The 142,721-nt window shown below is 38.9% G+C and overlaps 9 protein-coding genes, 2 long non-coding RNA genes and 1 other non-coding gene across 15 annotated transcripts; 2 read left to right on the forward strand and 10 right to left on the reverse strand.

Annotated features, from left to right (window-relative positions):
* Nucleotides 1-5,688: 5,688 nt before the first annotated feature.
* On the reverse strand, nt 5,689-7,097 carry LOC149383045 (uncharacterized). Of its 3 annotated transcripts, none has more exons than XR_016301809.1 (4): nt 6,759-7,097; nt 6,528-6,597; nt 6,204-6,353; nt 5,689-6,107 (listed from the first exon to the last, which is right to left on the reverse strand). It is a non-coding gene; the product is annotated as an uncharacterized LOC149383045 (long non-coding RNA). The 3 variants fall into 3 exon arrangements; XR_016301808.1 differs by having other exon boundaries at nt 5,689-6,121; XR_016301807.1 differs by having other exon boundaries at nt 5,689-6,353.
* Nucleotides 7,098-11,850: 4,753 nt separating this feature from the next.
* On the forward strand, nt 11,851-16,504 carry LOC149383046 (SNF1-related protein kinase catalytic subunit alpha KIN10-like). Of its 2 annotated transcripts, none has more exons than XM_089628742.1 (11): nt 11,851-12,057; nt 12,888-13,083; nt 13,365-13,549; nt 13,639-13,821; nt 13,936-14,067; nt 14,217-14,402; nt 14,509-14,598; nt 14,695-14,778; nt 14,937-15,077; nt 15,253-15,486; nt 16,088-16,504. In XM_089628742.1, exons 2-11 carry the CDS (start codon nt 12,897-12,899, stop codon nt 16,199-16,201), a joined length of 1,536 nt encoding a protein of 511 aa, XP_089484868.1. In that variant the 5' UTR covers nt 11,851-12,057; nt 12,888-12,896; the 3' UTR covers nt 16,202-16,504. The 2 variants fall into 2 exon arrangements, with proteins under 2 accessions (XP_089484868.1, XP_089484867.1); XM_089628741.1 differs by having other exon boundaries at nt 11,870-12,062.
* Nucleotides 16,505-44,082: 27,578 nt separating this feature from the next.
* LOC149383047 (uncharacterized) lies at nt 44,083-44,794 on the reverse strand. The gene is made up of 2 exons (XM_089629459.1): nt 44,322-44,794; nt 44,083-44,231 (listed from the first exon to the last, which is right to left on the reverse strand). Exons 1-2 carry the CDS (start codon nt 44,643-44,645, stop codon nt 44,127-44,129), a joined length of 429 nt encoding a protein of 142 aa, XP_089485585.1. The 5' UTR covers nt 44,646-44,794; the 3' UTR covers nt 44,083-44,126.
* A 1,184-nt stretch (nt 44,795-45,978) lies between these two features.
* Nucleotides 45,979-49,610, reverse strand: LOC149383048 (phosphoglycerate kinase 3, cytosolic). Its single transcript, XM_089628728.1, has 6 exons — nt 49,395-49,610; nt 49,087-49,300; nt 48,281-48,619; nt 46,993-47,310; nt 46,511-46,669; nt 45,979-46,410 (listed from the first exon to the last, which is right to left on the reverse strand). The coding sequence occupies exons 2-6, from the start codon at nt 49,279-49,281 to the stop codon at nt 46,216-46,218; spliced, it is 1,206 nt and encodes a 401-aa protein (XP_089484854.1). The 5' UTR covers nt 49,282-49,300; nt 49,395-49,610; the 3' UTR covers nt 45,979-46,215.
* Nucleotides 49,611-50,636: 1,026 nt separating this feature from the next.
* On the reverse strand, nt 50,637-51,657 carry LOC149383049 (uncharacterized). The gene is made up of 3 exons (XR_016301900.1): nt 51,637-51,657; nt 50,798-51,145; nt 50,637-50,689 (listed from the first exon to the last, which is right to left on the reverse strand). It is a non-coding gene; the product is annotated as an uncharacterized LOC149383049 (long non-coding RNA).
* Nucleotides 51,658-54,314: 2,657 nt separating this feature from the next.
* LOC149383050 (phosphoglycerate kinase 3, cytosolic-like) lies at nt 54,315-57,230 on the reverse strand. Its single transcript, XM_089628701.1, has 6 exons — nt 57,125-57,230; nt 56,815-57,028; nt 55,998-56,336; nt 55,284-55,601; nt 54,795-54,953; nt 54,315-54,694 (listed from the first exon to the last, which is right to left on the reverse strand). The coding sequence occupies exons 2-6, from the start codon at nt 57,007-57,009 to the stop codon at nt 54,500-54,502; spliced, it is 1,206 nt and encodes a 401-aa protein (XP_089484827.1). The 5' UTR covers nt 57,010-57,028; nt 57,125-57,230; the 3' UTR covers nt 54,315-54,499.
* Nucleotides 57,231-58,712: 1,482 nt separating this feature from the next.
* Nucleotides 58,713-61,971, reverse strand: LOC149383051 (phosphoglycerate kinase, chloroplastic). Its single transcript, XM_089628560.1, has 6 exons — nt 61,384-61,971; nt 60,679-60,756; nt 60,330-60,590; nt 59,804-60,121; nt 59,550-59,708; nt 58,713-59,221 (listed from the first exon to the last, which is right to left on the reverse strand). The coding sequence occupies exons 1-6, from the start codon at nt 61,789-61,791 to the stop codon at nt 59,012-59,014; spliced, it is 1,434 nt and encodes a 477-aa protein (XP_089484686.1). The 5' UTR covers nt 61,792-61,971; the 3' UTR covers nt 58,713-59,011.
* A 563-nt stretch (nt 61,972-62,534) lies between these two features.
* On the reverse strand, nt 62,535-73,689 carry SPK1 (guanyl-nucleotide exchange factor). The gene is made up of 30 exons (XM_089628062.1): nt 73,373-73,689; nt 73,112-73,274; nt 72,351-72,439; nt 72,099-72,202; nt 71,929-71,984; nt 71,719-71,816; nt 71,414-71,551; nt 70,956-71,267; nt 70,470-70,712; nt 70,145-70,312; nt 69,856-70,047; nt 69,689-69,732; nt 69,470-69,539; nt 69,181-69,342; nt 68,815-68,922; nt 68,685-68,722; nt 68,407-68,551; nt 68,060-68,186; nt 67,768-67,961; nt 67,517-67,647; nt 67,313-67,388; nt 67,097-67,207; nt 66,753-66,935; nt 66,473-66,616; nt 66,133-66,306; nt 65,678-66,025; nt 65,270-65,602; nt 64,756-64,941; nt 63,470-64,444; nt 62,535-62,942 (listed from the first exon to the last, which is right to left on the reverse strand). Exons 1-30 carry the CDS (start codon nt 73,430-73,432, stop codon nt 62,688-62,690), a joined length of 5,427 nt encoding a protein of 1,808 aa, XP_089484188.1. The 5' UTR covers nt 73,433-73,689; the 3' UTR covers nt 62,535-62,687.
* Nucleotides 73,690-74,947: 1,258 nt separating this feature from the next.
* LOC149383053 (uncharacterized) lies at nt 74,948-78,332 on the forward strand. The gene is made up of 5 exons (XM_089627666.1): nt 74,948-75,701; nt 75,786-76,133; nt 76,392-77,062; nt 77,128-77,227; nt 78,163-78,332. Exons 1-5 carry the CDS (start codon nt 74,948-74,950, stop codon nt 78,330-78,332), a joined length of 2,043 nt encoding a protein of 680 aa, XP_089483792.1.
* A 6,821-nt stretch (nt 78,333-85,153) lies between these two features.
* Nucleotides 85,154-85,226, reverse strand: TRNAR-CCG (transfer RNA arginine (anticodon CCG)). Its single transcript has one exon. It is a non-coding gene; the product is annotated as a tRNA-Arg (tRNA).
* A 747-nt stretch (nt 85,227-85,973) lies between these two features.
* Nucleotides 85,974-90,690, reverse strand: ARP4 (actin-related protein 4). The gene is made up of 21 exons (XM_089629120.1): nt 90,574-90,690; nt 90,221-90,283; nt 90,030-90,121; nt 89,568-89,729; nt 89,396-89,469; nt 88,950-89,030; nt 88,711-88,771; nt 88,550-88,599; nt 88,354-88,408; nt 88,163-88,240; nt 88,036-88,089; nt 87,792-87,845; nt 87,655-87,715; nt 87,433-87,484; nt 87,255-87,321; nt 87,069-87,128; nt 86,909-86,971; nt 86,661-86,723; nt 86,462-86,526; nt 86,258-86,326; nt 85,974-86,175 (listed from the first exon to the last, which is right to left on the reverse strand). The coding sequence occupies exons 2-21, from the start codon at nt 90,231-90,233 to the stop codon at nt 86,130-86,132; spliced, it is 1,320 nt and encodes a 439-aa protein (XP_089485246.1). The 5' UTR covers nt 90,234-90,283; nt 90,574-90,690; the 3' UTR covers nt 85,974-86,129.
* Nucleotides 90,691-93,947: 3,257 nt separating this feature from the next.
* Nucleotides 93,948-97,973, reverse strand: LOC149383056 (thiosulfate/3-mercaptopyruvate sulfurtransferase 1, mitochondrial-like). The gene is made up of 12 exons (XM_089629353.1): nt 97,845-97,973; nt 97,146-97,313; nt 96,954-97,013; nt 96,745-96,807; nt 96,113-96,237; nt 95,835-95,997; nt 95,568-95,627; nt 94,957-95,015; nt 94,780-94,861; nt 94,633-94,696; nt 94,461-94,528; nt 93,948-94,353 (listed from the first exon to the last, which is right to left on the reverse strand). Exons 1-12 carry the CDS (start codon nt 97,950-97,952, stop codon nt 94,255-94,257), a joined length of 1,119 nt encoding a protein of 372 aa, XP_089485479.1. The 5' UTR covers nt 97,953-97,973; the 3' UTR covers nt 93,948-94,254.
* Nucleotides 97,974-142,721: the final 44,748 nt, after the last annotated feature.

Consider the following 142,721-nt stretch of genomic DNA (forward strand, 5'->3'; position numbering starts at 1 on the left):
CCCAATCCTAAACTTACTACGCCATAGTCCTTAATGGAATTAGTTTAGTTTATGACGTAGCGGGAAAACAAAAGGATAATAGAAGAAGAAGAAGACGAAGAAACCATAATTAAAAACTCAATTGTAGATTAAAAATACGGGAATTCAAGAGTAAAGGAGAAGAACAAAACTGTAATTGACGCGAATTGATGAAGAACAGCTCTCCTCTTTTTCTCTATCTCTCCCAAACACTAAGTAAAAGCAATAAACAAAAATCAAGATCCTTAAACAAGAGGTTAAGAGGTGTATTTATAAGCCTAGGTCGAAATCCTTGGGTTTCTCCTAATTTTCGAATCAGACTGGGTAATTAAAAGTGATCCAAGGGCTCAGATCAGCTCAAAACCCGCGTTTCCTATTTTTGTCTCGGCGCACCTCGCGGCGCGCGGTTGTAGGGTCGCAGCGCAAAGTAGACGTTTTTGGGACATCACGTTCCACGCATCACGCTCGGGGATTTTCGGCGTCCAAATTTCTTTACCTCGCGGCGCGAAGTATGAAGGTCGCGACGCGATGCGACACTAGTACAAAAAAGACCTTTGAGTGCGACTTTTTTCGCACCCAAAAGTCAATTTTCGCAACCAAAGATATCTTTAGATGCGACTTTGGGTGCGACTTTTCCGCACCTGAAAGCCCGCACCTAAAAGTCTTGGGTGCAAAAAGTCGCACCCAAAAGTCTTGACTTTCAGGTGCGACTTTCCGCACCTAAAGTCGCACCTAAAATGTCACCAAAATCCGTGGAAAAGGCGGGTAAAAGAGCATTCGGTGCGACTTTGTCGCACCCGATACTTTCCCGCCATGACAAAAAATTGTGCTTTAGACGTCACTCTAATATAAAGTGACTTTAAATCTTTGGAAAAACGTAATTATTATCAATGCTTTAGTTGTCACCTGATTTAAAAGTGACTTCAATTCTTAATTTATTTATAAAAATAAAAAGCAATTAAATACATTCAGCCTCAAACTTTGTAACACATCTTCAATATACGTATGAACAAGAGATCTTCAGCCTCAAACTTTTTTAATATCATATCCCAACAATGTAAGTCTAACTTTGGCTCGTCCCACAATGGGAGGCACACAAAGCATATAAAGATAATATCCATCAATCCCAACAATATAAATAATTTGAAAAACAACATGCAACTCAAATCCAAGTGCTAGTCAATAAAATAAGTCCCACAAACTTAAAAAACCAAACCAAGCAAATCCACATGTAAAATAAAAACGCTGGTTGACCACAGTACCGTCGAGTTTCCCGGTTTCTCTTCCTCCGCCGAAGACGGCGGTGGTAGGTCTCCGATTGAAAGTGTTGATTTTCGATGAAATTCCAGTGGGTCAATATCACATGACTTTCAAATTATCAACAGAATGCCAACTTTTCAAAAAGAAACATCAAATATCAGTACAAAAACATGAACTCTTGAATAAATATAAACTAGCAATGAAACATGATGTAGAAGCTGAGTCAATAACTTACAATTAACTTTGACAACCCATCTTCCATTTAGAATTGCCATAAGAACCTTCAAAGTCCGTGTACAAGCACCAATTTCATCAGTGGCTGCAATAACATACGTCACATTTGGGTTCCAATACTTCGATACCGCAAAACCATTCATCTTTCCAAACTTAACCATCAAAGCCTCATAAAAACATTAACACTCAAACAACATAATCCAAACAACAACCCAAACCTTTTACACGGCCAAGAGTAACAAAAACATCAAAAATTCGTCCAAAAATCGTTTTCATACAAAACGAAGCTTGTCGATCGAAACCCAAACACCAAGCGAGCCACAAAACACTCCAGAATCATCAAACTAATCTAAAAAATTAAAAGCCCCAAATCATAATTCCTCAACGCTAATTTTTTTTCAATTTTCGGCCAAAAATTCAAACACACGCTCAGAATTCCCAGCTTTAAAACTCTGTTTTAAAAAATTCATAACTTACTCAAATCTCAACGGATTTACACATTCTTTGTCATTTTAGAAAGCCCATAACGTCTACTTTCCAGGAAAAATATCAACAAATCCAAATTAAATCGGTACTGATCTGACCACGTCAATTTACAGAGGCTGTTCACAGCGAACTTAAAATCGATTCAAACTCACGTATCCGAGCACAAGCAATACAATCCGAGCACCAAAACGAGCTCAAACTCACTTAAATTCCACAACCCAAGCTCAGAAATCAAAAGCCCCAAATCCAAACTAAGAACCCTAATTTTTTCAAAAATCCATTTCGGGTAAGAACTTTTCTTACCTTGATTTCGTGAAATTTCTTGTTCCCGGTGCTCTCTCGTCCTTTTCCCGGGGGTGACTCATGGTCGGCGTGCTCCTGTGACTCGCGGCCATCGTGGCTCGTCTCGGTCGGAGCGCACGTACAAGGAGGCTCGGTCTCTGGCTGGTGGCGTGCTAAGGAGACAAGGAGTTTTAGGTGCGAAAAGTCGCACCCAAAAGTCATCCGCACCGAAAGATTGTATTTGTAGTAGTGCGAGGTAGACATTTCCACAGCTTTGCGGAACGCGCGAGACGGTTGGAGATCAATTGGGGATGGATCTCCGGAACTCGCGGCGCTCGGTATAGACCTCACGACGCGAGATTGCCCTTTTCCTTGACTCCTTTTTCGTTTTTGATTCGTCTTCGATCCCGAATGCCTCATTTTGTACATATTTGCCCAGAGTATGATAAGAATCCCATCTTGACCTGAAAGCCCTCAAAACACACGAAAAATCTTAAAACTACTCAAGAACAAGCTCGGATTCAATCGGGATGATATGAGTTTTCTACGTACGACACGGATCTATCAAATACCCCCAAACTTAAACCGTTGCTTATCCTTAAGCGACAAAAAAAGTGTGCTTAATTGAGGTGTTCATAGTTCTGGCGTATGCTCTATAAGGCGAGGAAATAGGTCTTAATTAAAAAGCTTGTACCACACTCTTAATTAAGACCTCTTTCCCCGCCTTAGAGAGCATACGGCCATCCCAACTTTGCACCATCTTTTTGTTGTCAATGGCGCCCACATGAAGAGTAGTAGTCTTTACTTATGTACATTTGATGTAATAAGTCTCACAAAAACTCTTACTTGTAACTGCTGAATCATTAATAAAAGTTGAAACGTTCATTCATTCTCCCTTGTCTGTTTGAAACTTTATGATAATATATAGTCTTTAGTCCTTAAAAAAACCTAACAATATATGAAGAGACAAATGTAGATTTGCATGAACAAACTCTTCATGGTTTGCTTAAAACAATATATTCGCAATCTAAGGATCAAATGACTATTGATCTCAGTACGATTGTTAGGAGAATCTATGATGTTTGGTTATGGGGCATAGAGAGTCGGAGACTCTATAGTTCTTCTAGGTATCTTCTGAAGGTACTGAATTCACCAGTGCACTTCTAGAGACAGAATAAGAACAAACTATTTAACCTCTTATGTCTCGAAGTCACTACGTATGAATTGCATCATGCTTACCTCAATCCTGAAATGAGACATGTCATTTCATAGCTTACGTATTCTCATTTGAGAAAGTCAGAGTTCGGACTCGCTATGTGATTCTGAACAAGACCTATTGGTGAAGTACTAAGTTATGAAGATGTTATGAGTAACTTTGTGAAGATCTCATAGATATGGAATTCATGTACAAGATTGCTGAAATGCAATGTATATCACATCATGCTTTGTTCCTTGAAATGTGACTAAATGAACTAGCCAGTGTCCAAATTGAGTCATGACTCTTTTGGATGAATCAATGTGACTTATTAGCTCATTGTAAATACATTGTTTCTAATTTATTCACAAACGACAAAGGAGTTAACACTAGTACAAAATAGACCTTTAGGTGCGACTTTTTTCGCACCCAAAAGTCAATTTTCGCACCCAAAGATATCTTTAGGTGCGACTTTGGGTGCGACATTTCCGCACCCGAAAGTTCGCACCTAAAAGTCTTGGATGCGAAAAGTCGCACCCAAAAGTCTTGACTTTCGGGTGCGACATTTCGGTGCGACTTGCCGCACCTAAAGTCACACCTAAAATGTCACCAAAATCCGTGGAAAAGGCGGGTAAAAGAGCAAAGTCGCACCCGATAGTCAAAAGTCGCACCCGATAGTCAGTTTTGGGGAAAAAAAATAGTGCTTTAGACGTCGCTCTATTATAAAGTGACTTTAAATCTTTGAAAAATGTAATTGTTAACTGTGATTTAGTTGTCATCTGATTTGAAAGTGACTTTGATTCTTAATTTATTTATAAAATAAAATGCAATTAAATGACATTACTTGATTTAATTTAATGAAACCTGTTATAAGCAATTAAGCAATTAAAAATAAAAGGCTGAATGAAACTTGTTATATTGAATTGCTTAATTGAAAAATAAAAATTATACATAAATGGTCCATAATACACATAATACACAGAATGATAAACTCGGCTCACTCCTCTATTAACCAAGTCTCTCATAACTCTAATGACCCGCCCAAAACGATATTTTTAACCAAGTCTAAGCTATGCACTAGCTTTATAAACTTGTTCGCTACTCTACCACAAATTCTGATAATAAATGAGTGAATGAAGGTGGCCAAATATTGAAAAATTAGCCAGGACACAAGGGAGCAATAATTAAACGCAAATATTGATGCCTTGAAAGTGGCATATCAGCAATTTCAGAAGACTAATAACTGGACAAAGTTAAAAAGGGAATTTTGAACAAGCAGTATTCAAACAAAACTACAAGATCATATAAAAAAGATGATCTTGCAAAAAACGCTTCGACATATACACTTAATATGGCTGTGAGAGTAGAGCACAAGATACTATGGCACTGAGAAGAGAGAATTTTCTAAGCCAACGACAAACAAGTCATTACAACCTTGTTAATTAGCGATTGTACTTCAGTTATAGCGTTCACAATCATTGCGACCACCTTGGAATAAAAAAAGAATAAATGTAAGAGATAACAAAATGACAAATAATGTCGGCGAGGAGTCAAAAGAAGTAAAACTATAAAGAAAATGCTTAGAAAGAACTTGTTATTGTAGCAAAACATATAAACTTAACTTGCATACTCAAGAAACATGTTCGTCATTGAGTAAGCGTATCTGAAGCTACAGGGAACAAACAGGTGAAGCAAACCAAAAATTGCCAAATAATTAGAGTTAGTAAAATGGCAAGTACTTGGTAAGACCACTAACAAAAATAAAGAATCTGAAGCAAAACACAAAACAAAATGAGAAAAGTATCTCACAGACTGCATACATACATACATATCGTAGGACCACACAACATGTGAGAGAACAAAAATGAACAAATGCAAGTGTATTACCTGATATAAAGCCCATGGAACTGCGAATGAAATACAGACGGTTCATGAGCGGTGGAATCATCTGCAAGACAAGGCATGAAACCAGAATCAACATATGGAGCGAGTGCGTTCGGATGAAAGACATTCATCTTTATTTTATTTGGACAACATCACACGAAAAAAAAAAAGATGTCTCGAATCCAAAACCTGCTGACACAACTCACAGACAACAGAAACAATAGTTGCAAGGAGAGAAATCGAGATACCTGCGCATCGATGAAAAAAGCAGCAAAAAGTTCTAACAAAATTCAGACAAAAAAACAACTCAGATCTTCAAAATTCTCCGATTGAGCAATATGAATTCAGTTCCATTTATACTTGGTTCATATCCATTAATACAAACACTAGTATATATCCATCAATAGACAATATAAAACCAACAATAGTATAAACACGAACATATGTCCGTGGGACTGTGAGAATAACATCAGAGGAGAGGTAACAGCATATTATACCTCAACAAAAGATGACGAATGTCTCCGGAAACACAACCAAAAGATGAGAGAATTTCGGCATCCAGAGTATCCCAATCAAGCAAAACAAAATGGCCATTGAAAGACATTCAAATTTATTTTTCCATACCAGACCACATTCAGATTCTTTTAAAAACGACCAGAAACGCAAGTCAAGCAAAGAAAAATTAAGACCTAACCGGATGTATAACTCTGCAATGCTTAACCTCTCGGCGAGGTCAATAACATTAGCCCTACAAAAAATAGTCTGAATAATATACTAATAAAAAAACGGAAACATCGATTTTATATATCCTTAAATCTCCAAAACCAATCAATCGAACACATACCAGAACTTTTCTTGTTGACATGGGGACTCGAGAAATTTCCGCTGCCTTGATAATTCGTGTTTCAGATCGTACGAAGGACACCTTTTTCCAGGGATTAGGCCCTCCCCACTCCAGGAATTATTCCAGTCAGGCTATCGGCAAATCACAGCGCTGCTTTTATCATATAGATAGATATATAGACACATATAATGATCCAAATGACTTCATCAAACTGAGAAGTGTATTATATAAGAAAGATAGAGTAGAGAGCACACAAAATTCATCACAGCCTCGATATAACAACATCAACAAAACAGAACTCAAAATTCGAATATAAGAACTTACACAATGAACCACACGGCCAAGTGACCAAAATCAACCAAATTCGTCCAAAAATTTAACCCAGCCAAGAAATCTGAAATCAAAGGACAAATTCAAGTCATAACCATCAAAATCGAGCTCAATGAACATCACAACCAAGCCAAAACCTCATATTTCACTCCGAAATCAAAACCCCCAAATCAAACTCTCAACCCTAACTTTCGAAATTCTTGGCTGAGAATGAAATCTCCTTACCTTGCTCGCGAAATCAACTCCCGGACGTTACTTCTCTCGCTCTCCGGCGTCTCCTCGTGGGCGGCGCGCTCAGCGGCTCGCGGCGGCGCTCGCTTCTTCTCAGCCCGCGCGCGCGTCCAGTGGCCCGGTCTCGGTGGCTGTCGGCCTCGCTCTTCCTCCGCAGGCTCACTCCATCGCTCTCTTCCTCTCTCTCGGTCTCTCGGTCTCCATCGGCCGATACTCTTCTCTCGGCTCTCTCTCTCTCATTCTCTCGGTCTCTCTCTTTCCCTTTCTCTCTTCTTTTTCTTTTCTTCTTTCTTTTTTCCTTTCCCGATTCTTTGGTGAAAACAAATAAGAGGGAATCCCTAAAAAAAAACAAACAAATAAGAGGGAACAAAATCCCGCTAAATTTTTAGACCAAATGTTTTGGACTTTTGGGTGCGACTAAGTCGCACCCAAAAGTATGTTTTGGACTTTTGGGTGCGACTTTTCGCACCCAAATTTAAAAAAATCAGCGAAATTTTTTGTGCGACTTTAGTCACATTTTGGTGCGAAAAGTCGCACCCGAAAGTAATTTTGGTGCGACTTTTAGGTGCGAAAAGTCGCACCCAAAAGTCATCCGCACCGAAAAACTGTATTTGTTGTAGTGTAAGGAAATAACAACTAGAATGGTAAAATGGTAATTTTGTAAATCACATCTAGCTGATGATTTTCATGAAAGATAAACATAGATAATATTCAGTGGATCCACTCATCACAATTAAGTTGAATTCTCGAGTAGAAAATAAATTCATCTGAACCGAGAGATTTTCAATGTCAACTCTTTAGTGGAGTCAGTTGATATTAAGCTAAACTTGGAAAAAAGTTTGTGATCTTTTGAGTACAAGTATGTTAGCTCAAGCTTTGTTCATTTGGATCCATGAGGACACTATCACAAGTCATTTCGAGTAGGATTAGTTAAACTAGAAGCTAAGTCAAAACAAGAACTAGACAAGTTTTACGAAAATTGTCTAAAGGGTATTTTTGTCTTTTTGGATATGTGATGAAATGAATGTCAATAAATAAGTTTTTTGACATTGTCATATGATGACAAATGTTTCAAGTCACTCGGCCATAACAAGAAAATTGGGCCTTGAGGATATATTTCATTTCATGGAATTTTACTTGAAAATTCTTAATGGGCTTTTCTTATGTTGTCATGAACAAATGAAGAAACATCTAGAAGCACCTTCTAGAAGCCTTACACGTCCAAATAAAAGAATAAGAGAGTTTATTTTGTGCATTGATGTATGAAGATACTTGCCAAAAGAAAAAGAGGAAACAAATTTCCTCTAGAAGGAAAGAGGGTGGGCGGCAACACAAGACAATGAGAGAGCAAGACAAAAGAGGAAACAAATTCATGGCCTTCTAGAAGGCATCATGGCCGTGTGACATAAGGAAGGGAGGGCAAAATATTTGATAATGAATATGTGATATTCTATAGAAGAGGAAACTACCTTTTTGAAGATAATCGTTCTCCTATAAATAGAGCCCTCATTCTCATTGTTTCTCATCCCAAAGTTTTAGAGATTGAGAGCTTCTCTCTCTAGAACCCTTAGCCGCCCACTTCTCTCTCTCTCTAACTCATTTCGTTTTTGTTTTGGCACCTAGGTCCACATTTGACCTAGCGTTTTGTTTTAGCTCTTCGACTCTAAGACTTGTTTTTGAGTCGTTGTGTTTAAAAGTGCCCACACACTTATTCCTTCTTACCTCGAGTGATTTATGTGATAGAAACTTTCGTGGTTACTCGAGTTCCCGAAGAACAAAGAAAGACAAGTTGAGTGGGGAGATGAGCGATTCAACCTCCATAAGCTTCTCAACGATCAAGCTTCATAAATGTTAGTATACGTGTAATCGCTCTTAGATAGTTTTAATAATAACATGTGCTTGCTCTTTGTCTAGGTTAGTAAAATCGTTTTACTTGTTTAAAGAAAATTTTTATTTTCCGCCGCTTGCTAAAAGCGTTAAATCTTTTCTTAACCCTAGATCAATTCCAACACTTTTGCACTCTGTCCCTAAAAAATCCAAGAGCCGCTGTTTTGTTCCGACCAATGGTACTAGGCAGTCCCAGGTACAAACTATATTCATCAGCTTCTTGCATACACATGGTTGTACACCTTTCTACGCATATTTTGGCTCGTGTTCATGCTAAGGAATGCCGATGATTTTTGTAGATCAACTTTTGGCCCGATGCTCGCTCAAACACGTTGAGTAGCTGTAGAACTACCCTTGCTGATCTATCTGTAGCCTTGCCTTGCAGCACATATAACTCTCATCAGCATTCTGTGCGATACCGTCGGAGCTCCCCGTGTTATACTTCAACCCTTTAGATCTCTCGTGCCTCATATTTTTGGATCAGCGTTAATAACCCTTCCACACATAAAATAAATAGGTATGGGGACAAAGGGTCTCTCTGTCTGATACCTCGAGAAGGGAGAATAGGCCTAATTTCTCGCCCTTGGACCAATGTATATGACATCAAAGAAACGCACCATAGAATGAGGTCGACGAGTCTCGATGAGAACCCCATCTTTACATGATAGCCTTCAAATATCCCCGCTCAACCATATCCTACGCCTTACTCATATCCAACTTGAGTGCCATGTAACCCTCTTTCCCTTAGTCCACTTCAGATAGTGTAGTACCTAGAAGGAAATCATTATATTATCAGTAATCAGATGGCTTGTCATGAACGTGCTCTGTAATTCTAAAATGACATAGTCCAACACTTCCTTGATCCTATTCGCTAGCACCTTTGAAATGACCTTGTATATGACATTGCAAAGAGAAATAGGCCGAAACTCGCTCATCATCTCTAGATTCGCATTTTTTTTTTATTAGAACAATATTCATGTGATTCAATCCCTCTCTTAGACATCCATCCAAAAAGAACTTGTTCACTTCCGCGACAAGATCTTGACCCACAATTTTCCAACACTTCTGGTAGAATCCCAGGCTAAATCCGTTTGGCCTCGGCGATTTATCAGGGTGCATTTGAAAAAGCGCTACGTACCTCCATCGCATCTCGCATTAGAATCTCGTTTTGCACTCCGGAGGTGGTAGTTTGAACGCCATCTACTACTTCACCCCAATCAGAGAAATTGGACGAAAATAATTTCTCAAAGTAAGGAGATTACTGTCTAGCCCCGTTTTGCAGTCCATCCATTGGCCATCGTCGGATTCCAACCTTACAATCTGTTTGTTCTTTCTTCTAGCGGAGGCTTTCGCGTGGAAGAACTTACTATTTCGATCTCCCTCCTGGAGCCACAATTGCTTCGACCTATCCCTTCGAAAGGTCTCTTTCTGGCTTAGGATCTTTGACATCTTGGCTTGCGCTTCAACGTATTTTCGGTTTGACCCTCTTCCCTTCTACCCTTCAGCAAACGAGATCTTCCTATATTTTCAACCACTCGTTGAAGTTGCCCACATAATTTTTTCCCCATTTCCACAAAGCTAGACTACATCTCCAACTTGCTTCTCATCTCTCCACTATTGTATGACCAACTGTCAGTTACTACCTCATACAAAGGTGGTTCCCGTAACCATATGTTCTCGAACCTGAATTTTTGAGTGTGCCTCTCTATTGGTTCACCATGGGGTCCGAGGTAAATAAGGCTATGATTCGATGTTGACCACTTCAGATTAATATTTTCGCTTCTTGGAAGGCCTTGAGCCACTCCTCGTTTGCAAAGCGCTCGATCAAGTCGAGTCCTTGTCCATTTGTTCATCCCTCTCCCCATCTCCCATGTGAATGGATGTCTCTGCAACTCCAAATCTTTTAAGCCACACACGTCGACGATGTCATTAAACCCGTTATGAGCTAATTTGGATATGGATCCCCGCCACGCATCTCCTCGCAATTCACAATGGTGTTCACGTCAATTAGGCACCACGACAGAGGAGACAAAGCTGCAAGTGTTCTCATCAACCTCCAACTCTCTCTTCTTTTTTTACTTCGGTTTGGCTCTCCGTAGAAGCGGGTAAGACACCACTCTATCATTCCCTCAACTCTCGTTAAGAAGTCAATATAATTTATAGAGCAATTAAGACATGCTTTTTGCAAGTTTTTTGGCCCAGTATTCCTAGGTCCCACAAACCCTGCCATCTCCTCGTCCTATGCACGTGCATCTTGCTCTGTCATCCTTCTCCTTTTTTGTTCTCCAGTCAACACCAAATTTTCGGGATTTTCTTCCTCAATCAATGGATCTTCATAGCTCTTTAAAGATGTGCCTTGATTGTCAATCTCTCCGGTAGATCCACTACCGGATTCCTTCTCCCTTTCCATAGTTTTGATTCTCAGACTTGCCTCAGATTGGGAAGTCTGTCCCTTCCATGTCGAGTTGACGCCAGTCTTCGGTAGTTCGCCACCCCCTATGCCATTGAGAAGCCCTGTACTTCCATTCATGAGCCACTGAGACTCGTAACCATAAAAACGTTAAAAAATTACAAAACTGCGTGTAGAATGTAGAACTAACCACCCCTTCTAGGGTTGTGTACGGTCCGGTCCGGTCCAAAACCGGCAAAAAAACCAGACCGGACCGCTTAAAACGGTCCAAAAAAATCCAAACCGGACCGGACCAAAAAACTGTAAAAACCGGACCGAAAAACGGTCCGGTCCGATTTAAACCGTTTTGAACTGTTTGGACCGTCTTGAACCGTTTAGACCGGACCGTTCTAGACCGTTTTGAACCGTTTTACATAATTAAAAAAAACCATTAATTTTCCACCAAAACAAAAAAAAACATATAATCATGTAGGGAGGGAAATACATGCACAAATGCCTAATTTGGCTAGTTGGACTTTAAATTTTTTTTTTTTAAATAAACCGGTCCGGTTCGATTTAACCGTTTTAAAAAAAAAGCGGACCGGACCGTTTGTAATGAATACACCGGACTGGACAAAAAAAACCGTTTTAAACCGGACCGATCCGATTTATGGTTTTTTTACGTCGGCCCCCTCCGTGGAATTTCACATTCCTGGTAAAAAAAAAAAAAAAAAAACGAATAGCTTTTTTAGACAAATAGTAAGAATTTAAGAATGAGGATATGATAACTAATCATTTAAATGACTCAAGGAAAAATCGAATATAAAATAAAAATAAAAAAGAAAGTTGGGAAATAAGAGGACGTGGTCTTCGAATATCTACATCTTAGAATCAAACAGAGAAAAAGAGAGAGGGTGAAGAAAACTCGATCGGACCGTCAAAACGCCGTCGTATAATTCCGATTCTCATTCATATCCGGCGGCAAATCGTTGAGGATTGACCTAATTTATTCTATCGGTTAGGTACTTCTCACTCTTTACGGTTTCATAATCCCTAATAGTTAAACCTCCTGTTAATCTAGTTTTTTTTTATTTTTTTATTTATTTTTTATTTTTTATCTCCAGATCGATATAAAGTGTTAATTATGTAATCTGGTCCCAATTACTGATGGGTACTTAAAAGGCTTAGCTTTTCTAGGCCGTAATTCGTCTCTATTTTTAGTTCCGCGGATTCGCGTTTCTCCGCAAGCAAATATTTGTTTTTCGTACTATGTGGTTCTTGATAATAATGCTTTTGGTTCTTGAATAATGCGAATTGACTGAGTTTTTTGCTGTTTTGCTTATAAAATGAGCATTTTCATTTCTTTAGCAGTTATGGTGGAGTAAATAAATTACTAATCGACTGAGGATTGTGATGATATGTAGCTTCATATGATGTGTTTGTTGGTATTAAATAAATTAAATCTCAGAAGAGTACTGAGATTGGAAGTACTAAATGAGAGAACAATACATCTCAAGTCCAAAATCGTTTCAATTTGTTTTAATTGAATTTTATTTGGTAAGTAAAATAGAAATGGCTTATATAATGTATAGTCTGATATGCAACGACTTCAAAATGTTACAATGCTTAAAATGATCGCCGCGATACATTTTTAATAGCCAAATCTGATATAAGTTTAACCCGATTTGTGCTATGAACTTGACCTTCCTTCTATTGATTTGTTTTAAGCTGTAATGTAATACTCGATCGATCTTTTGTTTACTTGACCTTTCCAGACAAAGTAGTGTGTTATTATTTAATTTTTTTTAATACTTCTATATGTCTGAACTATTTGTTAACGTATTTAGGTAAGGAAAATGGACGGATCAAGTCGAGGAGGTGGCAATGTGGACATGTTCTTACCGAATTACAAACTTGGAAAAACACTTGGTATTGGTTCCTTTGGCAAGGTCAAAATTGCAGAACACGCATTAACCGGACACAAAGTGGCTATCAAGATCCTTAACCGACGCAAGATTAAGAACATGGAGATGGAAGAAAAAGGTAACACAACCAAACATGAAGATCAATCGCAGACAAAAAAAAAACATTTTTTGTTTTTATAGCATATTCCCAGCCAAATATGGTACACTCTAGAACGTTACAACCTGTCGGGCTCATGCTTGTAGTTTTTCTCATTGTTTTAACGCTGCTTCGTATGACGTCACAATTAGTGAAAATAAGTTCTTTAGTCTCTGATATCCTTCTATTCACTATACTTAAGTACAGATGATCGAAAGTGTAGTCTTTTCATTTCTCATTTTCTCCCATTAAATTTGGTGCAGTGCGAAGAGAAATTAAGATATTGCGACTATTTATGCATCCTCATATTATACGGCTGTATGAAGTCATAGAAACAGCTTCGGACATTTTCGTCGTTATGGAATATGTCAAATCTGGAGAGCTATTCGACTATATTGTGGAGAAAGGTAGATTGCAGGAGGATGAGGCACGTAACTTTTTCCAGCAGGTATGACTCTTTGGATTTATTCAGACTTGATCAAAAGTCATGGTGATATCAATAAATCAGTGATTGTCAAAATCATTTTTCCGGCTCAGATAATTTCTGGTGTAGAGTACTGCCACAGAAACATGGTGGTTCACAGAGACCTTAAGCCTGAAAATCTGCTTTTGGATTCCAAGTGGAATGTAAAGATAGCTGATTTTGGTTTGAGCAACATAATGCGCGATGGTCATTTTCTGAAAACTAGCTGTGGAAGCCCAAACTACGCTGCCCCAGAGGTATGGAATCTTTTTTCGCTCTTAACTTTCATTGGTTATATGTTGATTTGAGCATATTATTCATGTTTCGTTTTCAAATGAATTTTGAGGTTTCATTTTTGCTGTTAATTACAGGTCATCTCGGGCAAATTGTATGCTGGACCGGAAGTAGATGTGTGGAGCTGTGGTGTTATATTATATGCTCTTCTCTGTGGGACTCTCCCTTTTGATGATGAGAATATTCCCAACTTATTTAAGAAAATAAAGGTACTACTGATTTTTTTTTTTTTTTTTTAAATCTGGAATTACCATTCAGTTCTGTATTCCTTTTTTTTCCTTGTTAAATGTTATCGATTTGTTCCCTCTCTACTGTCCAGATTTTAAACGCCAAAGCTGCATAATTGTTTTGTACTCAGGGTGGAATTTACACTCTGCCTAGTCATTTATCACCCGGTGCAAGAGACTTGATCCCAAGGATGCTTGTGGTTGATCCCATGAAGCGAATGACCATCCCCGAGATTCGCCAGCATGTTTGGTTCCAGGCTCATCTCCCTCGTTATTTAGCCGTTCCCCCACCAGACACTATGCAACAAGCGAAAAAGGTCCAATAGCCTAATATGTTATTTGTCTGTTTTATAATGAGAATAATCATGTATATCTATATCAGTGAACTCTCTGTAGTTCTCACTGTTTCCATGCTTCATGTAGATTGACGAAGACATCCTTCAGGAGGTAATTAAGATGGGATTTGACAGGAACCAGCTGACCGAGTCTCTCCGCAATAGAGTGCAAAATGAGGTTTGTAATTTCGAAACTCGTTATTCATGCTGATTCAAAAAAAAAAAATCCCTATCTTTTCCTTCTAATAATTACTTTTTGTAAAACATATGTCAGGCTACTGTTGCATACTATTTGCTATTGGATAACAGGTTCCGTGTTTCCAGTGGCTATCTTGGAGCGGAGTTTCAGGAAACTATGGTATTGTAATATATATATATATATATATATATATATATATATATATATATATATATATTTACTTACAATAAGAGGATCTCTCAATAAAAGTTCTCTCTGTTAATTTTTTTTTAACCTCAGTATATGTATGTGATGGTTGTTCTCTTTCATTTTGGCAGGATAGTGGCGTCAACCGGATGCATCTGAGCGACCCCGTTGCTTCACCTGTGGGGCATCGGGTTCCTGGATATACCGAATATCAGGGAGTTGGTATGCGACCACAATACCCCGTTGAAAGAAAATGGGCTCTTGGACTTCAGGTTTAGTTCTTATATTATATTTTGTTTTCAAGCGCTTGCTAACGCCTCATCGCATTTCTCTAGCTTTTTTTTTTAGTTATTTTATATTCAATCTAAATGCTCATCCTCGTTGCCATTTGGCTCAGGTAAAGCGTAATATTGTAAACTCTAACTGACCGTATCTCGTTTTCGACAGTCTCGAGCTCATCCTCGCGAAATCATGACAGAAGTCCTGAAAGCTCTCCAAGAACTGCGTGTTGGGTGGAAAAAGATAGGGCACTATAACATGAAGTGTAGGTGGATTCCGGTGCAGCATGACGGCATGGTCAATGATTCTGTGCAAAACAATCACTACTTCGGCGATGATTCAACCATAATTGAAACCGACGGTGCTATGAAGTTGCTCAATGTGGTCAAGTTTGAAGTGCAGGTAATTACTATGGTTTAGAAAAGAAAAACAATTTTATTTCCTCAATAGTCTATTATGTGAGTAGCATTTTGGTCCTTGAATTATATTTTTGAGCAAAATGGAAATCGTAATCGAACTATATAAATTGTAGCATAAAAGACTTAACACCTAAAAGACTTACATATCTACAAATTGAATGAGTTTTTGTGATCTAGAAAACTATTATTGAAACAATTTTTTAACAAGTTACTTGAGTTTGTAAATATGTTAATAAATCAATAGTTCGATCGGTTTTCAAACTAAATAGCCAATTAATATACAAGAGTTTATATTTATATACAAGCGTAAATAATATAATTGGCAATGTCAAACTTTGTCTATTTTGCTTTAAAAAAACATAATTTTGGCTGTTTTGATATAAGAAACATAAACATTGGCTAATTAGTGTTGAATGGCTATTTTGTATAATTTTTTCAGTGTGAGGACCATTTTGTTATTAAAAAATAGTTGTAGAGACCAAATCTTTCCCGCATAATAATTCAATACTTAAATTATAGAAAAATGTATAGGGACAGAAATAGTAGTGTTGACTAACCTTTTTGTGTTGTTTTTTTTAAAACAGCTTTACAAAACCCGCGAAGACAAGTATCTACTGGATCTGCAGCGGGTTCAGGGACCGCAGTTTCTGTTCTTGGATCTCTGTGCAGCCTTCCTTGCCCAACTTCGAGTCCTATAAAAAAAGGTCTCCTTCTCTTTCTCTCAGCGGAAACTACTGTCACAGGTGTGTATAATAAGCGTCTGCAATGTGAATATTGTTGTTATTGCTATGATTAACATGCTTTGTATTACCTATTTTATGTGGTGGTAATATAGTTGTTGCAAGTTGGAATTCTGTTTTCCGACTATTTTATAACTTGATAGCTTAAACGTGACTCTCTCGGTTCTGGGTCTGGCTTAGTATGTAACTGCTTCTGGCTGATTTGGAAGTTAATTTCTTTCGGACAGAAGTCCCATGGTGATATTTATATGAATCGTTCCCCTGAATTTTCAATGTCATGAGTGGCTTGCTAACAACTGCTTTCAGTTCAACTTCAGCATTATCGTCCAAGAAATTCGGATTGTATAGGAATACAAACATTGACGACCTTTTTCAATGCCGTCCAAGAAATTCGGATTGTATAGGAATACAGATGTTGACGACCTTTTGGAAAGAAAAATTTCCCGAAAGGACAAACGTAAAAATTTCAATCGCTACGTCATTCCCAAAAGGACAAACGTAAAAATTTCCCTGACTTGAGATTGTCCACGAATTGAAAATCCATTCCGGTCAATCCTGTCTCTTCTTCCACCTCCCTTCAACCAAACTAAATACGTGCATTAAATACCGATATAAAAGTTTCAATGTTCCAAATGAAAGACTTAAATACGTGTTTCAATACCGATATTCATGCATACGGATTGAAATGCATATATTCGTTATACTATAACTAAAAGGAATTCACTCTTTATTGTAGTAACTTTTCTCCATTCTATATGTGCCACGTGTTAACAATATTTTTTTTACTTACAATGTCGCGAGTTTTGTTGTATTTTTTTCATTGGCTAAGATACATGCACTACCGTTTGGCAGTAACCAAATTGAGTTGATCTATTTCACAAAGAAACAAAATAGCCATTTTAAAGTTGAGCGTCTACCTAGTCATTTTAAAGTTTGGGTTTAGCAAAATAGCCAAATTTTTCAAAGTTGAGATAAAATAATAAAAAATTGACAAAACCCCCAAAATATCCACACTCCCTTATCTTCTCTTCATTCAGTAATCCCTTTGCAGATTCACCACCGTACAACCATGGCAGAGACTCCGTCTATCTCCAAGCTCTCGCCGTTGAACTTGCGCGAACCTTCCACTACTCAAGGAAGCTTCAGGTCAACTCTTCTTCCCCAACTCCACAACCACTCCCGGCGAACTTTCGTGGGGCGACTCGCCGGCGAGTGGTAACGGAAACACATTCGACGCCAACGTGGTGATGGTCCTCTTGGTCCTTCTATGTGCCCTAATTTGCTCGCTCGGCCTCAACTCTATCGTCCGATGTGCTCTCCGATGCTCCTCCGTCGTTGCCGCCCCAAACACACCGGAGCTCCGATTCGCCGCCGCCACAACCAGAGTGAAGAAGAAGGTGCTGAGGATGTTTCCGACGGTGGTGTACACGTCATCGAAGCAGCTGAGAATCCCGAGCCTTGCTCAGCTTCGAATCTAAAACCCCTCACATGGCCGTCGTTGATTCGCCCAATGTCGCCTCGAAGAGAATCACCAGATCTCCGGCGGTCAAAACCCTAGATTTTGGCAAAAATGGCGATACATTAAAGAAATCTCTGTCAAATGTTGAGAAATGTCGATTTCGACGATCGAAAGGTGGTTTCATCGTCGATCGGCATCACCATCTTCTTCTTCTTCTTCTTCTATTTTTTTTTTCTGATTTATCGAACAGTTGATTAAATATTTTGAAAGCGGGATTAAATTTTTTGACATCAGTTTCTTCTACTTCTGATTTATTGAATAGTGGATTAAAGTTTTGGAAAGAGGGATTAAATTTTGGACATATTTTTGTTCTTTTTCTACTTCTTATTTATCGAACAGTGGATTAAATTTTTGGAAAGTAAGAATAAATATTTTGACATCTCCTTCCTTTTCTACTTTTGGTTTATCGAAGAGTGGATTACATATTTTGAAAGCATGATTACATTTTTTGAAATCGTCTTCTTTTTTTTCTTCTTGTTTATCGAATAGTAGATTAATACAGAAAGTGCATGGATTAAAATTTTGGAAACTTAGATTAATTATTTTGAAAATAATTAAGGGTATATTAGTACTTTACATTCTAAGTGACTAAAATACACTAACTTATGAAACCTTGGCTATTTTGCTAAACAATAAGTTTGAAATGGCTAGTTTATACAAAAAAAAAAAAAAAAAAAAAAAAAAAAAATCCAACAAAAAATGATACGGAACCCATTACTCTCCCTCTCTGTCTATATATTGAGCCAGACATACGAAATAATGAAATCTTGGTTTCTACGGCACTCAAACCACTTGAATTTTGGGCTATTTTGAAGAATAGTCAAATTGGCTCAACAATATTAAGGGACTAGCCCATGTTTCATTTTATTAAGTAAATAGCCCAACTTTAATATACTACCTAAACTACCCCTATCATCCACAACCTCCCTTAACCCTAACTCATTCCCTCTCACCGCCGCCCCCAAACCTCTCTGACGACGACTCCTCCACCACATCCGCCGTCGCCACGCCCTCCTGCTCTGGGATCTCGAAGCTCCGGCGAGTCCAAAGACTGGATTTCTCGCATAACTGTTTCACCGGCAAGATTTCGGCGACCGAGCTCGCTCGTCTCCTGAGACTGCTGACTCTCCGCCTCGAGTCGAACCGGTTCGACCGAGGCCTCGACGAATCCTCGCCGCAGAAAAAGAAGAAGAGAAAGAAAAATCTATGATTTTGTTGATTCACTGTATTGGAGTGAGTTATGTTAATTAATTAATTGATTCGTGAAGGATTTGAAATTCACAAAAAATTTACAAAAATAAGAACTTAAGTCAATTGATATTCAAAGCATTCAATTAATTAACCTAATTCCTAATTCAATCATTTAGTAAATTAACTTTACTCACAAAAAAATCAAAACCTAAGCTAATATTCAACCAATAAGTTAATTAATTAACCTAACTCACTCCAGTACGTTAATTAAATTAACCTATTCGCAAAGGAAGTGATGACATTATGGTCTGAGCCGAATATATGGGCTATTTGCTTAATAAATGAAATTTGGGCTATTTCTCCAATAAGAATGGCAAATTTGGCTAGTTACAACAAAAAGTAGCTTGAATTTTTGGCCCTTAAATATATGATAATATCAATTAAACTATTCACCCAAAAATAAATCAACACCACACGATATTTTAGGGTTTAAGGTTTAAGATTTAAGATTTAGGGTTTTTCAATTAATGCTTCATTTAAGTAAATTTATTTTCTACTCTTTTACATGAACTTTTAAAAATCTATGTAAACTTTGAATTTATAAAAGTTAATATAATACATATTTTTTAATTTCATTAGATAAATATAACTTAGAAGAATACATTTATAATGTTGACATAAAAAATTTGATAATAGTACAACCAAATGGAAATTGAGGAGGGGCCTCCATAACTATATTTATTAATCGATATTGTATATATTGTATATATTTATATACGCTAATGAAAAATGTATAGGAATTTGTTGTCATTTGATAATAGTACAACCAAATGGAAATTGAGGAGGGGCCTCCATAAATATATTTATTAATTCGGAAGATTTTCTTTTAATCATATAAGGCATTATTATGATATCGTGAAATTATTATTTTTAATACAAGGCATATGCAACTAATTAGAAATATTTATAAATTTAATCATGATCAGTTGGAATGTAACATATTATATGTTAATAAATAGAATGTTGATCGAACGTGAATGTATAATATATACATATAATATATGAAGAAATATACATAATTGTTTACCTATGTATAAATGGACGAATCCAATAACATATGCGGAAAAAAAAATTGAGGGCAGTTGATTTGTAAATTTTTATGGTAAAATTTTATTTTTTAAAAAAGGCAAAAGTTCTATTTTTATTAGGGGCGCCATAACCGCCCTAATCCCTTTCAAGCTTCATGCATGTTTATGTATGCATTAATTAAATATTAAAATATATTAATCTTTTATAATATATTGACTAACTATTATCGTCGTAATACATTTTATAGCATATCAAAGCATGCACGAAATGAAAGTGAATGTCTACATCATGAATAATCCGTGCAACAAAATACTATAGTCAGAAAAAAAAAAGTATCACAACTCTTCAATTACTAAATTTATGGCTGCGATCTCTGGATTTCTAGCTTGCAGGATGAGCAAATTCGGTGACTCTTCCTATCAAACCATTCATTGAGGCAATTGGAGTGGAACTTGTATGTACAGGTTGCGCAAGAGCGGTGTGCAAGATTTTTGTTTTTTTAGGCTGGATGACACTGTAGCAAATACAACAGTCCTTGAGTTTAATAAAGCTTTTGATGAAATCACATTTCCACTTTTCTATAGCTCTGCAAATGCTCCATTTTGCATTGTCACAACAAAGTAAGAGCGGTGTGCAAGTCTTTTGTTTTCATGTCAGATAACACTACAACATATACAAAAGTAATTGAATTTAATAATCCTCTTGTCGAAATCGCATTTCCATTTTGCTATAGCCTCTGCAAATGCTCCAATTTGCATTGTAATAACAAAGCAACTGTGTAAGAATATTGGAGTTCAATTTTATTAATAGAATACTAAATAAAAATTTATTTTATCAATGAAATTTTGGGGAGTTTAAATATTTTATTTTAATTTTTGTAAAAAGTAAATGAAAATGGTGGTATTGGTGATATAACATATTTTTTAAGTAGAGATATGTATCATTTATATTAAATTAAGGGAAGATGTCTAATATTTCTAGAAACTGAAAGGATAACATAATGTTTTCGTTCGGAAGATTTTCTTTTAATCATAAAAGGCATTATTACGATATCGTGATAACTTTTACATTATTATCAAAGTAACTATCATATTTTTTTGTTTACAACTAAAAGATAATTTGATTTAGATCTAACTTACTTTTCTGTTGTATTTATAAAATAACGTAGTTTTTGGTAAATACAAAATAAATATATATTCCTATAATTAATTTGAGTACTTTTTTTTTACCTCCACTCCATAGACGTTTTATGCCCTTGACGTTGTTGTTATGCAAATATTAGACATACTAGTTAATTTAGTAATTGAAAATAACTAATTTGCATGGTATGTACATTTGAATTACTATTTGAATAAAACTAATTTTATATTAAATTAAGGGGAGATGTCTAATATTTCTAGAAACTGAAAGGATAACATAATGTTTTCGTTTGGAAGATTTTCTTTTAATCATACAAGGCATTATTACGATATCGTGACATTATTATTTCTAATACAATGCATATGCAACTAATTATAGATATTAAAAAAAATTAATGATGATTAGTTGGAATTTAACATATTATATGTTAATAAATAGAATGCTGATATAACGTGAATGTATAATATATACACATAATATATAGAAAGAAATCTACCTACTTGTTTACCTATGTATGCATGGACGAAGTCAGGAAAAAAAAAATCGAGGGGAGATAATTTGTAGATTTTTCAGGTAAATATTTTTTTTTTAAAAGCCAAGAGTTCAATTTTTTTAAGGGGCGCTATAACCCCCCTAATACCTTACAAGCTTCGTGCATATTAATGTATGCATGAATTAAAATTTTAAATATATTATTTTTTAATAATATAATGGCTAACTATTATCGTCGTAAGTCATTTTATAGCATATTAAAGCATGCACAAAGTAAAAGTGAATTTCTACATCTATGAATACTCTGCGCAACAAAATATTATAGTTAGGAAAAATATCTCACAGCTCTCCAACTACTATATTTCTGGTTGCAATCTCTAGATTTCTATCTTGTAGGGTGAGCAAATTCGGTGATTCTTCCAGCCAAACCATTCATTGAAGCAATTGAAATGGAACTTGTAGGTACAGGTTGCGCAAGAGCGGTGTGCAAGTATTTTGTTTTCATGCTAGATGACAATGTAGCAAATACAACAGTCCTTGAATTTAATAAAGCTCTTGTCGAAATCCTATTTCCATTTTGCTATAGTCTCTGTAAATGCTCCATTTTGCGTTGTCACAACAAAGCAAGAACGGTGTGAAAGTTTTTTGTTTTCATGTTTGATGACATTGTAGCAAATATAACAGTCATTGAATTTCATAAAGCTCTTGTCGAAATCGCATTTTCATTTTGCTATAACCTCTGCAAATGCTCCATTTTGCATGGTAACAACAAAGCAACCATATAAGAATATTAGATACATTAAAAAATTATACATGATCAAATTTCTCGATAATGATAATAATGATATAAAAAAAACTCATTATTTTTTATCAAGGAGTGCAATATTGACACTGACATTAGTTGTTAAAAAAGAAGTGATTTTGTTGTGTTTTTCTCCTAATAGACTATTCGCTACATTAAAATCAAATAAACTATCATATTTTTTTTTTTATTATTTTCATATTCACTACACATATTTTACTTGTAATTTTTACATTATTATCAAATTAACTATCATATTTTTTTGTTTACATCTAAAAGATAATTTGATTTAGATCTAACTTACTTTTCTGTTGTATTTATAAAATAACGTAGTTTTTGGTAAATACAAAATAAATATATATTCCTATAATTAATTTGAGTACTTTTTTTTACCTCCACTCCATAGACGTTTTATGCCCTTGACGTTGTTGTTATGCAAATATTAGACATACTAGTTAATTTAGTAATTGAAAATAACTAATTTGCATGGTATGTACATTTGAATTACTATTTGAAGAAAACTAATTTTATATTAAATTAAGGGGAGATGTCTAATATTTCTAGAAACTGAAAGGATAACATAATGTTTTCGTTCGGAAGATTTTCTTTTAATCATACAAGGCATTATTACGATATCGTGACATTATTATTTCTAATACAATGCATATGCAACTAATTATAGATATTAAAAAAAATTAATGATGATTAGTTGGAATTTAACATATTATATGTTAATAAATAGAATGCTGATATATCGTGAATGTATAATATATACACATAATATATAGAAAGAAATCTACCTACTTGTTTACCTATGTATGCATGGACGAAGTCAGGAAAAAAAAAATCGAGGGGAGATAATTTGTAGATTTTTCAGGTAAATATTTTTTTTTTAAAAGCCAAGAGTTCAATTTTTTTAAGGGGCGCTATAACCCCCCTAATACCTTACAAGCTTCGTGCATATTAATGTATGCATGAATTAAAATTTTAAATATATTATTTTTTAATAATATAATGGCTAACTATTATCGTCGTAAGTCATTTTATAGCATAGTAAAGCATGCACAAAGTAAAAGTGAATTTCTACATCTATGAATACTCTGCGCAACAAAATATTATAGTTAGGAAAAATATCTCACAGCTCTCCAACTACTATATTTCTGGTTGCAATCTCTAGATTTCTATCTTGTAGGGTGAGCAAATTCGGTGATTCTTCCTGCCAAACCATTCATTGAAGCAATTGAAATGGAACTTGTAGGTACAGGTTGCGCAAGAGCGGTGTGCAAGTATTTTGTTTTCATGCTGGATGACACTGTAGCAAATACAACAGTCCTTGAATTTAATAAAGCTCTTGTCGAAATCCTATTTCCATTTTGCTATTGCCTCTGTAAATGCTCCATTTTGCGTTGTCACAACAAAGCAAGAACGGTGTGAAAGTTTTTTGTTTTCATGTTTGATGACATTGTAGCAAATATAACAGTCATTGAATTTCATAAAGCTCTTGTCGAAATCGCATTTTCATTTTGCTATAACCTCTGCAAATGCTCCATTTTGCATGGTAACAACAAAGCAACCATATAAGAATATTAGATACATTAAAAAATTATACATGATCAAATTTCTCGATAATGATAATAATGATATAAAAAAACTCATTATTTTCTATCAAGGAGTGAAATATTGACACTGACATTAGTTGTTAAAAAAGAAGTGATTTTGTTGTGTTTTTCTCCTAATAGACTATTCGCTACATTAAAATCAAATAAACTATCATATTTTTTTTTTACATTATTTTCATATTCACTACACATATTTTACTTGTAACTTTTACATTATTATCAAATTAACTATCATATTTTTTTGTTTACAACTAAAAGATAATTTGATTTAGATCTAACTTACTTTTCTGTTGTATTTATAAAATAACGTAGTTTTTGGTAAATACAAAATAAATATATATTCCTATAATTAATTTGAGTACTTTTTTTTACCTCCACTCCATAGACGTTTTATGCCCTTGACGTTGTTGTTATGCAAATATTAGACATACTAGTTAATTTAGTAATTGAAAATAACTAATTTGCATGGTATGTACATTTGAATTACTATTTGATGAAAACTAATTTTATAGGTGCTATGCATTAATTCAAAGGTTTGTTCTAGTGAGGTCAATTGATATTATTCATAACCGTTACTGATATTTATATAAATACAGTCACTACTACATATATAGTTTTCCGGTGCGGATGACTTTTGGGTGCGTTTTTTCGCACCTAAAAATCGCACCCAAAAAGACTTTCGGGTGCGAATAGTCGGACCCAAAACTCAAATAAGCGCTGTAAAATTTTCGCGAATTTTTGTGAAGTTGGGTGTGAAGTCGCACCCAATACTTTCTCCAAAGTAGTAGGTGCGACTAAGTCGTACCTAAATGACCTAAATTTTTCCGCGGCCAACTTTCCCCCTTTTTTTTTTACAAATATCATTGGGTGCGACTTTGTCGCACCCGAAAGCACTGACACAAATCATTGGGTGCGACGAAGTTGCACCCAAAAGTGTCATTGGGTGCGACAAAGTCGCACCCAAATTCAAAGTTTTATATAAATTAAGAAGCTGCTAGGTTTTCATTATATCCGAGCCAAAGACCCAAAACCCTTATTCTCTCTCTCCGATTTCTCTCCTGCAATTTCTCCGACCACCACTACACTCCGAACTCCGTCGCCGCCACCACTCCGACCAGCCCCTTCTCTCTAACACGTTCTCTAACACACACTCTCTCTCTCAGCCTCCGACTAGCCCTCCGACGACCAGCCCCTCCGCGACCAGCCCCTCCGCGCGCTGCTGCCCCTCCGACGATTAGCCCCTCCGCGACCAGCACCGAGCCTCCGCTGCGCGCAGGCCCTCCGACCAGCCCCTCCGTTGCTGCCTCTCCGACCAGCCGCTCCGACTAGCCGCTCCGACCAGCCGCCCCTCCACGACCAGCACCGAGCCGGCGCCTCCGCTGCAGCCCCTCCAACGACCAGCCCCTCCGCGACCAGCACCGAGCCTCCGCTGCAGCCCCTCCGACCAGTCCCGAGCTTACCAGCCCCTCTGATTCATTCGGTATTTTTCATAATTTGATTAGTTTTTTTATTAGAAGTTTAGTTTATAATTAGTTAGTTTGTAATGAATTAGTTAGTTAGTTTGTAATTAATTTATTAATTGAAATTTGTTCTAATTAGTTTTAGGTTGTTTAGTTTAATACTTACATGTTTAGGTTGTTTAGTTAGGTTAATTGAAATTGTCAAATTGAAATTGTAATTAGTTTAATAATATGTTTAAGTTGTTTAGTAGTTTAATAATACGCCGTCGCCTCAGATGCACCCTATGCATCAGACAACGCCGCCATCAGTTTCAATGGCAGATGCTCAGACGACGCCGCCAGCTTCAGCAGATTTCCAGCGAGAGCGTACGAGCGGCAGTGCACGAGGAGATAGCAGCAGTTCCGGAGGAAGATTTGGCGGAAGAGGGAGTAAAACATTCAATGAGTGGTTTACAAACCGAGGAAAAGGAAAGGGAAAAGAATGAACATTTTTTTAAATTATTTGTCGTACATTATAATTATTATTGTACTCGAAGAACAAATGGTTAGTTTTTATTATTATTATTATGAATATTAATTAATGAATTTTCTAATTAATAAACTATTTAGTACATATTATTTGATTACAATCATAGAATTTATAAGCATAATAAACCAAAAAAAAATTAAAAAAAAACTATCGGGTGCGACTATCCGCACCCGAAAATGGAGCGGGTAGACCTTTGGGTGCGAATAGTCGCACCCAAAGGTCAACATTCCCCGCCAAATTATGGCGGGAAGGCTATTGGGTGCGACTTGTCGCACCCAATAGTTTGGCGGGAAAGCCATTGGGTGTGAGAAGTCGCACCCGAAAGTTTGGCGGGTAGGCTAGTGGGTGCGACTAGTCGCACCCACAGGTTTGGCAGGTAGGCCTTTGGGTGCGACAAGTCGCACCTAATGGGGTTCCCGCGGACTTTTTCGCATAACTTTTTTGACTTATGGGTGCGACTTTGGGTGCGAAAAACCGCACCTAAAAGTCATGATCATCAGGTGCGATTTTTCGCACCCACGACCTTTAGGTGCGGACTTTCGGGTGCGGAAATGTCGCACCTAAAGTCGCACCTAAAGGTATCATTGGGTGCGACTTTTGACTTTTAGGTGCGAAAAAAGTCGCATCCAATGCTGTTTTTTGTACTAGTGAGTTGATATTGATATAAATATAGTTTCTTTTCATTCTCAACCAAATTCGAAGTTAAATAACAAATTATACAAGTTGTTCTAAATATACATATATATAACACTATATGTTAATATATATAACTAACTCTTTTAAATTTTAATTATCCATCATACTTCTAATAAGTTATAATTTTATATCTTTTGTTCTTCATTGTTATGATTTTACATTACCTTTATATACAGTTATAATCTCAAGTGATATAGTTATAATTTTACGTATATTATAATAATTGTGCTCGATTGGATCGTATCGTGCTATCAATCATAATTGTAATAATTGGGTCACATTCGTGCGGGTCGTGATCGAGATCCAATATTTAATGATCTGTGAATTGGATCTTAATCGTATTACCTTTTTGACCTATGATTTGATAGTTTTATTGTTTACGATTCAATAAAGACATCCAAATTTAACTTTGTATCGCAATTACTTCGTGTTTTATGTCCGGACCGAATAATTGTCATCTCTAAGATGCATCATGTTCGTGCGTGTCGTAATCGTGACTTGTGTCAACCATTGATAATCATATTAAATGGATCTTAGTTCTTGTTTTGAAACGTAAATTAATCTATGAAATTATGGGATATTCTTTTAATTTAATATTGTTCAAGATTTTTTTTTTAAATTATAAGTGTCATTTTTTTTAATATTACTAAAATATAGCAATTTTAATCGTGTACCTAACAATTGTAAATGCTATAGACCATGACTAAATTGAGTCGTAAGAGTCTGTCATCCATGCTTGCTTTATTTATCTGTGGATTAATAATGGTGTCAATTACGAATTACCCGTTTATCTGTTAGCTTCCTCTTTAGAATGAGGTGGGTTAATAACATTATGTGTGTGTGTGTATATATAAATAAGTTAAAATATTTTTTAAATTGATTAAATTAGAAAGATATATGAATACATTATGCTATTCTTCTGTTTTCATATATTATCGACTTTAAAAACAGATTGTTGCAGTTTAAAAAATCTAATAATTTTGGTAAATTACCTTTTCTGAGTTCTTTGGCCCTAGACTTTCCCTATAAATAGAGGGGTTAACGGAATTCAGGGGCAAGTGTTGAGTGCTTGATATAGGGAATTATTCAAGGAGAGAAAAAGAAAAAGGAAAAGAGCGATATATACATGGGTGAGTCGGAGATGAGCTGGTCGACCTTCATGGTGCCCTGGCTGACCCCGTACTTTTCACGGTGGGCCCACGTGGACGAGAGGAGCTTCTTCAGAGCCTACTCGAAGGCGTTCGAGAGAATCTACGACAGCGAGGTCGAGTTTGCGCAAAGGGCGGGGACGGCGGCGCCGCCGCCGCCGCCGGGGTTGGGAGACGCGAAGAGCCCGGCGAGCGAGGTGTTGGCGTGCTACGCGCACTGGAGCGGCTTCACCACGAAGGTGGACTTCAGCCTCGTCCCGAAGAAGAGGAATAAGAAGAAGAAGAAGGAGGGCGGCGATGCGAGGGCGAGGAGGTACAGCGAGAGAGTGAGGAAGCTGGCGCGTGTGGTCAGGGAGAGGGACGAGCGCGTGACGGAGGGGGCCAAGTGGGACCAGAGGCAGGAGCTGTGGTGGCGGGGGATTCGCAGGAAGATGAAGGCGGAGAAGCAAAGGGCGGCGGAGAGGGAGAAGCGTTGGGCGGCGGAGAGGGAGGAGATTTCGAGGGCGCGGGCCGGCATGAGTGAGGAGGAGGTGAAGAGGGACATTGCCGAGCGGTCGAAGAGGAAGGACGATGAGCACAGGGAGGAGCTCCGCCGCTTGTTCATGGCCAGGAGGGAGGAGCATATGACCTTACCATTCACTAAATATTAACGGAGACCATCGTCCTTGTCGTGTTTTTTATTTATTAATTAACTTATATGCTTCTGCTTTGTCTGTCTTCTTTTACTTTTTTTTACTCGAATCCACCGACTATGAACTCATTGTTTACCCTTTGCTCTTTTACGATCAATAATTTATCATCAACTAACCTCTTTGCTCTCTTTTACTTGTAACTAGGATCAACCACAAACAAAATCACCTTTTATATTATTCCGGACACCTTGAAAATACCAACCATAAATTCCTTGCCCATCAGAAATCCATAAATGACGATCTCAGCGGAACTGAGTGAGCTCAGCTCCCTGGCCCTTCCAATGGAAGCAAAGATTCAGGACTCCAGCTTTGCTCCATTCCGAATATTATGTCTGATTTCAAATCCTCAAAATCAATCCTCAAGGCCGTCAAAGTTCCCCTAGAATATTGATCTTCTTCTTAAACCTCTAGAGAGGAATAGATTAATCATCGCTGCTCTATAGATACTCACACGTCGTGGCATCCTTACAATTGTCTCCCATGGACGAGATATGTGGACTTTAAAATGCTTATTGTGGAACAATTGTACAAGTTTTTGGGTACCCAAGGGTGACCCCTTAGAGCATCTCCATTGCTAAGAGTAACCAAGTTTTGCCACATCTTTATTATAATAATATTTAATTATAACATTCTTCTATATCATTTATTTGACAACTTACAAAAAAACACTCCAATGGTAATAACTTTTGAAAGTACCAATTATTTTATTATAATTTATTCTTTTAAAGTTAAGGTTTATTATATTTTTTATTAAAAAAATGCTTTTGGCATCGGTGCCAAAAAAAGAATGTCCAACTTTCTCTTTTTTTTTTTTTAAGCTGACTTCAATGGATAGGCAACATTGAGTGTCATCTAAGTCATCTCAATGCAACTCAAGTTGTCACCCATCAGAGATGTTCTTATTGTAGAGAGTCTAGGGCGCATGCAAGCCCAAGTTCGCCACACACATGCACCGTTTCCGCCCTCTGATCGAGCGGGCGGGCCAAACTGCGCTAGGCTTGGCTTGGGCTCAAAGTCTAATTTTTGGGCCGAATTTCCTTCATAAATTTGAATTATTTTATTTATTTTTAATAATTATTCATATAATATATGTATTAATGGGTGCATGGGCTACGTTTTTTATATTCTAACCGAGCTGAAACGTTCAAACCGTTTTTTGAACGTGTAACCATGCATAAATCATGCACTTGTGTTGAACGTTTGAAAATGTTCGATACCGAGCATTAAGAGGCCACTAAAGCCATGAATGTTTTGGCTTAAACGTTTATAAATGAGTCTCTACTCGCCTATATAAGAAGGCTTAAAGTTCTAATTCCAACACACCGAAGCAAGCTTTCTCTCTCTTTCTTCTTCCTCCATAAATTGTTTCCTACTTTCCTAGTAGATTCTGGCGGTGTTTTTCTAGTTCGTCGGAGTTGTACGTTGTAGTGCACCGTCTGTCTATTTGTCATTTTATTTTTGGACGATTTCTCTCAAGTAATTCAGCCCCCCTGTTGGGCGACAAAAAGCTTCCTGTAGTCTGTCCAACAGGCTTCGACATACTATTTTTCTTTCCGATCCTCTTTGTACCGCTGTAAGGTTGTCATGGTCAGATTTATATCTTAATAGTTTCCATTTCTCTAAGTTAATGTGTTTTTTTTCCTTTACTTTTCTTATTCATTTTCTTTTATTTAAAAATAAAACAGCTCACAATTGCCTTTATTCTCTCACATATTATTTTACAATATTGATAGTAGAACCACGATAAATATTTTGATAAATGTTGATCAGTCCACAAGTGTACATGAGTATTAATTTTTTTTTTTTTTTAAAGAAAATGTATTCATATGAGTTTTGCTCTATTGAACTAGGTGCATTAAGAAACCCCTTTAAACTAGGTGCATTAAGAAACCCTTTACAGCCGGTCGGGCGAGATCAGCAAGCATCGGCAGAGCCGTAATTTGAACTTGATCAGATACATGTATGATAAAATACGAAACAATAAATGCAGGGGTGTCGACTAATTCATTCCGAGGTGCATGAAACATATAATTTTGGACTAATGTAAATTAAAAGTAAAAACAAGGTTAAAAAATAAATTTTAAAAATCTACGGATTCAAAGGTGTTATTATATGTGAATTGTAATATTTATATATAATCCGGACGCGCTATTGTTATGAAAACACTAGACATATATAAGAACTTATTACACATATTAAATGTGTTCTAACGACAAGAACACGTTAAAGCCGAAGCGAAAAAGATCGGTTTACCTCTGGCCATTTTTGTGTTTTCCGGCGAGTTTCGGACTCCGACTATAGCGAGCTATTTCGAGGTTTTTCTAAGCTCTCGCTCTCACTCCTAGATGGTATTGGTTTTTCTGAATGTGTGAGTGAGCTTAGGGACGAGAGGAGCTTCTTCAGAGCCTATTCGAAGGTGTTCGAGAGAATCCAGGCCAGTGAGGTCGAGTTTGCGCAAAGGGCGGGGATGGCGCCGCCGCCGCCGCCGGGGTAGGGAGACGCGAAGAGCCCGCCGAGCGAGGTGTTGGCGTTCTACGCGTACTGGAGCGGCTTCACCACGAAGGTGGACTTCAGCCTCGTCCCGAAGAGGAATAAGAACGAGAGGGCGAGGGCGAAGAGGTACAGCGAGAGGGTGAGGCGTCTGGCGCGTGTGGTCAGAGAGAGGGACGAGCGCGTGACGGAGGGGGCCAAGTGGGACCAGAGGGAGGAACTGCGGCGGCGCGTGAGGGAGAGGGAGGAGAAGGCGAACAAGCGTTGGGCGAGGGAGAGGGAGGAGTGGGGGAAGGTGTTGCGGGTGCGGGCCTACATGAGTCGCAAAGAGGTGAAGAGAGACATTGCGGAACGCGCGATGAGGGACGAGGCCCACCATAGGGAGGAGCTACTCCGCTTGATCATCGCCCGGAGGGAGGAGGACATGAGTTTACCGTCCATCGCTCTCTTTCAATATTGACCCTAATATTAAAAAACACGTGGAGCTAATTTGCAACAAAAAATTCAGGGGAGGTTGGTTTGTAAATTTTGAGGGTAAAAAAGTGTAATAATAAAATAAAAATGGGAAAAAAATGCAAAAAAAAAAAATTTGAGGGGAGCTACAGCCCACCTTGTAGTGTACCTGGCTTCGCGCCTGATCGTCGTTATTGTGTTATAATTGGCGGAGATAAGATTTCGTAACATTAGATATTTTTGTCGCTAATGAATTAATATACTATTTATATTGATATGTTTTTTTATTTAATAATTTGTTATAGGATTTGTAGACCGCGGGGACAAATTTGATTTAAAGAAAGTTATTCTAAATTTTAAAAACCGAAAATTAGTTTGGTTCCGACACACTTCACAGTACTAGAATTAGGTTCATCGCACGATAAAGTTCTAGTTTGGTCTGAATTATTCAAACCGGAATTCCGTTTTGGTCGGATCGAAATTTCCATTCAGACCGAATGCTCATGTTCATCACAGCTTTCCATGTTCGACTATCCAGGGACCTCAAGAAGGCGGTCATGCGTGCCTTCCAATATCCATAGTTGGTTCCGTCGAGTACTGGAGGGCGATTGCCAGAGCCTCCTTCTCGGGAACTATCCATAATAGGCAATCAGAAAGAAAATACAGGAAACCACCTAAGAGATCAAGGTGCCTGCTCTGATACCAATTGAAATTCTGATTAGTTGCAAAGGCAAGATGTCGCACACAATGTGTTGACAATGTGTCCGACAACTTGCTTGAACACAGATATGGATAAACAACAAAAAGTGCAGTAAACAAAGTACACAGGATATGGTTACCCAGTTCGGTGAAACACACCTACATCTGGGGGCACGCTGCCAGTGGAAAGGATTTTCACTATCTTGTAGTCAATAGTACACACAAGGTTATATCTGATTACAATCAACAAATCAATAAAACCTAGAGACTATTACTACCAGTGATCACCTAGACAGGGACTCCCCCTGAATTTGAGCTCCGTCTCAATTCCACCCTTCGAGCAACCTCCTGGCTCGGATGACCTTCAGTCTTCAGTAGTACGTGAACCTTCAATCACGAAAAGCACAAGAACCCAAATCTCACATACACTCAATCTGTAGAATAGTGTTTGAGAGAATACACCACTTAAAACCAAAACACACAGCCTCCCAGTCCGCCGATCTTGCACGTCTAAGAGCTCTGAGTGTTTGATCAAAAGTGTCGAGGCTGCTAAGGGAGAGCACACGGCTTTTATAGCAGCTGGACAATCCTGGAAGATATCTCGGGTTTTCTTACCCGGCCTCATGCGAATATCTCAAAGTAAAGACTCCATCAATGTGAATATTCGTGCAATGAAGAAAGCAGCGGAGGATATCTTGCAATGAAGGCTCCAGCGAGGCAGATATCTTGTAATGAAGACAGCAGCGAGGCAATAACTCAGCAATAAGTCACCAGCAAAGCAATCTGTCGAAACTGAAAACTTGCCTGAAATACTGTCTGCACACACGAGGAAAGATGTCAATCCAGAAGATGAAACATAACACCCGACATCTTTCCATACCACTTGCACTAAAAAATAAAGCCAACAAAACAACGTAACAACAATCTCCCCCTTTGGCTATTTTTTAGGCAAGCACTTCCAGGACCAGTTCTCATACAAGCGTCAAAACCAGAAAGAGAGTCAAAATAAATGACCTCATGACGCCTCTCCCCTGATTGCCTCAAAAAGATACCAAAGGCAAGGATCGACCAACACAGAGGGAGGAACAAAAGCCTGAAAAGGGAATGAGAACTAGGAAAACAGCATATCATTTAGCAGAAAAAGTACGATAGAGCTGTCTTACAAACCATCCAATAACAAACCAAATCAGTCTGAATCACAGAAGCATGCCAAGAAACCAACATGAAGATGTCTAAAAAGAGGTTAGATGTTACAAACCAAAAAAAAAAATTAACCAGAGGGATTAGAGACATCGTTGGCAAGAGAGCTTTGAGAGTCACTGCTGACAGTATCTTCTGAGTCTTGTTCATCAGGACACGTAGGGGGACCTGGTTGAGAAGTGGAAGCACCATCCATGGCAGAAGGAAGAGTCATGACAGAGATAAGACGCTCACACGCAGTCTTTCTACGAGAGGAGATTGCAATGACTTCCTTAAGAGCAGCAACTCTTCCAACAAACCCTTGAGGATATCGCTCTTGGCATTTTCTGACAGGGGAGCCACTTTGATGGTGCCACCAGCCGGGACAGATGTAGCGACAGAAGGCATGACAAGGTCCCTGGCATGTTTCCCTTCAAACAACTTAGGACTGAAAGAGAGTTCACTGGGAGGTTTACCTGCAACATCGTCAGCCCTGAGCAGATCCTTCTTCTGAGCAACCAGCAAGCCAGACAGGAGCGAAGGGAAGCCAATAGGAAGCTTTACTGCATAGGACTTAGCATGCTTCGCCAGGTGACTGAAAACAAACTCCCCAAAGTCGAAGGACGCCCGAGTGCCAATCTGGAAAATGAGGCAAGCCAAGTCGGAGTTGATACTTGAGCCGTGAGAGGAAAGGGCCCAATTTGCAATCCCAATTCTGTACAGAACAGAATACTTCGCCGAGAGATCTGAGGAAGGCAGGGAACCCTTGGTGGGCCAAGTCTTCTTATCATCGTTAGTGAGCTCTTTGGCAACCTCATCCAAGGAAGGAAGCCGATCAGCAGTGACAATTTTTCCTCTACCCAGAAACTCGTTGATGGCAGTGGATGATATATCAAAGCAATGGCCACGAACATAGACTTTCCCAAACTCAGGGTGATGGGGCTGGTCAATCTCAGAGGACAGATTCACAATGCACTCTTTCACCAGTCTGGGATAATAAGGACCGATCCCAGTGACAGTCTTCCCAAGTTGAGCGTCGGACAAGAGTTCCATGATCACATCAATCTTCAGGGCCTCTTTAGACAATTCTTTTTCCGGAAAAATGGATCTGTGATAGACATACCTCCATTTTCTGACACGATCTTCCTCATGGAAGGAGACATTGTCTAGAGGAGCGGCGGGGACATCCTTGGGAAGCTTTTGGCCTCCGACAGTTTTCCTGGAGATGAGAGACACCCCTTCAGGACGGGCAACATCTTCTTCCTCTTCCAAGTCTTTCAGAACATCTGGAATTGTCTTTTCAACAGGCTTTCCCTTCAGCCTTTTCTTGTTCAAACCCATCTTCACTGGTTTCTTCATCTTCTTTTTAGCCGGGATGGTAGTGGGTGCAGCTTCTTCCACCAGCTTTCTTTTCTTCTTTTTCTTCTCTGAGAGAAGAGTGGCTAGACACACATCATCATCTTTCTTTTTCAGAGAAGCAAGGATATCTTCTCCAACATCCTGGATAGGGTCGGATGTTCTTTCTTGCCTCTGAGAAGATGTAGGCACATCTTGCGAAACATCTTTACTTAAGCCTAACATGCCCCCAATGGCATCTTCAGGAGTAGGCTCTTGAGGCAGCGAAACCTTATCAATAGAAGAGGCAGAGACAGTAGGATTACCTATCACAACCTTGTGAGGGCTTTCGACGGGGGAAACACCGGATGGGGTTTCTTCTTCAGGATCATCAACACTTCTTCTTTCTTCCTCAGACGAGCTGCTGGAACTAACTTCTCCTGTGATGTCTGTGATGGAGAGAGCAGCTTTCTTCAGAATTGTGCGTCTGGCGGCAGATAGAGATGGATTCTCAGGTGGTACTGATGACCCAGCGATCGCACCTCCGGCCTGACCATCGGCGCGTATGCTGGGTTTCAGACCACGAACCCTAACTCCATGCATGTTGCTCTCAGCACTGGGCTTTCTTGTCCCGACATTTTTCTTCCTCATTGTGGCTTCGACTTTTCCAGAGGGAGTAGAGGTACTGATCCCGCTTCTTGTACCCACCATTTTGGAAAAAGAAATAAGGAAACTGCCACAAGGGTAACTGTCAAAATGGGTAAGAAAGCAAATTCGGGAAACAAATCTTAAGAGCACTGAAGAAGAATAGGAATTTTCGAAATTCAAACAGGAAATAACTTCCCCTTCTTTCTCGGAAGAGCAACCGTCTGCATGAGTGAGGACATGGCAAGAAAAACGACGTCGCAACTTCAAGTGGGCCTTGAACGTTCCTAGGCCCTGAGAGACAACACTTGGCAATATAGCCCGGCAAATCAGTCGAATGGGCCAACCAGAAACATGGGCCCATGAGAGAAATAACACACCAGTAACACGAACAAGAGTCAGCGAAGGATTAGCGCAAAAGTTAAGACCAAAAAATCCTTCGATAAACAATAATTGCTATTGATCAATAACACATAACCCAAGAGAAGATCTGAGATTTTCAAACCGGTTAGCATCCAATGCCTTGGTGAAAATGTCTGCAAGCTGTTTCTCAGTGTGAATGTATTCGAGTTTGATCTTCTTTTCTTCCACAAGATCTCGAATAAAATGATGTCTGATCTCAATATGCTTGGTCTTACTGTGTTGAACAGGATTCTTTGAGATGTTGATGGCGCTAATGTTGTCGCAGAATAATGTCATGACATCTTGTCCAACATCATACTCAGCGAGCATCTGCTTCATCCAGAGAAGCTGAGTGCAACTACTCCCAGCAGCGATGTATTCAGCCTCAGCTGTGGACAAGGAAACACAGTTTTGCTTCTTGCTGAACCAAGAGATGAGATTGTTTCCAAGGTAGAAACATCCACCAGAAGTACTCTTTCTATCAACCGTGCTACCTGCCCAGTCAGCATCACAGTATCCCACAAGCGTAGAGGAAGTATCATAGGTATATAGTAAACCGAAATCAGCAGTACCTGAGATGTACCTTATGATTCGCTTAGCTTGAGCCAGATGGCTAGCTTTGGGATTGGCTTGATAGCGCGCACAAACACCTACTGAGTAGGCTATGTCTGGTCGGCTGGCAGTGAGATAAAGAAGACTGCCAATGATGCTCCTGTAGAGACTTTGATCAACAGATTCTCCATGCTCATCCTTAGTGAGTTTGATGTGAGTAGCGGCCGGGGTCCGCTTGTGAGAGGATTTCTCCAGGCCAAACTTTTTCACCAAGTTTTTGGCATACTTACTTTGGGAAAGGAAGATACCATCATTCATTTGTTTGATCTGAAAGCCCAGAAAATAGGTTAATTCGCCGACCATACTCATCTCAAATTCTGACTGCATTTGTCGAACAAAAAGATCCACCATCTTGCTTGACATTCCTCCAAAGACGATGTCGTCAACATAAATCTGAGCTATCATGAGATTGCCATTCTCCTTTTTCACGAACAAAGTCTTGTCATCGCCACCTCGAGTGTACCCATTATGTTGTGGAGAGCTGGGATCTGTAAACCCTTTTGGTTGAGCTACATAAACTTCCTCATTCAGGTACCCATTGAGGAAAGCACTCTTAACGTCCATCTGATAGAGCTTGAATTGCAGGTGACACGAGATGCCAAGCAAAAGTCTGATAGCTTCTAGTCTCGCAACAGGGGCAAAGGTTTCATCAAAATCAACGCCTTCCACCTGTGAGTAGCCCTGCGCCACAAGTCTAGCTTTGTTCCGAGTTATATTACCATGTTCATCAGATTTATTCTTAAAAATCCATTTAGTCCCAATGACATTTACATTGTTAGGCTTGGGGACCAGCTCCCAGACTTAGTTTCTTTCAAACTGAACCAGTTCTTCTTGCATAGCATTAACCCAGTATTCATCATCAATAGCCTCGTTAACATTTTTTGGTTCAATCTTAGAGACGAAGCAGAGATTACCAATCATTTCCCGGTAGTTAACAGGAGGTTTTGGACGAGTCTTTATTCCTTCACTGATTTCGCCAATCACCTCATGAGCAGGATGATTTTTCTGAATTCTTCGAGAGGGGATTCTCTGTTCAGTCTCAGGAGGGGAGCCTTCATCTGGAACAATGTCGCTAACTTTGTCATCAGCATCAGTCCTGACATTTGGATTTCCAGTGGAGATGTCGTCCAAGGGGTTATCAGCATCTGTCCTGACATCTGGGTTACTGGGAAAAACTTCATCCTCATCATTAGGACTGTTAGTAGCATCATGATCATCATCATTTATAACCACATTTATTGATTCCATTATAGTCTTAGTGCGTTTGTTAAAAACACGGTATGCACGACTATTTCTAGAGTATCCAAGGAATATACCTTCATCACTTTTTGGGTCAAATTTACGCCGTGGATCCCTGTCAGCAAGAATATAACACACCGAAACAAAAACATGGAAGTATTTCACATTTGGCTTTCTCCCCCTCCATATTTCATAATGAGTGCTGGAAGTACCTGGACGAATAGTAACTCTATTGTGAATATGGCAGGCAGTATTTAGAGCTTCAGCCCAGAAATGTGGTGGAATATTCTTGGCCAACATCATTACTCTAGACATCTCCTGAAGGGTTCGATTTTTCCTTTCAACAATTCCATTTTGTTGAGGTGTGATAGGGGTTGAGAACTCATGTGCTATCCCTTCTTCAGTACAAAACTTAGCAAAGCTTATGTTCTCAAATTCCCTCCCATGATCACTCCGAATTCTGATCACTTTGCCTATGCTCTCTCCTTTTTCTCTCTGAACCTTCTTACAAAGAGCTTCAAAAACAGCAAAAGTGTCAGATTTTTCACGAATAAAATCAACCCAAGTGTACCTGGAGTAGTCATCCACACAGACGAACACATATCTCTTCCCTCCAAGGCTCTCGACCTGCATCGGTCCCATCAGGTCCATGTGGAGAAGTTCCAGAACCCGAGATGTGGTAAGATGTTGCACCATCTTGTGGGACTTCTTGACCTGTTTCCCAATCTGGCACTCACCACAAATTTTACCTTTGACAATCTTCAGGTTTGAGACACCGATGATGGCATTCTCAGAGACAATTTTCTGCATACTTCTGAGATTTAGATGACCAAGCTTTTGATGCCACAGCTTGGTTTCATCAGCTTTGGTCAAGAGACACTTGCTGGTTGGTGCGGGGTTCCACATATAGCAGTTGTCACGAGATCTGTTTCCTCGCATAAGTTCATCCTGATCTTCATTAATCACCACACACTTATCACGAGTAAAGTTGACATGCAAATTCAGATCACAAAGTTGACTAATACTAATGAGATTAGCAGTGAGTCCTTCTACCAACAAAGCCTCAGTCAAACAAGACATACCAGGATAGTTTAATTGACATTTACCCACAATTTTGGCTTTGACTTCATCTCCAAAGGTAACATGGCAGTTGGAGTAAGGTTTTACGTTGGTCAGAAAGGTGTGATCCCCAGTCATGTGACGAGAACAGCCACTGTCGAAGTACCAGTCATTCCCGGTGGAAGCACTCAGAGAGGTGTAGGCAATATTGGCACGATAAGAGGTATTCTTCACTCTCCATTCCATCCGAGTAGCAGGTTGTTGATGAGAAGAGACGTTTCTGTGGATGGACCTGTGTTGACGGACATTTCTCCCATACAAACGATAGCAGAAAGGACGAATATGTCCCTTTCTTCCACAATAATGGCATACCCAGCGAGGTCTGTTGACAGGAGACCTGTTTGGTCCAGATTGATGATATCGAGAAATGTCATGAAATTTGTTGTTACCAGATGGTTGAGGCAAGTTTCGTGACATCTGGCTAGTCTGCTTTTGAGGAACGAACGTAGTCTGGGATGATGAAACTCCATGGGTATATCCAAGTCCCTTCATGTTCTTCGCGGGTTTGCCGATGGTGAGGATTTTGTCAAGACTGTCAGTCCCAGAATTCAGCATTCTAACAGTTTTAGTCATGTGCTCGAGTTCGCCATTCAGACGACTGACTTCCTTCTTTAGATCCACGATAGTCTCCAGAAGTCTTGCTTTATCTTCAGTCAGGGTAAGGATGAGAGCACCCTGTTTGTCTAGAATCTGAGATTCCTCAACCCATTTGGTATGAAGGGTATTGTAGGCTTCATTCATAGCATCGTCAGATAGTTCATCATCAAGAACATATTTCTGAGAGCATTCACCAAATTCATTAGTAGACTCATGAGTATGAACAGAAGCAGTAAAGGCTACAAAATTACTTATCTGATCTGAGTTGCTCTCTTCATCTTCTTCATCCGAAAGAGTAGCGTTGTATCCCTTTTTCTGTTTCTTGAGGAAGTTGGGACACTCCTTCTGAATATGTCCAAATCCTTCACACTCGTGGCACTGAATGCCTTTGCCTTTCCCAGATCGTTCACCACTTTTACTATTCCTGTGAGGATAAGTATTTTTCTGGAAACGTTGTTGGAAGTTGTCCTTGACATCTTGTGAGACATTTTTCCCATTCATCTGATTGAGTCTTTTCATGACCCTGCCATAGTTTTTTGCAAGCATAGCAATAGTATCATCAATATCATTGTCAGAGTCTGAATATACCTGATCCCTTGGTTCATGAACAGAACTTTTGAGGGCCATCCCTCTTTGTTTCTTTTCCACCTTAGGAAGAGAGAGTTCAAATGTCATGAGAGATCCCATTAGTTCGTCGAATTTCAACGTCTTTAGGTCATGAACTTCCTCAATGGCCGTGATTTTCATCTTGAATCTGGAGCTCAAAGCTCTCAGGGTTTTTCGAACAAGATCTTCATCTGTCATGGGTTTTCCGAGAGAATATGATTCATTGGCGAGATCACGAATGCGAACGTTGAACTCAGAGACAGTTTCGTCCTCGAGCATCGTGAGAGCTTCAAAATTGGTTGTGAGGTACTGAAGTTTTTGTTCCCGGACCTTTGTAGTTCCCTCATAGGCAACAGAGAGAATTTCCCAGGCCTCTTTGGCAGTAGTGCAAGTATTTATCAACCTGAAAACATCTTTATCAACACCATTAAATATAGCATTGAGAGCACGGGAGTTACCAAGGGCCGCCTCATCCTCAGTGGGGGTCCAGTCTTTTTCCGGCTTGGTTCCAGTACGGGCTCTTTTGTCATCAGTAGTCACAGGAGCTTCCCACCCATGTATCACAGCTTTCCATGTTCGACTATCCAGGGACCTCAAGAAGGCGGTCATGCGTGCCTTCCAATATCCATAGTTGGTTCCGTCGAGTACTGGAGGGCGATTGACAGAGCCTCCTTCTCGGGAACTATCCATAATAGGCAATCAGAAAGAAAATACAGGAAACCACCTAAGAGATCAAGGTGCCTGCTCTGATACCAATTGAAATTCTGATTAGTTGCAAAGGCAAGATGTCGCACACAATGTGTTGACAATGTGTCCGACAACTTGCTTGAACACAGATATGGATAAACAACAAAAAGTGCAGTAAACAAAGTACACAGGATATGGTTACCCAGTTCGGTGAAACACACCTACATCTGGGGGCACGCTGCCAGTGGAAAGGATTTTCACTATCTTGTAGTCAATAGTACACACAAGGTTATATCTGATTACAATCAACAAATCAATAAAACCTAGAGACTATTACTACCAGTGATCACCTAGACATGGACTCCCCCTGAATTTGAGCTCCGTCTCAATTCCACCCTTCGAGCAACCTCCTGGCTCGGATGACCTTCAGTCTTCAGTAGTACGTGAACCTTCAATCACGAAAAGCACAAGAACCCAAATCTCACATACACTCAATCTGTAGAATAGTGTTTGAGAGAATACACCACTTAAAACCAAAACACACAGCCTCCCAGTCCGCCGATCTTGCACGTCTAAGAGCTCTGAGTGTTTGATCAAAAGTGTCGAGGCTGCTAAGGGATAGCACACGGCTTTTATAGCAGCTGGACAATCCTGGAAGATATCTCGGGTTTCCTTACCCGGCCTCATGCGAATATCTCAAAGTAAAGACTCCATCAATGTGAATATTCGTGCAATGAAGAAAGCAGCGGAGGATATCTTGCAATGAAGGCTCCAGCGAGGCAGATATCTTGTAATGAAGACAGCAGCGAGGCAATAACTCAGCAATAAGTCACCAGCAAAGCAATCTGTCGAAACTGGAAACTTGCCTGAAATACTGTCTGCACACACGAGGAAAGATGTCAATCCAGAAGATGAAACATAACACCCGACATCTTTCCATACCACTTGCACTAAAAAATAAAGCCAACAAAACAACGTAACAACAATTTGAATTGACCAACTAGGTAATCAAGTCAGTGAAGTGCTTTACGGCCTTAGTTCGGTGGCAGTATAGCAACTAGAATGACTAATTGACCTCTTTGGTTGCTCATTTACTTTCAGGACCTGAGCTCCGATCAGATTTCGAACATCAATTACCCTTCGATCAGCGTCTCCAACTTCAACGGCAACTGTGTTCACTGTGACTGTAAGTGGAAGCCCCGAGCGGTATAACCGTCAAAGTCGTTCCCAGTGAATTGCAGTTCAAAGAGAACAACCAGAAGATGAGTTATCAAGTGAGTTTCTCTGCAGCCAAAGCCGCCACAAAAGGACCTCTGTTCGGCTCGATTCTCTGGACAAACGGGCAATACAACGTTCGCTCTCCTTTTGTAATCACCACTTAAAAAGCTAAAAGAAAGAAAAGCCATGATATGTATGAAAAAGGCTCGTTTTCACTATGTATGAAAAGTGTAGATCAGATGTCTATCCAAATCCCCAATATGAAAAGTCAGTCTTTGGTCACCCACAAAGAAAAAAATGGACCGCAACTAGTAGCAGTGATATAATATATCTATTGAAAGCACGATGATTGGTCGATGAACAGCATTACCATTAATCACATTCATAGAAACAACAAGAAGAGAGAGAGATAGAGAGAGATGATCCGGATAACATCATTGTTCTAAAATGTAGCAAAAGAAGGCAATACATAGTAGTAGATAGATATGGATTTATAATGCGAAACCGGAGAGGCTTTTCTTTTTTCCCACGCAAAATAGAAACATCATTCACTTCCCCTATTATATAATAGCCTCACCGGAAATTTAGAGCACAAAACAACATTTGTCTTCTTTTTTTCATCTTTCAAACTTTGGTCATAAAATAACACATCACTTGAAAGCCCACTGGTTTTCCCGGCGAACCTCCTCCTCTTCCTCGGGAGGGAGTGAAGTCGTTCTTGATGTTGAAAGTCTAATCCAATCCACCCATCGGGAAAATAGTCCACGAACCATTACACAAATATTCTAATAAGTTATAATTTTATATCTTTTGTTCATCATTGTGATTTTACATTACCTTTATATACAGTTATAACCTTAAGTGATATAGTTATAATTTTACATATATTATAATAATCGTGTTTGATTTGGATCGTATCGTGCTATTAATCATAAGTGTAATAATTGGGTCACATTCGTGCGGGTCGTGATCAAGATCCATGTCGATTATTTAATAATCTGTGAATTGGATTTTAGTCGTAATACCTTTTTGACCTATGATTTAATCGTGTTAGTGCCTACGATTCAATAAAGACATCCAAATTTAAATTTGTATCGCAATTACTTCGTGTTCATGAATTGGTATGATTTTTAAGTAGCATACACATATCATTCCCGCTTGAAATTATTATTATATTTATGAATTTTAAGCAATTTTTAATTTTAATGTACGTATTTAGTAATTTAAGTATTTTTTAGATTTTTTTATTTTTATTTAAATATTTTATTAAATTTGTTTATTTTTTATAAATAAATCTAATATTAAATGGGTAAAAAAAAATACTCATGCTTGGAAGCTAAGAGCATCTCCAGTGCTAGAGTTGTCAACTTTTGACACATCACCAAAATAATATTATTTAATTATATCTCTCTTCCATATCATTAAGTTGTCAATTTTTAACAAAATCACTCCAATGCATTAGCTTTAAAAGTTGCACACCATAATTCTTTTATCACTCTTTTATTGTTCACAATTTATTTATAATTTAGATTCATATGATAAATTTAAAAATAAATTTAATTAATTAATATAATAGATTGCACAAAAAAATAGACTATTATAATAATGTAAAAAAAAAGACGAATAAGGTATAACATATATAGTTGGGAAGTTGGGAGTTCATACTTTATTTCAATTTTTTTAATTAAAAAAGTAAAATAGTGAATACGTTTTTGTTTTGATCAGAATAGTACATCATTTCAATAAATGTTTTCTTGTAAATGTTTTCTTGTATGTGTACTAGTAGTTAGGAATACATTACTTCATAAATAATAAGACAATTTTGATTAAATGCTGCTTGTACGTGAACTAGTCAATACAATTGAGATATGAATAAGACAAAATATATAGTTGGGAGTTTTATAATATTTTTTTATTAAAAAAATAAAATAATGCTAAAAAATTTCAATTGGCATCGTTGCCAAAATAAGCAACAGTGTCAAATTTACTCCATTTTTTATACTAACTCCGATGGGTAGGCAACAATAAATATCATCTATGTCAATTTTTTGCAACTAAAGTTATAACTCATTGGAGATGCTTTAAGAAATTGAGTTCGACTCACCACAATATTACGTAAAAAAAAAACATATATATATAAAAATTAAGAATTCGATAAATATTATGCATCCGGGACAATGAAACAAATATATGCCATTAAAAATTACATAAAAATGTAATAAATACTAGCACGAGACGACGCCGAAGCCGAACCTCTTTGCGGCCTTTTTGTGCAGCTTGGCCGTCCGGCGGCGTTGTGCCCTCTCCATCTTCTTTCGGTCCTCCTCTTGCTTGGCCACCACGTCATCGACCGGCGTGGACCTTTCCATTTGCACCTTGACCGCCACGTCATCGACCAGCGTGGACCTTTCCCTTTTCACCTTGACCGCCACGTCATCGACCAGCGTGGACCTTTCCCTTTGCACCTTGACCGCCACGTCATCGGCCAGCGTGGACCTTCCCCTTTGCAGCTTGGCCGCCACTTGATCAGCCAGCTTGGCAGCCACCTGGTACCACGGCGTGTTGGCATCTCCGGTCACCGTCGTGGTCGTCGTCTTCTCGAGCGCGGACTCGACGTGGCTCGCGCACACTCCGTTGATCGCTTCCGAAAACGCTCTCAGAAAGCTTTCCTCGTCGGAGTCGAAGTACGCCGTGCTAGACCTGTACGGCGACAGATCGGGGACGCTAAAGTCCCGCCGTGACATCGCTCCTCTCTCTCTCTCTCTCTCTCTGCTAAAAGAAAAGAGCACTCACTGCCCGGAAAGCACAGAACTATTCCAGAAAGCCAAAAGGGGTAGGGTTTCCCGTTTTATAGCATCTAATAACGCTCTCCGATTGGTAGGTTTCCCGAAAAATACTCAGAATGCTGATTCGCTAAACCACGTGGATTTATGGGATTTTTTTTTACTATTATTATTACTATTCTCTTAAGGTTTTTTTTACTTAACTAATATAACTTTTTTTTTAATTTTAAGAAAACCATTTAACTTTTTGGATATTACTAAAAATAGGACGATTTCAATTGCGTACCAAAAATATTGCAGCTCTGTAAGCTCCCAATCACATCAGAGAGATTAGTTTAAATATATATATTAGTTTAAATATCTATTTTATTGATCATATCAGAGAGATTTATAAATATATTATACGTTTAAAATGAATATGTTATTCTATTGTTTTCATATAATATAATTTTAAAATAAACTGTTGTAGTTTAAAAAATCTTAATAGTGTTTTAAATTACCTTTTTTTCGAGTTTTTCGGCCCTAGACTTTCTCTATAAATAGAGGGGTTAATGGAGTAAAAGTCCAAGTGTTGAGGAGAGCAAAGGAAATAATCCTCGGCGAACGACGTCTTATTTGATTTTAGGATTCAATGATAGAAAAAGAAAAAGAGCGATATACATGAGCTAGTCGACCTTCATGTCCCCGTACTTCTGACTGTGGGCCCACGTGGACAAGAGAACCTTCTTCGGAGTCTACTCAAAAGTGTTCGAGCGAATCCATGTCAGCGAGGTCGAGTTCGCCCAAATGGCCGGCATCGCCAAGTCACGCCGCCTCTGCCACCGAAGATCGGAGATGCAAACAGCCCGTTAAGCCACGTGTCGGCTTTCTATCGTGAACAGTGCTGGAATTAACCGTAACAGAGAATTATGTTCCGGTTTAGTCTGAATTCCAGCACTGTTCAGACCGGGATTCCATTATTGATCAGATCAAAATTTCCGTTCAGACCAAATGCTCATATGATTAAATGCAATACGCTTCATCACAAATTACAAGTTGCATTACAGTGTGTGTTTGTGTGATTTCTTAGATACAAAGAACAAGCATGCAAAAGGACACTCAAAAGCAGCAGCAGATTCAAAACAAGAATCTGTGAGTTTCATTTTTGGTTTAATGTGCAGCGTCAAATCCTTTACGTTCTGCGCTATGTTCCCGCATGTAAAACGATTAATTTGAATCGACCAACTAGGTAAAAATTGACTTTTAATAGCTTACTTATCAAGTCAGTGAAGTGATTTACGGCCTTTGTTTACACTTCTTGGTGGCAATGATTGACCTCTTTGCTCATTTGCTTTCAGGAAGGTGAAATACAAGAATAAAGTGCTACTACATATAAGTGAAATTAATTATTGTTTCAAGCACAAAATTCAGGGCCACCTTATTAAAGCTCTACTTGTATATTCAGGTTGAAAAAACCCAACCAATACATTACCACAAAACAAAAATTGCACAAAGGAGAGCAACAAAATTATATTAAAAAAAAAGGCTCAACTTAAGCATCATCAAGAGCGAGCACTCCGGGGAGGGGCTTCCCTTCCAGAAGTTCCAAGCTGGCACCGCCACCTGTCGAGATGTGACTCATCTTGTCGGCGAGCCCGACCTTCTCCACCGCCGCCACAGAGTCGCCTCCGCCGATAATGGTGGTCACACCTTTGCCGCTCAGCTCAGCAAGCTTCCTTGCTATGGCCTGCAAATAGAACAATGATAGTGATGAGTTTCAGCTTCTCTCTAGGTTACATTTACTGCATCAAGAAACGAGTTTTATTTTCCCTCTTCCTTATACGTACCTCAGTTCCTAAGGCGAATTTCTCAAACTCGAAAACTCCCATGGGTCCGTTCCAGATGACGGTCTGAGTTGAGTCGAGAGCTTCATTGAACGTCTTGATGGAGTCCGGACCGATGTCCAATCCCATCCACCCATCGGGAATGCTAGTCGCCGCCACAATCTATGAGCAAGAAAATTGAACCACCGCATTAGATATTGTTACACACAATCGACATGGTTTCTTAACACAAATAACCATCACACGACTGGTATACAAAAATTTACTTTAATTTTTGTATGATGAAATTCAACACTAAACTCATAGTTATATCATATTTATAAAGTTAAATAACTTGTTTATAATTAAAAGGTTTCATCTTTAAACATAACCTTACTCTAAATAACTTTACACTAGATATAGATATTTGGATAGATTTGGATATTTGATAATGAATAAATAAAAATAAAAAAAAATAAAGCAAGACACGGATGATAATCGCTGACCTTGCTATTGGCATCCGGGGCAAACTTGTCAGCGACAACGATATCAGTTGGGAGGAGAATGGTGACCCCTTTAGCCTTTGCCTTTTCCATAAGGGCAGTTGCGAGCTCCAATTTGTCGTCTTCGACGAGGGAAGATCCGACGGAATAGCCTTGTGCCTTGTAGAAAGTGTAGATCATTCCTCCGCCCAAAAAGAGAAGGTTCACATTCGATAACAAGGACTCGATCACTCCAATCTTGCTCGAAACCTTTGAACCCCCAACAATGGCCGCAAACGGCCTCTTGGGGTTCGCCACCGCTCCGACAAGGTAGTCGAGCTCCTAAAACGCACAATATTACACCCAATGAGTATGTCGAAAGAAAGAACCTTTAACTGTGTATACAATAAAAAAACGAGACCTTTAACCTTACTTTTTTTAAACCGAAAATTTCAGTAAACCGGCTACGAAAGGGCTTAACCGAAAACAAAACAAAAATTATTTTGTTTTACGAGTATTATCGGTTTTGAAGGATAAACAAAGCTAACAGTTTCTTGAGGAATTTCGGTTAAGGTTATCCATTTCCCCAAGTTTAAGGTTAAGGCTAATTTAGGTTAACCGAAATCCCATCTTTACCGAATCACAATACACATAATGAGGTTAATTTAGGTATACCAAAATCCATTGTTTAAAAAGGCGTTTTCAAGGCGCGCCTGCGAGGCGGTCGGAAAAAGCCTCAAGGCTTAAGCCTGGAAAAAAAAGTCAACTTGCGCCTTTTGGTTTTTAGGCGTGCGCCTTGTGCGTAAGCCCTGAAAATTTTCGCCCAGAAACGCATGAAATAGGGCAGTTTTTTTTTTTTTTTTTTAAGGCCCAATTTAAAAGTTTGGGCTTTTTCTGGGCCTTTTTTGGGTTTTTTTTCAGGTAAAAGATTAATAAGACTTAAATTATGTTTTTTTTAACACATAACCTGAATCGTAAGTCTACAACTAGTATTTCAGGGTTTTCGTTATCTGATATCGATTACTCTAAAATTGGTCTAAAACGTAGATTAAGGTTTTTTTGGGTTTTCATTGTTAAACTAGTATATGAAGGTTAAAACTTAGCATTATCAGTCTAAATTTATTTTGGGATGATTCCAGATTATACAAAAAAATTAATTTATGCCTATCTTTCGAGGCTTACGCCTCGATACGCCTTGAGGCTTACGCCTTGCCTCGAAAACAGAAATCGCCTCGAATACCGTTTACGCCTTTTAAAACCATCTTTATCGAATCACGATACACCTAGCTAGTTAGTTAAATCACGGACAGACCTTCTGCATAAGGAATCCAGCAACGGCGGGCTTCAAGTATTTGGCCACTCCTTCGGTCGATGCGTGAGCTCTGTGGGCGGTTCCGAAAGCGTCGTTGACGTACACGTCAGCGAGCGAAGCAAGCTTCTTGGCGAATTCGGGGTCGTTCTTCTCTTCCTCTTTGTAGAACCTGATGTTCTCGAGAAGCAATACACCTCCTTCGGGAGTCTCTGCGACCAATTTCTCGACGTCCTCGCCGACGCTGTCGTTCGCCATCTTGACGTCGTATCCGAGAAGCTCGGAAAGCCTTGGCACGAGAGGCTTTAGGCTAAACTTGGGAGTGACACCTTTTGGGCGACCCTGCGGGAAAAAATAACACACATTCGAACGTTAGAAACACTGAATATTTACATCTCAAATGGGAACATAATTCATATTTCTGTTCCCATCTCATGGACGATTATAATCTTCATCATTTATTAGATAACGAGTTAGAATATGTTATCCACTTATATTATAAACTATTTATCAATGAACGTCTCATTGAATTATCAAGCCTAATTTATATGTAAAACAGTTCAGCGCATCAAAATCTAATCCTGCTTCCAAATAAGCGAAACAAATCTCATCTAAAACTAAATTAACAAACTACATGAACTAAAGACAGCTCCAAAATCAATCAACGCAGACAGATCTAAGAGGTTAACACTAAAACAGCTTTTAAAATCAAACGTTTCACCGATCAACCCTGGATATAAAACGATACACATACAAATATAAGCTCTTTCTTTGATTAACCAATGAAATTATTCATGGGAAAAACTCACCAAGTGCGATGTGAGAATGACTTTGGCACCGAATCCCATCAGGTACTGGATCGTGGGCACGGCGGCGCGAATCCTCGTGTCGTCGGTGATATTAAGGTTATCATCGAGCGGAACGTTGAGATCAACCCTAACCAGAACTCTCTTTCCCTTCAGCTCTGCCTCTTTCAGGGTTCCAACGCTTCTCTTGGTCGCCATGGCTGAAAACTAGCAATCTCTGCAACAATAGCGAAAACAGAAATCAGTCCGATTCACAGATAGAGAATTCGGAAGCAAAAATGAGAGAGAGAGAGAGAGAGATCGGAGATTACGATGAAAGGCTTTTCTGCGAAATGAGATGAGAAAGACGAGTGAGGAGTGAGAAAGTTCGAGAAGGAGTAGAAATAGAGAGATGTTGCTGCTGCTTGTAGCATTGCGTTGTGCCCTCTCCATCTTCTTTCGGTCCTCCTCTTGCTTGGCCGCCACGTCATCGACCGGCGTGGACCTTTCCATTTGCACCTTGACCGCCACGTCATCGACCAGCGTGGACCTTTCCCTTTTCACCTTGACCGCCACGTCATCGACCAGCGTGGACCTTTCCCTTTGCACCTTGACCGCCACGTCATCGGCCAGCGTGGACCTTCCCCTTTGCAGCTTGGCCGCCACTTGATCGGCCAGCTTGGCAGCCACCTGGTACCACGGCGTGTTGGCATCTCCGGTCACCGTCGTGGTCGTCGTCTTCTCGAGCGCGGACTCGACGTGGCTCGCGCACACTCCGTTGATCGCTTCCGAAAACGCTCTCAGAAAGCTTTCCTCGTCGGAGTCGAAGTACGCCGTGCTAGACCTGTACGGCGACAGATCGGGGACGCTAAAGTCCCGCCGTGACATCGCTCCTCTCTCTCTCTCTCTCTCTCTGCTAAAAGAAAAGAGCACTCACTGCCCGGAAAGCACAGAACTATTCCAGAAAGCCAAAAGGGGTAGGGTTTCCCGTTTTAAGGTTTCCCGAAAAATACTCATTCGCTAAACCACGTGGATTTATGGGATTTTTTTATTATTATTATGATAAATTACAAGAATTCAGCTGTCGGCAACGAAGTGCCCTCTGAACTCGAAAATATCACAAAAAATAATCTGAACTCTCGTTCTGTTAAAGTATTATCCCTTTTGTCAAAAATTCCGTTAAAATTTATATTTTGAGCACATGACTCTCACGTGATTATTATTTGAAAGGCAAATTAATAATATTGCTTAAATAATTAAATAAACCATTTCTTTATAAAAATTACAACCCTTTTTTTTATGGGCACTGTAGCAAAATAGCCAGTTTGAAACTATAGATTTTATTTTTAGCCTATGTTTCATAACTTTTAGGGAAATAACCAACGTGCTTAGGTGTCAATAATTAATAGACTAATTTGCCCTTTTACTTAATCAAATGAAAATAATGAATATAATTATATTAAATAATAGACAATAATAATATAAAATAACAGAAAATTTCAAAATTGTTATCTGTAGCCTTTAACCTCTAACAAATCTCAACAAAATATTTTATCAAAGATATCATTAATCACGCGGCGCGCTAATCTAGAACGGCTTCACCAAGACTGACGTTACTGTTGAGAACCTGTCAACACAGATAATAAACGTAAATTACTGGAAATTATCTCATTCTCCACATTTAAGTAATTTGAATGGAAATAAATGGAAATAACTGTAAATAAATCATCTGTACCTCTACATTTTTTCAAAAACTGACATTCGAAAATCTTCACTGTTAAAAAAAAATTAACAGTGAGAGTCGGACCACCTCTAACCAAGCTCCGATCGTCTCTCCCGCCAACCACCGCCGTGAGGCTCGTCGCGACCCCCTTCCGGAGCGCCGACCACGGCCTCCCTCCGGACTCCGAGAACACCGGATCTCTCCCATACGCTCTCGTCAACCGCCTCCTATGGGCGTTGATCTGGCTCCGACGAGCCTTCGCCGACCTCTTCCGTCGCCTCCGGCCGATCTGCGTCATCGGCGCAACTTCTTCAGTTGGACTGCCTCCTTGGCCCGCGACCTCGGCTTCTTCCTCGTCATCTTGGCATGTTGAAGGTTAAAAAAAAAACTCAGATCTGATTTTGTGGAGAGAGAGAGAGAGAGAGAGAGAGAGAATGTGGAAGAAAGAAATCTAACTGCTTCCTTAATGATAGCAACAAATATTATGTGAAGAAAAAAAAACACAAGCACAAAAAAAAAAACGTGTCATAAAACCCTTAAATATAGAAGTTAATTGACCTAATTTTAATTAACCCAATCACGCTAAAAAAACTGAATTAAAATATTGAAGGACAAAAAAGTAAAACATAATTTGCCACCTAATACGTTTGGCTATTTTCCTAAAAAAACTTCAAACATAGGCTAAATCTCAAACCTAATGTTATAGGTGGCTTAGTTACTTAGAAAACTCTTTTTTTATCCCTTTTTCTGAAAAAGCTTCCAGAAATAGGCAAAACATAAAACCATCATCCCTCTCAATAACTCTCACTCTTACTCAACTTCGAGAACAACAATAGCAGAAAAAGAGGAACCAGAGCAAGAAGGCGGCGGCGACGACTTCAAGAAGCTCCTGCACTCCTACATCGGCCTGAGCTTCGGCGTCTTCCTCGTCGTGGTCCGACGACAGACGGCGAAGCTCCGTCGCGCAGAGGAGCAGGTCCGGCACATGCAGTGGCGGCGAAGAGAGGACGCGAAGGCGAATGCGAGAGTGGTCGAGATCTTCGCCGGTCATAGAAACTCGTGGCAGGCCGAGGAGAAGTGGCTTCTCCACCAGATTGACTCGGCGAACCAGGAGATCGCTCACCTCAACGCCACCATCGCCGACCTCGAGAAGAACGCCGAGGAATCCAGGGACCGCCTCGGCAGACTTGAGGCCGACCTCGTCGAGCGCGACTAGGTCATCAGATACATGTCCAGAGCCGCCGATTCCGATGAAGAACGCGACGGAGATCACCGCATAGAGTGCGACGAAGAGCGGAGCGACGCCAGGTTTCTCGCTTCCAAGGTCGTGACTGAGAGAGCCATTTTGTGGCAGGTTTGTTTCTAGTGAATTGAAGATGATCAATATGCTTATTGCGAAATTTAGGAATTTTTTTTCCTTTCTGAATCTGGAATTATTGTTGATCTTACAAAACGTGATCAATCTGGTCATTTCGAAATTTAGGGCTTGGGATAATAATAATTAAACATGTTTCAATTTTATAAATATATGGTTTATTTAATTATTTAAGCAATATTATTAATTTGCCCTTCAAATAATAATCACGTGAGAGTCATGTGCTCAAAATATAAATTTAACGGAATATTTTTGACAGAATGACAATACTTTAACAGAACGAGAGTTCAGGTGATTTTTTGTGATTTTTTCGAGTTCAGAGATTCAAGGGGTATTTTTGTAATTTATCCAAATTATTATTACTATTCTCTTAAGATTTGTTGCTTAACTAATATAAAGTTTTTTTTTTTAAGAAAACCATTTAACTTTTTGGATATTACTAAAAAAATGAAGATTTCAATTGCGTACCAAGAATATCGCAGCTTTGCACGCTCTCAATTACAAGTTTTATTAATATATATTAGTTTAAATATATATTTTATTGATCATAAATGAATATGCTATTCTATTGTTTTCATATAATATAATTTTAAAATAAATTGTTGTAGTTTAAAAAAATCTTATAATTTTTTAAATTATCTTTTTTCGAGTTTTTTGGCCCTAGACTTTCTCTATAAATAGAGGGGTTAACGGAGTAAAAGTCCCAAGTGTTGAGGAGAGCAAGGTAAATAATCCTTGGCGAATGACGTTTTATTTGATTTTAGGGTTTCAAAGAGAGAAGAAGAAAAAGAGCGATATACGGCTGAGTCGGAGATGAGCTAGTCAACCTTCATGTCCCCGTACTTCTGACTGTGGCCCCACGTAGACACGAGAAGCTTCTTCATAGCCTACTCGAAAGTGTTCGAACGAATCCATGTCAGCGAGGTCGAGTTCGCCCAAATGGCCGGCATCGCCAAGTCAACGCCGCCTCTGCCACCGGAGATCGGAGATGCAAACAGCCCATTAAGCCTCGTGTCAGTTTTCTATCGTGAACAGTGCTGGAATTATCCATAACAGAAAATTCTGTTCCGGTTTAGTCTAAATTCCGGCACTGTTCAGATCGGGATTCTGCTTTTGATCGGATCGAAATTTCCGTTCAGACCAAATGCTCATATGATTAAATACAATACGCTTCATCACAAATCACTAGTTGCATTGCAGTGTGTTTGTGTGATTTCTTAGATAGAAAGAACAAGCATGGAAAAGGACACCAACAGCGGCAGCAAATTCAAAACAAGAATCTGTGAGTTTCATTAATGGTTTAATGTAGGGGTGTTCATCAAAACCGTCAAACCGAATAATGCGATCATCCAAATCAAACCGCACTCTTTTTTAAACCGTCTCATTGAAACCCGATGAAGTTTGGGTTGTAATCAACCCAAACCGCAATTATTTCGGGTTGGTTTGGTTTTTTATAGTCTTGAGATTGGATTGAACCAAACAAACCCGATAGTGTTAATTCTTTAATTTTTTTTAAGATTGTATATATTTTATATGTATTATTATTAAAAAAAATATCATATTTTCTAATAATATTATAATAAAATAAAAAATGCTCAGTATTATACTTTATTATTTGTGACTACATGAAAATTGGATAGTTAAAAATATGCGTAAATTTTATTTTAATATGTAAATTTTCTAAAAATAAAGTAAAATTTTGATTTTATTTGATAACTTTTTAGATATAATATACGTATATGATTTTCATTCGAATTATAAAGTCATTTATCGATAATTATAATCCGAAAAAACCAACCCAAACCAACCCGATTATTTTCGGGTTGATTTGGTTTGATTTTACATTTCTATCGAGTTTATTTAGATTTTAAAACTAAAAAAAAAAAAGTTGTAACAATTCAAGTTGATAACACGTGATAAAACCGACTAACCCAACTTGATATCACCCCTACACTTACACCCCTAGTCTAATGCACAGCGTCAAATCCTTTATTTTCACGCATGTAAAAAGATAAATTTGAATTGACCAACTAGGTAAAAATTGACTGCTAATAGCTTACTTATCAAGTCAGTGAAGTGATTTACGGCCTTTGTTTACACTTCTTGGTGGCAATGATTGACCTCATTTGCTCATTTGCTTTCAGGAAGGTGAAATACAAGAATAAAGTGCTACTACATATAAGTGAAATTAATTATTGTTTTAAGCACAAAATTCAGGGCCACCTTATTAAAGCTCTACTTGTATATTCAGGTTGAAAAAACCAACCAATGCATTACTACAAAACAAAAATTGCACAAAAGAGAGCAACAAAATTATATAAATAAAAAAAAAGCTCAACTTAAGCGTCATCAAGAGCGAGCACTCCGGGAAGGGGCTTCCCTTCCAGAAGCTCCAAGCTGGCACCGCCACCTGTCGAGATGTGACTCATCTTGTCGGCAAGTCCAACCTTCTCCACCGCCGCCACAGAGTCGCCTCCGCCGATAATGGTGGTCACACCTTTGCCGCTCAGCTCAGCAAGCTTCCTTGCTATGGCCTGCAAATAGAACAATGATAGTGATGAGTTTCAGCTTCTCTCTAGGTTACATTTACTGCATCAAGAAACGAGTTTTATTTTCTCTCTTTCTTATACGTACCTCAGTTCCTGGGGCGAATTTCTCAAACTCGAAAACTCCCATGGGTCCGTTCCAGATGACGGTCTGAGTTGAGTCGAGAGCTTCGTTGAACGTCTTGATGGAGTCCGGACCGATGTCCAATCCCATCCACCCATCGGGAATGCTAGTCGCCGCCACAGTCTGAGAAAGAAAATTGAACCACCTCATTAGATATTTTGTTACACACGATCGACAAGGTTTCTTAACACAAATAGTCCACGAACCATTACAAGACTGGTATAGAAAAATTAACTTTTTTTTTTAATCATGAAAATCAACACTAAACTCACAGTTATATCACATTTATAAATTTAAATAACTTGTTTATAATTAAAAGGTTTCATCTTTAAACATAATCTTACTCTAAATAACTTTACACTAGATGTAGATAATTAAGCTCACATGATAGATTTGGATATTTGATAATGAATAAATAAATAAAATAGCAAGACACGGATGATAATCTCTGACCTTGCTGTTGGCATCGGGGGCGAACTTGTCAGCGACGACGACATCAGTTGGGAGGAGAATGGTGACCCCTTTAGCCTTTGCCTTTTCCATAAGGGCAGTTGCGAGCTCCAATTTGTCGTCTTCGACGAGGGAAGATCCGACGGAATAGCCTTGTGCCTTGTAGAAAGTGAAGATCATTCCTCCGCCCAAAAAGAGAAGGTTCACCTTCGATAACAAGGACTCGATCACTCCAATCTTGCTCGAAACCTTTGAACCCCCAACAATGGCCGCAAACGGCCTCTTGGGGTTCGCCACCGCTCCGACAAGGTAGTCGAGCTCCTAAAACGCATAATATTACACCCAATGAGTATGTCGAAAGAAAGAATGCCTTTAACTGTGTATACAATAAAAGACGAGACCTTTAACCTTACTTTTTTTTAACCGAAAATTTCAGTTAACCGGCTACGAAAGGGTTTAACCGAAAACAAAAAAAAAAATTCTTTTGTTTTAAGAGTATTATCGGTTTTGAAGGATAACCAAAGCTAACAGTTTCTTAAGGAATTTCGGTTAAGGTTAACCATTTCCCCAAGTTTAAGGTTAAGGTTAATTTAGGTTAACCGAAATCCCATCTTTACCGAACGACAATACACGTAATGAGGTTAACTTAGATATACCAAAATCCCATCTTTATCGAATCACGATACACGTAACTAGTTAGTTAAATCACGGACTGACCTTCTGCATAAGGAATCCAGCAACGGCGGGCTTCAAGTATTTGGCCACTCCTTCGGTTGATGCGTGAGCTCTGTGGGCGGTTCCGAAAGCGTCGTTGACATACACGTCAGCGAGCGAAGCAAGCTTCTTCGCAAATTCGGGGTCATTCTTCTCTTCCTCTTTGTAGAACCTGATGTTCTCGAGAAGCAATACACCTCCTTCGGGAGTCTCTGCGACCAATTTCTCGACGTCCTCGCCGACGCTGTCGTTCGCCATCTTGACGTCGTATCCGAGAAGCTCGGAAAGCCTTGGCACGAGAGGCTTTAGGCTAAACTTGGGAGTGACACCTTTCGGGCGACCCTGAGCGAACAAAGAACACCATTCGAACTTTAGAAACACTGAATATTTATTTTTCTTCGCCATCTCAAATGGAAACATAATTCATATTTCTGTTCCCATCTCATGGACAATTATAATCTTCATCATTTATTAGATAACGAGTTAGAATATGTTATCCACTTACATTATAAACTATTTATCAATGAACGTCTCATTGAATTATCAAGCCTAATTTATATGTAAAACAGTTCAGAGCGCATCAAAATCTAATCCTGCTTCCAAATAAGCGAAACAAATCTCATCTAAAACTAAATTAACAAACTACATGAACTAAAGACAGCTCCAAAATCAATCAACGCAGACAGATCTAAGAGGTTAACACTAAAACAGCTTTAAAAATCAAACGTTTCACTGATCAACCCTGGATATAAAACGATACATACAAATATAAGCTCTTGCTTTGATTAAAGAATGAAATTATTCATGAAAAAAACCTCACCAAGTGCGATGTGAGAATGACTTTGGCACCGAATCCCATCAAGTACTGGATCGTGGGCACGGCGGCGCGAATCCTCGTGTCGTCGGTGATATTAAGGTTATCATCGAGCGGGACGTTGAGATCAACCCTAACCAGAACTCTCTTTCCCCTCAGGTCTGCCTCTTTCAGGGTTCCGACGCTTCTCTTGGTCGCCATGGCTGAAAACTAGCAATCTCTGCAACAATAGCGAAAACAGAAATCAGTCCGATTCACAGATCGAGAATTCGGAAGCATAAATTAGAGAGAGAGAGAGAGAGAGATCGGAGATTACGATGAAAGGATTTTCTGCGAAATGAGATGAGAAAGACGAGTGAGGAGTGAGAAAGTTCGAGAAGGAGTATAAATAGAGAGATGTTGCTGCTTGTAGCTTTGCGTTCGGTTCTGTGCTACACACGTGTGAGTGTGCGTGTGAGTGTGCGTGTGAGCGTGCAAATAAATTTGCTTTATTATTTTTTAATTTTAGAAGAGAGGAAAAAAAAAGGATATTCTTATGTGGATTGAGGATTCTTCTGTTTGGCTGAAAAGTTTAAATAACAAGAAATCAATATGTTCTTTTTTTTCATATAGAAATATACAATCGTCACTTGGGCGGGATATTATTATTAAAATCAAAGTATAAGAAAAAGGAAAAAATATAACAAGTAGGATTAATCAACCTTAGCATGACTAGTAGATAGGTTCATACACTCTTGAGTCGGGTTAAAAAAAATGTTCCAGGATAGAATAAAATATAAAATATAAAATATAAAAATAAAAAGTACAATTCAATGTCGCTAGTTATTTCGTGCCGATAAATGAACGTTCTTTGAGCCGGTTAGGGCCTTCGAAAAACCTATGGCCCATTAATACACAAATACAGCCCCGTGATTGGGTAAATTTCATGGACTAATGTGGTGGCTGAGCCCAATATATCTCAAGTCCAGAGTTGGGGACCCGGAGTTCTTTTTTTTTTTTTTTAAATTTAAAAAAGTGAAGTGAAGTGAATTATATTTGAGAAGGTTGGAATCTTAATTCTGTTTGTCTCTCTGTACGAGAATATATATAATGGTATTACTTATTCAATGTATTTTTGTGATGGAGGCAAAAAATAATATTCAGGAACATGTCTCTGCATGAATCTTGATGTCATGCCATTTTAGAGGCTAAAGGATTTGATTTTATTTTTTTTCTTCTATTGTTTTATAAATTGAAAGCTATTTGAAGTACTTTCCTCTATATGCAAGTTGACTTTTAGAGAGGAAGGAATGGACTCTTGCTTAAGGGCGTGCATAGACACTCTTATTTCTATTTAATAATAACATAAACTGGATTTGATACATTTATAAAATTCAATCTTTGTCATGTCCCGGGGTGCAATAATTATGGGGAACAATTTATAGTTGAGCACTTGAGCATTTTAGTAGACTTATGGATTCGTTTTTTTTTTTTTTTTCTTTCAATACCAACAATGTTGTGACATTTCAACTGCTTAATAGTCTAGATTTTTTTTTTTTAATAGTTGTTGTGACTTGTGAGGCCAATAGTATACCAAAATATGAAATCATCACAGGACGAATGTCAATTTGCTACAATCATATTTGTCTTTTTGTGGCCACTCTTACACCATCCACGTCAGAAGGGTCATCTGAGCCAGAAAAGGAATGGCTTCAAAGCTTCTCATATTTCATAACCCATTTATTTTTCTTTTCTTTTCAAAGGAAAAGCTTGTACATCATATGATATCAGTGAGAGATAATTCCAAGCCTCTCATTGTTTGTGTGGCTTCAAATTAAAACCAACTCCTGAGTTTGGAGGGCAAAGAGTTGATAATATCTCAACAATATGAAGACAGAAGAAGAAAATCTTGAGAAACAACTTAATAAAATAAAATAAAAAGATCACTCTTTTATTGGATGGAAAAAAAAAAAAGGCTCTCTTATTCACTCTACAGTCACATGTAGCAGTTATATTTTTTTTTTAAATGGTAGGAAGATGTAGATATGTCTAAACAATCGGTGATTTACAGTAAGAAAAAGAGGGACTATAGATGATAAGATTTTCATCTTCCTACTACATTTCCATTTCCGGTTTTACGATAAACTCAAATAGAAAAGCATGAATTAAACGGAGGAGGGGTAAAAAGGTAAAAAAAGATAAAGAAGGCGAATAGAGACTTGTCTCACACGGCAACGGGCGTGGCCTCGTCGAGAGCGAGCACTCCGGGAAGCTCTTTGCCTTCCAACAATTCGAGGCTGGCACCGCCACCTGTCGAGATGTGACTCATGAGGCTCGCAACTCCGACTTTCTCGACAGCCGCCACAGAGTCTCCTCCTCCGATGATCGTCGTCACGCCCTTCCCGCTCAATTCCGCTAGCTTGTTGGCAACGCTCTGTTATAGGAAAGATTAAATAAATAAACATCAAATATTCGGGTCAATATGAGCTATTTAGTATAGTTGCTGAACTATCATGCAGAGTGGTATTTTGAGCCTTAAAACTAATTTTTGGAGCAAAATGGTCATAAAGTATCTTAGTCTCTTTCATAAAAATCGTAACTTTTTATTTTATTTTTACATATATACAAGTAAGTTAAGATTTTAAAAAGTACCATTAAAATATAATCTAGTTGTTTATTTAGTCTATTTTTTAGGATCGAAATATAGTCTAATTAGTTTCTTTTATCAAAAGATTTGAATATATATGGTGATCACTGGTTACCTCAGTTCCGACGGCAAACTTGTCGAACTCGAACACACCCATCGGTCCGTTCCAGATGACGGTTTTCGTGGCGTCGAGCGCCTCGTTGAATGTCTTGATGGAGTCTGGGCCGATATCCAATCCCATCCATCCATCGGGAATCGCCGAAGCCGCTACGGTCTGCGATCAACACATAAAAAAATCCAATTGCAATAAATACATATACATAATTTATTGAATTTCAAACAATTAATGTAAAATTTTTGTAACCTTACCTGGCTGTTAGCGTCGGCGGCGAACTTGTCGGCGATGACGACATCGGAGGGAAGCAAAAGAGAGACGCCTTTGGCTTTGGCCTTGGCCATGAGCGAGGTGGCGAGCTCAAGCTTGTCTTCCTCGACCAGAGACGAGCCGACCGAGAGACCCTGGGCTTTGTAGAACGTGAAGATCATGCCTCCCCCGAGGATAAGACAGTCCACGTTCTCGAGAAGCGATTCGATCACTCCGATCTTCGACGACACCTTCGAACCCCCGACAATGGCCGCGAACGGCCTCTTCGGGCTCGAAACCGCCCCAACTAAGTAGTCAAGTTCCTATAAAAAAAAAATATTAAATAATTAATTTTTTTTTTTATATTTGAAGGAAGGCTTAAGCCGAAGCATAAGCAACTCCGAATTGTTTCAAATTTGGGCTCTGATACAACTCGGGGCAGTTTGGAACACAAATTACTCATGACTTGATTATGCTAAAAATAAAAAATTACTAATTAACCCTTCCGGATCTAACAGGTGAATTACGGACCTTTTGTAGGAGGAAACCGGCGACGGAGGGTCTCAAGAACTTGGTGACGCCCTCGGTGGAGGCGTGAGCTCTATGGGCGGTACCGAAAGCGTCGTTGACGTAAAGATCGGCCAAAGAGGCGAGCTTCTTTGCGAACTCGGGGTCGTTCTTTTCTTCTTCTTTGTAGAACCGGACGTTTTCGAGAAGAAGAACGCCACCCTCGGGGAGTGAACCCACCAACTTCTCTACTTCGGGGCCAACGCAATCATCGGCCTTCACAACCTGTTGAGCAACACAAAATTAAAAAGTGAGATCACTCTTTAACTTAAGACCATTTTCAGTGTTTTTATTTTATTTTATTTAATTATACCTCGATGCCAAGGAGCTCGGAGAGACGGGGTACGAGAGGAGCCAAGCTGAACTTTGGTGTCACGCCTTTTGGTCTCCCCTGAAAATTAAGTTCAAACTCATCTAGATCAGAATTATTTACTTGTAACCCATAATATCCTATTTAGTATAATTCTGATGCGGAACATACAGAGCATATATTTTTAGTTCCATACGATCCACACATCACTGAATCTACATTATGTGACAGATGACCAGAAACAATCCAGACACTCCAAAATTAAGATTACCAAGTAAATGATGGCAAATTTGATCAGCAATGGTGACTAAAAAGGTATAGAGACCATAAAGAATCAAACTTTTGATGCAAAGACACAAACTTTTAGCTTCTTGATACCGTACATACAACAAACCCATGACTAAATTTGACACACAAGTCAACTTGTAGTTAAACTTTAATATTAAATCATCAAACCAATTCCCTAAAACTAAAAATCAGAACTTTGAAGAGCCCATCACAAGAAATTTAAAAATAAAAAAAATAAAAAAATAAAAAACCTACTTGACCAGACCAGAGAAAACTTCTAATAGTACTCGTGAATTACGAAACATCCGTTGGTAATGCAATGCATATAATAAAATATGAATTTGCAAGTCAATGAACTAGTCGATCAATCAAACCAAACAGAGAGAGAGAGAGAGAGAGAGAGAGAGAGAGAATTGTTACCAAGTGGCTAGAAAGAATAACTTTGGCGCCATTGCTCATCAAGTACTTGATGGTGGGAATGGCAGCCCTAATTCTGGTATCGTCAGTGATGTTCTGATTATCGTCAAGAGGAACGTTCAAGTCAGCTCTCACAAAGACCCTCTTACCCTTGAGATCCGCCGCCGTGAGGTCTCCGACGCTCTTCTTGGCCATGGTCGCCGCTCCTCTGACGGGCTTTCCGGCGAAGGAGTGGATTCTGGCGGCGACGGCTTGGGAGAAGAGCGGGTTCGACACGGCGGAGAATCCCAGGCCGCGGAGAGTCGCCGGGCGGAGGCGGAGGGATGACGTGGCGGAAGAGAGGGAAGCGCGGGCTCCGCTGCTGCTTCCGCGGATGAGGGAGAGACTCGTCGGCGCCGTCGCGGTGGCCATTGTAGCTTTGTGAGAGAGAGAGATGAGTGTTTAGAGAGAGTGTGTGTGGAGTGTGAGAGAAGAGAGAGAGACTTGTTTTGTTGGGTTTTGAGAGAGAGATGTGGACGTGAAGGGTGATTGGAATGAGAGGATTATTTTTCTTCTCTTATCGTTGAGGAGAGGTTCAAGATGTTCGACTCCGACCATATAAAAAACATATATGAGGAAAAGTGTGACAGATTTTACTTCGTGTTGGAAAATACTATTAACACACAAAATAGTGATTTTATGCTTTTTCTCATTCTCATATTATTTTCTTTTCTTTTTTATTTTATTTTACAGTTATCTAAAGTTAAAGACATTCACATCTCAAATATCAAAAACATCAAATTTCTATGAGTGATTTTGAAGCGTTTATGTTGTTATTTTCACCCCTTTTCATATAAAAATTCAAAGATATTATTTTTTTTTCCTAAAAGAAATACCACGTTAAATAGAATGTAATACTTCCGTGGTACCGTCCACGTTTATTCAAAAAAAAAAAAAAAAAGGAATGTAATCCAAGTTCTTTCATGCTTTTGATAAAATTACAGGTAATGTGAATTAAATGATATATCATAAAGCAATCAGATAGTTTTGGTAGTAGAAATATTTTCGTTTTGATCAGATTAGAATTTTTATTATTATTAGTTACACTTGCTTATATTATACCAAACAACGCGAATTTCTTTAGAGGGATTGATTTGCTGCTGATTCACCATACGTCAAACAATACGGGGCTGTTTCCCATCTTCATTCACAGGAGAGTTGGAAAATGATACAAAGACAGACGAACGAAAGAGAAAATATAAACACATTTTCAAGCAACATGACGCGCCAAAAAAAAGAGATAAACAAAAACAAATACGAGTGAGGCGTTACAGCTCGGAAAGAATGGCGGGAATGTAGTGAGAGAGCTCGGCGGTCAAAGATTGGAAGCCATTGACGAGCTGAGTGTGGAATTCCTGATCTTCTTCTCCGATCAACCTGAAGTGCACGCGAATGGCTCGCTTGCAAACCGCCATGAACTCGAGGAGCGCTGCGATCAGTTGCTGAAGCTCTTGAGACCGAAGCCTCGTCGCAGGCTCGCCCGACAAGAACGCTGTGCACACACTCAGAACTCCACTGTTTACCTGTAAACAGTGCCGTATAAAGAAAGAAAAACGAAGATTAGACGCTACTACGAGTGCTAATTAATCCACAAAAGAGAAGCCCAGGCTGACTATATTATTCGAGTGCCATTCCGGTGGTCCCTGAACTAATATTTAGAGTAACTTGGTAGCTTTCACTTCTTTCCTTAATTTTTATTTATATATAAAATTCAACATTTGAACTAGATAAAGCATATTATGACCCTAAAATCAATATGAAACAAATATATAAATAAATAAATAAACGTTAAAGCAATTTTGAATTGTTAGACTAAAAATTTGTTTTAGTGATACTTTTTAAAAGTATAAAGTGATTTAAATTTGCAAATATATATAGAGTTGCGTAGGGATTGAATATCATCAAAATAAAGTTTCAAATTTTTTTTTAAGGGCCAATAGCTCGAGGGACCATTTTGCTCAAAAGAAGGTTTTAAGGACTAAAATGACACTAGCACAATTATTCAGGGACCATTTACGGTAACAATCCAAAAAGAGAGAGCTTTATTAACCTGGACAGCGACACTGCCTTGAAGAATCCTCTGCAAGCTCTGCAGGCGAGGGAGTTGGTCGCCTTCGGAGCTTCGAGGCTCTTCGAGCTCGTTCCGCAAAGCGGCGGTTCGGGTCTCGATCATCCCGATCGCGTTCTCGACGGGTGAGAACTCAAGCGACTCGGATTTCGTCACCGAAAGCCTGTTGACCAGCGCCGGGAACGAGCCCTCGGTCTGAAGGACGCTCCGCCTCTTCCACTGGTCTTCAAGCCCGCCCTGAGTCTTCCCGTTCTTCGTGAACGGAGTGTCGAACAAGAAACGGTCGAAAACCCGAGCCCGAACGCTCCCAGTCGAGAGCGAAAAGATCCTCTCCCTCCGACTCCCCAAATCCTCGTCCTCCATTACCGGATCGACGGCCGTGATCTGTAGATAGCACACGCCAGGCTGTAACTCGTCGGCCTTGACTTGCCTCGAGTCGGGGATGATGTGGAGCGTGTGGGTCCCGTCCATGCGAGACTCGTATATGTGGCTGAGCTTCTCCATTATGTCGCCGAGCCGTACGTCGCGCGGCTCGCGGTAAATGTACTCTTTCCGGTCGAGTTTTCCGAATCTGTCGCCGTAGAACCCGACCCGGTAGTAAGTGGCGTCGATGAACGGGATCGGGCTCGATTCCTGCTCGAGGATCGACTCGTAGACGTTGGTGAGCATCGTGTGGCATTTCGCCAGCTGTCCGTAGGACCTACGGCTCTTGTAGACTGGGATGACCAGCTCGAGGATGCTCGCGCAGAAGTGGAAGAGCTCGGCCTGAGAGAAGAGCTTGTTGGCGAGTTGGAGGTACTTCACGGCGGAGTCTACGGTGAGCTTCGAAGCGCCGTAGCCCTCCACCTCGGCCGCCGACGCCTCGGAGGAGATCTCGTTGCTGACCATTGGACATATCTTTCGAAGAGACGTGATGTGATCTCTGCTCCAAACACCGTCGTTTCTAGCCACAAGGGCCTGTAAGAATTAAAACATGTGTATTAGCGATTACATGTAACTAAAAACATAGCGCAGGAAATCAATTGAGCACGTCTACAATTTTTTGTATGCCCTCCGAATTCCAAGCCTCTTTTTCTTAGTAAAAGCTGGAATAGATAGGATTTCTAAAGAAAAATAAAGATTCGTCGGGTCTCCATATTGTTTCGGGGATCGGTGTCATTAATAAAAATTGGTTTTCTTTTCAAAATTGAAACCTCAGACTAAATTGAATTTCACAAAATTATACATTAAAAGAAATTCAAATGTGTGATAGATTAAAGCTTTTATACCTGCATCACAACACCAGCAACAGCCACGGCACATTGAGCAGCTTCGGCCCAGGACTGCATTTCCTGATGAGCATCGCATAAATGGAGTAACCACATTATGTGAAGATCCGGGACTGGAGCAAATGCCATTGCAAGTTTATGATAGCTTTCGGCGGCTGCGTATCTATCCATTGTCATCATCGAGCCCTAGAAAAAAGTTTGGAGTCCATTTAGAATTTTGAAGCATAAACATTTGTTCATGGAGTTGGTACAGGGGACTTACGAGCCTGAGCACAATGAAATGTATCTTCAAAGGAGATTTTTTTTTTTTTTTTTTGTCTTTATAGAATTTACTCAGGATAGAAATTAACTCTTGTATTGCCTTTTTTGCTTTCGATGTCATGTCATGAATTCAGTTTATTTTTGGATTGACCTCGTGCTTTATAGAATGTAATTTAAATTTTGTAGTGCCTCCAAACGCTGCAAAAAAATAAAAATAAAAACTGAGCACAATGTCTAATATTATTGAACTTACCAAAAGTGCGTGATCCAAACTGCCATCAAGAGCAAGAAGAAGACTCTCAGAGAGATGTTTCACTTCAGACCAGGACCACTTGTTCTCCGTCATTTTTTCTGGTAATTCGAACAGCGCATTCTCAGGAAGTTCACACTCTCTCAACAAGACGAGGCTCTTATCTTCGTCCGACATTTCTTCCAAAGATTTCCTAAGACGTCGTGCTTCACCACTCTCCTCCAGTGTCCCGTCAGCCTTCATCTGAGTCACTTGCACGTCTGACATAAGCTCCGACAATGTAATAATCAGCATGACTCTAAGTCTCGCTGTCTGCATAAAGTAATAAAACGAACTCTGCAGAAAATAGAGGGAAAAGAATATGTTAGTGTCTGAAAAGTGGATCATAAGCAGTGAAATAAAATAGCTTACCCGAACAAGTATCTGGAGCCCTGCAACGGCTCTTTTCCTGATGTTGTCGTTTCGGAAAACTGCAAGCCGGAGAAGATGGAAAGTGACTTGTTTCAAGAAACGGTCATTTTCCCTTGCCATCAGGGTTATACCGTGAAGGCTGAATATAGTGTTGAAAACAGGAAGCAAAGCTTTCCAGAAAGCCAATGGTTGATTTCGAGAGAGAAAACTCATGAATACGGCTGTGACACAGTCAAATTTTGCGTAGTCCGTAGCGATACTTTGGGCCGCAGCCATGGTAGAGAATTTCTCGATTATTTCCAAGACCTGAAGACTGACAGAAGCGCTCAAATTTTCTTCCCACAGCTCCTGAAAATGATTGAAATATAAGCCACTGAAAATCAAATGATGTTTGAACAAATTTTTAAAGAGCGTCTTGTGTGACGACTTCCTTAGCCTCCTTTAATAGCATTTACCAGCTTTTGCCTCAATATTGGGTGTAAAGATTCACGAAGAGCCTGAGCAGAAGCTCCAATTCTAGAAGATTGCGCCTGAGCCAAAGCTTCTCTCAATGAATAGGGCTGGCTGGGAGAACTTAGCTGAGAATTCACTCTTTGCCATAGGTAGCCATTTTCAGGGGTTCCCTGAGGCTGTACAAGAGAGATACAACATATATAAGCATACACATTCAAATCAAAATAAAATAAAAATGATACAAATATGTAACCCACGAGTCAAATCATATACGGATTTTTTTTCCCGCTGAAATACCTCAGAGAAAAAGAAGAAGAAGAAAAAAAACAGAATAATGCTTACTCTGACTTCTTGTCTTGATGCTTCAGACAGATAATTGTTTATTGAAGGAGAAAGTCTATCGGAATACTTAGGAGAAGCAGGTGTATCCCCAGCAGGACTTCGAGAACTAGATCCTATAAGCATTCCATCAGCAGATCTTCTATGCTGTAAGCGTATCATCTCAAGTAATTATTAAAGGAACAAATTTCGAAAGAACATATTAATTGCAAAAATAATTTAATAATAAAAAAAATATAGGGAATATCAAAATCTTCTAACGGACATGCAACATTGATCACACCTCAAAAAGAACTAAACATTCCTCCATTAGTTTGAAAAATAATCTAGTCCGAGCGATGCTCTGCTGCCATGCCTTCACTAGTGATGCATCGTCGAGATTTCGCACAATTTGTAATATGACGATCAGAACTTCACGCTTCTCGATGGCGTTAAGATTGTAAAAGACGGGCATTTCATCCAGAATCTGCATGGGCCATATCACCGATCAACTAAAATAACAGACATGGAATATCAATTGATCTATGCGGAGAAAATCCAGTTTGCTACTTTGCATAATATTGGGTAAATATTGCAATTCGTATATAGAAACAAGCTCTATTACGACGACTCAGTGACAACACATACCTGGCCAATAAGAGGGAAATAAAGCTGGGCAATGTATAGCTTATCTTCAGGCTTTTGGTAACGAGCATCAAATTCATGCTTGCATAGGAGGACTACCAAAATTCTAGCAGCCTACATAGAAAAGACGAGATTAAAATATGACGAAAATAGAAAGACTAGCATCGCAAGGTACATATGTGAGTTAAAAAGTAAATAAATGAATCCCGCAAGTCTCACCTTTGCTCTGAGAGACAAGTCGTCGTGGTCCCAAGTAAGGAAAAGCTCCTGAATTAAGACAGAAGACAGATAGTTCCTACACCACGAATATTAGTCCATGTCAAAATTGGCAGATCCAGTACAAAATTTCAATCACTACTGCCAGATACCAAGTTACTAAGTTCAATCAGTTGCACGACGAAATATATATAATTCATTAAGTACCTATCTGAAGGGTCTCTCCCGGGCATTTCAACAAATAAATCGTGATCACAGATAATCTGCAAAAATGTAAGCTTGCAATCGTGCAGAGCAGGTTGACACACTCCAGAAAATTTGTCCAGGTACAAGGACACCTACAGTGGAGCAAACACACATGGAGTTATAAATAAAGAACATTAGAGACGGGAAATAAAATCCAAAGCAACAGGCATATAGCCTGCCAAAACATAAAGCAAATTGATCAGAATGCATACCAGTTCAAAAACTTGGCGAGGTTCGATGATTGATAAAAGATCGTAACAAAAGAATGCCAAACTACTGTTCAACCGTTTTGCCAGGCTTAAGCCCTTCTTGCAACGTTCGTGCACTTCTGTCAACAGACAATCATAGAGCTGCATAATACATCTGAAGACCCCCTCTTTGAGTTGCATAGGCGGAATCTCTTCACCTGTGTACCATTCAGAAGCATAAATAAATACTAACTAAATATGAATTGGAGAAGGGAATTACTTACCCCAGGAGATACATATTTATGATGCAACTTACCTAATGGAATACTATGACTGAATATCCGGGTCTTTTCTAATGCCATTGACTTAACAATAAGCTCAAGGAAAAACCACGCCATAGCCAGGACATCATCATAAACTGGTCCAACACGATACCCTTTAGCCTTCACGAGAATTTTAAACAGTTAATACAAGTTTAAGAAAAAACAAAAAGCATAAAATATTAAATACATGATGCTACTCTTTTTTTTTGGCAGAAATGTAGAAGTTTATGTTGGTTTCCGATATGCATTTCTAGCCATCGAGCATAAAAAAAAAAAAAAAAAAAAAAATAAAAAAAATAATAAAAAAATAAAAATAAAAAATATTAGCACAAACACTCACCTTACTTCGAGCCAGGCTACCCCAAACAGTGGACAGACCAGGATACACTGGAGGCTGTCGACCCCCAAAGTCATCGAAAGCATAATCAACATAATTAACCAGAAAATGGTTTCTTTCGGCATCATCAACCGACTCCTGCTGTACCCTATAGAAAATCATCCACAGAAAAGTGACTTTAGAAAACACGAAAGAAAAAAAAAATACAAGCGCATCGCACCTAAAAAAAAGTGCCCAAAACTTCTGTTCGACCCCGAACAATATAAAAACACAAAACACACCTGGTCACTATGGTTACCATAGCTCTGAAAGCCGCAACCTGAAATTGTGGGTGAAATGTTTCGGATGTTATTTTAAATTTAACATATACATTTGGAATCTAACATGTGTGATTCCAAGAGCAGAAGAAACCTGGAGTGTTTCTCCGCCATTGCCTATTAGGTGGAGAAGCATGTTCAATACTGGATGAAGAAATTGAAGCAAGGCAGTTGAATCAACATTCTTCAAACTGTTAATAGCCTGCACACAAAATTACAATCTTATAAATCATTTTATGCTAGAAATTACAATAATATTGACATTACCATCACATAATTAACCCTTATGCTAGAAATTACAATAATATTGACATTACCATCACATAATTAACCCTTAAAAATCATATTTTTAAGCAGGAAATTGCAAAAGTTAGACGAGTTATTCATTGATGGACAGAAAATGTAGAGTAAAAAAGGGGAAAAGAAACAGATTTCTAATAAGTTATTCACAACTTCTTACCTCAAGAAGTTCAGAACCCCATGGAGCGCTTGTTCGAAGCGTGTGCCTATCATATTCAAGAAAAAAATCTCTAACTCGTTCATTAATGGGGTACAACGACGAACAAAGCCTCAAGCGCAATTTAAAGACAGTCTTTCCATCTTCCAAATAATCCACTCTCTCCTGCAGAAGAGAGTACATGCAATAAGATCATTTATTCGACATAATGGAATTCAAAACTTAAAATGATGCAATTCTCAGTTTATTGATGCGAAATAACAACAAAATCGCATTTTGCAAACACACGTACCCTGCTCGAATCCTGGAGATAGTGTGGAACAAGCTCTTTCATGATTGGTAAAGAGATCTCAGACCGCAATCTGAACAAAATTAAGCACCAGTTCCTGAGCTTAAGAACGAAGAATTTTGGAAGAGAAATACTCGGAATGGCCAAACTATCTTTTTTTCAAATTCAGTTAGATATAAAATAAAATGAAAAGAAGAAGAAAGAGCGCAAAGATGTCCATACTGAACATGTGTGGATAATGGAAGCGAAGAATATCCAATGACCACCTGGAATATTAACACAAAAAATAATCATTTTAAATGAAACCGGGACAGGCAAGAAAAACTAATTATGGACGAAAAAGAATCATACATAACTTTACGAATAGTTTAAAAAGTGAAGAATCTTACCGGTTTTGGAGCTTCTAGCTTTGTTTGAAGATCCACGTGATAGAAAGTGAACAACAAATGATGAGTTGGCGTCCAGGTGGCTGGAAGTGAGAGCTTTATCTCATCATGGTAGCTAGCCACTCTTGACCCAACAGCAACTTGCGTATGAGCCCACCTCTGAACCGGTGCACCATGCTCCTTTGAATGCATCGCCTGCTCAAATTATCGCCACTCACAAGCTCAAGGGACAAAAAAATAACTCATGAACCAAACTGGGGTTGGTACATGAAAGAGATCAAAGAAGATTTACCTCTAATGGTTGTCTACGAAGATCAGCATCATCTTCTCTGAGTTCAACCCGCATAAACAAATTCCTCTTCCGACTCAAACTAACGGTCAACGGATATACATAGATAAAGTGAAAAAGCTGCAAAAAGGGCTCATTTCTTGTCGTAGTGCGGAAGTCGAAAGCTTGGAACTGGAAGTTAACCGACATAATCATTTAGTTAAATAATATGTTGTATGTACTAAAAAGAAGGAAATTTAATAAATGCTGATGGATGAAAGGAACGTGAAGTATTCTATGATTTCAAGAACAAAAACGAAATAAGTAAGCACAACGATGTAATGCTTACGTCATTCGCATTGCAGTCTTGATGCCTCTGGCTATTTGATCCGTTTCCAGAAATCCCGTCTGAACCATTACTGGGAAGCTTCCCATATGCAGTCTCTGAAATGCGATCTACGGGGTCAACTGTATCATTGGTCACACTGCCAGTTTCTGATATATTTTCCATGTCGGCATGATCAATTTGGTGCTTCTCTATTTCTAGTCGTAAGACACCTTTCACAGGTTTGTGAATTTTGCGCTTAGGATCCTACATATCAAAGGTACAGACCAAAATTAACATAAATGAAGCATAGAATGAGAACTTATAGCTAAGAGTGCTATGTCTCAGTAGGACATAGCAGCAGACATTCGCGAAAATTGACAAAAGGCTTGGATGGTCTTTCACATTACAGAACTATATGATTCGTTGCTTGCGATCCAAGCACAGATTCATTAAGATATTAAAACCAATTGATCAGTAAATAACAAACGTACAAGGATGAGTTCATACCTGAAGTGAGTCCTCAGTGTAGCTTTCTTTAACCTTATTTAGATTTGATATCTCCACTATAACAGAGCTACCACTTGAATAACCCAGCTTTCCATCCAATGTAACCTTTGCACTAGGCTCAAAAACCCCCTCATGAGAGCTTGTTCCAGACACACTCGGAGCGAGAGGGCTGCTCGGGGAAGCAGACCCACCAGAAACTGCAGTAATGCTGTTATCAAATAATGAAACAATAGCCCAGGCGAAGGACTCTCTGTAAGGCATTAGCTGAGACCACACCTGCAGTTTCTGCTTCTCTCTCTCAGTCAAGTGAACCTGTTCGCGAATTGGACACATCAGTCAAATGAAATGCAAACAACTGTTTTCATAAACTTATTTTCGGCGCGATTAAAAGGCATACAATTTGGCAGGTAAATTTAATTTTAAACTAAACTATATAAGATACTTGGACATTTACGCACTGGCTCTTTACGAGAATAGACAGAAGGAGTAACCCCGCCTTCTTCTGTGGCATGCCTTTCTAACTGAATAAGCAGACAAACTGATGCTGATGGGGCATCTAAATAAAAAACTCCTCGCAATTCAGATGAAACGTTGCCCTGGAAGATAAAATAAGAAAAAACGTAAATTTTCTCAGGATGTACATGAAAACCGAGCATTCTAGAATTCTCTAGCAGAATCATTGAATATGAGGTAAAAAGCATATGATATTTTCTTCAAAAATCTAGCGAAAAAATAAATAAATTAGAATGGTCTTACAACTTACATCCTGCATTTCGGTTGGTGACACACGGAAATGGTAATCTTCGGACATTTTTTCTCTCCTATCCCTATTGTACAAGCACATTGTACCGTAAAACGGCTCTGCGGGATAGGAAAATAAAAACCTTCAGCAAAGAGTAGCATGTGACATGGACATGTGTCACATTAAACAAGTATCACGAACAAATTAGGACGAGTATAAATTTGTACTCACCAAGTAGTCCAGCTTGAAAAGATAGGGATAAGACTTTTACAGATATCTTCAATCCACTACGACCGCCGGAGACATTGGGAAATCAGTCAAACAAACCGATATGGCAGTGGAAAAAGACAGAAACGCATACAATAATTGCATTGAGCAATGAGAGTAGGGTAAGTGCATACTGTGGCATAGGAGTTTCTGGGATCCTTTGACCAAATATCATTGACCTTTCATTTTCCCACTCAAAAGCTGGTTCATAGGCTGGCAGCGGAGACAGCCCAAAATGCTGAAAAATTATAGTTGTTCAGAAACCCATCAATCTTTCTGAACCTACGAAAGTAAACTACAAACAAGCTACATAGACTGTGCAAATGACCATCTTAGATCAACGCAACCTCCAAAATATTCAACTGATATTAGTCAGAATAAGTCACCTCCGCAAATTGTCTTCCTGAGGTACTCGGCACATCATCGTCGGTGGTATCTTCAGCCTTGGTATGCCTTGCACTAGCAAGTCGCATTTCTGAAAACGTGCCGGAACAAAATTTTTGCAACAAACTTTTAGCATATACATAATGTTCTACACTCTTCCAGCGGTTTCAGAGGGAAGAAAAATTATGGGTCGAGTAACATTCTTTTAAAAAAAAAATTACTTTGACTTTTGCGGACAAAAATTAAGACTTCCAGATCAGAGCGATCCCTGGTGGTATAAACAAAACCACTGTAATTTTACTTTTTACACTAAAAAATCAATTACTTGTTAACCAACAAAAACTAAAACTTAAAACACAAACCAATTGCTATGTTTTGTTAACAGTATTAGATAAAACCAACCACGATACAATTCAAAAGATTCACTCTTTATCACCAACTACGGACATATAACAAACACGTGTATAGACCACACCAAATAAGCAGAACTTCCTAACCAAATCATATAGAGAACCGGTAAACTAACCACTAAATAATCACAGCAGAAACAAATGAAATACAATTCTCAATTAATAAATAAGAACCTGCTTTGACTATGATTCTTTTTTTTTTTTTGGGTGCCTTTTTCAACTGAAAAACTACTAAAAGTAAAAACGCTCGCTCTAACAACAATGAACAGAAAAAAAATTAGCTCGAATTCTCAAATAAATCAAAATGTCCATTTCGAACAAGAAGAAAAATAGATTAAAAATCTATTACTTACCAGTCTCAATGTCCGTATCCGGACCTTCATAAATCTGGTTCTGGAACGACACAGGACCAACACTCTCGTAGTGTCCATACTTATTCTCCTCCTTCACCATATCCGCCGTGTAACACTGAACCAGCTCCTTCAGATGCGGCCATTGCTCCAAATTCTCTTCAAACTACACAAACCAAAAGAAGAAGAAAAAAATCAACACAAAAAAAATTTAAAAAAAATTGAACGTTCCGATTTCTGGCGGATAAACGGAACGGACATTACCTTGTTGTGCCACTTCCCGGCGGCCGGAGCCGAGTCTCGCCGCGGCCGGAGATGGAGCATCGCAGATCTAGGGTTAGGGTCTCGCCGAGAACGACGATGATCCCGACAAACTCTCTCTCTCTCTCTCTGTGTCTCAGTGTTTCTCTCTCCAAACAGAAAAATTAGAAAAGCTTATAATTTCTTGAGAAGTGAATACTCTCTTAGAAGGAAATAAAAATGAATAAATAAATCAATGGAAAACACAAATGCGTTTGATTGAGTGAGTGGGGTATTTGGTAGATCTAACTCTCAAACTGAAACCCAAAATGAAAGCAAAATGTAATTAAAGATTTTCGGACAAAATATTTCAAAGATAGATAGATAGTACAAGTCAAAGTTAAGTCCAAGTATATCGTCACACATCGTCACAACATTACATATATAACCAATTTTGATTCCCTAAAAGAAAGTAAAAAAAAAAGCCTTTTTATCATTACTAATTTGATAGGAGATTATAATTTATATGATTTATTTTGGTGTTTAGATCTCACTATTTAATATTTATTAAGGATCTCACTTCCAAAACCCATGATACTGCCCATATCTAAATTAAATACCCAGAAATTTACTTTTTGTGACAATTTATAATGATTATGATCATCTACCGCTGAATGTATTTGTGTCTAGGGACCATAAGTAAAAAGAGCATAGAATTTGGACCAGCTCGAGCCTGTGAAATAGGAAGGGGTAAATACTTTGTAGCGGAATCATTATTATTATTATTATTTTTTTTTTTTGCTTCTAAGAAAAGCAAATCTATTTTGTTGCTTAAGTACTTTTTTGGTCTTTAAATACATTTTTTGGAGTACTTTTTTTGCCACTGACTGACCTAATACACCTTCCAAGTAAAGTTACAGCTCAGCAACATTCATCTCTAACATTGTTTATACGTAGTAATGGTAGCTTTATTAGGGAATAAAGGATTAAGATTTTATTAGCGAATAAAGGTCTTTTCTTTTGGACAAAAAATGGGTTAAAATTGTACATGTAGCAATTACAGAGATGTGTTGGAATAGTCTAAATAAATCAAGTGAAACAACTTCATAAAAAAAAACGACAGCATTTAAAAAATAAAAAGGACAAAAATCGCCATATGTATATTCTAAGGAAGGAAAATGAAAAAAATATATATATGTTTTACATGTAGGAATTCTAAATATGCCAATTAACTCTTGAAATTTTAAAACTATCAATTTTAATTAGAGGAAATGGCGGCGAAAATACTTAATGTTTTAGTTTTGACACACTTAAATACCTATTCTTTTTTTTTATGGCGAAAATACCTAATGTTAACAAACGTCTGCACTGTGGGTACTCGGGACGTTAAGTCAGGAATGGACGGTTTGGATTAAATGGACTTATAAATCAATTTATAAATCAATTTGAATTGTTTTAAAATTGAATATTAATTATTTATTAATGTTTTATTATCATAATAGGTTTATCAGAATATTCAAATAAACCTAAAACCCGCGTCATTGACGAAAATCCCAAAACCCGCGTCATTGAAGAAAATCTCACAAGCATTCGTCGAAAATGGAAGAAGGTCAACAAGGTGATGAAGATCAGTGTCGTTTTGAAGAGGAAGAGTACCAGGAGGATGGGAGAGACGAAGAAGATGTTCAGAAGACGAGCGACGAGAACTGGCGGTCTGTGGTGACTGAAGCGTTTAACAACGACGAAGCTCTTGAAGATGAATCAGATGGAGTTAGGGAGGATAGCGACCTGGATAGTCTCTATACTGACGATGAGGAGCAGACGATAAAGAAGACCAGGCGAGAGTACAATCCACGCTCGAACTCAGACAATTTCATATTCAAATTAGGTATGGAATTTCCCACGATGGGGCATTTGAGGAATGCGTTGATTGAAGAATTTATAAAACAAGACAGAGAGTTCAAGTATGTTGCGAATGACCAAATCAGAGTTAGAGCTAAATGTGAAGGAAAAGGATGCAGTTGGATGTTGTACGCGAAAGTTCAGAAATCGGACAATAAAACTGTGCGAGTGAATACATTGGTCGACAAACACAATTGTGGGATTGTGTTTAACAATAGGCTTTTGACTGCTCCTTGGCTAGCTAACCACTTTATAGAGAATTTCAGACTTAATCCTAACATGGATTATCAAAGTTTCAGAGACATGACGGCGAGTGCTAAGTTTAGCGATATTTCAACGATAAAATTCTACAGGGCTAAGAAACTTGCGCGAGAGATGCTAGAGGGCTCAGTCAGGGATCAATACGCCATCCTTGATGACTATTGTAGACAATTGACGTCGACAAATCCAGGTACAATATTTACACTGCTACATGTATATATTGCTATATGTATAAACTGTTGTATTGAAAGTGTCTTCTTTAATTTATATCTAGGTACGACTGCTTTGCTCAAAACATCTCTTGTTAATGGAAAGAGAATGTTTGAGAGAGTGCATATTTGTTTAAAAGCTTGTAAAGAAGGGTTCAACAAAGGATGTCGGCCGTTATTGGGATTCGATGGATGGTTTTTGAAAGGCTATTGCAAGGGAATGTTGCTGGCTGCAATTGGTATCGACGCCAACAACTCACAGTTTCCAGTTGCATGGGCTGTGGTTGAGAAGGAAAACACATCAAGTTGGACATGGTTTCTACAGCTCCTTCGTGAAGATTTAGACATCCAGAATCCGAGCAGATTCACCATGATTAGTGACAGGCATAAGGGACTTGAGAAGGCTTTAGGAGAGACATATCCAGGTGCTGAGATCAGATTTTGTGTACGTCATCTTCATGCCAATTTCAAGAAAGATCATGGTGGGCTACTAATGAAGCAAATGTTGTGGGATTGTGCACGAGCAACAACAGTGCCGGAGTTCAAGAAAAGAATGCAATTGTTGAAGGCAGAGAATGTCAACGCCCACGATTGGCTGATGAAGAAAGATCCAAAAGAGTGGAGTAAGTCTCATTTCAGGGTCCATGTGAAGTGTGACATGCTAATTAATAACCTGTGTGAGAGCTTTAACTCTACCATTCTTCCAGCAAGAGATAAGGCTATTGTAACTCTACTCAAGAAGGTTAGATTCTGGATTATGTGCAGGTTTGTCAAGAAAAGAATTGAGGTTGAAAAATGGAAACTCCCAGTCGGCCATAGAAAATTGGAGCTGATTGAGAAACACAAGAATATTGCCAGGTATTGTCAGAGTACATTAGCAGGTAATGGTAAGTTTCAAGTCACTTTTCTTGGAGCTGAGAAATTTGTTGTAGACCTGAGGGCTAAGGTTTGTACTTGTAGAGCTTTTGAATTAACTGGAATACCTTGTGGCCATGCACTATCTTGTATTTGGATATCGGTTCTAGAAGTCATGGACTTTGTTGATGATTGGTATAAAAAAAAGGCACACATAGCTGCCTATAGTGGGATAGTCGAGCCTATGACAACTCCAGACAAGTGGCCACAAGCTGGTCAAAATCCGATTGTGCCACCAGCTAAGCAAACACTTCCTGGAAGGCCGAAGAAGAAGCGGAACAAGAGCAATGATGAGCCAGCACCGGGTTTTGGTCCATATCCAGATCATGAGACAAAGCTTTCTAGACGAGGACAAGTCAATCATTGCAGCAAGTGTAAGCAAACAGGCCACTCTAGATTGACATGTCTGAATCCAGCTGTTGAACAGGTATGCATATTTATCATAGTGTTTGTAATTAATGTTATCAGTTTCTAATAGTACACTATTACCAGGTTAAACCACAAAAGAAAAGAGGAAGACCAGCTAAGACTAATCCTAATCCTGAGACAATTAAAAGAAAGGAAATGAGGCAGAAGCAATTACACAATGCGGGTTCTCCAAGTCATGCAACTGAAAGTCAAGCATCATTATAGTTAGGGGTTTAGTTTAGATGTTGTTATTTTTGGATGAGCAAGTGAATGTTGTTATTTTGGCAGTGAATGTTGTTATTTTGGATGACCATTTCAGTTTCATTTCACCACATAAAAAGAGCATTTCATTTCAAGTATCAGGCTCTTATTCCTGCTCTTATTTTCATTTCATTGCAGTACCAAATAAAAGAGCATTTCATTTCATTCCAATTTATTTAAGACCATGTAACAATAACCAGACCATGTAACAATAACCAAACCATGTTAGTTTCAGTACCACATACCAGAGCATTTCATTTCAGTACCACATACCAGACCATTTCATTTCATACCATTTAACTATACCAGACCATTTCATTTCATACCATTTAACCATAACTATACCATTTCATTTCAGTACCAAATAAATAGACCATTTCATTTCATTTCAGTACACCAAATGAGATCAGACCATTTCAGTACATCAACAGACCAGACCACACCATTTCGTTCCATTTCAGTACACAACAGACCAGACCATTTCATTTCAGTCTCACAATTACCAACTATTATACATACATCAGAATCACAATTACAGCAATGAACATAGTAACAATTCCAAGTATGAAAGGACCCACAACTGATGTACATTTGAAACTTGTTTCTCTGACTTTCCTCTTCTCGAACTTCACTTCGGCATCATCAAGTCTGAGTTTATTTATCTCCAATTCCAATCTGTTGATTCTCCTTAGAAGACCTGGAATTACTTGTTTTGACCTCTCGCAACTCTCTAGATCAATCCACCGAAATAAATTGCACCCACCCTCCGACTGAGGAAAACATCGCAAACTGGTTGGAATTCCAAGGAATATAATCTAGCAAACTGGATAATATAACTTACCTCTTTAATATTGCAAGATATGAACCTCCTCCCGGGATTTAAATCAGTCCACGCTGTTCTCTCCACGAATGGTACGCCGCACTTACAAATCCCAGTCGCCCAAGAATTTATGTTTGTCGTCGCTGAATTAGAACCAGCATTCATGCGCGAAGACGATGACGACGAACGTTGTGATGCCATTCCGTGATTCACGTTGAGGACGAACCAGATGTCGACAGAGAAGAAGACATCAATTTAGGGATTTTATTTTTTGGGGATTTCTTATTAAAAGCCATTGTTATTACATTCTCTTTATTTATTTGTTTCCTCTGAGTACTAAAATCAATTTCTTATTACAATCAATTGGTTTTTAAAACTTCTTTCGCATCTCCTCCTTCCACGTGTCTTTCCGTTTCAACTTAACGTCCCGAGTATCCACAGAGCAGACGTTTGTTAACATGAGGTATTTTCGCCGTAAAAAAAAAGAATAGGTATTTAAGTGTATCAAAACTAAAACATTAAGTATTTTCGCCGCCATTTCCTCTTTTAATTAATATTTAGAAAGTTTTACTTTTGATCGATTTCGACTTAAAAATTATTACCGAACGCGGTCGAGTTTTTATACAACTTGTTTGCAATGACGGATCCAGAAAAACTCATCAAGGGGCGAAATTTTGAAAAAAAACAAATCCGGGGAGGCTAATTTGAAAGGGAAAAAAAATCAAATGGGACTAATTTATAAATTTTTAGGGTAATTTTTTAAAATTAAACTAAAAATAAAACAAAATAAAATAAATTGAGGGGGGTCACGTAACTCTCTAGACCCCATGTAAATCCGTCACTGCTTGTTTGTTTCTAAGACTAGACAAACCTAAAAACATACTTCAGCAAATAAATTTTGAAACTTATATAAAAAAGTTTATATGAAATAAAAAACATTCGATTCAAAATTTAGATAAAATGATAATTAAACTGCTTATACAAATTGCGGTTGTTACCGGTCCATCTCGGCCCGGTAGAGCAGCGACGGCCGCGATAGCGACTACCCCGGGACTCCCCAGCTCCATGGCCGACCTCCGGCCTCATGAGCTCGGCCTCCAACAGCCATGGCCGACCTCCGACCTCATGAGCTCGGCCTCCAGCAGCCATGGCCGACCTCTGACCTCATGAGTTCGGCCTCCAACTCTATGGCCGACCTCCGATCTTGTGAGCTCGGCCTCCAGCTCTATGGCCGACCTCCGGCCTCGTGAGCTCGGCCTCCAGCTCTATGGCCGACCTCCGACCTCGTGTGCTCGGCCTCCAGCTCCATGGCCGACCTCCGGCCTCGTGAGCTCGGCCTCCAGCTCCATGGCCGACCTCCGGCCTCGTGAGCTCGGCCTCCAGCTCCAGGGCCGCCCTCCGACCTCACGAGCTCGGCCTCCAGCTCCAATGGCCGAGCGAAATCCTCGGCCGGCCAGGCTGTTCACTCGGCCAATGGCCGAGTGAACCTTTCAACCAGCCATGCAGTTCGCTCGGCCATCGGCCGAGTGAACCTTCCAGCAGTTCACTCGGCCAATGGCCGAGTGAACCTCAGCCGGCCCAAGCTTTTCACTCGGCCAATGGCCGAGTGAACCTCACCACCATGTTCACTCGGCCATTGGCCGACCCAACCATTCAGGGGGTCAATGGCCGACTCAAGCATGCTCACTCGGCCAAGGGGTCTTCAAACCACCTCTTGGCCGCCTATAAATACAAGGGTCCCTCCCTTGACCCAGGTACTCCAATTTTGAGTCCCAAAATGCTATCGAACTCGTACTTCACTCGTTTCGCTCATCTTTGGCCTCTCATCACCTCTAAAACTTCTATACTCCACCTCAATCCTACTAATGTTGAGCGTCGGAGAGGTAAACAGAGGCACCCCCTCTGTTTTCCCTTCCTAGTTCACCTGTTCTTTACTCCTTTTCAGGTACTCTTACGAACTCAAGGGACATTCACAGCTAAGGGACGACTTGGGATACCAAGTCCGACACGCTCGAGCCGAAGTGAGACCACTTGGTCTGGCCTTGGGTCTAACCACTTTGGGCTCCTAAATCGTTGTCCGAAAAACAGCGACAACAGCGGTTTTATTTCTAAATGAGAAAATGATACACATATACTGTTGGAATCGATCTAGGGTTGAAGAAAATAATTAACGCTTCGGTAAGCGGCGGAATTTTAAAAAATTTCTTTTACAAGTAAAAACGGTTTTTACTAACCTAGACAAAGAGCAAGTACATATAAATAAAAACTATAATGAGCATAGAAGTTTACTAACCTTTCTTGAAGCTTGAACTTTGAGAAGCTTTTGGAAAGTTTGCAACGCTCGTCTCCTCGCAGTACGTCTCTCTTTCTTTCCTCGGCACCTCGAGCAACCACGATAGTTTCTATCACTAAATCACTCGAAATAAAAGGAATCAGTGAGTGGGCACTTTTAAACACTACGACTTAAGTACGAGTCTTGAAGTCGCAGAGCTAAACACTAGGTCAAATGATGACCTAGGTGCCAAAACAATAAAACGAAATTGACTAGAGAGAGAGAGGAGAGGGGCGGCCAAGTTCTAGAGAGAGAGTCTCTCAAATCTCTTAAACTTGGATGAATGAAAAGTGTGGAATGAGGCTCCTATTTATAGGAGAGGTCTCACCTTCAATAAGGTAGTTTCCTCTTGTATAGAATATCACATATTCATGAGCCAATTTCCCTTTTCCTTCAAAGAGTCACACGGCCAAGACTTGCCAAGCAAGTCCTTGGATTTGTTTCCTCTTTTATTTGCTTCTCTCTTGACTCATTTGGGCGCCCACCTTGGTTTCCCCTTAGGGGAAATTTGTTTCCTCTTTTTCATTTGGCAAGTATCTTCATACATTCATGCACAAAATATTCTCTCTTTATTTGGGTATGTTGGGCGCCTATACCATCTAGAAAAAGGCTTCTAGAAGCTTTTCCATTTGTTCATAACAACATGAAAAATGCCCATTAAGAATTTTCAATAAAATTCTTATGAAATGAAATTAATCCACAAGGCCCAATGATCAAGTCATGGCCGAGTGACATTAAGTCATCAGATGAACTTGTCAAAAAATTTATTGACATTCATTTCATCCTTTGTCTCAAAAGACAAAAATACCCTTTTGACTATTTTCGTTTTTGTTTTGACTTAGCTTCCAGTTTAACTATTCTTAATCGATGTGATTCGTGACAGTGACCTCATGGACCCAAATGAACAAAGCTTGAGCTAAACACTTGGACTCAAAAGTTCACAAACCTTTTCCAAGTTTAGCTTAATGCCAACTGACTCCACTAAAGAGTTGACACTGAAAATCTCTCGGTTCAAATGAATTTATTTTCTACTCAAGAATTCAACCTAATTATGATGAGAGGATCCACTGAATATTATCTATGTTTACCCTTCATGAATGTCATCAGCTAGTCGGGATTTACTAAATTACCATTTTACCCTTCTAGCTGTTATTTCCTCAACTCCTTTGTCGCTTGTGAATAAGTTAGAAACAATGTATTGACGAGGAGCTAACAAGTCACATTGTTTCATCCAAAAGAGTCAGGACTCAATTTGGACACTGGCCAGTTCATTTATTCACACTCCAAGGAACAAAACATGAGTTGACATACATTGCATTTCAGCAATCTTGTACATGAATTCCATATCTATGAGAACTTCACAAAGTTACTCATGACATTCTCACAACTTAATACTTCACCAATAGGCCCTGTTCGGAATCACATAGTGAGTCCGAACTCTGACTTTCTCAAATGAGAATACGTAAGCTGTGAAATGGCATGTCTCATTTCAGGATTAAGGTAAGCATGATGCAATTCATACATAGTGACTTCGAGACATAATAGGTTAAATGGTTTGTTCTTATCTTGTCTCTAGAAGTGCACTGGTCAATTCAGTACCTTCGGAAGATACCTAGAAGAACTATAGAGTCTCCAACTCTCAATGCCCCATAACCAGACATCATAGATTTCTCCTAACAATCATACTGAGGTCAATAGTCCTTTGACCCTTAGATTGCGAATATATCGTTTTAAGCAAACTACGAAGAGTTTGTTCATGCAAATCCACATTTGTCTCTTCGTAAGTTGTTTAGTTTGTTTATGAACTAAAGACTAATGTTTTATCATAAAGCTTCAAACAAGGAAGATTGAATGAACGTTTCAACTTTTTATTAATGAATAAGCAATCACAAGCAAGAGTCTTCATGAGACTATATTACATCAAATGTACACAAATAGACACTACTACTCTTCTTGTGGGCACCATTGACAACATATACCATGTGCTTTAGTGAAATGTCGAGTTTAACATTCGATTTTCAAAAATGTCGAGTTTGTACCTTCTGTTTAATTAAAATGACGAGTTTATACCATATAATAAATAGTAGTACCACAAATATTTTTTTTATTGACATTTTGTTGATGTTTACTCTAATATTTATATGTAAACTTCATTTTACCATTACTTTTCTACGCCGGATATGTAATTTATTTATAAAAAAAAATTATAAACAAATAGTATATGAATCGTGGAGAATACATACAGAGGAAAATGATCAAAGTCGACTGTCGATAGTCATCAAAGTAATTGTTTGGAGCGTGAAATCCACGACTGAAAATTACAATGTGAACACAAAAGGAAGCCGTCTCTTCGGAGGTATGAATTTTAATAATCTGTTTCGATTTAGAGCTATTTTTTATTTCAAAATTGGGATGCCGTCTTCTGTTTGAGTTTAGTTCAGTTTCTTACATCATAGTCTAACATATGAAAAAGTCAATTAAAGGAATATTTGTGATACTAATATTTATTTTAAGGTATAATTAAACAGATGGTACAAACACGACATTTTTAAACCAAATGTAAAACTCAATATTTCATTAAAACACAAGTATATAATATATTAATCATATTTGAAGTCTAGATCCAAATCCGACCATTTATTTTTTGTACAGATCCAAAACCGTTTAAATTAAATCATTTAATAGTTGTGTTAAATGGTTTATTTAATCGTGTTCAAATATTCAAACTTAATTAATTACGATTAAATTATCAAAACTATAGTAGTCATAAAAAAATAGTCTTAACAAAATAAAAATAAAATAGTCTTCACACAAAAATTATGCCAAATATCAAAGGAAAATGGAGGTGAAGTGATGGAAGGTAAAAGCAAAACAAATTATTATATTGAAATTTAATGGAAAAAATGAAGGGAATGTTATGGAGGGATATGAAATCTTAATATTAAACTAGAAATTTATAGTTAAATGAAATAATAATATAATTTTATAATTATATTAAATAATAATAGGTTGTTAATTACATAAAAAGATAACAATGGTAAGGTAAAGTGAATTAATGAATTTCTTTTAGAAAAAATTGGAAACCTTAAAATTGGTGTCTTTATTTTAGATAAAAATTAGATATTGAATTCGAAAATAAATGGAGGTAATAAGTCATTTTACTACAATTGAAACAAATAAAATTGAATGCGATACAAATAAAATTGAGTACTATACGCTGTTATGAGACTATTGTTATTGTGATTGTGAATTGTAAATTGCAATTGTTCAATATAAATTGACTGAATTGAAATCAAATAAAATTTAATACGATACGTAGAGACTATAGTTATTTTGAATTGTGATTGTTCGACATGATTGAATTAAAATTGAAATCAAGTAAAATTGAATATGATACATTGCTACAAGACTATAGTAATTGTGATTGTTTGATATGAATTGAATTAAAATTGAAATAAAATAAAATTGAATATGATACGTATTATGAGATTATAGTAATTGTGATTATGAAATGTGATTGTTCGATATGAATTGAAATAAAATTTAATATGATACGTTCTTATGAGATTGTAGTTATTGTGATTGTGAATTGTGAATGTTCGATATGAATTGAATTGAATGCTCATCAAATTATAAAATTGAATGTGGTACGTTTCTGAGTTTATTGTTATTGTGATTGTAAATGTGAATTGTGAATGCTCGATATGAATTGGAATAAAATAAAACTGAATACGATACATTATTACTTATTATGAGACTATTATTATTATGATTGTTCGATATGAATTGAATTGAAATAGAATAAAATCGAATATAATACGTTATTATAAGACTATTGTTTTTGCGATTGTGTATTGTTATTTTTTATTGTTCGATATGAATTGAATTGAAATAAAATAAATTTGAATACGGTATGTTATTATGAGACTATTGTTATTGTGATTATGAATTGTAAATTGTGATTGTTTGATATAAATTGAATTGAATTGAAATAAAATAAAAATATGAGATATTAGTATGAGACTATTGTTATTGAGATCGTAAATTGTGAATTATGAGAACACAACTAGATGTATTACTTAAATTAGTAATTGAAAACAATTAATTCGATACATTATTATTGTTCTCGTGAAATCAATTGATATACTATTGAGTATATGTTATCATACGTAAATTGATATTGATACGAATATATCTTATTTTATTTCATTATATTTTCTAATATCAATTTTATGTTTATAGTTATAAATTAATAATTTTACAAATATAATATTAATCGTGTTTAACTAGGACGTAATTGTGTTATTACTCGTAATCGTATTAATTGAGTTATATTCGTGCAAGTCGTAATCGTGTCGATCATTTAATAATCGTGTTGTTTTGACCAATTATTTAATCATATTAGTGTTTTCGACCAAATTAAGAACCAATCTATTTATTAAAGTCCAAATAAGCTTTAAATCATATCGTAACCGTTTTGTATCCGGATACAAATTGCAATCTCTAGTACATATGTGTGTCATTTTCCTTTTTAAATGGATTAAGAAAATATATCTAAAATCAAAGTTCAAAAGTCATACTAGAGCTGTTTTCTTCGATTAAAATCGTATGGTTTCTCAAAGTTTTATGTGTGATTTGATCAACGAAAAAACTGTATCTGCGCGAGTTTTAATTCGAAGGTGTATAAGTATAAAATGCGATCACGGTGGGACTCGAACCCACAATCTCCCGCTCCGGAGGCGAGCGCCTTATCCATTAGGCCACGCGATCGTTTTGATCCTGATTGACCAAATAAAAGTAATTACTTTAAAAGTTTATTAACAATTTGACTTTTGTTCATGCTGCAAAAAAATAAATATCAAGTTGGCTGACACATTTACTCCGAAATTCTTAGAGCATTAACCATATACGGATAAAGTACAACCTTTTATGAAATAGGGGTTTTAGATCCTTTAATTTTTTTTTTGTCAAAAGAACAAAAAATTGAAACTTTAAACTGCAAATAAAGTTAAATAAATCTAAAACAGTAAAAATAATTCAATGAACATCCTGATCCATAAATTGAAGAAGAAAAAAAAATCTATTTTTGTGTCGAAATTTTGTTATACTATTTTTCGATTATCAAAGAGAGCAAGAAATTTTCACAGCTTTATATGGGGGTATTGTTTGTAATTAAAACGTGGTGCTGCATTCTATTCCAGTACAAAAATATATACACATCTGACAATATAATTACCTCTTAAATGAAAATTTTAAGGCAACTGCCTATTAAATTCAACGACATTATAACACTACTAAAATTATCTGTAATATGTCAGCTGCTTTAAAATAAATAATAAAATAAAACCCTTATATAACGAGGAAAAACACAGCACCGTAATTGTAACCAAATACAAATTAACATAATTATCTCTTTTGCTCTAGAGTAAGAATTGGGTTAAATCATTTAAACTACACAGCCCTGATAAGCTTTTGAAAATTTTAAGTTCACCAGAATTTCCGAGCCTTCAGAAGTCAGCGGCTAAAACATTTGGCTAATTAAGAGGGTTCAACATGAAAATAATAATTAATTACATCTCTAAAGATTTCTCTAATGTAGTATTTTGCAAGCGAAAAAAAAAAATTAAAAACTTTGTCGTCCAACAACAGATATGAAGCTTGTATTCCGATTTATTACGGGCATTTTCTTTGGACGTAAGAAGCGCCGTGCTCTTCATACCTATAAATAGATAAATATATATACATATTAAACAATGGAATCGAAAATTTCTACGAGAATACTTTTGAGCCCCGAGACTTACTCAGATTTGGAGAACCACATTTGCTGAAACGAACCAAGCGAGGCCAATATACTCCCGCCAATCCAAACACTGAAAAAAGGGATTTTTTATTTATTTAATTTTTTAATAAAAAAAAGCCCAAATAATTACCGAGAAGTTCATATTGCTCGTACATAAAATCGCGATGTAGATATATATATATATATATATATACATATTATATACCTGAATCGCCTTTCCGTTGCATTTCCACTTGCCAAGACTTTGACCCTAGCAGCTTGCGGAGATTCCTAAAGATGATGCATTAATGATATTTAGATTACTTGCAACACAATTTACTCAGCTTATTTTTGTTGTGAAGCCATTCACGCATTCATTCAAGCATAGAAAATCTGATCAAGCGACGCAAAATTGAAAGAAATACCTCGAGTAAATCTTTCTCAAGACGCTCTTTCAACTGTTGCATCGAAGCTGTGCCACCAGAGAGCTGCCAGCAGTGGAAGACGATATATCAGATCATTCCGAAAAGCAATGATGTGAATATTTTTTTAATGTTCGAACGATATCCACGAAGATGATTTTCGCTTGAAATAAAATGGAATGGAAATGATGACATCATCAAGCATCAATTATGAAGATGTTTATTCGGCGCATATATTTTTTTTTCTTTACCAATATACTGCTGAATAGCTCTCTACGAATGTCCACATCACACTTGTTAATACTCTCAATAACCTGAAAGAAAGTAAATTCACTTTAAGTAATTACCAATAAAAAGAACTGCTTTAAATGTCGATAAAAAAATAAATAAAAAAAAAGGAAAGTTATTTACCATTTGTGGCAACCCACGGACATGAGCCATCTCCGTATAACTCTCCATACCAGGTATTGTCTGAAATATACATCAAATATAAAACTTGACTAACAATTAAAATATATATATGTATATATATATATATATTTTAAATAAAGAAATAAATACATTGAGATGATATCATCTCGTAGCCTGAGAGATCACCTGAACCAAGGACGGGTTAAACAGTACATCGGGTATCTTGAATCTATCGGACCCAATCTCAATTGTCCTACATTATGCATTACAAAACAGCATTCAACGGAGATTGAGATCAACTTAGTCACTAACAAAGTAGAGAACTGACAAAAACAGATTGACATAGTGTAGATTAAGAACTCACTGGCCATCAGGAAGTTCGTATGAAGTCATTGGAATATTTGAATATGAGCTTTCTGCAGCAACAAGGATATATATCAGAACCGCAGAATGATCAACTGCCACTTCACAGAGTCTCCAACGTGGAAAAATTTAGTCAAATAAAACTAAGAAGCAATAAATGTGTATATATATATATATATAATCAGAATTGTTAAAGGCAATAAGGGGTGAAGAACACACAAACCATCGTACGGAGTATCTGGAGCTCGACACACACATTCCTTGATATCACTAGCGATAACTCTCTGTCCAAAAAGAGAACGCTAAGCAAAAAGTAGGGAAATACAAGTGACTCAATAAGACTTAGTACCAGTCACAGACCTGAGAGTAAAGTCGGTAGCTTTCTGTCGTATTTGGATAATCAACATCAACGGTCTGCAAAAGTGAGATAAATTTAACAAGTGATAAGTGCAGAAAATATAACGATATGTTTTTCAAAGAAAGTATTCAAGTCCTGCGCTTAGATTAAAAGGAATGGTTGAGAGAAAATAAACACAATATAAATAAGAAATTTACCAATCCATGGAAGAATTAAAGTTAGGATTAAATGTTAACTGATATGTACCTGAAACTCCCCAGGTCTAGTTTCCTTTCTCTTGAAAGAGTATCTAGGTTTGATCTACATGAAATACAAGTGTACGTTGAGTAACGAGATAGAGTTACAACGCAACAAAGCTTAGGTCATCTCTTACCGTCATTCCTTTGCTCTCCAAACTTTTCGTCAAGCAATCAGTGAGGAAATCTCCTCCAATAGGCGAAGATAACACAGCCTGTTGTTGCAAAGGAGTAACAATTAAATTCAGAGAATAGAACACAGAAGACTGGGAGGAACGTTACTAGGTGCAAAAGGTCAATAAATAAGAACAAAAGTAAGGAAAAAAACCTTTTGAAGTACATAACCATCGTGAACCGGAGCGACAGTAGTTGATCCTCCGCCACTGTAAATTCGTAAACCGGGTGATAACATGACAAAAAAAGAGTATTAAAAGAGAATATAAAGAAAGAAAGAAAAATCGACTGTTACTCTTCTCCAAGTGTTGGAGAAATTTAAGGTGGTTAAAATATTACGTAAGGTGTACCTATCGACAACTAGTGAAGTAGCACGACCCGATGCAAAAGATGTCAAAACCTGAATAGAAAGAGTATAGTTATTGACCACAAATTTTCAAGAGAGTGATTATCATTTATATTGAACTACTAAAGTTTGAGTCAATAAATGGCGAGAGTTAAGAGACATTACAGCATTTTTCGCCAAAAACAAGGCAGGAACCTTGTACTTCTCAAACATCAGCTCCGCGGTCCTGTCGACCACATTACACATTTCTTGAGAGTCCAGAAATTATGTAAATGATAGAAATCACACACTCATGCACGCCTTTTACTAAAAAAATGAGATCGAAGCGATAGAAAAAAAAAAAATCTATGAATCACAAAAATTGTTCATCAACCGGGAAAATGATTGAAATAGGGAAAACCCACTTTTCTCTTTGTTGTTGGGTGTTAGAAGATGGTTCTGCAAGTAGCATTGGATGCTCTTTTGGATCAATTAGAAGACAATCCCTGAAAATAAAACAAACGAGTTTGACATGAAGTAACAATATACTCTACCTCTTTCCATTTGATAGGACAAAGATTAGGCATCTAGATTTCAAACAGAACCATCATAGCGGAGACCAAAGCCATGTTCTGTGAGAAAATGGATTCCTATTCGATGAGCCCATAACCGTGCTCACACTGACTGATCTTTCCAGGATTTTTCACAGAATAAATATGAACTTTAATATCAATCTAAGATGCCATTTCCCTGTTCCTAGGAGCAGTAGATGTACTAGAACACTATAACGAAGAAACACACAAATTCTTGTATTTGAATTCTGACAACATCTTTGACTTTATTGATTGGTCAACAAGCATATTAATCAAACCTGAAAGCGTGATCCCAAATGCTGTCAACAAGTTCCCAGTCAGTAACAATTCCATCCTTCATTGGTGATAACACCTGATAAAACAGAAATAATAAGAACCTCAAAAACAGACCTCTCTACAAACAGATAATCAGTAAAAAAAAATTAATATTTAAAAAAAAAAGAGACACACCTCCATGTAATCCCGGCGAAATCCTAGAGCTTGAGAGCCAACATATAATTTGCGCTTTGCCTTGGATTTATCGGAATCGGAAGCGTTTTTAGCTTCCCCTGCAGAGTTCTTTTCGGCACTTGCTGGGTCATCAACTTCCATTTGATCAATTGATCCAACAACCTTAGCAAATAAAATCAACAAGGTTATGATAAAAAACAAACAAAAAAGATAAAAATTATACAAATCCTTCTGTAGCCAGGATATCCTTCTAAGGGAATTATTTATCCTTTCACTTCATTTTCTTTACACTTTAATGCAAACAACAGACTTTTCCCCCAATAGTTTATCACATCACATAATCAACGCTCTATTAAATAAAATTTTGAAGCTAAATTACAACAGGTAAAAATAAGTGGATAAAGATAGGCAATTTAAAAGTTTAAACTGACAAGAGTCCAAGAAACACACACACACACTCACCGAAGGAAACACAGCTTTAGGTGCATCTTCACCGGCATAACCAGCTTTGCAAGTGTGAGAGCCCAAATCAATCACTATAGCTGAAACCTCATCTGCAATACACACACAAAAAAGAAGAAGAAGAAGAAGAAATGTAAGAAAATAGAAAATTATACATAAGATTTTTTCTAAACAAATTAAGTGTTACTTACCTCCTCCATACATGGCGGAATATTTGAAGAAGAAATGAGGCAATGTTACAGCTTAAAAACAAACTACAAGCAGCAAAAACAAAATGCAACTTTAGAAGTAAAATTGGGGAAAAAAAACTTCGAGCAACACGAATGAGCTAAAAAAAGGAAAAATGAGTACACATAATCTATACACATTCGAACATATGTAGTGAAACAGGCAAAAATTCTATGTAAAACAAAATTCGAGCTATTTGTTCCCGTTAAGCTATGAGCCGAGCTCAGAGATTCGAAACCAAAAACGAAACCCTAGAAATTCCATGGAGACAAAAACGAAGAGATCGGAGAGACCTAGAACAGAAAAGAGACATTACTAATTTTCGTGGCTTGTTCGAAGAATTGAATATCCAAGACGAGGAAGAAGAAGAAGCCAAGACTCGAGAGAGTGTAAGGGTTTAGATTTTTAAGCGCTCTGCGTATTTTTGCGAGTTTGCAGCGACGTCGTTTTAGTGTCCATAGGTATTTTGGAAGAAGAAGAAATAACCAAAAATAATTGTCGTAGCCTTTATGAAGGTATTTTGCACGTCGTTTAGTGTCAGGGTGTTATAAGTAAACAAATTGGTCAATTTGTGTAAAATAGTTAGTGTCTAATATTATTAAAATAATTAAAAATTTACATATAAATAAGTATCGTGTCAATATCCTCTTATGAATTCTTTTGACAATGGTAAATAACTTATATATAGATATTAATAAGAAGAATTTGTTAGCACTAGTCAATTCTTAAGCTTTTTTTTTTAAAGTAAATAAAATGAAATTTTAATTATTTTTTTAGAAATGATGAGTTATTGGGCCAACTTACCTAATTGAACTTATTAATAATTATATTGAGAGTGTCAAAAGAACTTGGAATAGGTATTCAATAAATGAAACCTGCTACTATTTACTCTATTTAAAAAATAACCAATTAAGACATGGGACGGCTAAAGAATTAGCCAAAATGACATCCCTATTTTAAAATTATAGCCAAACTATTAACATATTTAGGAAAATAGCCAATTTATCATGACAACATTCCAATATTCCAATTATACCCTTAGGTTAATATTATTAACTATCATAGTGAATAATATCATCCATAACAAAAAAATTAGTAAATCTAATTAACAATAACAAAAACTACATTAAATCTTATTTGTCGTAACAAGAATAATAGTAAATCTTATTTACCGTAACAAGAAAAATAGTAAATCTTATTTACCGTAATAAGAAAACAATAAATTTTATTTACCGTAATAAGAACAACAGTAAATCTTATTTACCGTAACAAGAACAAAAGTAAATTTTATTTACCGTAATATTTTGTAGTTAATCTAACAGGAAAAATATCAGAGATGATGACTAGTTAATCTAACGGTAAATATGACTAGTTAATCTAACAGTAAATACGATTTACTAATTATTTCCGTGAACAATCGAGGACTAAAAATTCGACAGTAAATCATATTAACCATTGAGTAAATCATTCGTTTCTATGGTAAATATAACAGTAAATCCGATTTACTGTTATATCGCTCTTCTCATAATTTACAGTAAATCATATTAACCTTTCTTCTACTAGTTTCTTTGGCTACCAAAATCAATGACTGTGACGAACTTCTTCGCCGGAGAGATCGTCACGGAACTCCTGAAACAGCTCCTGGTACTCTCCTACTTCCGCAAGTCCGTCGTCGAGAACTTCCACGCCTCCATCGCTAAGACCTTCCCAATCATACAGGAGATCAAGTTCTCCGGCGTCGAGCTCCGAGAGTTCCGGCAATCTCAGCTCGACAGGTTCTCCGAAACACGAGATTCGCCGCCGACGAGCGCTTCGACCGCATCGACCGCACCGGCGATCGCCGCGGCCAGCAGCTCGACGAGGTTCTCCGAGCCTTGACCATTGGCTCCGGCTCCGGCGCCGTCAGGATGGTGGCGGAGGAGGCAACTGCGACGATCGCCGCCGCCGAAGCGGTGGAGGACGCGACGCCCGGCGTGGGGATGGAGAAAAAGAAGATAACTACTGAAAATTATTAGTATAAATCTCAGTCAAGCGCGACCAATTATATAAGAAAATAACTACTCGTGACTTCATTTTACAGTCCTAATCAACACAGATAAAAATAAACTAATATTAATAGCAACTAAAGCCCTTTGTACTTCAAAATTTCGTCAAATTCCTTCAGACGCGAATAAATAATAAACGAAAATGCAATACCTTTTGTCCATGAACTGGTCAATCTGGTTCTGAAAATCGCAAGAAAAAGCTTCGAGAGCCAAACAAACCGGGCGATCGATCTCGACGCATCGCTTCTTGATTTATACGAAACGGCCATTACGCTCCGTCGAACGGAGATCCGGCAACTCCGTTCGTTGAACGGAGATCCGGCGACTCCGTTCTCCGTCGCCGGTCCGCTCGGAAAGCTCTCGTTCTGGTGGATGAACCAGCTGATGAAGCGCGGGCGAGAGAAGAGCCTCGATCAGGAAGACATCCCTCGTCTGAGAGAATCCGACCGCGCCGGGAATGGACGAACGAGATCGAGCTTCGTTCCTTGTGGCTCTCCACCATAGCTAGAACTCTCTCCAGAATCTCGTCGATCCGGGAAGCTCAAGCTCGCCTGAGATTTTCCGTCGTTTCTCTTCTTCTTCAACGCCAGATTCAATCAATTGAGGGAACGTGTTTACTGAGAGAATGAGAGGTGAATTGGGAGAAAATGGTAATTTTGGAAAATCTAATTAGTGCTGGCTATTTTCCTAAATAATTGAATAGTTAGGCTATTATTTTAAGCTTCCCTCCTTAAAGAGGCTAATTACTTACAAATCTCTTAAGACATTATCAATTTATTTGTATTGTATCACATACATTTACCAATTTATTTGGATGAATTGTACTATTGTCTCCAAAAAGATGTACAATCTTTCAATTTACTTTAAAATAAACTAGTTTATATGTATGTATATGCAATTACGGTTGTCTATATACGGCTATATGAGGAAAAACAAATTACATTTGCACATATATTGTACATAAATTGCTAATTTTCTCTAGCTCCATTTTCACACTTTCAGGTATTTAATATTGAATCTCTTTTTCTCGCTTTTTATCTTACATTAATGCAATTAACTTTGAATCAATAATTTTTAAACGATTCACCCCTTGATGTACAATTTACAGATTTCCTTGTATTTTCAAGATTCAAAAGATTCCCGAGAAAAAAAAAAAAAAACAAAACATTTCATACACTAAGCTTATCTTGACGTCCTATCCGCTCGTAGTGGATTGCGTCCCTTTTTCTGTCCGAGTTATGGTCGCTTGTTGAAAGACACTTCGAGAAAATTTGGGAAGACTGAGAAAAGCTATTTTGTATGATGTAGGCGATTGAAGGGGACCGCCGAAATTTTTCAGGGGTCTTTGCCTATTCACGATAATAGAGAAATTGCACCTCTACGGAATAGTTTGGGCAACACAACACTAGGAACAATTTCATATTCTCCAAAGCTGTAACAATCATTTAGGAGTCACCACAGTTCTTCCAGCCAAGCGATGCCACCATATACAAAGCTTGTCGATAAGAGCAAGCATCGAAGGGATTGAAAAGGCACTCTCTTTCTCGATGGAATCAAGCTCTCGACGGGAAATTTGGTTTGCTATCGAGACAAAAAGGTTTTACTGGACCTGGGATCATACACTAAGATCCTAATAAGTAGAGAATTGTGTGTGTAATTTAAAACATTAGGCTAAAAGAGTCATTGCTGATCATAATGTTGAAAATCTGAGGACTTGAGACCTTGTTTCCAATTCCAACAACAATGATCTTAAAACCTCACAACAAGATGGCTTCTTCTCAGTTCTCATAAAAAGCCCCTGAACTCAATAATGAAAAGAACAAAAGAGCCAAAGTTCACCTCTCACTAATTACAAGAAAGACATGGAAAAAGCTTGGACGCTCCCACTCGTTATTCATATGTATCATAATCCTCGAAACCGAAACCGAAACCGAAACTGGAAGGGATTGTTTTCACTCCGAAGTAACTACAGGTGTGTCGGGATTCGCTCCCCATTCTGTCCACGACCCATCATACACCGGAACGTCGCGCTTCCCAAGACGATGAAGACCCTAATAAAACCACACGAAAATCAACCAATTTATGATTTCCGATTACCATGTCATTAATCTATAACTTATCTACTAAAAGCTAAGAGAAAACTATATATGTTCGGTACCAAAGCAAGAATGCAAGCAGTTACGCCGGTACCGCAAGAAGCCATAACCGGGCTCTCCAGAGAGATTCCTGCAGAGGATATGTAATTAGGTCATTGAAGGAATCATTTAAAAAAAAAAAAAATTATTTCACGATTTTACATATGAAAGGAACATAGAGGGAGATATATGTACCGGCATCTTCGAATCGTTTCTTTAACTCTTCTACACCTAATAGGGTCTGAGACGACTCCAACACCTACAAACAAAATGTCATCAGAAGATCTTATCTAGAGGCATTGAAAGCGTTACTATTTGATTCACTATTAATAATATTATTACCTGTGGGAAAGGAACACACTTGCTGTTGGGCACGTGACCGCTTCGGATACCCTTGCGAGGCTCCGCTGCGGTTCCATCAAACCTTGGAGAAGCCAAATCTCCGTGAGATTCACATATGTTTTGGTGATTTTGTATCGAGGGAAGATAAATGAACTGGACTATGAGGATAATAAATACCTGGCCTTAGATCTAGCATCCACATGTTGGTGTGTCTTTTCATCTATGTTCTTCTGAACCTGGAATAAGTAACAAGTAAGAAAAATATCAGGCCACAGAAAGGACTCGTAGCATTGTTATTTGAATAGCATTATGATAGACCCTCGTTCTCAAGAGAGGATTATCAAATAAGGAATAAAAAAGGAATATACTATGTATTGACGAAAAGGGATACACAAAGAGTACCTAAGAACTGAATAATGACTGAACGAATTTCCTAAACCCTGACCCTTTCTTTTTATAGCCACATCCTATGGAATAGTAATCCCTCAAGCTGACCGAACAATAGTTACAAGCCTAAAATAATGAAGAAAAAAAAAAGTCCAAGGATATTATCAAAGACTCAGCGTCTATCACATTATTGACTATTTCTAATAATAAATAAAAATAATATTTAACTCTTGTTATTTTCTCTGGATGTACATTAAGTAAACAGTTCTCTGCAAGAGCAATACAATGAAATCGATATGAATCTTTTGATGTCAAGTCCAAGAAAGAAGTCTGCCGTTAGATTGCTCATTATATAATAATTTTTTTTATAAAAAAAAAAGTGCCCATAAGGGCAAACTGACCTGCTCGAGAGTCCAGACGAGATCTGGTCGAAACTTTGTCTCAAATGTAGTTGGCCCAACCTGCACAATATAAAGTTAATGATATAACGTATTTAAATATCAATATTCAAGTACACATGACAAATTACTCAGTCGTAAATTTACCTAACATACTGAAAATGATATTGAGATTTGAAAAGTACCTTAAATAAGTATTAATAATAATACAGAAATTTATCGACGATTAAATGAATTAACTAGAAAATAATCTAATTTAGATGAAATTACCGATTGTCCCTGATACACTTTCTCGATTGCTTCACTGGCAGCGCTGGCTTTCAAAATTGCATCGCTCGAAGCGCTGGATTCAACATCATACCCCGAAGCTCGCCACCTCGGCAAGCCTCCATCTAAAACCCAGACTCTGTCGTGCCCAAAAACCCGAAACATCCTTTCACATGACAAAAAAAAAAAAAAAAAACAAATATTAGCACGATTCACAAAAAAAAAAAAATTAAAATTAAAAATTCTCATATGGTTTTATAGTATTGGTTCCAATAACTCACCACCAAACTCGGGCTGCACTGAAAATACCCTTCCCGTCATACACAACCACATCGTCTTTGTTCTGAAGACCGAGGGCAGAGACCGCGGCAGCAAAGGCTTCCTCTGAGGGTAACATGTGTGGTAACTGGTAACAATACAACAAATACAAGAGACATTAATTCACCATCATACTATGTTCAAGAAGAAGAAAAGAAATATTGAGACTACTGGGATTTTAGAACTAAGAGAAATTTAGTACTAAATAAATAAATAGCTAACGGCTTAGTAATAATTAGTCTTATTAGTCCTTCTACAGGGGATATTATAAGGGCTGAAAGCGCTGAACTTTTTAGATCGAGATAGTATTTTATAATCTGGGTTTATCATCGTTCAATCAGAGAGCTCCCTAAATATCCAAATACAATCTTTCATTTATCATTCCCTCCATCGTTCACAAATCTGGTTACAAAAGTCCTACACAATATTATCACAGTGAGAAACCTCTGAAAAAATGAGTGACGATGTAATCACAGAACATCTATAACGATTTCTCCGTCGGAAATTTTGGATTATGTAAATTCACTTTAGCTCGGGGTGAATGGGTAAAGTGACAAAGTCAACTTCTAGCTTAATGTTTAGAAAATAGTCTTACTTTCGTAGTACGATCCGAAATCCCATCGACGTCGAAGAAAAGAGCGCCGGGTATGTGAGCAACCTGCAAATATGAAAAAAAAAATGAATACAAATTCTATGAACACTCTCGGAAGTGATAAAAAATGATTTAAAAAAAAAACAACAAACAAGTGGACGAGTAACTAAGAGAGAATTTTTTAAACGAAATAGATTTGATAGCAAGCGCACCTGATACTCTTGAATTGGGTTCCGTTGCTCATCGGGCATATACCATGAAGCATCCAACACCTGAATCAATCACCAAAAATGGATTAATAATTCCTAAATGTAAAGAGCCCAAAAGGAGATAGTATGTCTTTGATGAATACGGAACAAAAATCAAAGAAACCAATCTGTGAGTAAAGACAAAACGGGTATTACCTTCACATCCGGGTCCTTAAGGTTGGAGTGAAGCCAGTCAACAGAGACAACAGGCTCACTTACAGAAACAGATTTCGAAGCAAAACCAGCTCTCGATGTAGCCATAATGTGAGAGCTATAACCCGACGGCTTATACCTCGGACCTGCTCGCAAATGATATTGCCTCTTCTGCAGGGTAAAAAATTAAAATTAAAATTAACAACAAATTAAAGACTGGAGCAAAAAAAAATGCCAGAAAGAGACAACATAGATGTTTGGCTTAAAAAAAAAATTTGAGATAAGAAGCTATATTGTAAAGATGTTTAAACTGATTGAAATCTCATTGTTTCAGACAAACAGACTTTTCTCTAAGAGTAACAAAAGTTTCAATATGATGTCAAAGTAGAGACTTTTTGGCTTTTGATGTAACACAAACTCAAAACTCAGAAGTCAGAACGGAATAAAAAATCAAAGTTAAATAGTTCAGCAGAGACCAAAACCTAAGACCATTTCGAAGCCACTGATAACAGACCTTAAAATTCTTTCATTTCGCAGACTCAAAATCCACAATAAAGTGCAGACACGTCTTATTGCATTACCAAATATTGAAAATCAGATTGAACGCCACTATTTCCGAATTACCGTAAAATGAACGCTGAAATCCAAACATCGTGATATCGAAAATGAAATACGAGATTGGGCGAGAAGGATAGGACTTACGGTGAAAAGGGAAACGGAAGGTAAGAGGTTTTGGGTCGGAGCAGAAGAGGAGTGAATAAGTCGTCGATAAGCACCAAAGAGAGACCTATTTAAAACCGTTGAAGCCATTTGCTCAGAAAAAAGCCTTAACAGAACATAGAGCAGGAAAAAATGATATTTATATGAAATATACACCATAAAACCAAAAGTTATGAGTTCTTTCTTTGTCCTATGGTCTTTTTTTCAATTTTTATTTTAGGAAAAATGGTATGAAATAGTCAATTAAAACTATGACTTTTGCAAAATAGTCATAGTTTCATTAGGTATAGTAAAATAGCCAATTGAGAGTACTACGACTTTTAATCTTGCCTCGATTAATTTTAATCCAGCCGTCATAAACCTTACATTCTGTGTTGGGATTAAATTTAATGCAACCTAGATTAATCTTACTTTGGCTAGTTTGCTTATAGTTGATAAACTATGTCTATTTTGCAAAAGTTTAAGTTCTATTTGGCTATATAACCGCTTGATCCTTTATTTTATTAAAAATAATCATTCGGCCGAAATAAATTAAATTAGTTGTTTAAATTTAATTTATTTAATTTTGGTTGAAATAGACTATTTTTTTAATAAAATGAAATTTTAACTAAAATTTTATAAGAAATTAGGGAATTAACTAGTTGTAACAATTTTTTTTAACTTTTTTTTTCGAAATCATATTTATACATTTAATTTTTTTCAAAAATTTATATTATATTTTAGTTGTGCCGTAAATATTGATGTTATTAAGTTAGATGAAAAAATAGGGCAGCCTCAGATGTAATAAAAAAATTATTTTTTTTTTAAAATTAATTAAATATTAATTATAACAATTTAGAAAAAGGGCGGGCGAAATAATTAGCCCAAACAGACTACGTACTTTAAAATTATAGTCAAACTACTAACCAATTTGTTATATAACATTCAAATATTCCAATAATACCCTTAAGTGTTGATATTATTAACCATCAGAGTAAATAATATTATCCGTAATAAGAAAATAGTAAATATCATGAATGGTAATAAGAACAACAGTAAATCTTATTAGCGGTAACACGAACAAAAATAAATCTTATTAAACGTAACAAGAACAACAGTAAATTTTATTAACCGTAACAAGAACAATAGTAAATCTTATTAACCGTAACAAGAACAATAGCAAAGCTTATTAATCATAACAAGAACAACAATAAATCTTAACCGCAACAAGAACAACCGTAAATCTTATTAGCCGTAATAAGAACAAAAGTAAATCCTATTAACCATAACAAGAACAACAGTAAATATTATTAACTTCAACCAGAACAATAGTAAATTTTATTAATTGTCATCGCTGTCGTCTTCGGTGCCAAAAATTGAGTTTTCATCGGAGTTTCAAACGGCAAAATTCCAACCCTAGCTTCCGACACTAGTACAAAAAAGACTTTTGGATGCGAATTTTTTCGCACCCAAAAACACCGTTCGGTGCTAGTTTAGGTGCGACTTTTTCGCACCTAAAGGTCGTGGGTGCGAAAAATCGCACCCAAAAGTCATAACTTTCGGGTGCGACTTTTCGCACCCATATCCGTGTTAGCAATATTACAAATAATATTGACGTAAAATAAAAACAAGTTGCATGGAAAAGTTACACGTAAAAAGATTACAAAAAACCCGGTTAAACCTTTGAACTTTGAACCGGAGAAAAACAAATCGGAAAAAGCCGAGGCCCGTTTGACGGTCTCCTTGAAGCTTTTTATCGCCCTCCCACGTATGCTGGAAAACGTGAGCGAAAGCCTCCCAGGATACAACGACTTGCAGAGACAAGCTTAGCACCAATCCACTTGACTCTTTCGGCGAACTAGACCCTGTGCTAAACTACCACCACGACAGACAGAAAAAGATATTTCTGGGAGAGAAAGGAACTCGGGAACAGTGGGGAATACTTATGGGATTTGTGTGTTCTCTGTATCTTTTGAATGAGAGCTGAAGTCTCTATATATAGGCCAAGGCTCGGCAAAGTCGGTTTGAAGTTCAAAACGTTCAGCCATAAAGGCATTTAACGCAGGTTAAAACAACCAATTAACACAACGTCTTTGAATTCAAACCATGCGAACAGTCCAACGTTTTCCAGCCTTAATGGCATTATTACACAGCCATAATGCGTATTTAAAGCTCAAAAACCCATTGAATTAAAGCATACCAACCGTTGGCTTTAATTCTCAAACGTACAGTTTCTCCACCTCGTCAGATCGAGCTCTTCCAGTCGAGCTCGTCAAGTCGAGCTCGTCCAGTCGAGCTCAACCAGTCGAGCTCGTCACCTCGTCTGGTCGAGCTCGTCCAGTCGAGCTGGAATGACTTCGTCACCACTTCGTCTGGTCGAGCTCGTCCAGTTCAAGCTTGTCCAGTCGAGTTGGAATGACTTCGTCACTTCGAGTACGTTGGCCTCGCCTTGTCGAGCTGGAATGACTTCGTCACTTCGTCCAGCTCGACCTCGCCTAGTGGAGCTAAATAACTTCGTCACTTCGTCCAGCTCGACCTCGTCCAGTCGAACTGGAATGACTTCGTCACTTCGTCCAGTCGACCTACCCAGTCGAGCTACAAAGTTGAACTCGCCAATCGAGCTACCCAGTCGAGCTCACCAGCCGAGTTCGTCCAATCGAGCTGAAGTGACTTAGTCACTTCGTCCAGCTCGACCTCGCAGCTCGTCACTTTCTCATTCTCCTTAGGTCCGATTTTTGGCAAACAAATATCCAATTCCGACGAGTGGAATTGTTTCCACAAATCAGCCAACCACGTTAATAACTAAAATTTATTAACTTTATTCCAACAATCCCCCACATGAATGAAATTGAGACGACAATTATAAAGACACGACTCGATGTGGTGATAGATTCTACGGTCAATACCAGTATAGGATAGGTAGGCAAAGCCTTTGAACCTTCCCTCGGAAAGATATGCCAACTTTACTGACTACTCAGTAGACACGTTGTCCTTGAATTGTTAGCCGTTTTGTATAAACGATAAACATATCCCCCACTGATATCTCCCTGACACAGGTTCTGTTCTCATGGTTATGTTCATTTTGGCCCTGAACATCAGCCTGGTTCTGCAAGAGTTTCTAAAGAATTAAGCCCAATTAATTCTCCTTTGAAGCGGCCCCACTTCTCTCTCACATAGATGATTCTTTTGTCAAGAGTAATCCCTCATTACTAGAATCATTAAAACTCTAAGCTTAACCTCGTACGGGAGTCACTGTTTAATATAGGAATAGGACTTGGGGTTTTCCCCCACAGTGACCTCACATAGCCTTTGACAATTAGGTTGTCCCTTTGAACCAAGATCTTGGGATCTCCAGTCATCATGGTTGGGTTTCCTTTGCCTTGGCTTTATTTGCCATGGGTTTTAGCCCCATTCCTTTGGTTGTCTTCTATATTTGGTCCCTATTTAACCCTTTGGTTAGCGGATCCGCAATATTCTCTTTGGACCTAACATACTCAATACTAATGACTCCAGATGAGAGAAGTTGTCTAATGGTATTATGTCGTCGACGGATATGTCTAGACTTACCGTTATACATCACATTATGTGCCCTACCAATAGCAGATTGGTTATCACAATATACACATATTGCAGGCATCGGTTTTGTCCAATTAGGAATATCCTCCACAAAGTTCCTTAGCCATTCGGCTTCTTCCCCACATTTATCCAATGCAACAAACTCAGATTCCATCGTGGATCTCGTTATCACAGTTTGTTTGGAGGATTTCCAAGATATGGCCGCACCTCCCAGAGTGAATACATAACCACTCGTGGCTTTTGAGTCTTGAATATCAGATATCCAACTTGCATTAGAGTAACCTTCAATTACTTCAGGATATCTCGTATAATGTAGACCATAATCACGAGTGAATCGTAGATACCTCAAAACTCTTACGATTGCTTTCCAGTGTTCAGCACTTGGATTACTCGTATATCGAGCTAGTCTACTCACGGTGTAGGCTAAATCCGGTCTCGTGCAACTCATCAAGTACATGAGACTACCTATCACTCTAGCATATTCAATTTGGGAGATGCTTTCACCTTTATTCTTAGACAAGTGTTGACTAATGTCTATAGGAGTTTTCGAGACTCCAGAATCGTCCTTTCCAAACTTGTCTAGAATTTTATCGACGTAGTGTGTTTGATCCAGTACAATCCCATTGGGTGTTCGGGTAATCTTGATCCCCAGAATTACATCAGCAATTCCCAGATCTTTCATATTGAACCTTGAGTTCAATATATCTTTTGTGGATTGGACCATACGATCATTACTCCCACTATGAGCATGTCATCTACATATAAACACAAAATCACATATCCATGTTCAGTAGTTTTAATGTACACACATTTGTCACACTCGTTGATCTTAAATCCATTTGACATCATAACGTTGTCAAATTTCTCATGCCATTGCTTTGGGGTTTGTTTAAGGCCATAAAGCGACTTGACTAGTTTACAGACTTTCTTTTCTTGTCCAGGTGCGATACAACCCTCAGGTTGATTCATATAGATCTCTTCTTCGAGATCTCCATTAAGAAAGGCTGTTTTTACATCCATTTGATGAATTTCAAGATTGCGTAATGCAGCAACGGAAATTATCAATATAATAGAAGTTATTCTCGTCACGGGAGAATAAGTATCAAAGTAATCAACACCCTCTTGTTGTTTATACCCTTTGATTACCAGTCGAGCTTTATATTTATCAATTGAGCCATCGACTTTCATCTTCCTCGTAAAGATCCACCTAGATCCAAGCGTTTTACTTCCAGGAGGAAGATCAACCAACTCCCAACTGTGGTTTTGCATGATAGAGTCTATTTCACTTCTTATGGCTTCTTTCCATAAGTGACCCTCAACAGAGTTCACGGCCTCTTTGTAATTTAGAGGTGGAGCCTCCAGCATATAGGTGAAAAAATCAGAACCAAATGATTTTTCTACCCTCGCTCGCTTGCTTCGTCTAAGTCCCTCAGACTCTATCTCTTCGTCGGACTCTTCATCATTATCTTGAGTTATTTCCTCAATATCCTCAAGAGAATGGTTTGATGAGCTCGGTTCATCTTCCTTAGACTTATAAGGAAATACATGTTCAAAGAACGAAGCATTTTTAGATTCCATAATCGAATCAGTGTGTATATCGGGGTTTTTCGAGTCATACACAAGGAATCTATATGCATTACTATGGTGTGCATACCCAATGAAGACACAATCTACAGTTTTTGGTCCTATCTTCATTTTCTTAGGAGCGGGAGCCATTACTTTGGCCAAGCACCCCCACATTCGCAAGTATTTATAGGAAGGTTTCTTTCCTATAAATAGCTCAGACGGAGACTTATCCTCCTTCTTTCGGGGTATCTTGTTCAGAAGATAATTTGCAGACAAGATCGCTTCCCCCCACATTTCTTGGGGTAACCCAGAACTTAACAACATCGCATTCATCATCTCCTTGAGAGTGCGATTCTTACGTTCAGCCACGCCGTTTGATTGAGGAGAATAAGGTGGAGTGACTTCGTGAATAATACCATGTTTTGCACAAAAAGCACCAAAAGGTTCAACATATTCACCTCCTCGATCACTTCGCACTTTCTTAATCTTCTTATTAAGTTGATTCTCAACTTCCAATTTGTATATAACAAATTTCTCAATTGCTTCATCTTTGCTTTTAAGCACATATACATAACAATATTTTGTACAATCATCAATAAAAGTCACAAAATATTTATTACCACCTCTCGTGGGCATGAACTTTAAATCACATATATCGGTATGGATTAAGTCGAGAGATTCATTACTTCTTTCAACACTATGAAAGGATGTTCTCGTGAGTTTTGCTTCAACACAAATTTCACATTTATGATTTGAGTCAATATTAAACTTTGGAATACATTCCAAATTAATCAACTTTCTCAGTGTGTCATAATTTACATGACCTAGTCTACCATGCCATAAATTAGACGACTCAATCATATACGTGGAAGAAGAAGCTTTATTCATATCTTTTGCCTTGATGGCCATTACATTCATTTTGACCATGCCATTCTTGACATAGCCCTTGCCCACATATATGCCATTCTTAGACAATACAAGCTTTTGAGACTCTAAAACCATCCTAAACCCATGGTTATCCAGCACAGTCCCAGAAATAAGATTCTTCCGCATATCAGGCACGTAGAGCACTTTGGTGAGCTTCAATTCCTTCCCAGAGGTCATCTTCAAGAAGACTTCACCTTCCCCCTTGACTTCAGAGGTGGCAGAGTTGCCCATGAACAACTTCTCTCCATCTCCTAGCAGCCCAAGGGTAGAGAAGGAGTTCTTGTCAGCGCAGATGTGGCGGGTTGCTCCAGTATCCAGCCACCACTCCTTCGGGTTAGAGTCAACCATGTTGACCTCGGAGACCACAGCGACGAGGAAGTCATTATCATCCTCCACAACATTGGCCTCCTTGTTCTTCTTCGGCTTTCTACAATCGACAGCTCGGTGACCGACTTTGTTGCAATTGTAGCATTTACAAACAATCTTTTGTTGGCCCTTCTTCTTGAACGTCCCACTCTTGACTCCAAGCTTGTGGGCGTGCTTCTTCCCCTTTGAGTTCTCGCCATGTTCGACGACGTTAGCTCACTCGGAGACGGTTCTTAGTCTTCTATCAGATCCTCGGTTCTCTTCCTCGATTCGAAGGCGAACAACCAAGTCCTCAAGACTCATCTCCTTTCGCTTGTGCTTGAGGTAGTTCTTGAACTCCTTCCACCCCGGTGGCAACTTCTCTATCACGGAGGCAACTTGGAAAGACTCGCTAATGGTCATTCCCTCGGCTTGTACCTCATGGAAAATGAGTTGAAGCTCTTGGACTTGACTCACCACGGTCTTCGTGTCCACCATTTTGTACTCGAGGAAGCGACCCACAATATACTTCTTAGAGCCCGCATCCTCGGTTTTATACTTGCGATCCAACGAATCCCAAAGCTCTTTAGAAGAGACTTTCGAGCTATACACGTTGTATAAAGAGTCGGCGAGACAATTTAACACGTGGTTTCGACATAAGTAGTCGGATTCGTTCCACCCCACATAGGCCCGAAGCACTTGTGGGTCGGCTTCACCCTCTCGAGGAGTGGCCGGAGGATCTTCGGTCAAAAACCGTGCAAGTCTGATGGTGGTCAAAAAGAAAACTATCTTTTGTTGCCAACGTTTGAAGTTGAGCCCATCAAACTTCCCAGGCCTCTCGGCCGGCATCACCGTAGGAGGCCCTCGAGCCACACCCATGTTCGGACCGTCTAGGCCCAAACCCGCCATCGGTTGAACGAGACCCGCGGGTCCATTCTCGGCCGTAGCCGCCATCGAGCCTTGTCCCAAAGCCACAGGGATTTGGCCGATGTTGATCAGGTTTGGCGGGGTGTTCACCAAGGAGGGATTGTCACCGACGTTCCCTCCAACATTCACGTTCGTCGAGTCGTTGTCGTTCACGTTAGTCATATTTATCTACAAAAGAAGTTCGCAAGTCAGCAACCTCCAGAACAAAATCGAAAAAATAATGAAAATTAATTATTTTTCCCTTCCTCCACGCAACCTGTCTTTGAACTAAAAAAGCTTCAAGAATGTTAGCAATATTACAAATAATATTGACGTAAAATAAAAACAAGTTGCATGAAAAAGTTACACGTAAAAAGATTACAAAAAACCCGGTTAAACCTTTGAACTTTGAACCGGAGAAAAACAAATCGGAAAAAGCCGAGGCCCGTTTGACGGTCTCCTTGAAGCTTTTTATCGCCCTCCCACGTATGCTGGAAAACGTGAGCGAAAGCCTCCCAGGATACAACGACTTGCAGAGACAAGCTTAGCACCAATCCACTTGACTCTTTCGGCGAACTAGACCCTGTGCTAAACTACCACCACGACAGACAGAAAAAGATATTTCTGGGAGAGAAAGGAACTCGGGAACAGTGGGGAATACTTATGGGATTTGTGTGTTCTCTGTATCTTTTGAATGAGAGCTGAAGTCTCTATATATAGGCCAAGGCTCGGCAAAGTCGGTTTGAAGTTCAAAACGTTCAGCCATAAAGGCATTTAACGCAGGTTAAAACAACCAATTAACACAACGTCTTTGAATTCAAACCATGCGAACAGTCCAACGTTTTCCAGCCTTAATGGCATTATTACACAGCCATAATGCGCATTTAAAGCTCAAAAACCCATTGAATTAAAGCATACCAACCGTTGGCTTTAATTCTCAAACGTACAGTTTCTCCACCTCGTCAGATCGAGCTCTTCCAGTCGAGCTCGTCAAGTCGAGCTCGTCCAGTCGAGCTCAACCAGTCGAGCTCGTCACCTCGTCTGGTCGAGCTCGTCCAGTCGAGCTGGAATGACTTCGTCACCACTTCGTCTGGTCGAGCTCGTCCAGTTCAAGCTCGTCCAGTCGAGCTGGAATGACTTCGTCACTTCGAGTACGTTGGCCTCGCCTTGTCGAGCTGGAATGACTTCGTCACTTCGTCCAGCTCGACCTCGCCTAGTGGAGCTAAATAACTTCGTCACTTCGTCCAGCTCGACCTCGTCCAGTCGAACTGGAATGACTTCGTCACTTCGTCCAGTCGACCTACCCAGTCGAGCTACAAAGTTGAACTCGCCAATCGAGCTACCCAGTCGAGCTCGCCAGCCGAGTTCGTCCAGTCGAGCTGAAATGACTTAGTCACTTCGTCCAGCTCGACCTCGCAGCTCGTCACTTTCTCATTCACCTTAGGTCCGATTTTTGGCAAACAAATATCCAATTCCGACGAGTGGAATTGTTTCCACAAATCAGCCAACCACGTTAATAACTAAAATTTATTAACTTTATTCCAACAATCCGCACCCAAATATGCCTGAAAGTATGTTGAAAGTAGCGGGAAAGTATTTTGGGTGCGAAAAAATCGCACCCAAATTTGGCGGGTAAGCTTTTGGGTGCGACTTTTCGTACCCAAAAGTCATTTGCATTTACCTTTGGGTGCGACTTTTCGCACCCAAAAGTTATTCCCCTTGACTTATGGTTGCGAAAAAGTCTCACCCAAAAGCTAAACCGCCAAATTTGGGTGCGACTTTTTCGCACCCAAAATTTGGCGGGTAGGTTTTTGGGTGCGACTTTTCGCACCCAAAATACCCTACCCGCCAAATTTCAATATTTTTGCTCATATTCTAAATAGCATTAAAGAAGATATTCATTAATAAAATGGACTAATAACATTAATTTGAAAATTCATTAGATAATTTTAGTTAAAATATTTATTAAATAATCTTAATTACATAATTATAATAAAAATTCCGATGTTTGATAAATAATTAAATAAACGTTTAATCCTATTCTTTTTCTTTCCCTTTTCTCCTTCCAGGGGTTCTACGCCACTGCTTGATTGCACTACCTCCTCTTCCGCTAAATCTTCCTCGTGCGTTGTTCCCGCTCGTCGTACGCTCTTGGTGGAACTGTGCTGAAGCTGGCGGCGTCGTCTGAGCATCTGCCATTGAAGCTGATGGCGGCGTCGTCTGATATGCCATTGAAACTGATGGCGGCGTCGTCTGAGGCATCGGCGTCATCTGAGGCATCGCGGTGCCAGATGACATATGAGGCAAGGGCGAAATTTTTTGTGTGAACGCGTAGAGCTGTCGCTGCATCTCCTCCACTGGGCTTGCGAGGATCGCCTCAACTCGTCCATAGCGGCTTGTTGTGCCGCCAGTTGGGTATGTAGCTCGCTAACCGCTGGATCTGCAAAGCTCCGCGATGACGAACTTAATGACGAACTTTCGTCTACAGCTGAGCAATGGCCCAAGATGATCTCGGGACCGAGGGACCTATCCCGACATACCAATCTTGACGGTGCTTGAGAACGTCTTGCATCGCGTACTGCTCTGCGTCGTCAATGTTAAATGGTCTGCCTTGCTCCTTTGCTTGTCGCTGAAGATCCGCCACTTGATCGACTATTCGCGTCTTTACACACATGTAAAATTTTTTTTATTGAAAATTGATTATTTAGTAAATAATATAATAGTAATTAACAAAAAAAACTTACATATGCTTGTCTCGCCAAGTCTGTCGTCCATTCACCTTTTTTGTTATGGTACTTTTTCTCCCACGTTTCTAATGCGGAGCCCAATGTCCCGTCTTCCTTGCTCTGCAATTGTATGAAAATATGAGTTTTATGTTTTAGTGCAAAATAAATAATACAAAATTAGAATAACTTACGTTAATATAACGATGAGCCAAGTAAGAAAGCGATCCTTGTGTCGACTTCGTCTTCTTCTTCGACGAATTCACCTTGTTGCGTTCTGGCTTTTTCTGTAAATATTTAATTGCGTCATTATTCGATCTGTTAGAAGATAACATGATTATTAAAATAATACATTACCTTTCAATCGTCTGTCGAGAAGTCTACCACCGCCTCCCAATCCTCTTTCTTATATCCAGTTGGGACTTCGTTCTTGGCAATATCTGTTTTCCCGTAGAAGTCCAACCTGAACTTATTTGATAGACGAGACTTCTGGTTGCGTCGCCTTTGTTTGGCATTCCGAAGAATAGCCTAGTCAATCGTATTCTTAAAGCAATCCGATAGATTATCATTGCCGGTTTCGGGATCCGTGTACACGAAAGTGAACTCAGAATGAATTGCGCTCAGAATAGCAGCCACTGTCTGGGGAGTCACTTCACTCCAATCACGAACTGTAGGCGGGTGTTCAATAGTCCGATCTTTGGGTTTTCCTTTCTCGTATCTTAGTAGAAGGTTTGGTTTATTGGGTCCCACCTGACCACCTTCGCACCGGGTACGTCGTGTGTTGCTTTCGCTGACGTCGAGCCGGTTGTTGGTCCCCTTACTTTCTTAGGAGCTTGGGAAGTCGGTGAATGTGGCGGACCTTGAGAACCCGGTGTCTGAGGCGGATCTCCACCTTAAGACTAAAAGCTTGGCACAAAGCACCAGGAGAGACACCCTGCATCGTCATCCAGGTTTCATAGTGCTGAATATGGTAAGCAGGATCTGCTTTTCCATCACAAGGAGCGAGGTTCGGGAGTTTGAAATTTCCCGTGCATACCTCGGCCAATATCTGAGCCGTGAAAGGCAATGAATTCTCCTCGACGACCTCATAGGCACTTCCGCCTATTCCGTGTTCTCGGAGATCTCGTACTTCATTTCGAAGATTGTGGATCATAGCGATCACATCGAGACTGGTAGTCGGAGTAACTCCCTGTTCGGGAGGAGTCACCTGTCGTTTTTCATTTGACCCTTGACCCGTGCGGCGGTTCCCGTTAGTTGGGGCTGCTACGGGGATGTTTGGCCGAGAGCTTAGTCGCTCTCTTAAGTCATCGCCACGCTCAATGCGTTGGGCAGTGAGGTGATCCCTAAGATCAGGGCTGGTCGTACGGAGGCGCAGGCTTCGTCTGCGACGGCGCGCTCTCCGCGTGCCTTGACTCTCCGTAACATTCTCCCTTTGACCTAGTCGGTCGAGGGCCGAACGTCGGGAATTTCCCTCTTGAGAAGCAGCCAGCGCGTCGCCTGTCCGGGGTAGGGGATTCGAAGGACCGGCTTCAAACACGGCGGGGTGTTCCCCGTCCTTCGTGAGAGAAGTCTCGATATCCTCCGAATTTCCAGTACCCTCATAATCAGGGTCGCGATCGTGGCTTTCCTCGTTGAGGTTCTCAGGATCCCCGTTGGGGGTCATTGTGTTATGCGCGGGTTGCTTCGCAGCCAGTCGGCTGTGGTACCTCGCGTTCTTCGCCTTTAGTTGGCGAATATTCTCCTCCAACTCCATGATGCGGTCGTCCCTGCTATCTGGAGATGGAGATGGTGAGCAGGTCGAGCTCTCTTCGTGGAGCGACTCTTCGTCACCATGCGCTTGGGAGCGCAAGAAGTACTTTTTGGTCCCGGTTACGTTATCAGGGTTGTTAACGGCCTCAGAACGTACGGGTGGTTGACCACTCATCTTTTCTCAAGTTCGAGAAAGTTGAGTTTGTAGAAGAAAAGAAGAAGATGAACAGAAGGGATTTCGGGCTGAACAGGTCGGGAAGTCCCCTCATTCTAGCGCCAAAATGTTGTCGCACGAAAATGAACAACTATTTAAAACCTCGGGCTGTTCGATCCAAGGCCGGACCAAGTGATCGCACCCGGGCCAAGAGTGTGAACTCGAAAGTCTCGAGCTAGGTTTTCTCCGATCAACCCGCCTCTCGGGAGAGGTAGGGGGTGAGGAGGAGGAGTGACCGTGCCTTGGGTGTCGGCTGCCTACGTACCCGTGTGTGGGATCAGGTCAGAACGTAGTTCAGGCGTGTGAGACGCAGTATGAGGCGCGGAGCCTTGGTGGAGAGGCGTGCTCAACGAAGGAGACGAGGCGCGGAGAAGTCCTCGACGACGGCTCAGAGCTTCGGAGATCGTGTATGCGAGAGAGAATGTGTGTTTTCTCTCTTTTGGAGACGTGGAAGACTCTAAGTCAAGAGTTCCTTGTTGTGGCGGAGATTCCGGACGCGTAGGCGATTCCTAGTTGGAAATGCCGGACGCGTAGGCGATTTCTTGTCAGAAATGGTGGACGCGTCTAGGGTGCTAGACGCGTAGGCGATTTTCAGTCGAAAACCGTTAGAGCACTCGTGGGCTCAAGATTAATCGTTCGATCAAGAGAGGCGGCACTCGGGAGTCCCCGGAAAGCGCTTCAGAATCTCTGAGAACGAGAAATCGAGGAGAATCCGCTTCAGGCCAAGGATGGCATCCAGAGAAGCAGAGAGAAGTCTCAAATTCCTTGAGAAAGAATTGGGATTGAATGGGATGGCTTTCCCCTCAATGAGAGGGGTATTTATAGGTGTTTGAGGGCCTTAGAAGGTCCCTTTTTCGTCCATGTGGGACTAGGGGCGCGCGCGCCGTCAAGTGGAGGTGCACGGCGCGCGCGGCGCGCGGGTCACCAAGCGCGGCGCGGGATACGCGGCGCAGGGGGCGCGCGGCGGGGGCTTGTCTTGGCGCGGCGCGCGGCCTGCCTGGCGCGGCGCTCTGCCTTCTTGGCGCGGCGCGCGGCTTGCTGCATGGCTGGCCGGCGCAGCGTGCTGTGCGCGCGGCGAATGGCTCGTCTTGCCGGCCTCTTGTGGGCCTTTAGGGGTCTTCGAATACCATTCTTGCCACGTGAAATATGAAGTTCTCTACTCGAGGAGAGTGGCTCGACTCGAGGAGCGAAGCTCGACTCGAGGAGACTGACTCAAGGCTCGACTCGAGGAGACTGACTCAAGGCTCAACTCGAGGAGACTGACTCAAGGCTCAACTCGAGGAGACTAAATGAAGTCTCAACTCGAGGAGCGAGGCTCAACTCGGGGAGCCGACTCAAGTCTCAACTCGAGGGGCTAGGCTCGACTCAAGGAGTCAAGAGTTTGGGCGAGGGCTTGAAGACTTGCCGCTCTTCAGGACCTCTGGCCTGACCATCGGCCCTTTGAGCGACGTGCCTTCTTGGCGTCTCGGGTTTTCCAAAAACGACCAACAACAAGTTGTACGTTATTAACAATGACGAATGTAGACATAGAAATTATTCAAATTAAGAATAGAAATCATTTAGGAGACATAAAAATGCAAACCTCTTTTTGAGAACACATAAGCATGGAACAAAGCAACAATGGTGTTGAAAAAATCAATTTAAAAATCCGGAATCCTAGACACAAAAATCCCCAATTTTCAACTTCGATATTCAAACCCTAGAACACAAAATCAAGAGAAAGAGTTCTAAGAATCATATAGTCATCTAAGAATCAACAAATTTCAATCAATTTAAACAAAGAAAAAGATTTCACAACGGCAGTGAGATTATGCAAGAAAAAGAGAAAAAAAGAGAAAGTGATGGTGGGGCTTGAAAGTAGGGCTTGGTTGTGACATCATGCGATTGTGACGCTCTTTTCTGCTTTCTCTGCGATTAAGACTCTCTTTGCGATCGAGAATTTTTTTTAGCAATTCGTCGTGATAATTGCATAGTTGAATTGACCTCTCCAACAAGTTTACACATCGAGGCTTGACAATCTCGTGTCAAAGATGTTCAAGCGATTCTCGACGGACACGTTCGATGCAAAGGCGACGAAGGATTTGATGGAGGAGAAATGACGGTCGAAGAAGATGAAGCGTGGTAGAGAAGATGAATTGGAGGTGAATTTGAAGAAAGAGGGTATATTTGATAAGTATTAATATTGGCTATTCTTTTAAATAAATTGTTAGTTTTGCTATAATTTTAAGGAAAAATGGTATGAAGTAGCCAATTCAAACTATGACTTTTGCAAAATAGCCATAGTTTCATTAGGTATAGCAAAATAGCCAATTGAGAGTACTATGACTTTTAATCCCCTGCCTCGATTAATTTTAATCTAGCCTTCACAAAGCTTACATTCTGTCTTTATAGTTCTTTGAGATTAAATTTAATCCAGCCTATATTAATCTTACTTGAGCTAGTTTGCTTATAGTTAACAAACTATGGCTATTTTGCAAAAGCTTAAGTTCTATTGGGCTATATAGCCGTTTGACCCTTATTTTAATATCCTCTTTATATAGAAGCTAGTTATTAATGAATCTAAAAAAAAACCTTCTCCTCGTTAATGTACAAAAATAATTTATTTTTCTATAAACTTTAATGATGTCATCTTATAATCCAAAAGAAATTATAAGAAAACAAAATATCTTCATTATTAATAAAAAGAATATAATTAATGGATAACACTAAATTAGATGTACATCTCCCTCTCTTAAAAAAAAAACCCTAGGTTTTTTCTGTTCCGCTGCCATCACTCCCTCCTGGGTCTCGGACGCCTAGTGTGTCTCCGACTTGAAGGGGAAGGCAAAGCTTCATAGTTCTCCTTCTCCATCTGCCATAGTTTCATTCACCTGTCATTTTTTCTCTCGTTCCAGTTTACCCTCTTTTTCATTTGTCATCATCACTAACGTCTTTCTATTTAGATCCGGTGATATCTGACGTTGTACGATGAAGGAAATGGTGATTACGACTGGGTGGCTATCGATGGTGGAGTCAATTCTCACCGGTAGGAGTTTTGACTGACTATTGGTTGCAGGTTTGCTCGAGGATAAGCTCAACTCTGTTGTGGTCTTCACGGTGGCGGTGGGTTGTCGTTCCTTAGCCATGGTTAAAGGGGCTGAACTCGGGCTTGTTTGAAGCTTGGTCGGTCTCGGTCAATGTCTCCTCGACGTGCGGTCCTCACGCTGCGGTTGTGCTTCGCATTGGGCATCTGGAAGGATGGGAAGTTCTGCAAGGGTGGAGTCCTCGACGAGGAGGGTCGGAGACTAGTGGTTGGGCAATGACAGAAATCTGATGGGTTTAGGACTTGTACGATGGTTGTTGGGATTTTCTTGGCCTTATTTGGTAGGAAGGATTAAATGATAGATGGATGAATTGTTTTACAAGGGAAAAAAATGGAAAAGAAAGGAAAGGATTACATAATTTCTTATTTATGTTTGGTAGAAAGGAAAAAAATGATAGATGGATGGATTGTTTTGATGATATATTTGTAAAAAAAATAACATTTTTCTTCTTTACTCTTATTTCCTTCCAAAATTGGAAGGATTGAAAATAGTGGACCCGGTGGATTATTAATCCCTCCAAATCCTTCCTAGTTTCTTTCCATCCTTCCTACCAAACAAGGATACATGTCACATCAACTGAAAAAATCAATCCTCTCCTTCCATTTCTCCTCTACCAAACAAAGCCTTAAGTTTATTCTGGTCGTTTATTGTTATTGTTTATTTTCCTCTATTTTCATTTCTAGTTGGTTGAACTTTTTATTTTGTGGTCTATGAGTTTTTTTTTTGTTTGATTTTGATGGCAGACGGATTAGCCATCATCCCCCCATCCCAATATATAGGCAAAAGAATTATCTTCTTCATAGTCGCCGGACAATGGTTAAGTGGATTTTTTCACCAACCATAATGGGTATTTTAAAAGAGGCTTATGAGTGCTCGAAGTTTGATGTGTTATTTGTTCTTTCCTTTGTTCAAAATATGCACAAGATGAGCGATGATCTGTATTTAGTGCTAGATTCATTCCGACTTAGGTCCATGATGCACATTGTAAGTTGTTATTCTCCTGTAGTCAAAGATATTTTACCTTTTATCTAATGGAAACTATTTGCATTTAAAAAAACATATAATTAATGTTTAATTAGTTTTATGAAAAATTATAATAATTTTTTGTATTATAAAAAGATATAGTTAATGTTTAATTAATTTTAATAACAAATTATTGACTTTTGTATATTAATAAGGGGGGATATTTTGTTTCTTTTGAATTATTTTAATCAAATTTCCAAGTAACTAAGCCACTAGAAATTTGTGAATTGCTAAATAGACAATCTTTCTTGAGTTATAGGTAAATAGCCATCAAGATTATGTGTCATCATGTAGACAATTTGAGCACTACTACCAAATATGCCTTAAACGGTACTATTTTTACGACGTTCTAAGAAAAAAGCACAACTAATAGTTTTTTTTAAACGGCCAATTATAAGCCGTCACATGGGCTAAGTTGATAAGCATCGTGGAATATATCAAATGGTGCTTCTTCATAAGCGCAACTTAGTCCTACGATCCAACCATGGACGGACATGTGAGCGTGGTAGCTGATTATACACGGCGTTTATATAGAAATTTTATTTTTATAGTCACTACTAAAAATAACAGTTTTAGAAGCGACAATTATTTTTAGAAGTGACTAATTAAAAGCGACTTGTCGCTTTCAAGATAGTCAACGTAATTAGAAGCGACATTGGCGGTAGGTCTTTTCCGCTCAATTTTTCATGTTTTGTATGACCTAAAGTTTAGAAGCGACAAGTCACTTCTAATGTCGCTTCTAAAAGTTAGGTCAGACTATAAAACCTCGCTCATTCTCTTCTTCTTCCTCATATCCATTTTGGCCAAAAAATTTCCTTCACCCCCTTATTTCTTCTTCTGTTGTTTTTGTCTCCGACCACCACCTCCGCCGTTGCGACCTCCGACGACCTTTTTGGGTGAGTCTTTCTCTCTCTCTCTCTCTCACATTATTTCTCTTCCCTTGGAAGCTACGACCACCACATCCGCCGTTGCGACCTCCGACGACATTTTTGGGTGAGTCTCTATCTCTCTCTCACATTATTTATCTTCTCTTGGAAGCTCCGACCACCACCTCCGCCATTGCAACTCCGACGCCGTCACTTCTCCGACCATCTCTTTTTCTCTAGTAAGAATATATTACTCTCTTTCCTTCTTTTTTTTTTTCCTTTTTTTCTACTCCGGCCACCATCAAGACACTACCACCACCACCACCACCACCACGCCATCACCACCACATGGCCTTCACCACCTAAAAACTCTCCGCCGCCGCCTCTGCCCTTGGTGGTCGCTATTCATACCAGCCCCGAGACCCATCCATCGCCGCTTCTGCTCACTTCGTCCGAGTTTGAGGCCACCCACACAAGGGCTCGTCCTGTGCCATCCGCGGTTGCATGTGCGACTTCAAAATATGTCGCGACTGCTACATCGAAGCCATCAAGTCCGGGGACGGGACATTGCATCGTGGAGAAAGAAGGAGGCTCGATTGTTGTGGTCGAGGCCGAGTGGGCTAATCTCATGCGGGAGGACGGCGGACACGAACCCTGGGACGACGTACACGACGTTACCGAGCTCCGAGTTCATGACGGATGAAGCAGCATAGTGAATTGTACGACGGCCTCGATGACAACCCTCGCCCACAACCTCTTTATCTCTATTTGTTTTTTAAAATTTCGCCTTTGCCCTCCACCACCTCAATTGCGCTCCGCCCCACGGACCAAAGACCACATCACTACTACCACGCCATCACCACGTACCACATTTATAACTCTCTCTCTCTCTCTCTCTCTCTCTCTGTTTGTAGCAGCCGCATTTGCCTCACACTACTACAAATGTTGGATTACACAACGGAAATTCCACAACGGAACACAGTACCGTTGTGGAATCTATATGCTTCCACAACGGTACAGTGACTCGTTGTTGGATCTCGCCGCGGCCAAGGCAAGAACTCGCCGCGGCCAAACTCTTCCACAACGGTACGCTGTACCGTTGTGGGAAAGGTATAAAGTCAGAGATCTCGCCGCGGCGAAGTCAATGCTTCACCGCAGCGAGTTGATTCCACAACGGGACAATAACCCGTTGTTGAAATTTTTTACGACATTTCGCCGCGGCCAAGGCTTAAACTCGCCGCGGCGAATTGTCGTAAAAAATTTTAGGGCTTCACTATAAAAGCCTCATTTCAATTTATTTTTTCATTTTTTACACTTTCACTCGCCTCAGACCTTCATTTCGGCCGATTCTGTGCAATTTCTCCTCCAAAACCCACCTTGAAACTTCGCCGCCATTTCGCCGCCGCTAAATCTCGCCGCCCTCCTCGCCGAAGCAAAATCTCGCCGTGTCTCTTCTTTCTTTCTCTCGGTGTCGCCTCCCTTGCTCTCTCTCCCACCGAATTCTTTTATCAATGTATGTTTTTATCTCAATTTCATATCAAAATCTTAATTTTCATGAATATTTTGTGTGATTTATAAACTAATTTATGATTTTGGTTGATTTTGGTTGTAATTTATGATATTGGGGATGTAGATTTGGCTGAAATTAGGGTTTTTTATTTTGGGTTTTTTGTTCTTATTTATGATTTTGGGTATAATGTTATTTTAGATTGAAAATGAGTTGTATTTTGATATTGTAGTTAAATTGAGTTCGGATTTGAGTTTGAATTTGTGTTTGTGATGAGTTTTATGTTTTATTTATTTGAATATAATGTGTTTTTATATGTATTTAGTGTTGAATTGAGTTTAATTTTGTGTTGAAGATGATTTATTGTTTGAAAATGTTGTTGAATTTGAGTTTGAAATGATTTGTTCAATTAGGTGAAAATGGGCCGTTCAAAGACCCCCGCCGGTCACAAAGAAGCCGCCCCTAGCTCTTCTAGGCCCCCCACAAAAAAAAATAAGAGGTCTCGTCAAGCCGAACCCGAACCCGTAGTGGATTATAATAGTCGGGTAATCACTAGCAAGGCCGCAGAAGATCGCTACGACATCCTCGTTCAACGAACTCCGATCTTTGAACGAGGGTTGAAGGTGAGCTCAAGCACGCTATAGGGGCTCAAATCAACAACACCATCGAAGGTTTCTCTTAGAGAAAATTTTGTGCCACACCCGAGCACAAAGCAAACGTCACTCTCATGTACGAATTCTACGCGAACTTACCAGATCACGAGGATGATGTGGTGACGGTTCGTGGTGTAGATGTCGATTGTAGTGCCGGAGCCATCAACGCATTGCTAGGAACCCCGGACATCGAATTCAAGAATGAGGGTTACCGACAATGGTTGAGAAATCCTAATCTCGATGAAATGTTGAGTTTGTTGACTACTCCAGGAGAGAATTGGGTCATGGACAAAGGAGTTAGAAAGCTTTTCCGTAAATCATTGACGAGGTTAGACTTTTCTTCTTTTTTGTGTGTATTATTTTATCTATTGTATGTTTTAAATAGAACAGTGTTTATTTTTTCTATTAATTGCATGTTTTAAATATAACGGTGTTTAATTTACAGGCTCGCAAAAACGTGGATTTATTTTATTTGCTCCCGTCTCTTTCCGATAAAGCACTTCACCCGTCTCGACGAGGAGCATGTCCATCTTTTGTTTTGTATCATTCGTGGTAACACCATCAACGTCGGTCGATTCATCTACAATTGGATGAAGAGAATCGACTACAAGAATATCAAAAATGGGTTGCCGTATCCGTCAATCATCTACGGCTTGTGTCTGAATGCCGGTGTTGGAGGCGCAAAATACGATACAACCAAGAAGTGTGGGGCGCCTATTAATGACAAGACGATCGAGAGATACATTGTCAAAGAGCCGGAAGAGGATGAAGAAGAGCAAGATGAACCGTCACTTAACGAGCCACTGTTGTGTTTACAACCACCTCCGGGGTATGATCCCGCCACCCAAGAGTACATTGCTCGGTGTAACCACTATCTCGTTGGCGGGTATCAACACACCCAAGATTACATGTACCAACAAGGACAATATGGCGCCGCGGCTTTCGAAGGATTGAACGAGCTGATAGGTCGATGGGACATTAATCAGGAGAATCAATACCGGTTTCCTCCATATCCTCAATACACATACTATCAGGCGCAAGCACCGCAATGGCCACTGCATATGGCTGTTAGGAATATTGCCCACTTGAAGATAATGAATAAATGATTACTAAATTCGATAATAAGATTACTTTATTAGCATTATATGATTAGTGGGTTGAGTTCTAAATAATTAGAATCAATAACAACTATCTTCCATAGCCTCCGTATTAAACTGAGTCACGTGCTGGGCACCTGAGTTCGGGCGGTGTGCTAAAACATGGTCGATGACTGATATACGCCTGGAAAGCTATATCTAAAGTCATATATGTGGAACACATGGGTGAAGGCTGATCACTATGTGGGAGCATTCTACACTTGTGGTAAGTGTACGACTTGGACAGGTCTTGGTTGTAGATGTGTCGTTTAAGGACCGTTACGACACACTAACCGAGGCCACTATGATGGTCACAGTGAGACTTGATCTAAATCCTGAAGTGATCATGGACACTGGATTATGTTACTGAGCTCTTTGACTCATTCGCTAAAAGGCTATTCATGCTAATCATAGCTTATGTCTTGGGAGTTTTCTCAGAGCATGATTCGAGTGGGAAGTGATTTACAGATACGAAATCCAGCCTTCCTGAAAGAAGGTTAATGTTCACTCACCTAAGGGTTGATTCCAGAACCGATAGATTGCTAGTACTTTCGAAGTAAGTAACGTTCGAAAGAATCTTTCGCTGGGGAAGCAACAATGCTTAGGGCTGATATGTATCAAGAGAAGTATAACGGAAAAATTGACTTCTCTTGACACGGGTTGAACCTGGAGGATCTTGATCACGAACTGACTATATCAGTGGACACTCGTCACGATGAGTAAATATAATTCTAGTATAAAGGAGAGTTCAGTCTTGGCTTACAAGGTGGAGTATTTGACCAAGATTAGACGAATCGATGGACAAAAGAGAAAGGACTATTTCGTCTTTTTCATCGGATTTATTAAGCTTCTATTACTAGGTCCATGGTCCCCGATTCGGCTCTGATAAAGGCGGATAAGAACTTTCGTATAATAATGTTTATCATTATTAATCTCACTTGCTGTAATTGTGATTGACAGCATTAATTCTGGAAAACGGGTATTCGCAGAATTAAATAAATATTTATGGTAGAATTGTTTATTTATTGTTTGATCAAGTAAATAAACAATTATTAATTATTTGTTTATTGTTGGACCAAGTAAATAAATAATTAATTGGGTTTTAAGCAATTGGGCCTTGCACACATGAAAAGTCGAATTTGGGAATTTTGGCACTAGGGTTTGCGCAAATCCCCTTGGCCGTGTGCCTAAAATTCGAATTTCATAATATTGGTATTTACCAATATTTTCTCTTTAGTTGTTTAAATAAAGGAGAGAGAAAAATATAAGATATTGTCCTATATTTTCTCCTTATTTAAAGGAAAGTATTTAGGAGAATATTTAGGAGAATATTTAGGACAATAATATATTCTCCTTTATTATCTCACTAAATAAATTATTCTCTATTTAAATAAAAGAATAATATCCCATAGATATTGATCTGATGGATGAGAAAAAAAGTAGGATTCACTTGTTGAGATCCAAGGGCCTAGATTAAATCCTCTAGTGTGAACACAATAAAAGGAAATAAAATATTCTGGAAGATTCCATGAATATCTCCTTTTTACTACTATAAATAGGGGTTCATGAGAAGGCAAAATTAAACAATTTTTGGTGAAAATTTCGTGCTCTCTAGCCTACCTTGGCCGAGCACTTCACTTGTCTTCCCCTCGGAAAATTCGTTTCCATTCTTAGTAAAATAAGAGCGAGATCTCGAAACACCTAGTTTCGTGATCTAGTGAGATAAAGACTGTGCCCACTCATCTTTCTTATTCGCCTCGGAGATTACGTTTCGGAAGACTAAGGTGTCATCCTCGAGTCCTTCATCAAGACGACTCAAGACGAAGACGGATTGTGAAAACTTTCAGTTCGTGAGCCAAAAACCGTTAGTATTCGTTTTTCGCTCTATATCGGTTGCTTGATAAATATGCTCTCGTGAATTAAATTAATTAAACATAACTAGATCTTGTTAATTATAACCATAATTTAATTAGCTTATGATCAGCGTAATTAATTATTTTTCCGCATTAATATGGTTATATGGTGGAATCATCTCAAAAGAGGCGCGTCGGAGCGATCGTTCGTGTCCGATGCGCGCTCGATCCACCAACAATGGCACCTCCTCAGTACCCGGGGCCACCACCACCACCACCACAACCACCTAGGAATGACAACGACGACAATGAGTAATTTTTTTTTTATGTGTTTTTTGAAACCTTCTAAGTTTAATTATTATTTTCAACTTTTTTTATGTGTGTGAGACTTAAATATTTATGTCTTTATGTGTGTTTGATACTTGTTTTAGTTTTTAATTTGTGTTTGAGACTCATTATGGTATTGTATGAATTTCTGTTTGAGACTTGTTATGGTATTGAATGACTGATTTGAGTATTTAAAATTTATGTATTGATTGTGTTTGATATTACTTAAGATTAATAAGTAATAACTAGATTCTCCCCGATGAAGAAGTAATTCGCCGCGGCCACATGTTGTATTGGCTGCGGCGAGCCGTCATGGCCGCGGCGTGAGTTATACCTAGCCGCGGCCACGTATCATGTTGGCTGCGGCGAGAGCTCATGGCCGCGGCGTGTTTAATACATGGCCGCGGCGAAATGGGTTCCTAAAAAAACATAGAATCTGGGACTTATTTCGCCGCGGCCACGTATCCTCTTGGCTGCGGTGAGATATCATGGCCGTGGCATGTTTTATACATGGCCGCGGCGAAATGGGTTCCTTAAAAAACATAGAATCTGGAACTTATTTCGCCGCGACCAGGTGTTCTATTGGCCGCGGCGTGTATTATACATGGTCGCGGCGAAATGGATTCCTTAAAAAACAAAGAATCTGGAACTTATTTCGCCGCGGCCAGGTGTTCTATTAGCCGCGGCGAGACATGATGGCCGCGGCGTGTATTATACATGGCCGCGGCGAACTGGGTTCTTTAAAAAACAAAGAATCTGGAACTTATTTCGCCGCGGCCAGGTGTTCTATTGGCCGCGGCGAGACATGATGGCCGCGGCGAAATGGGTTCCTTAAAAAACAAAGAATCTGGAACTTATTTCGCCGCGGCCAGGTGTTCTATTGGCCGCGGCGAGACATGATGGCCGCGGCGAAATGAGTTCCTTAAAAAACAAAGAATCTGGAACTTATTTCGCCGCGGCCAAATGTTCTATTGGCCGCGGCGAGACATGATGGCCGCGGCGTGTATTATACATGGCCGCGGCGGAATATTAAGCCTTGACGTTTTATAGTCTTGGCAGCGGCCATATTAGTATTTATCAACAAGATATTAACAATAATATTATAAAGTATATATCATAAAATAAACTACATGATCATTCATCTAAAACTTAAAATACATATTATTTTTTTTTGTTTTCACAATAAAATATGATTGATATCCGAACGATGTAAATGAGAAACATCATCATCATCATCAAAATCTTCGATCTCTTCATCAACAAGTGGCAAGCCGGATGTGAATGGGGGGATACTAGACATGTTGTCGTCTTCATCTTCTTCAATATTTCTCGCTTTCATGTGAACCACTAATGACAAATCTGGATTGACGGGTTCTGGTACGTAAAACACTTGAGTTACTTGTGAGGCCAAAATAAATGAATCATTCTCGTAACTTGTACGTCGAAAGTCGACAATCGTAACTCCGTCTTTATCAACTTTAACATGATTGTTGTCTGCCCATTTGCACTTAAACAAAGCGATTCGTAGCCCACAATAATCAAGTTCCCAAATGTCTTCAATGTACCCATAATAGTTCATGAAAGCTTTTTTTGGATTTTTATCCTTTGCCGAAGAAACGTGTAATGCTTCAGCAAGTAATGTAACACCACTATTTTGAACGGGATGCTTGTTGTCTCTTTCTTTGGTGTAAAAAGTAAAACCATTAACAGACCAAGCAGTGTACCTTGTAACCATTGACGAAGGACCGCCAGATATTTTGCTCAACGTTTCTGAATGTCCTGATTCTTGAAATAATCGTTTTCCAAGCCACTTCTGAAAAAACGATTGTGCTCTTCTTGTAATCATTTTTCATTTTTAGCTCTTTTTGGATCATTTGCCCTCAATTCTTTCAAATGAATATCCACAAACCGCGTGACCTCGGAAACGTTATGCAAGACATGGAGACTGGCTTGCTCCCACTCTTTCCGGTTGACGATAGAATAAGTACCTGTACATAACCACTCATATAAGTAGTGGTCATCTCATGAATAAGTTAAATACACAAAAGAAAGTGTCACAAAACATACCTGTAGATAAAGCTTTTGATTCATGACTTGTGTTCTTTGGCAACCCAATCGCGTCTGCATTAGTTAAATACTCCGAACAAAATTCAACGGACTCCTCAGCTATATAGTTTTCTACTATGCCCCCTTCCGGCCTATTGTAGTTCTTCACATAACTCTTCAACACTTTCATGTAACTTTTGATTGGATACATCCAACGTAAAAATACGGGCCCACATAATTTCACTTCACGTACCAAGTGAACAGTTAAGTGAATCATGATGTCAAAAAACGAAGGTGAGAAAAACTTCTCTAGCATGCATAGAGTTTTTACCAACTCCGATTGCATGGAATCCAACCGAGTGGGATCAATAACCTTCGAGCAAATCGAGTTGAAGAATACACATATCTTAGATATTGCAAATCTCACATCGGGTGACAAAATTCCACGCAAGGCGAGAGGTAACATTTGTTGTAGAAGCACATGACAATCGTGAGTCTTCATTCCAATAAGTCTCAAATCTTTCATAGATACCAATCTCGTGTAGTTTGAAGAATGACCATCGGGAACTTTGATAGACGCAAACCATCTACACAACTCCTTCTTCTCCTTCCGATCTAGAGTATACTTAGCCGCTGGTAATTTTGTTTTTTGTCCGACCTCCTCCTCGGCATGCAAAATACTTCTTATATTCAGCTCCTTGAGATCCCTTCTAGATTTTATTCCGTCTTTCGATTTATGTGGATCATCAAGAAGAGTACCGATAACGGATTTGCAAACATTTTTCTCGATATGCATAACATCCAGACAATTCCGAACGTAGTGCGTCTTCCAATACGGAAGGTCATAAAATATCGATTTCTTCTTCCAAGGATTCTCTTGAAACGACTCTTTAGTACTAGCACGACGCTTTCTTTTTCCAAGGACTTCATTGACGTTTTTTTACCATCTCGTAGACATCTTCACCAGACAAAATTCGAGGAGGGAGCCGTTCTTCAGTGTTGCCATCAAATGCTTGTTTTAACCTTCTAAATGGGTGGTCTCTTGGTAAAAATCTTCTATGCCCGAGAAAAACAGTCTTCTTACCATGCTTCAACCGGATGGAAGATGTGTCTTTCATACAAATAGGACAACCAATCGAGCATTTCACAGAATATGCTGACAAATTTCCATAGGCCGGAAAGTCGTTAATAGTCCACAATAACATTGCCCGTAAGTTGAAAGAATCTCCACGATAAGCGTCTTTAACCTCATAGCCCTTATCCCATAACATCTTCAAATCATCAACAAGCGGTGCCAAATAAACATCGATATCATTACCTGGTTGACTCGGTCCTGATATCAGAAGCGTTAACATCAAGAACTTTCTCTTCGTACAGAGTTTTGGAGGGAGATTGCAATTCACCAATATAACCGGCCAAATACTGTATTTACTGCTCATCATGCTAAACGGGTTCATACCATCAGTTGCTAAACCAAGATGAAGATTTCGGGGATCAGCACTGAAATCCTTATACTCAAAATCAAAGGATTTCCATTGGGCAACATCGGCAGGATGTCTGAGAACACCATCATTGACACGTTTTTCGGAGTGCCAAACCATGTTCTTCGTGTGTTTGGCACTATTAAACATTCGTCGGAAGCGTGGCATTGGAGGAATGTACCATAACGACTGTAATCATAAAAAAAAAATAAATAGCATACCATTATAGGCTATACATGTATTTGATAATTGAGTAGTGAATACATACCTTAACTGGAACTCCTTTGACTCCGTCACGTGGCATTTTACCCTTCTTCCACCTCGACTCTTTGCAGATCGGACATTCATCTAGATTTTCATGCTCGTGTCTGTATAAAATACAATCATTCGGGCACGCATGGAACTTCTCGTACTTCATACCTAATGTGCCCAAAGTCTTCTTCGCCTCATACATACTTAAAGGAACTTTATTGTCTTTCGGAAAGGCTTCTTTAAGTGTTTCCAACAATTTTGTAAAGCTAGTGTTTGTCCAACCACCCGACGCCTTCAAATGAAACAACGTAACTAAAAACGATAACTTCGAAAAGCTTGTACACCCTTCGTATAATGGTGTCTCCGCATCAATCATCATCGACTCAAACAACTCCGGCCGGTCAACAAAATCGTCCTCCAAATCATTCATCATTCCGGGCATATCATCAACATCATCTTCAATATCATCAACGCTATTGTTTATTGTCGAGCGAAAAACCTCACCATGATAGTACCATCTTTGATAGGAGGTCATTATTCCATACGCAAACAAATGGGTTCGAACAACATCAAGCGAAAAATGCCTATGATTTCCACATCGAACACAAGGGCAACGAATAGATTTCACGTCGTTCATATTATCTCTAGCGAATTTACAAAACTCATCTACACCTTCTTGATATATCTCAGTTAATCTATTCTCCCACATCCATTTTTTCATCTTCAATGATAGAAAATCCTAGATTTTACAACAAATACCCATTCTAATTACCAAGTTATAAAAAACAAGCATATTCAAAGCAAGTAGGAGAATAACTTACAAGATTTGAACGTATAGTTGAGAGTGATAACCAAGAATGGCGCAGAACGGGTCGGAATTAGGTTTGGAGTGGGTTTCCGAATGAGGTCTTGAGATTAGAAAGTGAAAATGACGAGAAATTTTTAAGTTATAGATCCAGTGCGCGATGTTTCGCCGCGGCGAATAGATTCCACAACGGGACAGTCGTCCCGTTGTAGAATTTTCGCCGCGGCCAAGTCCAAATGTTGCTGCGGCGAAACGAGTTCCAGTAAATCTGAGAACTATTTCGCCGCGGCTATACTATAATTTGGCTGCGGCCAGGTAGGTCACGCCGCGGCGAAATAGGTACGTGGCCGCGGCGAAACGAGTTCCAGGGGCTATGTAAATCTGTGAACTATTTCGCCGTGGCAACAGTATAATTTGGCTGTGGCTAGAATGTTTCGCTGTGGCGAAATAGGTACGTGGCCGCGGCGAAACGAGTTCCAGGGGCTATGTAAATCTGTGAACTATTTCACCGCGGCAACAGTATAATTTGGCTGCGGCCAGAATGTTTCGCCGCGGCCAATTAGATACGTGGCCGCGGCGAAATATTCCACAATGGGACGGTCGTACCGTTGTGGAACACACTCGCCGCGGCGACGTTTGACCTTGGCCGCGACAAAATATCGCGGTCTGACCCTAAAACAGTTTTCCCACTCAATTTTTTTCAAAATTTTCAGAAATTTCTTTTTTCTTCTTCTTCTCTCTCTCTCTCCGACCCACACCCACTCCGTCGCCGCCCATCTCTTCTTCCTATGCCGCCGTCCCTCTCTCTCCTCTCTTCTTCCTCCGCCCCTCATCTCGTTCTTCCCCGCTGCCTTTTCTTCTTCCTCCGCCCCTTATCTCTTTCTTCTTCCTCCGTCCCTCATCTCCTTCCCCGCGGCCTTTTCTTCTTCCTCCGCCCCGCCTCTCCTTCCAACCCACATTCCGCCGTGGTCATGCTTCTTCTTCTTCTTCACAAACCCACCTCCGTGCTCGTCGTCTTCACTCCGGGTAAGTGTTTTTTTTATGTAATTTGTATTTTTATGTTGAAATTAGGTTATGGGTAAGTGTTTTTTTTTTTTTTAATGTAATTTGTATTTTTATGTTGAAAATAGGTTAGAATTGTGTATTTGTGTTTAAGTTATATAGAAATTGAATATGGAATTTGATATTTATGTAGAAAATTAGTGTGGAATCGAATTTCGATTTGAGTTTATATTGAAATTGGTTTGAATTGAAATTGAATTTCGGTTTGAGTTTATATTGGAATTGGTTTGAATTGAAATTGAATTTCGGTTTGAGTTTGTGTTGGAATTAGTTTGAATTGAAATTGAATTTAAGTTTGAGTTTGTGTTGGAATTGGTTTGAATTGAGATTATGTTGAATTTTGTTTTTTCATAGATTATGTCTAATACTTCCACTAGTACCGTTAGCGGTAAACGGAGATCCACCAATATCGATGGTCCCGGGAAAAGAAGAAATACTCTTATGCCCAAGATTAATAAGGTTAAAACTCTTGGTAAAAAGATAAACGTCAAATTTAATGATAGAGATGAACCATTGGATAAGGAGGGTGATGAGTTATCGAGTTATTTTGGCGTGTTAGCTAGAGAACACGTTCCAATTTCGATGATCGATTGGAGACTAAAAGAGCATAAACAGCTAAAAGAAAGGATTTGGAACGAAATATGTGAAACATTTACGGTCCCTATCGAACTTAAGAATAATTGTCTTATGAGAGTTGGAGAAGCGGCGAGGTTATTCCGTCACGAGCTATACAACGATCTAGTCAAAGACAACCTCAATGATCCAAGCGTCTTGAAGAGGCCGGAATACGTTTCAAAATGCTATGGAAATATCACCGAAGAAGATTGGATAAAATTTGTTGAGTATAGACGTTCCGATGTGTTCAAAAAATCATCGGACAATGGGAAAGAAATAGCAAGGAAGAACGTGTACAAATCTAGAACCGGCCGCAATGGATATCGAAAACTTGATCAACAAAAGGTTAGATTTACATGTTTTATTTTGTATTCCATGTTTCATAATATTTATGAACTAATTTGTGGTATTGCTTGATAATAGTACGAGGAGACGGGTGAATGGCCTACAAAAGAGGTATTATGGGTTGAGTCGAGAATGAAGGGAAAATCATCTCAAGAAGTTACGGATGAGTCTATGGAAAGTGTCTTGCAATCTAAGGAACATCCCGGTCGTGTTCGTGGGCAATCTAAATACTCGTCAAGTTGCAATTCCGTATCTCGTCGGTCAAACTCGAGTGACGAGGTAACTAAGTTACGTCGAGAAATGTGTGAGTTAAAATCTTTCATTATGAAAGCCTTAACTCAAAATGGTTTGAGTCTCAAAGATGCTAATGACGAGTTGCCTAGTGTCCTACGTCCCACAAATGAAGAGGAAAATATTGGTGTTGATGAAGAGATGCCTAAGGGTGATGATGAAGAGATGGCTAAGGGCGGTGATGAAGACATGGCTAAGGATGGTGATGAAGACAAGGCTAATGAAGTGACATCTTTAGGTAATTTTTAATTTTTTAATACAAGTAAAAAAGTCAAATATTTTTATATATATTTTTTTAATAACATTAGTGAATTTATTAGATAAACAATCTCAACATGAAGTTGCCGACAAACCCGATAGTGTTCGAGCAAGTTGCTCAATGAATCCAACCACGCCGGTGACACCGTGTTCGGATGAAAGCATCGAATGCATTCTCCTCCTTGATGATTTCATGAATGGAGGCACGATTCATGTAGCAAACGGGCGAGCGTACATGAAAGCCGAACACGTTCATTTTTCATCTTTGGAGGATGTAAACGTACGAGTGAGCATTGCGACGGCTTTGATTAAGAAAGCTTTTTTTCCGATTCCCACCGATGAAGCCAAGACTATTGAAGAAGCCGTAGGGGGCTTCGTTAAGTGGCCAAAGAGATTAGTAGAAACTAAAATTGAAAAAGAGAGTCGCGGCCCGGGTGTCACACAAGTGTTGAAGGTCGGTGGTGATAGTGAACCTAGCGTCGATGACGATAAGAAGATTTCATATAAGTTGATTAATCCAAAGTTTCGATTGCTCGCCTAACATGCCAACCGAGTAATGTTACCGAAAGGGGATTCAATCAATGTCAAAGTTTGTGCAAGTATCGCCGTAGAGCATATTCCGGTGATGTTTGACGATGTTAAAGAATTCCTTAGATACGAGGAAATAGGCGCGTCATGCATAACAGTTTACATGGGGTAAATATTTCTTTTATATTCTTTTTCTTATATCAATATACAATATTTCATTTTATTAACTAATCCAATAATTGTTTTTCGTAGTTATCTACAATCCATATTAGACAAAAATAAGCGGAGTGAAGTAATGTGTTTTGTTGAAGCGGGTTTGAGTTGCTACCTCCAAACCAACAACGATGAGGCCCATTTATCCGAACGCGTCAAGCAAATCGGGAAAATAGTACGAAATTGCAAACCAAAACAACTAGTTTTGATGCCGTACAATTTAAATGAACAATGGATGCTTGTTGTCTTCGATCTTTGGAAAGATCAAGCGATGTTCTTCGATCCGTTGAAAAATAAAATCCCATTGGATTTAAGGATGTTGATAAAAAGGTAAATTAATTACATGTTATTTGAAATATTTCATTTACACTAATGCTTCTTTTCTAATTTTTTTTTTGTTGGGCGTATAAGGATTTTTTCGGATTTCAAGCTTCACAATCAAGAAGCCCGAAGTAACGGTCAATCAACCTTAATCACAAGTGCCTCGGCTCCCAGACAAATCGGAAACACGGAATGCGGGTATTATGTCTTAAGTTATATGCGTGATATTGTTGGAGTTGGTATAGATAAATTACAAATGAAGAAGTCATATACACCGGATAACTTAGAGAAAGTTCGAGAAGAGTGGGTGTCATACGTACAAACTTTTATAGAATGTGAATATTAGTTTGATTTTGGATATAGATATTTATTTTGGATTTTTTGGATATATATTTGGTTTTGGATGTTATGGATATATTTTGGATGTTATGGATGTATTTGGTTTTGAATATATAATTTCATTTTCAGGTTTTTAATTGGAAAACAAAAAAATAGCTCTCAGGTACAATTTGGCCGCGGCGTGTAATAATTTCGCCGCGGCAAAGTTTCCTGGGAATTCATCTCGCCGCAGCCAAAGGTATACCTTGTTGCAGCGAGAATTTTTAAAAAACACATACATATTCGCCGCGGCCACGTGTACATTTCGCCGCGGCAAATTCTTCCACAACGGGACTACCGTCCCGTTGTGGAAGATCTCGCCGCGGCGAGTACGTAACGTTGCCGCGGCGAGAAACGGAAAACAACATAATTCAACTCCGCCGCGGCCACGTATGTCATTGGCCGCGGCGAACTATTCCACAACGGTACGGCTTTACCGTTGTGGAAGTTTTCGCCGCGGCGAAATCAATACGTGGCCACGGCGATTTTTTAAAAAATTGATCCATTTTTCACAACGGGACTGTCCCGTTGTGGAAAATGGATGTTTCCACAACGGTACAGTACCGTTGTGGAATCCCTAAGATTCCACAACGGGACGAGTACCGTTGTGGAATCATTACACATCGGAGGATTCCACAACGGTACAGAACCGTTGTGGAATCATTCCACAACGGTACTGTATCGTTGTGGAATCCCCTGTTTGTAGTAGTGTCACTCGCAGCTGCGTTTGCCTCGCATGCAGCCCCGGTCGCCTCGCAGACCCGCTCCCCTCTCCTCCAAATTAGTTGCCTCCGATAAGTGAAGGTTAATAATTTGTCAACATTAAATTTTGTTATTAGTTAGTTTACTTAGTTATAAGTTATTGGTGTTAAATGAAGTTAATGGTTAATTATAAATTAGAAATGTGTAGTAAATTTGTTTATGTAAAATGTGCAATTGGGAATTATAACTGTAAGTATATGTTATTGAATTTATTTTAAGTAAGTAATTTTTGTTAAGTTGTTTTAATTTTAGTAGACTTAATTATAATATTAAGTTGTTTAGTTAACTTTTTATTTGTAGTAAATTGAATTAGAATTGATTAAGCTTTAGTTGTTAATATGCCAAGTTAGTCAATATGTTAAGTTGGTGAACATTTTGTAATGAATATGTTAAGAACAATTTTTTTGATGAATATGAAAAGCTAATGAATATGCTAAGTTAGTGAACTTTTTAATGAATATGCTAATTAGTTTAATGAATATATTTTTACGATAATAAACAACTTGAGTTGAAATTATATATGTTAATAATTAGAATTATTGAATAAATCGATTAATTGTCATTTTAATTTGTTTTGATACATTTGAATTGTGGTATTGTTGTAAACGAGCCACTAGGGTTCGGTTTAGGGTTTAGTTGTTTAATAGGATAGTTCTGGTTGGTATATATTATGTCTGCATATAAATTGCAGGTTTTGGATTTTAGATGTATGTCGATGTCTCGTCTTCGTCTATAGTGCCATTGTCATTACAATAAATTGACTTCGATCTTCTATCTTATCGTCACGAAATCTCTGAAGCAGATCTTTGAGTGACGATAGTGAAGACGAATAACCCGCTAATTATATAGAAGAGGAGGAAGACGAGGAAATTGTTGATCGTTTTGTTGGAGATGGTGTTGATAATGATATTGAGATAGACAAGACTGATTTAATATGTGATGAGGACGATTGAGTAATGTTTTTAATTAGATTTTGTTTATTTTTATCTAAGTTATTAATAATCACTTTTTTTAATATTTGTTTTTTTGTTAAATGTAGTATGTCCATCGACGAAGGCTCTGGAGGCGTTGATCCGCCGGAGACACTTCCATCTGGAGTATGGGGTGTTACGATGAGTGCCGGTGCTCATAGGGCGCGAAAGGGAATAACATGGTTGCTATCTCTGACCTACTGCTACGACAATTTTATGTCCCCAATAAGAAGAAGGCGAGAATAGTGAGAAGATTGACACGTTTGTCAAATTTTTGGAGGCCCATGTCCGCACGCATATTCCTCCTCACATTCCATCGTGGAATGAAGTCATGCTGCAACATCAAAAAGCGATTCTGATCGGTATTCACACCGAGTTCGATTTTGTGTACGAGCACAACGAGACTAGGAAGCTTTCCCGGTTGATTGTCACCGCAATCTCATCGACGAGGTCATCATCCGCAACGCGAAGAACCGTTTATGTGACGGAAAGACTAAATACAACTCACTATTCAGGAATAGATGTTGCGAAAAATGAGTGCTGGGGAAGACTAACAAGTCGAATGTGTTGACTAAAGATGAGTGAAATGCCATGTTGGAAAGAACGAAGTCTGATGACTTCAAAGTAACAGTTGAAATAATATTGGTTAAATCAATTTACATTCACTAAGTTTGTAATAATATTATTTTGCTGAAAAAGTCAAATCAGAACAAAGCCAACCAAGTCAGGAAGACCACAGTCAGGCGACAAGAGATATTGTCATTTGCTCACTATTGATGGATGACGTAAGTTGTAACTTAAATATAACTTATTCAACTGATTTAACAAGCACTAATTCATTATATATTTTCAGAGATTGGAGAATGGTTTGATGCTCGGAGACTCGATGCGTGGGAGAAACTCCATCAAAACACTGATGGAAGTTGGACTACGCCTGCTGCTGGAGAATACCATGTAAGTTTATACGACGACAAGCTGAGGCACGAGGAGAATCCCGGACAACGACGCCATGGAAAAGGTTGCGATGGCTCAGGTTCTTAGCACGCGATGTGGCTTGGCTACATGGATAGGGCCATTGATCTCTCGTTCAGATATGCTTGAATACCGGGCTCACGACATCGAGATTGGATCTTCATCAACTCAAGTCGAGGAGCGAGATGAAAAGATGTCCTTCCTACGAGAGCAATGATGGACCTAGCCGGTGCGTACGTCACACAAACTGGGCCTAGTCCCAGACTGATTGACCCGAACTTGCGTCAGGTTGAGCCAAATTGCAAGTCGCTACGGCAGAGAGTCGCCGTCATCGAGCTCTCTGCATACATTCAAGTGCACCCTGAGCCACCGCGATGACCTAATGATCCTTCATCTTCATTGTCTCACCATGATAGGGATCGTAGCCGCGAGTATGACACTAGACAAGAATGTGGAAGACGTGGAGGAACTCCCAACGTTGATCGGGGTTATTAGACTTTTTATTATGCTTAGACTTTTTATTTGTTTAGACTTTTTATTTTGTGTAGACTTTTTATTTCGTTTTTATTTTGTTTAGACTTTTTAAGTATGAAATTAAATCCGTATTGTATTTAGTTGTGAGTTTCGTAATGCATGAAACTTTTGATTTTCATGTTTTTGAAAAGTAAATTAAATTTGAAAACTTTAATTATAATAAAAAAGTTTATAATATTCAAAATTAAAATAAAAAATAAAAAAGTGGCATTAGATGCGATAATTCGCTTCTAATGTCGCTTATAATAATTTTTTGCGAAATGACGGGAACACTTTAGAAGCAACATTCCGCTTTTAACGTCGCTTCTAAGCCTTTCCCGCCATTTCGCGAGAGTCATTTAGCGCGCCAACTTCTCAGACTTGAAAGCGACATCAGAGGAGATATGTCGCCTCTAATTGTAGAAGTGACTTTAGAAGCGACATACTTTTAGAAGCGGACCTTTTATCACTTCTAAAAGTAAAATAAAAGCAACTTTTAGACTTTTAGATGCGCCTTTGTCGATTTAAAGGCCTTATTTATAGTACTGCGTTTTGGTCAAATAATAACACGACACGTGGCCATTTTAGACATTACACATCGTTTCTATACAAACGTCATGTAAAGTTTTAACATATTCGAATATATCATTGTCATTCATTCCATACCGTCTTCTTCGTCCCTTTTCTCTCTCAATTTTGCCCGAAAACTCCATTGACGTCGTCCTCCTTCTCAGTCCTCCTCCGTTGCCATCAAACACATTCTGCCTCATCGACCGCGCTCCGACTCATGGTCCGCCTCGTGGTCCACGTCGTGTTTCGTGGTTCGTCTTCAGGCTCGGGTTTGTTTAATATGTGATTTTTTTCTCTTCAAAATTTCTTCAAAATTTCTAAAATTACTTTTTTGTATAGGTGATATTGTAGTTTCTCAACAGTTTTGAGCCATTGGATCCGTTTGTTTCGACCTCTAGCATTACATTTGACCTCAATTTAGAGTTTGTAATTTTTTTGTTATGCTCAAAATTTGTAGAAGTTATTGTATACTAAGTTTATTCAATTGTTTTACAACGTTTTTGAAGTATTGGGTTGGTGTAATTTGAGCGTGTTCATACTCTCCAACCCCCGTTCGACATATGAAGGTAAATTTTCTTCAATTATATGTGTAATATTTTATTTCATGCAAATAGAGGTGTATTGTTTTGTTGGACTACATTAAAATAGTTTTTTTCTTACGATCTCATGTCCATACATATATCTATAACATAGATAATAAAGAGCAACTCCTCTCTCACTTTCATGTCGGCCTTAATTTTTTTTTTCAGCCTTTATTTTTTTTCTCTCTCATCATTATATTTGTATAATTTTTTTTATGTATATTATTTTTTTTCTCCCTCTGTCATCAATATATTTTGTATAATTTTTTTATGTATACTATAATCATAATTACTAATATTATATTATACTATATCAATAACATACATTATTTTGAGTATATGTTATTATATATATATATATATATATTCTTGGAAAAACTATGTGATATTAATATTACACGTAGATTTTAAATGTTATTATTTGATATATAATAGACTTTTGCAATTTAACATAACAATATATATTATTAATATAAATATAAGAAACTTTTCTTACTTTCTATTTCTCTATATTTTTTTTAATTTCTTTTATCAAAATTTAACTTCAACTTTTATTTACCTAATTTTTTTTTTCCATAATACTTCTAAGAAATCTGACAGATAAGAAAACATACAATTTTGAAAAACTTTGAATCATAGAAGAGTTTTTTTCCTATCTTTTATTACTTTTTAAAAATCATTGACAACGATTTTGCTAAATTTAATTTAATAAAATTAAAAGTCTTCAACTTACACTATTTTTCTTATTTTTATTTTCCACTTTTTGTTTAAAAACAATAATAATTTTGTTGACTCGCGCGTTGCGCGTTGTTAAAATTAGTATATATATATATATATATATATATATTTAATATTTGTGATTAACTAATAAGACACCTTTTTTATTGTGAGAGCCCTCATGGCTATATATATGGATCTATATAACAATAATAAGAATATCTATATATAAGCGTTGATCTATGTATAATTAATATGTATATTGCTTGCGGGAAGTGGGCTAATATGTACTTAATTCCTATTTAGACACTAGTCAAACTCATAAGTTGACATTGCTTATTAGTCAACGTTTAGATTTTTTTTTTTGTAAAAATAGTCAAAATTGATGATGTGACGTTTCAGCCATTTTTTTTGTCCAAAATGACCATGCCGATAATATAACGTGTTATTTTTAAAATTATACAAAAACATAAAATCAAATGCGATGATCGTGTAAAATCACTGCGTGATTTTCGTGATTAATATCAATAGATTTCTTCTCAATTACAATTCGAATTTTCAAGATCTCGTGATCTCTCTCTTTCTCAACCCATAATCCTCTGAGGTCTGGTTCTTTGGTGCCGGTGAGTGAAAGTCACCATCACTGGTCTTCTTTCTCGCGTGCTCTCTCGGTCTTGGTCATGCTCTCCCCTAATGAATGCGACGCGAAATGGTCCTTCGTCTCAAAAGCTTGACGTGAGTCGAACCCACCTCATCGGGACCTGGGAGCTCTCTGCGATGATGGCCGACGAGTTTCAGATCCATCGACAAGTTTTCTCGATTCGCGCAACTCCCATGCCTCGAAGATTTTGCAAGCTTCAGATCTAGGTGGAGAGTTCCGTCCCGATCTAGAGTCGGCGTTCCTTTCCGATACATGTAGTGGGCATCGGTCTATGCTGGATCACGACGGAGGGAGCTTGTGTTTGACTTCGCCAACGTTCCACGTGACCCATCAGCTTCTCCATTTTCCGGAGCTTCGAGTGACCAGGGTACGTCGTTTCCAGGTCCGACTGGTGTGCTCCCAACGAGTGTTGACGAGGGCTCCAGGAGGGCATTCTGGGGAGAGTTATGCATGGCTTTGGGTCTGGCGTTTTGTAGAGGCTTGACCTCAGATACCCTTGGAGTCTGGATTGTCTCTTCGTGCGTGGTGCATTTGGCGAGCTTCGCCTTGCCAATCATATTCGTCGGGTTTCATCTTTGGTGCCGGTGAGTGAAATCCATTATAATCACGTAAATGAAAAGAACTGGTCGTCAGAGGTAATATGTCGATATATTTGTGTTTATGCAATCGTGTTTGTGTTTGTGGATCAGTATATTTGTGTTAATGTCTATGTAAATTTGTGTTATGTTGGTATATTTGTGTGAATGGACTTCGTCGAGATATAGGTGTGATTTCAGCTTCTGGGAAGGATGAAGAGGATGAGAAATTTGTGTTAATTCATAGTAGGACGTTCAATGTTAACTCGTGTTAATTCGTTCATTTCAAGTGGAAACTTCGGGTAAAGTCGGAGGCGACGAAAGCGAGGGAGGCTCTGCGTTTCCAACCGAAAAATCGGTGGCTCAAGTCAGAAACGGCGAGCAAGTTCACTCGGCGGTGAAGATCGATGATGAAGATCTCGTAATATTTTTCATATTTCTAGGAATTTTTTAATTTATTAATAGAAGAGTTATTTATTGTTCCATTTATTTATTTTTATTTTTGTTACTTAATTTATTTTCGGTAACTTTTCACTTTCAGGAAGAGTATTTTTATGTGAAAAAATTAGTTAATGTGATTTAGTGGTTATTTCATTTAATAAACTAAACATTGAATATTTTGATAAATTTATATTTTTTATTGTTTAGTCTGTTAAACATTTTGCTCCTCCTAAAGAGGAATATCACAAAACCACATTCGCAAGAACCACTACTCTACAAGTGGTACCTAGGATAGACTAGTGGTAATTCCACACCACCTCCTGTGTGGAGGTCGTGGGTTCAATCCCCATTGCAGCAAAAAGCTGCCTTAAAAAAAAAAAAAAAACCACTACTCTACAAACATCACAAATATAAATTACAAAATTGGGTAAATTTATGCTAGTGTGTCTACCGTGTGTCAAGATAAAAGAAGAGGCTTTTTTTTCATGAGATTCTTCTAGTACAGAGAAATACATAAAAGCCACGGTCTTCTTTATTCAAATTCAGAAAGAAAAAAATATAGAGCTACGTTAAAACACCAGCTATTAATTAACTGCCTTGAAGAAAGAAGCAATTAATTTTTTTTTTATCATGTGTAAAGTGCAGGTGTGTTTATTGGACAAGATTACATAATTTATAATAAATCCTAAGGGACATGCATTTTCTGTAACCCATAAGGCTTGAACTCATGAGAGGTATGTGTGATGTTACATTAGACCAAACTAACTATTCACAGAAGCAATAAATATTACAAATAAAAATTAAAAGTGTTTTTTTTTAGTAGAGACACTATCGACTAGGATTATATGATATATTAGCAGTGCAAAGCGCATGTGGCACTATCGGCCAAGATTACATAGTAGGTGACACTATTGACCAAGATTACATACTTATTAGAATAAATCTTAGGAGACATGCATTTTTGCATCCCATGAGGGCTTGAACCCATTACCTCTCTGTCGAGGTGTGTGTGAGATTACCGCTAGATCAAACTAGCTACCACAAATTAAAAATGTTATTATTGAAGGAATGTGAAAACGCACGGGGATTTATCAAACAGCCAAGGTTTTATGGAGCGAAAGAGAGAGATAGAAATAGGGATGATCTAGAATCATCTAATTGTGCCATTAATAAATCAAATTTCCTAGTTGCAAGTTGCAACATGCATAGCAACGCGAAAGAGACATAATGGCAGAGATGTAATTCACCTATGAGCCAAGGGTAAATAGGGTAGAAAGGAAAACAGAAAAATCTACATGCATGAATTCATTACTCTTCTATATGCGTGCTTGCTTGAACACGTTCGAGCCGAAATTCACCGGCGTAAACCTGGCTCGAGTCCTCACTCTCCACGTGTCAAACGGCTCGTGTCGCTCAAGCCGAGCCGGTCCCTCGCAGCACACCCCGCTGCAGATCTCCCACCGAATATACATCTCCGCCAACGCCATCACGCGCGGGTTCAGCGCGTGGACCCACTCCGGAACACCTTCAGCTGCCGGAGAGACCATCCCCGGATCGTTAACCAAACGGCCAGGCTGCGTAACGGAGTTAACCGTGACAGCTTCTCCGGTCAGACGGAACGGGCCGGCGGAGGCCGACTTCAAGGAGGGAGTCTCTGCCGTCAGGAGACGGAGGTCCGATTCCGGTCAGACGGAGAGAAAGAGGTTCGCCGGATTAAGGTCGGACCATCGGAGGCCATGAGCGAGGTCGAAGCTGATGACGTGGACGCTTTCGTAACCTTCGAAGGCTTCGAGAATCGCCTGATAATTGGCCGTGAAATGAGCAAATTTGAGGTACTGACAGGCCTCGTAGAATCTCGTTCTCGTACGCCGTTAAAGACTCTCCACCGACGCCGTTACATTTCCGACGACTGAGGGCGTCGACGAAGCACCCGGCGACTTTAGCGACAATAAATCTACACATACAACTACAGAAAAGCTTTGCCCAAAAATAAACTCTAATATCACGGCGAGGAATTCCGATCCTTGACCTTCGAAGCCGAATTTTTTTCCGACTCACGTTCATATAGGCGCTGGAAAATCTTTATATTATATAGCAATAATAATAAAATCTATATATATACGCGCTGGAAAATCTTTATATTATATATTACTGTGATTCTGTGAATACAATACCATGAAAAAGAAAATAGGGAAATGATTTTTGACACAGACTCACGAAAATAAGATCCCCGAACAGACACACGATCTATAACTCGAGAAGGAAAAAAAAAAAAAAAACTCCTTTAGCTTCAAGAATTCCGATCCTTCACCTTCGAATATTCTTGATTTACGCTCATTATGACACTACTAATGAATGAGAGAACCGACCACACAGATTCAGTATATCATATATGTATATGGCCTTTTGGGTTATTTTGCAGCGCTACTCTTCTTCTTGGACTTGGATTTGTGAACGTCTGGGGCAAGGCAATCCTGAACGGAGGGCTGAATGGTCTTTGATGAATAGAAGGCATCAACGGAGTAGAAGAAGAAGAGTCTGTTTTCCTCGCTGAAGACATTATTTTTTATAATAAAAACTAGTGTGGGGAGTGAATTTGCGTATTTTTAGAGAGAGAGTGCACATATACATATAGGCCATAATCATATAGATCCACGTAATATATACATATACATAATGTTGTGGTGAGGGCATACGTGGATATGGGGTTGATAAATAAGGGCTCAACTCAGCATTTGTTGTAGTGAAATCATTTTACCTTTCGTTTTTGCAGACTTTGACCTTTTTTCCTACTTGGAATTTGGAAATGTTCAAACTTCAAACCGACTTTTATATCTATATTATTTGTTTATTCATATACTTTTACAGTTAAATGGTTCAATCATATTCATATTCATATTCTTACAGAAATGTGGCAAACAAGCGAAAGCAAAAGAAAAACAAAATTAGAGTAACTTTAACAATTGAAGTACTTTTAGCCATTAGATAATGATGTTGAGGATGACGAATCTCTATGCGGTAGAGATGATTTTATTGTATTTTTTATTTTGTTAGTGAAATATTTATTAAGCGGTTTACGAGTATCGTGTCTGTGTCTTATTGGATTTAATTGTGCACAAAAAAATTAAAGAGATAACACATAAATGAGCAGATAACAACTTTCTAATTAGTTCTTAAGAATGAAAATAGTAATAAAAAAATCAAATTAGTTGCCATAATGTGAAAAAATAACATTCCAGTTGTCATAATGTAAAAAAAAAAAAAAAAAAATCCAATTACAACTTCTGTGGCACCACCTAAGTTTATATAAAAAGAAAATAGTATTTCTCAATATCTGCAATTAGTATTTCTCGTTGTTTGTTTGGTTGTTTTTGGCATCAATATAGCTTTATCTTGCAAGGAATTAACCATATTGGCAGCACATTGGTATATATAAAAAAAAAAGCACATTAATGGCAGCATCAGGACATAACTAAAAACTTAAATTAGAGGGGCTAATACTAAAAAAAAAATTAAGAAGGTGCCAGGACAGAACTAAAAACTTAAATTAGGGGGGCTAATACTCAAAATAAAAATTAAGAAGGGACTAGCTAGTTTATAAAATTTAGGATAAAAAAAATGGAAAAAGTGTAATAATAAAATTTGAGGACAAGGAGGGTGTTAGGAATGGCAATTTCATATTTGTATCGTAATCGTGTTTTCGAAAAAACACTAGTACAAAAAACAGCATTGGGTGCGACTTTTTTCGCACCCAAAGGTCGAAAGTCGCACCCATTGATACCTTTAGGTGCGACTTTAGGTGCGACTTCCCGAAAGTTCGCACCTAAAGGTCATGGGTGCGACTAGTCGCACCCAACGGTCATGATTTTTAGGTGCGACTTTTAGGTGCGGATATTCGCACCCATATTCGCACCCATAAGTCAGAAAAAATGTGCGAAAAAGTCCGCGCGAAGGCCATTGGGTGCGACTAGTCGCACCCATAAATTTGGCGGGTAGGCCAACGGGTGCGACTAGTCGCACCCAAATTCATTCGCGCCAAGTCTTTGGGTGCGACTAGTCGCACCCGTTGGCCTACCCGCCAAATTTATGGGTGCGACTAGTCGCACCCGATAGCTTTTTTTTAGTTTTATTTATTATTTAGTATTTATTAATTAGAAATTCATTAATTACGAATTCTATAATTGTAATCAAATAACTAAATAGTTTATTAATTAGAAAAATTCATTAATTAATATTTATAATCATAATATATTACGAATTCTATAATTGTAATCAAATAACTAAATAGTTTATTAATTAGAAAATTCATTAATTAATATTTATAATCATAATAAAAACTAACCATTTGTTGTTCGATTACAATAATTATATAATGTACGACAAATAATTAAAATAAATGTTCATTCTTTTCCCTTTCCTTTTCCTCGGTTTGTAAACCAATCCTTGAACATTTTACTCCTTCTTCCGCCAAATCTTCCTCCAGAACTACTGCTACCTCCTCGTCCACTTCCGCTCGTACGCTCACTGCCGCTCGTACGCTCTCGCTGGTAATCTGCTGAACCTGGCGGCGTCGTCTGAGCATCTGCCATTGAAACTGATGGCGGCGTTGTCTGATGCATAGGGTGCATCTGAGGCGGCGGCGTCGTCTGAGGCATCTGTGGCATCATGCCGGGCGACATCTGCGGCATCTGTGGCATCGTGCCGGACGACATCTGAGGCAAGGGCGAAAACTGCTGCGTGAACGCGAACATTTGTCGCTGCATCTCCTACATCTGCTGTTGTTGTGCCGCCATAGCGAGTTGTTGTGCCGCCACCTGAGCTTGGAGCTCGCCAACCACTGGATCTGGAACGCGGCGCCGCGACGAGCCTGAGCCTGACGACGAGCTTTCGTCCTGAGCCTGAGCAATAGCCCAAGATGTTCTCGGGACCGTTGGACCTATTCCAACGTACCAATCTTGACGGTTCCCGAGAATTTCTAGCATCGCGTGCTCCTCTGCGGCGTCCTGGTCAAAGACTACGCCTTGCTCTTCTGCTTGTCGCTGAAGATCCGCCAGTAGAGTAACTATCCGCGCCTTTACACATAAAAAAATTATTAAAAATTAATTATTATGTAAGTAACGTACTCTTAATTATAACATATGACTTACATGTGCTCGTCTCGCCCAATCTGTCGTCCATTCACCTTTTCTATTATGGTGTTTTTGCTCCCACGTCGTTAACGCGGAGCCCAAAGTCCCATCATCCTTACTCTGTAATTGTTATGAAAATATAAGTACTGAATTTATTTCAACTTAAGTATTTCAAAATTAGAATAACTTACGTTCAAATGACGATGAGCCAAGAAAGAAAGAGATCCTTGAGTCGACCTCGTCTTCTTCTTCTTCGAATTCTCCTTGTTGCGAGTAGATTTTTTCTGCAAATAATTAATTTTGTCATTATTCAATCTGATAAAGATATTGTGATTTATTACAATCATACATTACGTACCTTCCAATCGTCAGTCGCGAACTCGTCTACCACCGCCTCCCAATCCTCTTTCTTATATCCCGGTGGTGTTTCCGCCTTAGCGTTTTCTGTGCTCCCACAAAACTCCAATCTGAACTTCTCTGATAGCTTGGACTTCTGGTTGCGTCGCCTGATCTTGGCATTCCGAATGATAGCCTGATCAATCGTATTCTGAAAGCAATCCGCAGGTTGATCCTCGCCGGTGTCAAGATCCGTGTACACAAATCTGAACTCGGAATGAAGTGCGCTCAAAATAGCAGCCAACATCTGTGGCGTCACTTCACTCCAATCACGAGTCGTAGGCGGGATATGTGCTTTCACCAAAGCACCGAGGCGGTTGTTAAATAGTCCAACTTTTTTATTTTCTTTCCTTATCTCTTGATAGAATGTTTGGTTTATTGGGTCCCACTTGACCACCTTCGCACCCGGTACCCCCTGTGTTGCTCGCGCCGACGTCGAGCCGGTTGTTGGTCCCCTTGATTTCTTAGGACCTTGGGACTCAGGTTCCTGTGGCGGACCTTGAGAATCCGGTCTCTGTGGCGAATCTCCACCAGAACCTGAAGCGGTCGACATCCTATAAAATGAAAACAACATTTATAAATTGACATCGTATAAAATAAAACAACATTTGTGAACATACATCACAAAACAAAAGGAAACAACATCATACAAAAACGTGGGTGACACCACGGATATATTTTATTATAAAACCTCACATATGGCGGAGGAAAACCGTGGTTACATAGATAGTTCTCATTCATCGTCATCACTACCTATATCAACATCAACATCAACATCAACATCAACATCTTCTCCCTAAAAAACGATGCATTCCTCATGATCATCATCGTCTTCCTCACCATCGTCAACGATATTTACTAGCTCAGCATCTTCGATTTCATGTCGATGATTCAGACGATCGATGTTTGACAATTCTATTGTCAACGGAATCGAGGCTGAGGTGGTGGGGTCGACTTCAGGAACGTCCCAAATCCCTCGATGATTGCATTCCTGAACGATTTCCCAGTTACCACCTAAAACAAGATCTTTGATGTAAAAGACTTGTTTCGCTTGAATTGCGAGTATGTACGGCTCTTCTGTAAACCACTGTTTCGCGGTAAAAGCACTCGTTTCTCCAGTAGTCTTATCGTTGTGAACTAGTCGCCGAGCATCGTGCTTGTCACCGTACCATATACATTTGAATAATACAACACGACAGTCGTACCTATAATTCAGCACTATGACGTCTTCCATACGACCGTAGTAAGTGAAATCATCCACAGGCACACATACACCGCTATTTTAAGTGACTCGTTGATTATCGCGACGATGATAGGCTCATATCCCCAAACGGGTTGAATCCCCAAACGGGTTGAATCCATCCGCAGCTAGCCCAAGCCGCACGTTCCGAGGCTCTGCAGCAAAACCTGGGTATCTCTCGTCCAAATTCTTCCACGCGGTACCATCAGCAGGATGTCGTAGAACGCCAGCTTCCCTGACGCGATCTCTTTCGTGCCACTCCATATGAAGCGCCGTGTGTCGAGATGCGTACAGTCGCTTCAA

Source organism: Urtica dioica, chromosome 10 (genome assembly GCF_054948205.1).
Source record: "Urtica dioica subsp. dioica isolate 48M chromosome 10, U.dioica_male_clone48M_v1_H2, whole genome shotgun sequence".
Taxonomy (NCBI): Eukaryota; Viridiplantae; Streptophyta; class Magnoliopsida; order Rosales; family Urticaceae; genus Urtica; species Urtica dioica.

Bases quoted from the DNA above. Each gene is read 5' to 3' on its own strand.
- LOC149383050 (XM_089628701.1), bottom strand. From the start codon at position 57,009: ATGGCGACCAAGAGAAGCGTCGGAACCCTGAAAGAGGCAGACCTGAGG. The intron at 56,337-56,814 runs GTGAGGTTTTTT...TTGTTCGCTCAG, and splicing joins TCATTCTCACATCGCACTTG to GGTCGCCCGAAAGGTGTCAC. The intron at 55,602-55,997 runs GTCAGTCCGTGA...TATGCGTTTTAG, and splicing joins CTGGATTCCTTATGCAGAAG to GAGCTCGACTACCTTGTCGG.
- LOC149383046 (XM_089628742.1), top strand. From the start codon at position 12,897: ATGGACGGATCAAGTCGAGGAGGTGGCAATGTGGACATGTTCTTACCG. The intron at 13,550-13,638 runs GTATGACTCTTT...TTTCCGGCTCAG, and splicing joins CACGTAACTTTTTCCAGCAG to ATAATTTCTGGTGTAGAGTA. The intron at 14,068-14,216 runs GTACTACTGATT...TTTTGTACTCAG, and splicing joins ACTTATTTAAGAAAATAAAG to GGTGGAATTTACACTCTGCC.
- LOC149383051 (XM_089628560.1), bottom strand. From the start codon at position 61,791: ATGGCCACCGCGACGGCGCCGACGAGTCTCTCCCTCATCCGCGGAAGC. The intron at 60,757-61,383 runs GTAACAATTCTC...CTTAATTTTCAG, and splicing joins TTATTCTTTCTAGCCACTTG to GGGAGACCAAAAGGCGTGAC. The intron at 60,591-60,678 runs GTATAATTAAAT...GTTGCTCAACAG, and splicing joins CCGAGCTCCTTGGCATCGAG to GTTGTGAAGGCCGATGATTG.
- LOC149383047 (XM_089629459.1), bottom strand. From the start codon at position 44,645: ATGTCACGGCGGGACTTTAGCGTCCCCGATCTGTCGCCGTACAGGTCT. The intron at 44,232-44,321 runs GTGAAAAGGGAA...GTGGTGGCCAAG, and splicing joins TCGATGACGTGGCGGTCAAG to CAAGAGGAGGACCGAAAGAA.
- SPK1 (XM_089628062.1), bottom strand. From the start codon at position 73,432: ATGCTCCATCTCCGGCCGCGGCGAGACTCGGCTCCGGCCGCCGGGAAG. The intron at 71,985-72,098 runs GTATGCACTTAC...CGGCGGTCGTAG, and splicing joins CCAGAAACTCCTATGCCACA to TGGATTGAAGATATCTGTAA. The intron at 69,540-69,688 runs GTATGGACATCT...AATTTTGTTCAG, and splicing joins CCATTATCCACACATGTTCA to ATTGCGGTCTGAGATCTCTT.
- ARP4 (XM_089629120.1), bottom strand. The intron at 88,772-88,949 runs GTGGGTTTTCCC...TGTGGTCGACAG, and splicing joins ACCCAACAACAAAGAGAAAA to GACCGCGGAGCTGATGTTTG. The intron at 86,527-86,660 runs GTATTTCTTTCA...CATCATCTTTAG, and splicing joins TTGAGAAAGATTTACTCGAG to GAATCTCCGCAAGCTGCTAG.
- LOC149383048 (XM_089628728.1), bottom strand. From the start codon at position 49,281: ATGGCGACCAAGAGAAGCGTTGGAACCCTGAAAGAGGCAGAGCTGAAG. The intron at 47,311-48,280 runs GTCTGTCCGTGA...TGTGCGTTTTAG, and splicing joins CTGGATTCCTTATGCAGAAG to GAGCTCGACTACCTTGTCGG. The intron at 46,411-46,510 runs GTACGTATAAGG...TTCTATTTGCAG, and splicing joins AATTCGCCTTAGGAACTGAG to GCCATAGCAAGGAAGCTTGC.
- LOC149383056 (XM_089629353.1), bottom strand. From the start codon at position 97,952: ATGGCTTCAACGGTTTTAAATAGGTCTCTCTTTGGTGCTTATCGACGA. The intron at 96,808-96,953 runs GTGCGCTTGCTA...TCATATTTGCAG, and splicing joins ACCCAATTCAAGAGTATCAG to GTTGCTCACATACCCGGCGC. The intron at 96,238-96,744 runs GTAAGACTATTT...TATTGTTACCAG, and splicing joins TTTCGGATCGTACTACGAAA to TTACCACACATGTTACCCTC.
- LOC149383053 (XM_089627666.1), top strand. From the start codon at position 74,948: ATGGAAGAAGGTCAACAAGGTGATGAAGATCAGTGTCGTTTTGAAGAG. The intron at 75,702-75,785 runs GTACAATATTTA...ATTTATATCTAG, and splicing joins ATTGACGTCGACAAATCCAG to GTACGACTGCTTTGCTCAAA. The intron at 76,134-76,391 runs AGACATATCCAG...TGCTAATTAATA, and splicing joins ACTTGAGAAGGCTTTAGGAG to ACCTGTGTGAGAGCTTTAAC.